Here is a 123250-nt window from a genome sequence, read left to right on the forward strand (position 1 = left end):
GCTTCGAAGGCCAGTGTAGCAGGGACGGGGCTTTGGGGACCATGGTTTCAGGGGACATCTAACTCAATTGGCATAATAAAATCTATTAGGAAAACATTCTGCATCCCACTTTGGAGAGTGGTGTCTGGGGTCTTAAACGCTAGCAAGTGGCCATCTAAGATGCATCCATTGGTCTCAAACGACGTGGACCAAAGGAGAATGAAGAACACCAAGGACACAAGGTAATTACGAGCCCAAGAGACAGAAAGGGGCACATAAACCAGAGACTACATCAACCTGAAACCAGAGGAGCTAGATGGTGCCTGGCTACAACCGATAACTGCCCTGACAGGGAACACAACAGAGAACCCCTGAGGGAGCAGGAGAGCAGTGGGATGCAGACCCCAAATTCCCACAAAAAGACCAGGCTTAATGGTCTGACTGAGACTAGAAGGACCCTGGTGGTCATGGTCACCAGACCTTCTGTTGGCCCAGGACAGGAACCTTTCCCAAAGCCAATTCTTCAGACAGGGATTGGACTGGACAACGGGTTGGAGAGGGATGCTGATGAGGAGTGAGCTTCTTGGATCAGGTGGACACTTGAGACTATGTTGGCATCTCCTCCCTGGAGGGGAGATGAGAGGGTAGAGGGGGTTAGAAGCTGGTGAAATGGACACGAAAAGAGAGAGTGGAGGGACAGAGCGTGCTGCCTCGTTAGGGGGAGAGCAATTGGGAGTTTGTAGCAAGGTGTTTATGAGTTTTTGTGTGAGAGACTGACTTAACTAGTAAACTTTCACTTAAAGCACAATAAAAAAAATTTTTTTAAAAAGAACCTTTTTGGTATTTGGATCGGGATTGCATTTATTTGTAGATTGCTTTGGGTAGAACTGTCATTTTCACAATGTTGAGCCTACTTATCCATGAGCATGGTATGTTTTCCTGTTTATGTAGGTCTCTTGTGGTTTCTTGCAGTACTGTTTTGTAGTTTTTTTTGTATAGGTCTTTTATATCCCTGGTTAGATTTATTCCTGAGTATTTTAATTTTTTAGAGGCTATTATAAACAGTATGGTTTTCCTGATTTCCTTTTCATCATTCTCTTTATTGGTGTATAAGAATCCAACTGATTTTTTATGCTTATCTTGTATCCTGCTACCCTGCTGAATCTTTCTATTAGTTCCAAGTAGGTTTGCTGTGGAGTCTTTTGGGTTTTCTATGTATAGTATCATAGCATCCGCAAATAAGGGTAATTTAACTTCTTCATTACCGATTTGGATGCCCTTTATTTCTTTTTCTTGCCTTATTGCTCTAGCTATAACTTCCAGCAAAATGTTAAATGGAAGTGGTGATAAAGGACATCCTTGCTTTGTTCCTGTTCTCAAGGGGAATGTTTTCAGCCTCTCTCCATTAAGAATGATGTTGGCTGTTGGTTTTGCATAGATGCCCTTTGTTTTGTTGAGAAATTTCTCTCCTATATCTATTTTATTGAGAGTTTTTATCAGGAATGGGTATTGGATTTTGTTGAATGCCTTTTCTGTGTCAACTGAGATGCTCATGTGATTATTTTCTTTCCTTTTATTTATGTGGTGGATTACGTTGATTGATTTTCTAATATTGAACCATCTTTGCATACCTGTTATGAATCTTGGTTGTGGTGTATTAATCTTTTGATATGATGTTGAATTCCATTGGCTAGAATTTTGTCGAGATTTTTTGCATCCGTATTCATGAGAGATATTAGTCTGTAATTTTTTTTGTGTGTGTGGTGTCTTTGCCTGGTTTTGATATCAGGGTTATGCTGGCTTCATAGAGTGAATTCAGAACTATTGCTTCCTTTTCTATGTTCCGAAATAGTTTGAGTAGTACTGGTATAAGGTCTTCTCTGAGTGTTTGGTAGAATTCTCCAGTGAAGACATATGGGCCAGGGCCTTTTTTTTGTTGGGAGTTTTTTTTTCCTAACTTTTCAAACCCTTCTCTTGTTATGGGTCTGTTCAGACTTTCAACATCATTTTGCATTAGTTTGGGTAGGTAGCGTGTTTCTAAAAATTTGTCCGTTTGCTTTAGGTTTTCAAATTTCTTGGAGTTTTGCATAATACTCTGTTACGATGCTTTTTAGTCCGGTTGGATTTGTTGTAATGTCCCCCATTTCATTTCTTATTTGGGTTATTTGCATCCTCTCCTGTTTTTCTTTTGTCAGTTTGGCCAGTGGTTTGTCGATTTTGTTGATCTTTTCAAAGAACCCACTTTTGGTTTTGTTGACTCTTTCTGTTGTTTTTCTATTCTCTTTTTCATTTATTTCTGCTGTAATATTTATTTGTTCCTTTCTTCTGGTAGCTGTGGGCTTTTTTTTTTTTTTGGTTGTTTTCTTTCTATTTGTTCGAGTTGTGTAGCTAGTGTTTTGATTTTGTCCCTTTCTTCTTTTTTTTTAAATAATTTTTATTGTGCTTTAAGTAATTTACAAATCAAGTCAGTCTCTCACACAAAAACCCATATACACCTTGCTACACACTCTCAATTACTCTCCCCCTAGTAAGACAGTCTGCTCATTCCCTCCACTCTCTCTTTTCGTGTCCATTCCGCCAGCTTCTAACCCCCTCCACCCTCTCATGCACACCCATGTTTATTGCAGCACTGTTTCCAATAGCAAAAAGCTGGAAGCAACCAAGATGACCATCAATGGATGAATGGATAAATAAAATTATGGTATATTCACACAATGGAATACTATGCATTGATATAAGACCACCCTCTCATCTCCCCTCCAGGGAGGAGATGCCAACATAGTCTCAAGTGTCCACCTGATCCAAGAAGCTCACTACTCACCAGCATCCCTCTCCAACCCACTGTCCTGTCCAATCCCTGTCTGAAGAGTTGGCTTCAGGAATGGTTCCTGTCCTGGGCTAACAGAAGGTCTGGAGACCATGACCACCAGGGTCCTTCTAGTCTCAGTCAGACCATGAAGTCTGGTATTTTTATAAGAATTTGGGGTCTGCATCCCACTGCTCTCCTGCTTCCTCAGGGGTTCTCTGTTGTGTTCCCTGTCAGGGCAGTCATCGGCTGTAGCCAGGCACCATCTGGTTCTTCTGGTCTCAGCATGATGTAGCCTCTGGTTCATGGGGCTCTTTCTGTGTCTTGGCCTTGCAATCGCCTTGTGTCCTTGGTGTTCTTCATTCTCCTCTGATCCAGGTGGGTTGAGACCAACTGATGCATCTTAGATGGCTGCTTGCTAGCATTTAAGACCCCAGACGCCACACTTCAAAGTGGGATGCAGAATATTTTCTTAACAGATTTTATTATGCCAGTTGACTTAGTTGTCCCCTGAAACCATGGTCCCCAGACCTCTGCCCCTGCTACGCTGGCCTTCGAAGCATTCAGTTTATTCAGGAAACTTCTTTGCTTTTGGTTTAGTCCAATCGTGCTGACCTCCCATGTATTGTGTGCTGTCTTTCCCTTCACCTTGAGTAGTTCTTATCTACTATCTAACTAGTGAATGCCCCTCTCTCACCCTCCCTCCTTCCCCTCTCTCGTAACCACAAAAGAACGTTTTCTTCTCAGTTTAAACTATTTCTCAAGTTTTTATAATAGTGGTCTTATACAATATTTGTCCTTTTGCAACTAATTTCACTCAGCATAATGCCTTCCAGGTTCCTCCATGTTATGAAATATTTCACAGAGTCATCACTGTTCTTTATCAATGCGTAGTATTCCATTGTGTGAATATACCATAATTTTATTTATCCATTCATCCATTGATGGTCACCTTGGTTGCTTCCAGCTTTTTGCTATTGTAAACAGTGCTGCAGTAAACATGGGTGTGCATATATCTGTTCGTGTAAAGGCTCTTATTTCACTAGGATATATTCCAAGGAGTGGGATAGCTGGATCGTATGGAAGTTCTATTTCTTGCTTTTTAAGGAAGCACCAAATCGATTTCCAAAGTGGTTGTACCATTTGACATTCCCACCAGCAGTGTATAAGTGTTCCAGTCTCTCCACAGCCTCTCCAACATTTGTTTTTTTTTGTTTTTTGGATTAATGCCAGCCTTGTTGGAGTGAGATGAAATCTCATTGTAGTTTTGATCTGCATTTCTCTAATGGCTAATGATTGTAAACATTTCCTCATATATCTATTAGCTACATGAATGTCTTCTTTAGTGAAGCGTCTATTCATATCTTTTGGCTATTTTTTAATTGGGTTATTTGTCTTTTTGCAGTTGAGTTTTTGCAGTATCCTGTAGATTTTAGAGTTCAGGTCCTGATCAGAAATGTCATAGCTAAAAACTTTTTCCCAGTCTGTAGATAGTCTTTTTACTCTTTTGGTGAAGTCTTTGGATGAGCATAGGTGTTTGATTTTTAGGAGCTCCCAGTTATCTAGTTTTTCTTCTATAATCTTTATAATGTTTTGTATACTGTTTATGCCATGTACTAGGGCTCTTAACGTTGTTCCTATTTTTTCTTCCATGATCTTTATCATTTCAGATTTTATATTTAGGTCTTTGATCCATTTTGAATTAGTTTTTGTGCATGGAGTGAGGTATGGGTCCTGTTTCATTTTTTTGCAGGTGGATATCCAGTTATGCCAGGACCACTTGTTAAAAAGACTGTCTTTTCCCCCATTTAACTGTTTTGGGGCCTTTGTCAAAAATCAACTGCTCATATGTGGATGGATTTATGTCTGGATTCTCAATTCTGTTCCATTGGTCCATGTATCTGTTGTGGTACCAGTACTAGGCTGTTCTAACTACTGTGGTGGTATAATAGGTTCTAAAATCAGGTAAAGTAAGGCCTCCCACTTTGTTCTTCTTTTTCAGTAATGCCTTATTTGTCCGGGGCCTCTTTCCCCTCCATATGAAATTAGGTGATTTGTTTCTCCATCTCATTAAAGAGTGTCCTTGGGATTTGGATCAGAATCGCATTAAATGTACAGATCGCTTTTGGTAGAATAGACGTTTCTATGATGTTAAGTGTTCCTATTCACAAGCAGGGTATGTTCTTCCACTTATATAAGTCTCTTTTGGTTTCTTGCAGAAGTGTACTGTAGTTTTCTTTGTATAAGTCTTTTACATACCTGGTAAGACTTATTCCTAGGTATTTTATTTTCTCGGGAGCTACGGTAAATGGCATTGATTTGGTGATTTCCTCTTCGATGTTCTTTTTGTTGTTGTAGAGGAATACAACTGATTTTTGTATGTTTATCTTGTATCCCGATACTCTGCTGATCACTTCTATTGGTTTCAGTAGTTTTCTGGAGGATTCCTTAGGGTTTTCTGTGTATAAGACCATGTCATCTGCAAATAGAGATACTTTTACTTCTTCCTTGCCAATCTGGATGCCCTCTATTTCTTTATCTAGCCTAATTGCTCTGGTTAGGACTTCCAGCACAATGTTGAATAAGAGTGGTGATAAACGGCATCCCAATCTCAGTGGGGATGTTTTCAGGCTCTCTCCATTCACGGTGATGTTGGCTGTTGGCTTTGTATAAATGCCTTTTATTATGCTGAGAGATTTTCCTTGTATTCCTATTTTGCTGAGAGTTTTTATCATGATTGAGTGTTGAAATTTGTCAAATGCCTTTTCTGCATCAATTGATAAAATCATGTGAGTCTTGTCTTTTGTTTTATTTATGTGGTGGATTACATTAATTGTTTTTCTAATGTTGAACCATCCCTGCATACCTGCTTACTTGGTCATGATGAATTATTTTTTTGATATGTTGTTGAAGTCTATTGGCTAGAATTTTGTTGAGGATTTTTGCATCTGCATTCATGAGGGATATAACAAATAGGTCTATGATTTTCTTTTCTTGTGGTGTCTTTACCTGGTTTTGGTATCAGGGATATGGTGGCTTCATAGAATGAGTTTGGTAATATTGCATCCTTTTGTATGCTCTGAAATACCTTTAGTAGTAGTGGTGTTAATTCTTCTCTGAAAGTTTGGTAGAACTCTGCAGTGAAGCTGTCCGGGCCAGGGCTTTGTTTTTTGGGGAGTTTTTTGACTACCTTTTCAATCTCTTCTTTTGTTATGGGTCTATTTAGTTGTTCTACCTCTTCATTCAAAAACGGCTGCTGCAGTATATCCAAATGAAACTGTCAGAAATTCAGTCTGGTTTCAGAAGAGGACGTGGAACCCCGGATATCATTGCTGATGTCAAATGGATCCTGGCTGAAAGCAGAGAATACCAGAAGGATGTTTACCTGTGTTTTACTGACTATGCAAAGGCATTCGGCTGTGTGGATCATAACAAACTATGGATAACACTGCAAAGAATGGGAATTCCAGAACACTTAATTGTGCTCATGAGGAAGCTTTACATAGATCAAGAAGCAGTTGTTCAGACAGAACAAGGGGATACTGATTGGTTTAAAGTCAGGAAAAGTGTGCGTCAGGGTTCTATCCTTTCACCATACCTATTTCCTCTGTATGCTGAACAAATAATACGAGAAGCTGGACTATAGGAAGAAGAACACGGCTTCAGAATTGGAGGAAGACTCTAACAACCTGCGTTATGCAGATGACACAACCTTGCTTGCTGAAAGTGAAGAGGACTTGAAGCACTTACTAATGAAGATCAAAGACCACAGCCTTCAGTATGGATTACACCTCAACATAAAGAAAACAAAAATCCTCACAACTGGACCAATGAGCAACATCATAATAAACAGAGAAAGGATTGAAGTTGTCAAGGATTTCATTTTACTTGGATCCACAATCAACATCCATGGAAGCAGCAGTCAAGAAATCAAAAGATGCATTGCATTGGGCAAATCTGCTGCAAAGGACCTCTTCAAAGTGTTAAAGATCAAAGGTGTCACCCTGAGGACTAAGGTGCATCTGACCCAAGCCATGGTATTTTCAATCACATCATATGCATGTGGAAGCTGGACAATGAATAAGGAAGACCGAAGAAGAGCTGACGTCTTTGAATTGTGGTGTTTGTGAGGAATATTGAATATACCATGGGCTGCCAAAAGAACGAACAAATCTGTCTTGGAAGAAGAGTGGCCAGAATGCTCCTTAGAGGCAAGGATGACGAGACTGCGTCTTACATACTTTGGACATGTTGTCAGGAGGGATCATTCCCTGGAGAAGGACGTTATGCTTGACAGAGCACAGGGTCAGAGGAAAAGAGGAAGACTCTCAATGAGGTGGATTGACACGGTGGCTGCAACAATGAGCTCAAGCATAACAACATTTGTGAGGACTGCGCAGGACCAGGCAGTGTTTAGTTCTGTTGTGCCTAGGGTCGCTATGAGTCGGAACTGACTCGATGGCACCTAACAACAACAAACAACACCTTTGTTTGTGTTAGTTTAGGTAGGTAGTTTGTTTCTAGGAATTCATCCATATCTTCTAGGTTTTCAAATTTGTTTGAGTATAGTTTTTCACAGTAATCTGATATGATTCTTTTAATTTCAGTTGGGTCTGTTGTAATATCATCTATTTTATTTCTTATTCGGGTTACTTGCTTCCTCTCCTGTTTTTCTTTTGTCAGTTTGGCCAGTGGTTTATCAATTTTGTTGATTTTTTCAAAAAACCAGCTTTTGGTCTTGTTAATTCTTTCAATTGTTTTTTCTGTTTTCTATTTCATTTAGTTGTGCTCTAATTTTTATTATTTGTTTTCTTCTGGTGCCTGTGGGTTTCTTTTGCTGCTCTCTTTCTATTTGTTCAAGTTGTAGGGATAATTCTTTGATTTTGGCCCTCTCTTCTTTTTGAATGTGTGCATTTATTGATATAAATTGGCCTCTGAGCACTGCTTTTGCTGTGTCCCAAAGGTTCTGATAGGAAGTGTTTTCATTCTCATTGGATTCTCTGAATTTCTTTAATCCATTCTTAATGTCTTCTATAATCCAGTCTTTTTTGAGCAGGGTATTGTTCAGTTTCCAAGTGTTTGATTTCTTTTCCTGTTATTGATTTCTACCTTTATGGCCTTATGGTCAGAGAAGATGCTTTGTAATATTTCAGTGTTTTGGATTCTGCTAAGGCTTGCTTTATGACCTAATATGTGGTCTATTCTAGAGAATGTTCTATGTGCACTAGAAAAGAAAGTATAGTTCGTTGCTGTTGGGTGGAGTGTTCTGTTTATGTCTACGAGTTCAGGTTGGTTGATTGTGGCATTTAGATCTTCCATGTCTTTATTCAGCTTCTTTCTGGATGTCCTGTCCTTCACCAAAAGTGGTGTGTTAGTCTCGTACTCTTCTTGTGGAGCTGTCTAACTCACTTTTCAATGCTGATAGAGTTTGTTTTATGTATCTTGTAGCCCTGTCATTGGGTGCATAAATATTTAATATGGTTATATCTTCTTGGTGTATTGTCCCTTTAATCATTATATAGTGTCCTTATCCTTTCTGATGGATTTAACTTTAAAGTCTACTTTGTCAGAAATTAATATTGCCACTCCTGCTCTTTTTTGGTTGTTGTTTGCTTGATATATTTTTTTCCATCATTTGAGTTTTAGTTTGTTTGTGTCTCTAAGTCTCAGGTGTGTCTCTTGTAGGCAGCATATAGATGGATCTTGTTTTTTAATCCATTCTGCCACTCTCTGTCTGTTTATTGGTGCATTTAGTCCATTTACATTCAGGGTAATTATGGATAGGTATGAATTTAGTGCTTTCATTTTGATGTCTCTTTTTGTGTGTTGACAGTTTCTTTTTCCCATTTGATTTTATGTGCTGAATAGATTTTCTTCACATATTGTCCTTTCCTCATATTCATTGTTGTTGATTTTGTTTCTGCTGAGTCTGTATTTTTCCCTTGTATTTTATTTTGATGAGTAGGATAGTTTGTCTCCTTTGTGGTTACCTTATTATTTACCCCTATTTTTCTAAATTTAAAACTAACTTTTATTTCCTTGTATCACCGTATCTTCCTCTCCATATGAAAGGTGTATGATCACATTTCTTAGTGCCTCTTTATTATTTTAATGTTGTCTTCTTTATATAATAACATCGCCATTACCCTGTGTTGGGCTTTTTTATTTTAATCTTGCTTTGTTTTTCTGGATTTCCTTGTCTGGGTTGACTTCTGGTTGCATTGCCCAGTGTTCTAGTCTTGGGTTGATACCTGATATTATTGATTTTCTAACCAAAGAACTCCCTTTAGTATTTCTTGTAGTTTTGGTTTGGTTTTTACGAATTCCCTCAACTTGTGTTTATCTGGAAATGTCTTAATTTCACCTTCATATTTAAGAGGTAGTTTTGATGGATATATGATTCTCGCCAGGCAATTTTTTCCCTTCAATTTTTTAAATATGTCATTCCATTGCCTTCTTGCCTGCATGGTTTCTGCTGAGTAGTCCAAGTTTATTCTTATTGGCTCTCCTTTGTAGGTGACTTTATGTTTATCCCTCGCAGCTCTCATAATTCTCTCTTTATCTTTGGTTTTGGCAAGTTTGATTATAATATGTCTTGGTGACTTTCTTTTAAGATCTACCTTATGTGGAGTTCGATGACCATCTTGGATAGATATCTTTTCATCTTTCACAATATCAGGGAAGTTTTCTGCCAATAAATCTTCAACAATTTTCTCTGTATTTTCCATTATCCCTCCCTGTTCTGGTACTCCAATCACTCGTAGGTTATTTCTCTTGGTAGAGTCCAACATTATTCTTAAGGTTTCTTCATTTTTTTTAATTGTTTTATCTGATTTTTCTTCAAATATATTAGTGCTAAGCGATTTATTCTGAGTTCAGAAACTCTAGCTTCTACTTGCTCAATTCTGCCCCTCTGACTTTCTACTGAGTTATTTAATTCTGTAATTTTATTGTTAATCTTCTGAATTTCTGATTGCTGTCTGTCTGTGGATTTTTCCAGCTTATTAAACTTCTCATTATGTTCCTGAATAATCTTTCTAATTTCTTCAGTTGCTTTATCTGTGTGTTCCTTGGCTTGTTCTGAGTATTGCCTCTCTTCCTTTCTGATGTCTTGAAGGGTTCTGTATATTAAACTTTTGTATTCTGCATCTGGTAATTCCAGGAATGCACTTTCATCTAAAAGATCCCTGGAGTCTTTGTTTTGAGAGCCTGTTGAGGGGATCATGGTCTGTTTCTTTATGTGACTTGATATTGACTTTTGTGTCCGAGCCATCTATAAGTTATTGTATTAGTTTATGCTTGCTTACTGTTTTGTAGCTGCTTGCTTTGTTTTGTTTTGGTACACCCCTGTGGGTTGCTTGAGTGAGCTAGCTTGATTATTTTTGCTTTTGGAGCTCTAGTGTCCTGTCCCCAGCTGGCTACAGCTGTTATCAGGTATATCAGTCTAGGAGTCCATTCAGTTTTCTTGTATGAATTCAGCTCAGGCTTCCAGGTAGCTGATAGCAAGTGTGTGGTACGGGCTCTGTCCTACAGTCTTGGAGGGGCAGGGGTGATTGGTGTATATACCGGTATCTGATTACAACAGTGGGTCACGCTCTGAACAAGGCAGGGGGCTGAGAACTGACCCCCAAGTGTCTCTGAGGAAAACACGTCTCTGTTCCCTAGAGTGTGCTGGTGGGTGGGTTCTGCAGAGGGACCATGGGCACCCAAAGTTTTTGGGTGTAAGGACTGGGAGGTATCAGTTATCTTTGGACCCCTGTCATGGGTGGCTGGGTGACCTGAGTGGAGCTAGCAGTCCTTAGGTCCCTGATGTGGGTAGGTAAGGACCTTGTTTAATAGGTAAAGCAATGTCAAATGTCAAACACCCACCTCTACGCCGCACAGCTGAAATGGTTGGAGTTTGCTATCAAGGGCCTATTCTCCCAAAATAGGCCCACACACGTCCATGCAGAAGGGAAAAGGGCTCAAGGTCCATGGACAGTTTATGCCTGGACAGGAGCCACTTCTGTCCTGAGCTCCCCCGGTTAATGGAGCTAGCAAATTATCTTTTCCCCCCGTTGCAAATTTTTTCCTTCCCCAAGGCCGGGAGGATTGCTGTAGGTGCTCATCAGGGTCTATCTCAGGCCCAGGGAATCAGCTGCTGTAGCTGGCTTGGGGGTGGGGTGGGGTAAAATATATGCGAATACTTAGCTTTTGCAGAGAACACTGTTCTCCTCAGGTTCCAGAAGTGTGAGTGGGCTGCGTGGCTGGCTGCTTTTCCCTGAGGAAACTGCAGCCCAACGCTAGTACCAGCCTGCCACCGCCGCCACCACAGCTCCGGGAATGGTGCCTGAGGGCTCCCTGTGATTCAGGACTGGTAACTCCTCTCCACTTCTGATCGGCCTTTTCCTCCCCCTGCCCCTCAGTTCGTTGTCCAAGCTTGCCTTTGTTGCTCAGGGTTCCCAACTTGTCACAAATATACTTGTTTCACTTGTTTTTTCAGGTCTTTGTTGTAAATAGGGTTCGATGGAAGCGTCTGTCTATTCCACCATCTTGGCTCTGCCTCCTCCCTTTCTTCTTTTTTGACATGTGCATCTATTGCTATAACTTGACCTCTAAGGACTGCCTTTGCTGTGTCCCAAAGGTTTTGGTATGACATGTTTTCATTCTCATTTGATTCTAGGAATTTTTTAATTTGATCTCTGATTTCTTCTGTTACCAAGCGGTTTTTAAGCAAGGTGTTATTCAGTTTCTATGTAGTTATTATTATTTTTTTTTCTTGCTCTTCCTCTTGTTGATTTCTACCTTGATGGTGTTTTGATCAGAGAAGGTACTTTGTATTATCTCAGTGTTTTGGATTTTGCTGAGGGTTGCTCTGTGGCCTAAATTGTGGTCTGTTCTGGAGAACATTCCATGTGCATTAGAAAAAAATATGTACTTTGCAGCTGGTGGGTGGAGTGTTCTATATATGTTTATGAGGTCAAGTTGGCTGATTTTGCCCTTTAGCTCTTCTGCATCTTTGTTGAATTTCTTTCTTTCTATTCTTTCCGTTACAGAGAGTGGTGTGTTGCAGCCTTCTACTATTGTCATGGAAGTATCAATTTCTCTTTTCAGTGTTGTTAGAGTTTGTTTTATTATTTTGGAACCCTTTCACTGGGTGCATAGATGTTTATTATGGTTATGTCTTCATGACGGATTGTCCCTTTAATCGTTATATAGTGCCCTTCTTTGTCTTTTATAGTGGATTTTGTTTTAAAGCCTATTTTATCTGAGATTAGTATTGCCACTCCTGCTCTATTTTGGTATGTTTCCTTGATGTATTTTTTTCCATCCTTTGATTTTTAATAAATTTATGTTCTTGTTTCTAAGGTATGTCTCCTGTAGACAGCGTATTGATGGATCTTGTTTTTTTTTTTTTTTTCCATTCTGTCACTCTCTGTCTCTTTATGGGTGCATTTAGGCCATTTATATTCAGTGTAATTATTGGTAGGTATGAATTTTTTTTTTAAGGAGTTTATTGCTGTCGTTTTGTAGTATTTTTTTGTGAAGCTGACATTTTCTTTGTTCCTCTTACTCTCCTGTACTGAATTCCTTTTGTCTGTGGATTTTTTTTTTTCATTTCTTTTGTTTTTGTAGATTTTGTGTTTACTGAGACTTTATGTTTTTCTTTTTTATCTTGTTGAGTAGGTTTGTTAAGTTTCTTTGTGGTTACCTTGAAATTTACTCTTATTTTCCTAGGTTTGAACCAGTCTATTATTACTTGGTATCCACGTGCTTTCCTTTCCATTAGAAAGTTCTGTACCTACACCGTTTATTCCCTCTTTTATTGTTCTGACGTTGTTGTCATTTACAGGTTAATCTTTCTGGTTCCCTTTTGTAATTCTTTTGGTTTTGGATAGTCTTTGAGAGTTCGTTTCGTAGGTTGGTATCTGGCTGGTGCAATCTTGTGTCCAAGATTCAGGCTGTGTTCTGATGTTGTTTGTTCTCAGACTGAAGGACTCCCTTTATAGTTCTTGTAAATTTGGTTTGATTTTTACATATTTCCTTAATTTCTGTTTATCTGGAAATATCCTAATTTCACCAACGTATTTGAATAAGAGTTTTGCACGTTATATTATTCTTGGTTGGCATTTTCTTTCTTTCAAGATTTTTTGTATGTTATGCCATTGCCTTCTTGCCTGCATTGTTTCTGCCAAATTATCAGAGTTTGATCTTGTTATTTCTCTTCTGAATGTGACTTTTCATTTTTCTTGAGCTGCTCTCAGAATTCTTTCTTTGTCTTTCTTTTTAGTGAGTGTAATTATGATACGCCTTGGTGATTTTCTTATATGGGGTTTGTTAAGCTTCTTGGGTGGTCAGCTTTTCATCTTTCATGTTATTAGGGAAGTTTTCTGTCAGCGATTCTTCAGTGATTCTCTCCGTGTTCTCCATTTTCTCCCCCTGTTCTGGAACTCCGATCACTTGCAAATTTTTGCTTTTGATTGTATGCCACATAATTCTCAGTGTTTCTTCATTTTTCTTTGTTCTTTTTTCTGATTTTTCCTCCAATAGAGTTGTATTCAAGTGTTTGCCTTCAACGTCACCAATCCTGTCTTTCATTGTTTCAAACCTGTTCCTCAGCCCTTCTTTGACCCTGTCCATTTCTGAAATCTTGTTGTTTATCTTTTGGATTTCTAGTTGTTATTTTTGTGTGATATCTAGCTGTGAATTTATTTTGGCATTTTTTTCCTGTATTATTTTCCCGAATTCTTCCATTTTTTTGTCTGTATTTTCCATGATTTTTTCTGCCTTTTCCACGAATTTGCCTATTTTTTCCTCATTTTTGTCTGCTTTTTGCTTCAACTCTTGGCTATCTCTGAATATTAGAGATCTGAATTCCCTGTCAGGTAGTTCTAGTGCCTTTTCTTCCACTGGAAATTCAGCTGGTGTTTTATTTTGGATGCCTACTGAAGCCATCTTGTCCTATTTTTTTTTTATGTTTTGATATTGTCTGCTGTCTTTGGGACATTCAGGAGTTGTTTTCCTCATTTACTGGTTGTAGATTTGTTTGTTTCATCCTGCTTTTTTGTTTTATTTCGTTATCTCTGAATAGGCAGGCTGTACGTTCTTTGTGGTTTGCCCACCTGTGGGCACAATACTTTTTACCTCCTTGTCCAGTGGGCAAGGCCATATGTCGGCTATGCTGCCACAGGTAGGTTCAGCTGAAGGGGAGGGGCTGGGATAGGTTGTTTATGGCATGCACTATGGGAAACAGGGTGGGCTGGGAATCAGTGCAGGGCAGGTTCCCATAGGCTGTGCTTGTGCTGCTCAGGGTTGTGATGTTCAGCTTACGATGCTGATAGGCAGGTAGGAGGGTAGAGGTTGTAATGTATGGAGCTAAGATGGGTATGAGAAAGAGGAGAGAGGGGATAGAGAGACAGGAGCCAAAAAAAAAAAAAGTGCTAAGGGAGCTTGCTGTTTGAGTGGAGAGATGAGAAAGGGAGAAATGGAGGAAAACAAAAGGGGGGAAAAAAGGAAAATAATATAATAAATAAATAAATATTAGAAAAGAAAAGCCTCCAGGGTTTTCACTGGCACAGCTGCAAAGCCCATGGAAGTGGCTCCCAGGCCATGCAGTACAGCCTGGCTAGAAAGGATACAGATGTCACTCAGAGCCCACTGATGTGCCTGTACAGACTGGGAAAGTGGCTCCCAAGCCACACAGTACAGCTCCACTAGAATGGGCTCCCATGCCTTGAACAGAAAAAGAAAACAAGCAAACAAAACAAAGAAAGAAAGAAAAAGCCCCAGGGATCCCACCAGTGTGGCAGCAGGCTGGGAAGCTGTTCCCCAGTGGAGCAGTGCTTCACAGTCTTTCAAGAAGAAGCTAAGATGGCACATGGAGCCAGGTGTTCGAGAGAAAGGAGGGTGAGAGGCAGGGAAGAAACCAAAAGAAGCAGAAAAAATCAACATCAGCAACAAACAAATGGCACTCCAGGGGCCGGCCAGCATGGGTGGGGCAAATCCAAGCAGCAAGAGGCCAAAGCCAGTGTTTCTCGTCCAAGAGACTGCAGCTGGAGGAAAGTAGAGGAGGCTGAGCTGCAGAGAGAAGGATGGGCGTGGGAAAGTGCATATCGCTGGTTACCAGGTGCTCTGTCTCCTGCTGGGAGCTCCTGGAAGCTGCTTTCCCTTACTCCCTGCCCACCGATCTCTGATGCTGGTGGGGCGAATCCAAGAGGCAGGGACCTTGCACTTCCTGGCTGGCTGACCTACCGCAGCCAGCTATGAAGCAGGGGAGGTGGAACAGGTGGAACAGGTCTTTGCTGTGGAGGGACAGCATGGTGCTTCTGCATATAGTGTCATGTTGGCTGGAAGCCCTCAAGGCTGTTGTCTTTATCTTCATTAGTAAGTGCTTCAAGTCCTCTTCACTTTAAGCAAGCAAGGTTTTGTCCTCTGCATATCTTAAGTTGTTAATGAGTCTTCTTCTAAACCTGGTGCTACATTCTTCATATAGCCCAGCTTCTCCTTGGAATATTTGCACAGCATATGGATTGAATAACTATGGTGAAAGGATACAACCCTGATGCACACCTTTCCTGACTTTAAACCATGCAGTATCCTCTTGTTCTGTTTGAAATACTGCCTCTTGGTTTATGTACATGTTCCTCATGAGCACAAATAAGTGTTCTGGAATTCCCATTCTTTGCAATGTTATCCATAATTTGTTATGATCCACAGAGTTGGATGCCTTTGCATAGTCAATAAATCACAGGTAAACATCCTTCTGGTATTCTCTGCTTTCAGCCAGGATCCATCTAACATCAGCAAAGATATTCCTTGTTCCACGTCCTCTTCTGAACCTGGCTTGAATTTATAGCAGTTCCTTGTCAATGTACTGATACAGCCACTTTTGGGTGATTTTCAGCAAAATTTTGCTTGCATGTTATATTTATGATATTGTTTGATAATTTCCCCAGTTTGCCCTGGTGGAAGGTCCTTGTCAATCTTCCCCGGTTGAGGAGCTTCTCAGTGCAGGGATCCTGGGTCCATAGGACATGCTCTGCTCCCAGCACTGCCTTCTTGGTGGTATGAGGTCTTCAAGTCTCTCTGCTTGCTTCTGTCTTTTATATCTCAAAAGAGATTGACTTAAAACACAACGTAATCTTGTAGATACTGCTGCTAATTCCACTTCATTAACATCATGGAGGCAGCATTTACAACACATAAGAAAATCACATCAGGTGACAAAATAGTGCACAATCACACAATACTGGGAATCATGGACTAGCCACATGAACACACATATTTTGGGGGGACACAATTCAATCCATAAGAATTACTTAAAAAATTTTTTTTTATTTATAAGAAGGGAGGTAAGGTACTATAGACTGATGAAAGAAGTCTGAAAAGAAGAGAGGGTTTTTGAAATATAGAGGAAGTAGAATGGGTAACTAAGAGAATGTCAGTCCTAACTCTTGGAAACAGCAGCTGCTGCTTAAGAGAGTTGTTAATTACCGTGTATTATCAGATATATTCATATAATTGTATATTTCCTTCAAATATATATTATAGATACATGCATGTGTATATGTGTGCGTGTGAATGTATGTCTATATCTATCCCTTTTATAAGAAAGCCAGGTATTTTAGTTAAAGTGGCAGGAGTATTCTAGGATAAGGTTGAGGATATAGCAAAGTCTCCGCAGAGAACAGGGCCTGCAGAGGACTCAGTGGACAGAACTAAATGACAGAGGAAAGGTGAGCCAGGGAGGAAGAGGGACTGGACTGAATAGGCTGTAAGAGGAAAGACAATAGTGAGGGGGCCAGCAGGATGAGGGAGGTAAGGGGGTTCAAAGACTCTCCAGGGAGACCCTCTGGGGTAGACCTGCACTCTTTCCTATTTTTAAGTGTGTCACCATGCCAAGGTCCCTGGGTTGCATAAATGGTTTGCACTTGACTAATGACCTGAAGGTTGGTGGTTCCAACCCACTCAGCAGCCATGGAGAAGAAAGGCCTGGCAGTCTACTTCCCTAAAGAAAACCGTATGGAGCAGTTCTGCTCTGTAACTCATGGAGTCGCCATGAGTTCGAATCGACTCAAGGACGATGGTTTTTTGTTTTTGTCATGCCAAGGGGGAAACAAACCTCTTTTATTGTTTATTTGTTGTTTGTTTTTCATGGAAGTATACTGACAAACTTGAGGAGTGAAAAAAAAAAAAAAGGAGAGTCTAGGAATGGGAAAATGTGATAATCCCTGTGTCTTCATGCTCAGCTATAGGGAGGCTTCTCTTGGCCACATTAAAGTACCCATTCGAGAATCTTCTCATTGTATGATCCGCTCTTCTCTGCCTCCCTTCCCCTACATAGTGGATAGGTGGCTCCAGAACAGAGCTCTTCATTCCCTCAAAGAGCCCCTCAAAAAAAAAAAAAACCACTGCCGTCAAGTCCATTTCGACTCATAGTGACACCACAGGGTTTCCAAGGTTGTAAATCTCTACGGAAGCAGACTGCCACATCTTTCTCCTGTTGAGTTGCTGGTGGTTTCGAATCGCCAACCTTTTGGTTGGCAGTCGATCACTTTAACCAATGTGCCACCAGGGTTCCAGGGCCAATTACCCCCACTAGGTGGCACCATCACGTAAGCAGTAGGTTGAGTGGGCAGCAAAGGAGTTTCAAGAATGAGATCCCGTATGTTCAAATAAATATCACTTTTTTGAGATCTTTACCACCAAGGTACTTTTTTGGTGCCCAAAAGCTTGAGGCTAGGTATTTGGTAATAACGATAGGAAGAAATATTCCAGTACAAACCAAACCAAAAACCAAACCCGTTGCCATCAAGTCAACTCCGAGTCCTAGGGACCCTATAGGGCAGAGTAGAAGTGCCCCATAGGGTTTCCAAGGAGCTCCTGGTGGATCCAACTTTCTGACTTTTGGTTAGCAGCTGTAGCTGTCAGCCACTATGCCACCAGGGTTTCCATTCCAGCACCAGGTGGCAGCAAATAGCAAGATAAATAAGAGAGGCTGTCAAACCATAGAGCTCTTTTCTTTCTTGAATGGCCTCTCTAAATCATGGCCACACCCTTTTAACATTTGTAACCTATTCAAAAGCCATTTCTTCCTTTTTCAGGCTTGCAGAGCCTCAATTTTGTTCCAGTGTCTAACACCCCCACACATGGCTCAGGTAAATCAAGACTAGACTAAGTCAACCAGGATATCTTACTCCCCTTGGCACTGACTGGTTTAGGGATAGGCATCTGACCCAGTTCTAGCCGATAAGCAGTGAAGAGGCTGGGCGTCTTCTGGGAAAAGATTTCTTAGCTCTTTTAAAAAAGAAAAGGCCAAATAAAACAAAAAGCACTTTCTTTCTTTTTCCTGTCAGTCGAGAAGAGAGGTTTGCCTAAGCAAGGGTTAGAGAAAAGGGAGGAAGAGTGTCTTTTTTTCAATGGGGCTGGGAGGCAGTGGAAAATAGAAAAATAAGTGGATGTTCCCTGCTGTGGCTAAGCTGCAGTGAGAGCCCCAGGCAGGTTCAGAACTGTGTCAGAGCAGTGGCTGTGTGGCCCTCTTCTCTCTCCTCCTTCCACCGTTTTCCTGGTCTCTCGTAAGGTGCATGGTGTGGAGAGGATGCTGCAAGGGCAAGGGTCCCAGGTAGCCTCAGGACTGATTTCCTGGAGGCTAAGCAAGGACCCTGGCTCCATGGAGCTCTTCTTGCTTGTCCCCTTTCCAGCCTCTTGTAAGATGCACTGTGTGGAGGGAGCAGCCAGCGAGTGCACAGCTTTCTCCTGGGCTGGCAGCCTCTTAACTCAGCCCCAGCCATATAGTCCCAGGGACCCCATGGACCCAGATGCCGTACATCAGCTCAGTGACTTGCTTAAGCTATTCTTCAGCCTTTAAACAAATCTAAGTTCCTCTCATCTAAACATAACAGTCCCCTTCAACCCTATCCCCCTCTCCCTGTAGCTACAAACTTATAGCTCCTCTTCACTTCACAACCGGAAAACAGTAGACCTGCTGTCTACACTTGCTGTCTACTCCTTCAGCTTGCATTCACTTAACTCTCTGTAATCTGGCACCTCTCTACACCACTCTAATGAAACAGCTTTGGCTAAGGCTACTAATATGCTCCATATTGCCAAATCCAATGGATGTTTTTCTAAATCTGTCATATTGACTTGTTTGTGGCATTTACACATTCATTTCATTTAACAATTATTTATTTTTCTACTATGCACGCTTTAGGGTTGCTATGAGTCAGAATTGACTCTACGGCAATGGGTTTTGGGATGGACCAGCAGGAGCCCTGGTGATGTGGTGGTTAAAAGCTCGGCTGCTAACCAAAAAGTCTGCTAACCGAAAGGTCCACAGTCCAAATCCACTGGCTGCTCCATGGGAGAAAGATGTGGCAGTCTGCTTCTGTAAAGATTTACAGCCTTGGAAACAGTATGGGGCAGTTCTACTTTGTCCTATAAGGTCTCCATGAGTGGGAATTGACTTGACAGCAACAGGCTTGGTTTTTTGACACTCCAGGCATTGTTGTAAGCACTGAAAATATATTAATGAGGAAAACGTTTCCAGATCTCTGCCTTCACGAAGCTCACATTCTAGTGGGAAGTGACAAAGTAAATTAATAAGAAAATTATATGGTACATCAGAAGGTGTTAAATTTTGCGGAGGAAAATAAAGCAACAAAAGTGATAGCGAATGCTAGAAGGATCTCAGTGTAGAGTGTTGCTTTTTTAAGTAAGTGGGCCAGATAGAGACTTTCTAAGATGATCTCTGAGCCAAGACCTAAGGGAGGTGACGGAGAGATCCATGCAGAAATCTCAGGAGAAGAGCTTTTCAGGAACCATAAGGGCAAAGGCCCTGGAGTGGAGTGTGTGTGGTGTGTTGGAAGAACAGCCAGGAAATTCTGTGTCAGGAGCAGAGTAAATGAAAGAGAATAATAAGGGATGCAGTCAGAGAGTAAGGAGAGGTTGTGGTGGGACAGGTGGACACATCTTATAGGATCTTGTAAAGGTCTTTGAAAAGACCTTGGGGTTTACTCTGAGTTGGGGAGCCAATGAGGGTTTTGAGCAGCAGAGTTACATGACCTGGCTTGCTTTTTAAAGGAATCACACGTTGCTGCCATGTTAAGAATAGAAGAGTAGAATCAGGGAAATCAGTTAGGATGCTAATGTAATAACCTAGGTGACAGGAGATGACAGATCCAGGTGGCAGTCTGGGTAGAGATGACAAGAAAAGTTAACCCAACAGAATTTGCTGACAGATTGGGTGTGGTGTTGAGAGAGAGAAAGTAGAATCAAGAGTGCCCAATTCTTAAAACTTGCCTCATCTTCAGCTCATAGCCTCCTTCGCTCCTAGGTTTTCTCCTTGATCTGTGTAGACATCTCTGCCTCTGTTCTTTAAATGATAATTTTCCCCAGGATTTGGTCTTCTTTCTTCACAATCTACAGATTCTCTTGGTGGATCACAACCAAACCTGTGACTTCAACTTTCACTTGTATTCTGATGACTCCCAAATACCTAACTCCATCTTTGATTTCCCTTCTGAGCCTCAGAAACATATAACCAGACCCTATTAGGCATTTCCACTCTGCTATCCCACATTTTTTTTTTTTATCCCACAAGCTTCTTCTATTCATTTTGTCAAAAATTGGGTTCATGGTCTTTTCCCCAAAGTGTGCCTCTTCTCCTGTATTTCCTTCAGTGTACCTGAGAAGTCGAAAGGTAGCTTCAGTTTTAGGGATGGTTAGATCAAGGGACTCAAATAGTGCTGTCAAGGTACTCATTTTCTTTCTCTGATCTACATGTTTACTGGATTTATTCTCAGGTTCTTGCCATATTTCAGGAAAGTTGGCTGTGGTTCAAGCCTACCTGCCTGTTGTTGTTGTTGTTGTTGATGTTGTTAGGTGACGTCAAGTCGGTTCCAAATCGTAGCAATCCCATGTACAACAGAACAAAACACTGCCCAGTACTGTGCCATCCTTGCAATCATTGTTATGCTTGAACTCATTGTTGCAGTCACTGTGTCAATTCACCTTGTTGATGTCCTTCTCCAGAAACTGATCCCTCCTGACAACATATTCAAAGTTTGTAAGAGGCAGTCTTGCCATTCTTGCTTCTAAGGAGCACTCTGGCTGCACTTCTTCCAAGACAGACTTGTTTGTTCTTCTGGCAGTCCATGGTATATTCAATATTCTTTGCCAACACCACAACTCAAAGGCGTCAATTCTTCTTCAGTCTTCCTTATTCATTGTCCAGCTTTCACATGTATATGATGTGATTGAAAATCCCATGGCTTGCGTCAGGTGCACCTTAGTCTTCAAGGTGACATCTTTGCTTTTTAACACTCTAAAGAGGTCCTTTGCAGCAGATTTACCCAATGCAATGTGTCATCTGATTTCTTGACTGCTGCTTCCATGGCTGTTGATTGTGGATCCATGTGTCTGTCAGTTTGTTGTACTGTACAGGCTTGTGTGTTTCTGCAATGCCGGAAGGAATGCCACTGGTATTCAGATACCAGCAGGGTCACCCATGGAGGACAGGTTTCAGCTGAGCTTCCAGACTAAGACAGACTAGGAAGAAGGACCCGGCAGTCTACTTCTGAAAAGCATTAGCCAGTGAAACATGCCTATTACTCATGATCAAAGAGGATGAGAGTCCCTCTCTTTCCTAGCAAGAGAAAGGATATCAACATATCAAATCTCAGAGTAGTTCCTGATTGGTTTTGTTCAGCTTATGTGCCCATTCTGTAACCCAATAACTGGGGCCAGGAGGATAGAGCACTCTAACTGGCTAGTCTTGGTTATATGTCCACCTTTTGGGAAAAAGAGATAATGTGACCGATAGCCCTCCAGGACCACATGGAATAGGGGAGGTATAGTTCCCTAAAGGAAAACCAGGGTACTGTTTTCAGATAAAGGACTTTGAGCAGACAAGAAAGAATAGCAGAACCCCTGAGGGAGCAGGAGAGCAGTGGGATGCAGATCCCAAATTCTCATAAGACCAGACTTAATGGTCTGACTGAGACTAGAAGGACCCTGGTGGTCATGGCCCCCAGACCCTCTGTTGCCCCAGGACAGAAACCATTCCCGAAGCCAACTCTTCGGACATGGATTGGACTGGACAATGGGTTGGAGAGGGATGTTGGTGAGGAGTGAGCTTCTTGGATCAGGTGGACACTTGACACTATGTTGGCATCTCCTGCCTGAGGGGAGATGAGAGGGTCGAGGGGGTTAGAAGCTGGAAAAAGGACAAAAAAGAGAGCATGGAGGGACAGAGCAGGCTGTCTCATTAGGGGGAGAGTAATTGGGAGAGCGTAGCAGGGTATATATGGGTTTTTGTGTGAGAGACTAACTTGATTAGTAAACTTTCACTTAAAGCACAATAAAAATTATTAAAAAAAGAGTATATAAGCACAGGAAAAAAAAAAAAAAAAAGCCATGAGGCAGAAAGGAGCATGATAACATTAAAGGAAAAAAAAAAAAAAAGGAGGGAAAGAAAGAAAAGGCCAGGGTGGTGCAGCCAGGGAGCAGCGGTCAACAAGAGAGGTGAAGTTGGAGCGGTGGACCAAGGCGAGAGCCTGCAGGGCTCCAGCAGTCCTATTCGGAATCTTGGCACTAGTCAGAGGCTGCTTTATGGTATTAACTTTCCTAGACTGTGTTTTGTGTAGAGATCCTCCAAGTCAGGGACTATCATGGATTGAATTATATTCCCCCAAAAATGTGTGTATTAACTTGGTTAGGCCATGATTCCCAGTATTCTGTGGCTGTCCTCCATTTTGTGATTGTAATTTTATGTTAGAGAGGATTAGGGTCACATCCCTGATCCAATGTAAAAGGAGTTTCCCTGGGGTGTGGCTGGCACCACCTTTTACCTTGCAAGAGGTAAGGACAGAGAAGCTGGCAGAGAGTTGGCAGCCTCATACCATCAAGAAAGCAGCGCCTGGAGCAGAGGGCATCTTTTGGGCCTGAGCTTCCTGCACTGAGATGCTCCCAGACCAAGGGAAGACTGATGACAAGGACATTCCTCCAGAGCTGACAGAGAGAGAAAGCCTTCCCCCTGGACCTGGTGCCCTGAATTCGGACTTCTAGCCTACTGGACTGTGGGAAAATAAAATTCTCTTTGTTAAAGCCAAAAAAAAAAAAAAAGAATAGCAGAGATCCACTACAGTCACACTGGCATATTCTCTCACAGTATCTATACTTGTCATGGACTGAATTATGTCCCCCCAAAAGTATATCAATTTGGCTGGGCCGTGATTACCATTAGAGTATGGTTGTCTTCTATTTTGTGATTGTACATAAAAGTACAATGTTAGAGAGGATTAGGGTGAGATTGTAACACCCTTACTAAGGTCACATCACAGATCCAATGTAAAGGGAGTTTCCCTGGAGTGTGGCCTGCACCCCCTTTTCTCTCTCAAGAGATAAAAGGAAAGGGAAAGCAAGCAGAGAGTTGGGGACGTCATACCACCAAGAAAGCAGTGCCGAGAGAAAAGCGCATCCTTTAGACCTGGGGTTCCTGTGCTAAGATGCTCCCAGACCAAGGAAAGACTGATGCATCACAAGGACCTTCTTCCAGAGCGAACAGACAGAGAAAGCCTTCCCCTGGAGCTGGTGCCCTGAATTCACACTTCTAGCCTACTCAATTGTGAGAAAATAAATTTTTCTTTGTCAAAGCCATTCCACTTGTGGTATTTCTGTTATAGCAGCACTAGATAGCTAAGAGAATACTCTTTATTTACTTATTTTCTGTAATTATGTGTTCATTTGCCTGAGTATTTGTTTGACATCTATTTCCTCCACCAGACTAAAACTCCATGAAGGTGTAACTATGAATACTACAGCATCCCCTGGTTCATGGTAGGCACTTACTAAACATTTGATGAATAGATGAATATCCTCCTAACAGGCCCAAAGGCTTGCCTTTTTCTAATCTATGTCCACCTTACCACCATAATGGTCTTCTTAACATGTAAATCTGACAATGTTACTTTCCAATCAATGGTGGAGATTGCAAGCTAAACCTCATAGTTTTTCAGGAATTGACCATTGTCTTGAGTAAGAGCAAGTAAACTGAGGCATTTGACTAAAGTAAAAATGGCTTTAGGGTCCTACTTCATCTTGCCTTCCTTTTAAAATAGGGTTTAGGGTCCTACTTCATCTTGCCTTCCTTTTAAAATATGCAAACCCCTGGAGGCGAAGCCAACATGGTGCTATAGACAGAAGCACCATGCCATCCCTCTGCAGCAAAGTCTCGAAAAACTAAGTACAACAGATACAAACATCAATCCTGGAACCCTAAGTGTCAAATAAAAAGATAAAGAACTTGATCCAGCCCTGAGTGGAATAAGAAACTGACAAAGAGCAGAGAATAAGAGGAGTTAAAGTGGTGACTTTGGCAAAGGGTCAAACAGTTCACAATACTGAGGAAGTCAGTACAACTTGACCAAGACAAAGTCACTGAAGCTTCATAGACACATCTGAGCTCCCTGAGGGCCTGAATTACTGGGCTGAGGGCTGGGGACCATGGTCTCAGGGGACCTCTGGCTCATTTGGCATAACATAGTTTATAAAGAAAATGTTCTACATTCTACTTCGGTGAGTAGCATCTGGAATCTTAAAAGCTTGTGAGTGGCCACCTAAGACACTCCACTGGTCCCACACTGTCTGGAGCAAGGGAAAATGAAGAAACCAGAGACACAAAGGGAAGATTAGTCCAAAGGACTAATGGACCACAACTACCACAGCCTCCACCAGACAAAGTCCAGCACAACTAAATTGTGCCCAGCTACCACCACCAACAGATCTGACAGGATCACAAAAGAGGGTCCCAGGCAAAGGTGGAGAAAAATATAGAACAAAACTCAAACTCACACACACACACAAAAAATACCAGACTTACTGGTCTGACAGACTGGAGAAACCCTGAGAGTAGAGCCCCCAGGCCACCTTTTAACTCAGCACTGAAGTCACCCCTGAGGTTCACCGTTCAATCAAAGATTAGACAGGCCCATGTAACAAACGTTAATATCCGTAGCTCAACCTTTTATACAAGACTAAATGGACAAGCCAGCCTATGGGCAAGGACGAGAAGGCAGAAAGGGACAAGGAAGCTGGACGAATGCAAATGGAGAGCCCAAGGTCTAGAAGGGGAGAGTGTTGACATGTCGCAGGGTTGGCAACCAATGTCACAAAACAATGTGTGTATTAATTGTTTAATGAGAAACTAATTGACTCTATAAACCTTCATGTAAAGCACCATAAAAATAAATAAATAAATAAAAAGCAAACCCCTGACTTGGTCTTTAAGGTCTGTAACTAAATGTAAACTAAAGAAAGTTTTTTTTCTTTTTTTCCTCTTTTTTTCTGTGGTTAAGCTGAAAGAATAATCAAGACCATTCCAGAAACAATGCCTCAGGAAGAAGACCTTGATGCTGACTCTTGTCTGGGTCTCTTACTGGACAACTACTGACAAGAAAAATTTCATTTGAGCAACCTGTTTCTAATACGGAAATGTCCTGTAACCCCCCTCCTAGCCCCTGATTCTAGTAAACCCACCTTGTGTTGATCTAAGTTTGTAATGTCCAATCAAAATAGTGTACCTCAAGTTTTTTGTTTGCCATTTTGGAAGCATTTGTTCACTCTAAAATCAGACTTTTTCTGCAGTCTGGACTGTTATCAAACCTTCAATAAGTCTTCTCGCTTTACTTTAACAGAGTAAGTATTTATTATTCTTAGATAGTCTACCTACTAGCCTCATAGCCTGGCACTTCCCCAGGTATCCCCAATGCTCCAGCCATCTAAACTACTGGATTCTTGCCTGCTTAACTTTTGCATACATTATTCTTCCTGTCTATAATGTTTATCCTCCAACGTTTCCCTGTAGCCAACTCCAAAAAATCTTTCAGAATTTGATGCTTGTCACCTTTTCAGAAGTCTTTCTGGTGCTCGGTCTGTTAAATATCCTCTTCTGTGCCCCTATAATGTATTGTGTTCCTTTCTGTATACCAGAGTTTCTTGGTTCATTTAAATTTCTCCTCATCTAGACTATAATCTCCTTGAAGGCCAGGGTTTTGTTTTAGTGATTTTTGCTGACATGGTACCCAAAATCCTCCTCAAACAGAATCAATGGTTTCCTCCTGTGTATTTACCAGTGTTGCAGTATATACCACAATGTTGATGTTTATCTCCGTTGCCCTAGAGAACATTATGCATTATTAATCTCTATAATTTTTTTTTTTTTTTTGTATAGCCTGGTGCCGTTGAGTTGCTCTGACATGACTAAGGAGGATCATGATGGTGAGATGATATTCATATTGCCAGAACTCTAAAAGATTGAGGCATATCAGAGTTCCAGGGATTATGACTTCTATATCTGTGGTCATGTAATTTTTTGACAGTAGAGATAATAGTATTTTGTGTTATTTTGAAGTCTTTTGGGTGCTTTTTAATCTTTATTGTGCATCAATAAATCCTATCTACTGAGATAAGCAGGGGATGTGTTTTATTGTTTATTTTCTTTATTGACAGAGAAGATAAGATTTTTAATTAAATGGTGTGCCTTAAGTTATCCAGTAAATCTGGGTGAAACCAAGACTAAAAGGAAATGAAATTTGTTCATCCACAAGTCTGGCACTTTATCAGCAAGATTTCACTAGATAAAGCTAAAAGCTTTCAGACAAACGAACTTTAGAAAAATAATCTTCTGGCTCTAGCCTAGAGTCATTACAGATTGATGACTAAAGGGAGGAAAACAACAACAAATGGTCAAATAGTTGCTTAGTGCAAACAGAAGCAAAATAATTGGACATTTCACTATTCAACTGTTTTTAGCAAAGTCTTCTTATAATTTACGAAGTATCTTTATATACATTATTCTCATTTGATCTTTATAACAATGTTATAAGTATTCAGGTTACTGCAGAAATTATTGTCCTTTTATTGGATGAGGAAACCAAAGCTCACAGTAGCCAGTAGTTGTTTTTCAGCCCAGAATCCTACTCAATTCACGTTTGTATCCACAATGTTCTGGCACAGGATCATGCACAAAGATGGTGCTCTGTATGTGCTTGGTGAATGGGTGAATGAATGTATGCAATTTTATCCTGATACTGATGTCAGGTTCTTGGTGTTTTTCTGGTCTTCCTGGAAAATTTGCTGTTCTGATTTTTTTTCACTGGCTAACATAATGGAGTCAAAGTCTTAAACCCATCATACAGAAATATTGCCCCAAATTTGACTTCAGCTTAAATGCCTAATTCTTCAAGTTCCAAAGTGATCTTTCACTCTTCCTCTTCAGAATATCCACCCCCCCTCCAACTACCTGGTGGAACCCATTAACCAAAAAAAAAAAAACCCTAACCTGTTGCCGTCAAGTCGATTCGGACTCACAGTGACCCTATATGACAGAGTAGAACTGCCCCATTTGGTTTCCAAGAAGAGCCTGGTGGATTCGAACTGCTGACCTTTTGGTCAGCAGTTGTAGCTGTTAACCAGTATGCCACCAGGGGTGAAACCCAGCAGTGGGTAGTAAATTAACTTGGGGGTTGTGATCAAAATTAAAAGGAAAAATAAAATATCAGAGTGCATATAATAAGTGTAAGTCTTTATTTCTGAAACTTCTACAACAGGGTTGGAATGATGAAATGTATTCCTTACCATGGGTTGTGGTCAAAAAGTTTGAATATTACCCTGCTTGAAAATGTAAAATTTTCTCTAGAATGGAACTGATGGTCTGTCACCATATTGATAGCCAACCAGGAGCGGCATAGCCGTTATCAAACAAAGCCTTAAATGACAGCACTGGGTGTGGCTCAACTGGGAGCTGCTCAGACCAAGGGGAACCTGCCCCTCCTGTCCCTTGTCCTGAAAGCTCTGGGTGTGGCTCAAACCATTCTTACCCAGTTTACTAGCCGAAAGAAAAAATTTATATGCCGAAGGAAAAAATTCAATTTGTTTTATTGCACCTGTGCACCACGATAACCTATGTAGTCCATAATGTTTGTATGTACTTCCTTGTAAAAGTCAGTGTAAAAGGTTCTGCCTCCCTTTGTTTGGGGAGCTTGATTTGAGGTATACACCTCCTTGCTCCTTGCCTGTGGGCTTGCAATCAAGTGCCCTCCTCACTTTGGTGTATCTTTATTGACAAGAAGCCGAACCTGGCAGGACCTGCTTTGGGTAAGAATATCAAGCAGGTTTCAGAGTTTTTCAACTTTCTTGACATGACCTCTATTTAAGATGAACTCTGCTCACAAATAGTTGGAATAATTATACACCTAAACATCATTTTTGTGTATTAGAAGGCCTTTGTTTTAAGAATTTCTTGAGCAGTCAGATGGGCCTTGGGTCCAAAAACAATTTTCTGAAATAAAAAATGTTTAGTTTCCATCTGCAGAAGGCCATTTAAAATATCATCTCGTGGTGGACTTATGTTCATCCTCTTCCTTGCTCATCTGGTGACAGCTGGGGAATCTTCTGATTTAACATTTCAAAAAATTTTTCTAAGATTCAAAAAGTTTTGCTAATAAATAGCATTCAGTTGGTCAAAGAGGAATGTGAGGAAGTTTTGAAAAAATAGAACAGAGGCAGTGATAATCATTTAAATGATATTCTCTGGGGAGCTCTGATTTGTTTTACATGAGGACATTTTGCATACAAAGGGTCCAGATGGGTTTCAAGTTCAGCAATTTGACATGGTAGCCCCAATGGGTCAGTACTATTGGGTGCTGTGGTAGAAAGAGCATGGACCCTGGAACTTAAGATCTGGGTTTTTCCCGGTACTGCCACTTACTTGTATCCAATCTTGGCTAAATCACTTAAAATCTCAGAGCCTGTTTGGAGATAATAAAAAGATAGCTTATCTACCTCATACAATTGCTCTTTGAAGATCAAATGCTTTTACTATGGCAGGTATAATGTCAATTGCTTTATATAGTCCATGAAAAATATTATGTGGTAAGAAACCCCTTTATCTGACGTGACTGGAACCAGTAATTTGTACATTTATCTAAAAAGTCAAAGGGTGGAAATGTTACCGGGTGGAAACCCCAGGTTCTTGCTCGGCATGACTTGTATTGGCCAATAAACGAGAGACTGAGGTGGAAGAACAGAAAGGGAAACTTTACTGTGTGGTACGAGGAAATGGAGTCAGTTGGAGCTGCTGCTGCCATGGCTGTTAGCCAAGGGGGTGCAGGCAGATTACTTGGAAAGGGGTTGACAAGTAGGGAGATCATAAAAATCCCATCAGAAACAGTCTCAATCATGTTAAGTAGGCGCAATGGGGTTTACATATAACCTCCAAGCAAAAGCAGGGTTCAAATGCAAAGCTGGGGTAAGGGGAGAGGAAGCCTAACAAAGGGAACCAAACCCACTGCTGTCAACTCCGACTCATAGCGACCCTATAGGACAGAGTAGAATTGCCCTGTAGGGTTTCCAAGGAGCACCTGAGGGATTCAAACTGCCAACCTTTTGGTTAGCAGCCACAGCTCTTAACCACTACGCCACCAGGGTTTCCAGCAAAAGAAAACCAGATTTTTAAAAAATACAACATGTTGGGGAAGAAGCCAGGCAAAGAAAACATGATTTTTAATACAGCACTGTGGGGGCTCTGTCTCAGAATCATGAAATAATATGTACTCATTTTTATTTTAATCTAAAACATACAAATATATACCCATTCACTTCCGATGTAGGGCTAAGACTTTTTGCTTGAGTCTATTGATTGGAGTTTTTTTTCTGCATAAACTCAACCCAAAATGTGTCCCTTCTGATGTCCAGTTTTGTTTCTTTAGAGTATGAACTAAAACACCGAGAAAGGATCTAAATGCTGACCTTTCTAAATTTTTATTACTTTTTTAGTCTCTGTTATTTCACCCATGTTTAAAAAAAAACAAAAACAAAAAAACCATTGCTGTCAATTCTGACTCATAGCAACCCTATAGGACACAGTAGAACTGTCTTATAGGGCTTCCAAGGAGCAGCTGGAGGATTCGAACTGCCGACCTTGTGATTAGCAGCCTGAGCTCTTAACCACTGGGCCACCAGGGCTCCACCCACATGTTAGTTAACAGAAATTATTTTTAGCAACTTGTTTCTATTATTTCAAACCATTCAACTCAGTTTTCATAGAAATAACACTTTCCACATTCATATCTTATTAATTTACACAATATTTATATAATTAGAACATTAGAATAACAAAAGCAGTGATGTTGTACAGTCCACTGATGGAAGCTGGGCATAGGCATGGCTGAGATCATTCAGCGTGCTGTGGGTAGGCCAACGTGCTTTTCAGAGGGGAGTCCTTTAAGTGTAAGTTAGATTAAACCCATTTTCAGATGAGGCAACTGAGGCTTAGAAAGTTAAGAGACTTGTTCATTTCTTATTAATTATTCATATATGAAGAGCTCAGACAGAGATACAGGGAGGGGAAACCTAATCCAGCCATTAAGCGTTACAGAACGTTTTCAGGAGGGGTGATGCTTGAGCTGGGTTAAGAATAGGAGAAAATCACACAAAGAAGAAGAATATTTCAGGTAGAGAAAACAAAGGTAGCAAAATCCAAAAAGAATATGAAAAATGCAGAATTTGTTTAATAAAGCTTCTTGACTAAAGCTTAGGATGTATCGGGGTGGGGAGGGGTGGGAAAAGGTGGGGAAAGACTGGAGATCCAAATTGGGGTGATTTTGTGTGCTAAATCATTTAAACTTACTGAAAGGCTACTGGGAGCCGTGGGATGACTTGAGAGCGGCATCACAATCAGATTTATATTTCAGAAAGGTCATTGCCACAGCAGGACAAAGGATGGACTGCAATGCTACTGCAGAGAAATTAAGGGAACGCTTGGTGTTGGTGACATGGAGGCCACAGGGAATTCTCTTCCCCCTGATCGCCTCCCTTTAGCCAGCCTTTCTTCTTTAGCGGGAAAGAAGAAAGGGACGATGTCTTCATAGACAGCGTTCCTGCAATCCCTACTATTGGTTTAAAATAAGATAGAATTGTTTCTTGTAATATCCTGTACCTGCCTATCTTTCCACACATTATGTGCCTTATGAATGGGGTTACACCCATAAAAGAAGTATCATAAAGGGTGATTAAATGCCCATCTCTATGTAGGCTAATTGTGTTTTTGTGGGCTAGACTGGAAACCCATTAAAATACTACATACCATTTTTTTAAATGAAAAAGCAGCCCCTAAATATTAAAATCAAACAATGAACACAAATGTATATGAAGTTGGTGGCATAACTTCAAAAAAAGAAACTATTCCAGGTAGCTTGAAATCTCAATAATTTGACTGTGAACTTATAGTGGTATGTACCCTAAAGACAAAAAACAAAACACCAAAAAACTTGAAACTGCAATCCTATTATTGGTGTACTGTTGGTGCTGATATTCTGAGACTTTGGGTATATATTAAGGGATTACAGTAATAAATAATTATGTCATATTCTATTATTCCTGGTTTTGAGAACTGGTTGGTATTCTTAGTATGGGCTAGACATAGATCAAAGAAATTAAAAAAAAACTCTGCGGCCTTGAATTTAAGCGGGTAGTAGTATAAATTCCTGATATGTTTCATCTTAAAAACACACATACAATGCCACCACCAACAAAGCACATTACGTACTAAAACAAACCAAACCCGTTGCTATCACGTCTTTCTCCCATGGAGTGGCCAGTGGATTCGGACCATACGGACCATGGGCCTTTCAGTTAGCAGACCTTTTGGTAAGCAGCTGAGCGCTTAACCACTGAGCCTAGAAACTGTGACTAAGTAGTCTCAACGAGCATCCTGAGAGCTCTGATTGCAGTTTCCAAACACCATTTCCCAGTAAAAGGAACCAGGCCTCCTCAGAGAAACTCTTACCTCCAGGTCAAGCAGGAAATGTACAAGTTGAGCAGGTGGGGTTACAGACGATCTAAGATTGGCTGCCAGTTGGTAACTGTTGAAGCTGGATGATGCGTACTGGGTGTTCTTTATACTATACTTTTTACTTTCATATATTTTCGAGATTTTTCCCTTCTAAAAAGTTTTTTTAAAACTCAAAAAGTAAGCAGTAAATTAAAACAAAATAAAAAACTGTAACTTAAGCGGAAGTAATTCAAAGAGAAAGTACACGGTACTTTTATTGAAGTGCGGCATTGAAATATGCAAAATAAGGTATCAGTATGTTGAAAAAAAATGATTATATACCAGTACGTGGCAAAATGCTTCTGATGTTGATGTAGGGAGGATCTGGTTACTCTATCAATCCACTGATATTTAGGCTTAACCTTACTGATCAGGTGTCTTCCCCTTCTCTTCTGAGTCATTTTTAAGTCTCTGACGCCAATGAAGAGGATGGCTTGCCCTAGTAGGACAGGGATCACTGCCTGGTCAAGGGCGTGTGAGCACCTATACACATTTGCTTTCCAGTTTCTAAACTGGCTTACCTTTTGGAATGCAATCTGTTAATAAGTTCAAGTTTACCTACATTTTTTAAAGTTTGCTCCTTTAGCACATGACCACAACCGGAGTAGCCTAATGTAGACATTAACAATACTTAGTTTTTTAAACTACAAAAGGTAAAGTCTGTGCCTTACGTAGGCAAAGCAGCCAAATCAAATGTTTGGAGAGATGTTCAGAGATCTCTCTGGCTTGAAATGTCATCTCCAATGATTCAGCATTGGTCTGGATCTAGAGTGCCATCCAAATAACCAGTCTTGAAAAATGTTTAGGGTAGGTCATGTTTTAAAAACTGATTGTGAGGCTGCAATAGTCCTTAATATCTCCTTGAACTTAATCCCTGTGATGTGACAGGTTTATTTCTCCTGTAATATAGCCTTGCTATTGTGGCCTTTTAGGAACAGGGTAAACAGATGCTATCTCTCCTTCTTCCTTTCCCTTTTTACTTCTCCCTCTTATTCACTCTCTTCCATGGAAACACTTTTTAAAAATGAAAGCCTGATCCATATGAAATCTACTTAAACAGCAATAGCTTCAAAGCTTCAGGGTACAGATGGTAGAGTAGGTTTAAGATTCATTATACATTCTCATTTTTACAAAAATGGTGGTGGAATTTTTAATGTGGTTCCTTCTCTTGGTATACTTTTAGATATTCCATCATTTTCGTCATCATTGTTATCACAAACTTCACTTTTTCATTATCATTCTTTTATTGATTGTTTTAGCTGGGGTAGTTGATGACACGGAGAAAGACAATTAGAAGTCAGCTCTATCCATTATCAGGCATCCTTTCTGATTAAAATAACCTCAAAACAAGGATTTCTGTTACATTTTATCTGCTTTTAGTGAGCTTTTGCTGTGTTCCTATTCAAGTTGACTACTTTGAGGAAACAACAACAACAAAAAGACAAGGCTCCAACTTCAGAAAGCTCACAGGTAAGAGAAAAGATATATATATCTATCACAGTCACAGTCACGTTTGTTGGGTGCCATTCTAACGATATCCAAAAAAATTTATACACACACGCACACACACACACTCAATCCTTGTTATTCCCAGACTCTGTATTTGCACATTTATTTGTAAACCTGAAATCAATACTCCTGGAGCTTTCACAGTCATTCACAGACATGCACATGCACAGAGCCATGAAAAACCTGAGTTGCCTGGTGCAAAGGCTGGTTTCATATTCATTAAATCAGTGTCCATGGGTACTTTATAGACCATAACTACCATGAATAATGAGAACTGACTATATGTATAAAAAACACAGTGTGTGAGAGCCTAAACTATATGGTTTTAGGCTGCTTGGGTTCAAATCCTGACTCTGCCACTTACTAGCAATATGATGTTGAACAAGTTACTTGACCCCTCTTGCCTCAGTTTCCTAACTGTTAAATGAGGGTATTGTGTTGTTGTTGTGTGCCACGGAATTGATCTGGACTCACAGCAACCCCATATGACAGAGTAGATCTACCCCATAGAGTTTCCTAGGTTGTAGTATTTCCGGGAGCAGATTACCAGGTCTTTTCCCCTACGGAGCCACTGGTGGATTCAAACTGCTGACTTTTCCGTTAGCAGCCGAAAGCTAAACCACTGCACCACCAGACAAAAAAAAAAACCAAATGCAGTGCCGTCAAGTCGATTCTAACTCATAGCGACCCTACAGGACAGAGGAGAACTGCCCCATAGAGTTTCCAAGGAGCGCCTGGTGGATTCGAACTACCAACCCTTTGGTTCGCAGCCGTACCACTTAACCACTACGCCACCAGGGTTTCCCTGCACCACCAGAGCCTCTTCAAATGACAATAAGAACAGTAATTCCTCACGTGGTTGTCATGAGATGTCTTAAACAAGATGACTATAAAACACTTACATTTATCCAAATATTTTATCAATTTCTGTGTTGACCATTTTTTCTTGTACCTGGGTGGTGGTTTTTTTTCCTTTCCCTGAAATATATCCTCTAATAATTTGATTATCTTAGTTTTTGTATGTCTGGAAATGTTTTTATTTTGTTCCCTATGCCATGGTTTTGCTATGTATAAAATCCCAGGTTGGTACTATTTTCTCTCAGCACTTTGAAGATAATACTGCACCATCTTCTAGTCTTCACTATTGCTGACAAGAAGTTTGCTATCAGTGTACTGGTTGTTCCTTTGTGTCTTTTCTTACTGGTAGATACCTACATGTATATGTTTATTGCCAGAGTTATCTACACAGGACTTCTAATTGCACTGATTATGGGGAGGATCATGGCATAAGTGTCTTCCTTCCTTACGAAGGAGCACGATAGGAACGGAAGGCCATCGTAGCTAAAAAGACTTTCCATAAAATAAATCACATGTAAATATAACCTTGCCTCCAGGGAGGACCTAAGTGTGCCCTCACAAGAATCCCATAGTCTGCATTAAGATATGAAAGGAACTGCTGAGGACCTTCATTTTTATACTCTCTCCTGTGAACTACTACTTTCTTTTGTACTCTTGCTTCCAAATTCCAATACCAGGACGACTCTGTATTTTGAGCAAATGAGGTGAGTACGATAGAACAGTCTATTAAATTTTTTTATTTTAGACCTTCCTGGCCAATGTCTACCCTTTTTTTTCAGATTGCTAAAAACATGTGGCAAAGTAAAACAAAACAGATCTCTCTTTTTAGATGAAGTAGTTAAAAATTTGGCCTCTATTAACTTCTAGTTATATATTTGGCTTGAAAAAAATCAAATACAACAAATAGCTCCAATTAACTATCTAAAGAACTAAATTTTTCCCCAGCTCTCTAAATGCTCAAGGAAAGCCAGCTTCCCTGGTAGCTGGCACACAGCACAGTCTTGTGGATCAGTCCCACAGAAAATATTTGTGTGAGCAGAACAAGAAAGGTGCCATTTGTTCTTCATTACACAAACATCACCTAAAGTTACCTAATCAACATGCTCATTAAAAAAAAAAAAATTACCTGTGACCAAAAGCACAGCCATGTTTGTTGGGTGCCATTCTAAATCTAATCATATGCAAAAAGCTAGAAATAACTCAAAGCTAGAAAGTGGCCTGAGTGCTAAGGCTGCCTGTGGCTCTGGTTACAAAACAGTTGCCAGCCTGATGTGAGTATCTAACAAGAATGAAAGGAGATAAGTGGTTCTGCTTGATTTCAGGAGAACTTCCCAGAAGGAGGTGGAGGGCCAAGAAATCCACCTGCCTGCTTGGTGGCAGCTCGCGAAGGGGCAAGGCCAAGAATCTTCTGGATGTTCTGTGGAGAAAATGTAATAAGAACTGCGTCTTAACATGAGATACTGAGAAGTGTTTTAAATAGATTGCAAACAAAGTGACTGCATACAAATTAAACGTACCACTATGACCTGAAATAACCAGTCTTATTTTTATAAAAGCCTACAATGTTATAAGATCATAGATCAGCGAAAGCCTTCTTATCTGATGGGAATTTAGTCTACTAACCAAAGGAGCTGATTTCTGCAAGTGGAGAATCATAAAAAGAAAGTCTTTTACCTTAACATATATTCATTAGTCATTTCTCGTAGTAGGGCCCTTTTTTTGAGTATGGGTGTTCTAGAGGGTGTTAGTCATTACTGTACTGTCAACAACTTTCTGTTTCAATTGCCTTAAAGTGGTGAGAGAAATTAAGAGATCTGCAAAGCAACCGGGGTCCAGAACCCTCGTAGATTTTTATCATCCCCCGCCCCATCTTTTTCAGTTGTGTCACCCATACCTAATTCAACAGGATTTCTTTTTAGAAACTTACCTTCATTGAGTCTTTTCAAACTTACTTCTTATAAAACAACTATTTTTACACTCAGGTTTCATTAGTTAATATGCATTTAATAAAATTCATATAGATAAAACCCGTTGCCGTGGAGTCGATTTCGACTCATAGTGACCCCACAGGGCAGAGTAGAACAATGAGTAAAACCAGGATAAAAAGGATAAGGATAAACACAATGGACTCTTGAAAGGCAGTGACTCCACTGGTGGGAGCAGACAAGCACAGGCGTATTAAAGAGCAGTCCTGAGTGGAGTGTGGCATGGGGTCAATTGGTATGCTTCAAAGAGGGGAGGAGAGGGTTTATGAATGTGAAGAGGATAAGTAGAGATCAGTGGTTAAGAGTTTATACAGCATTTTAGAGACCATCTGATTCTTCCTGCTCAATTCCTTATTTTATATTTGAGGAAACTAAAATTTGGAAAAAGAAGATGGGTTGTCCAAAATTACAGCTAAATTAAGAATAGAGTCAGGATTAAAACACATGTGCTTTGATTCTTAATCTAAGGGTCTCTTACACAGTACCTCCTGTGAAAATTCTGGTCTTCAGAACAAACTCCATCCTGTGGTAGGCAGGTTAGCATGTATGCGTTCATTCACTCATTAGTTATTGAGTACCTGTTGTACAGGAGGCACTGGGAGCTACCCACACCCCACCCCCAGGCCTAGTCTTAAAGAATGATGATTGCTACAGACGTGAATGTGTATATTTCTGAGATAACTCTGTCAGAATATAATGGAACGTTTAAAGATGACAAATAGAACTTGAAGTATCATTTGTATTTACCATAAAGTATCATATATACATATTCATTGCATAATGCTACAGCTCATGCTTTACTTTGAAAAGAAATCTGAAAACAGGTTAAGAAGAAAAATCACCAAATGGGCAATACCTGCCCAAAAGCAAAGACGAGAGGCAGGAAGGGCCAGGAAACCTGGATGAATGGACACTGAGAACCAGGGTGGAAAGGGAAAGGGGAGAGTGCTGACACATTACAGGGATTGCAACCAATGTCACAAAACAACTTGTGTATAAATTTTTGAATGAGAAACTAATTTGCACTGTAAATTTTCACCTAAAGCACAATAAAATTTAAAAAAAAAAAAAAGAAGAAGACTCGATAACTAGATCAGGGTTCCTCTCCTTAGTAAAGCTGGAGAAAGGTCTGAGTATATGTATTACTCATAAAAAAATACCTGCTTCATGTCCACCTCTAAAAAATCCACCACACAAAGCAATAAGAAGACCAAATGATATTTGCTTTATTTAATCAGTAAGTATTTACTGAGCATCTACAAGCTGGCATTATGAAAAGTTACTTTAAAGATAAAATTTGAAATGATAAGATATTACAGAATTAGCTGCTGATAAAAATATTTTCCACTTAGCAAATACAGTATTACAGTCTACACAAAATATACAAGGGCTCCTTGCTCTGTTATTCTGCAGAGACAGGGGTCAATTAAATGAGTCCTTATCCTTTTAGAGATAAAGTACCAGTACAAAAACTTCTGGTAGCCTTTAAATTACAGGTTTACTGTGATTTAAAGAAGACAACTGAAAGGAAAATGATAAATTGAAGACATTTTGAAGACACAAGGTAAGAGTGTTGATAGTTTCACTCACTAAATTAAAAACACACAAATGATCACTGCGTGCAAGTCACTGCTCTACAAGAGAATAATTCAAACAGCAGCAACAACAAAAAGCATTAAAACTGAGGCACTCTGGCAATGTAGCTTGTAGATGCTCAGTAAATACTTATTGATTAAATAAAGCAAATTGGAAACTAGTGAGATCATATTATTTGGTCTTCTTATTGCTTTGTGTGGTGGATTTTTTAGAGGTGGACACGAAGTAGCTTTTTTTTAAATAAGTTTATTACATATACTCAATCATGGCCAGAGTTCGTGGAAATCCAGGCAGCTCTATACTTCGTTTTCTTGTGGCTCTTGCCACAGCTTCTGTGGGGGCACTAAATTAACCGTATCCATGTTACATTACTCCAGTATTAAAATACAAATACTTCGCACTTACTGCATGCAATCCTATCCTTTAGCGAAATTCTTAACAATCTGTTTAAATTCCTGTAGTCTTATAAATGAAGCCCAGGTCTTATGACCGTTTTTCTTCCACACAATTTTCCCCGGTTTCCTGTTAGTGAAACCTGTTCCTCTTAATGCCTAGTAGGAGCTATCAACGTTTACCAAAAACCAAAGATGAGAAGGCAAGGAGGGGCAGGAAAGCTAGATAAACTGAAACAGAACAAACAGAATGGAAATACGGAAATGCTGACATATTGCAAAACTTGTAACAAATATCACAATGTGTATAAAAATTGTTAAACGGGAATCTAATTTGCTGTGCAAACTTTCACCTAAAACACAATAAAATATTAAAAAAAAAATACATAGTAAGAGCTGATGATCTTAAGATGCAAGAGACCTAGGAAAAGATGAAAGGCCACTATTCTCTCCACAGAATAACACCCTATATTTCTAAGCACTTTAAAGTTCCCAAATAGTTCTCAGGACTAGATACTAGTTCCCAATTATCCCCACTTGGGAGATGTGAAAGGTGAGGCAGAGAGTACAAGTCAGGACTCAACTCATAGTACAGTATTTCTCTATTAAACCACCCTTTGCAAGATCTTTATCTGTAAGAATCTCTAAAGCTTTGTCTTAGAGATGAAAATCTTACAGCAGAGCCTATAAGATACATCAAAATTATGAAGACTATGTGAGCATACCGTAGAAAAATACATATGTACTATTAAGTCAATAAATGTGCCCTCTCTCTGTATATATATGACTTATATGTGTGTGCATAAAGTATACATGCTAGACTCTATGAATGCACAGCAAAATAATAGCTGTATACCCTTTTCTCATTCCCTGCCTCCTTCAACTTTTTGAAATGTTGCTGAACAGGATACTTTAAAGAAAACTATTTCTGTGGGTGCTATCTCAAAGTGAAGGTCATAGCATGAAGCTTAAAGAAGAACAGTCATAGTTAATAGTCACTGAGTACTTACTCTGTGCTCGACTTTGTTCTAAGCACTTCACACGTATGTTCTCATTTATATCTTCACAACAATTCAACGAAGCAGTTGCTATTATCATTATGCCCAGATAAAGAAAGGGAGATACCAATGGTCATAAAATTCAGTAAATACTTACTGATTATGTTAACGGAGAGGAACAACTCAGAAAAGGAGGGTGAGAATGGTTGCATGACCCAAAGAATGTAATCAATGTCACTGAATTGTCTGTAGAAACTTGAATTGGTATATGTTTTGCTGTGTATATTCTCAACAACAAAATAAATAAAACTTGCAAAGTAAATAAATACTCACTGAGCACCCTGCTGTTCAGCAGGTACTGTGTATATATTACCTCCTTTATATCTTTCTATAACCTCATCCATTCAATCTGACCTGACTGGTTTCCTGCAGACTCTTAATTCTCTTCCTTGACGTCAATTTTTCCGGCCTTCTTAACTAGCAAAATTTAGTTCAGAAAGATGCATTTTGTTAGAAGACAGGACTTTTAGTATGTTATGAAGATGCCATGGAAGAAAACTTAACAGCACAAATGCAAAATGCTGTAAGATGTCAAAAGATTTTAGAAGAACATAAAAGAACTATTTTGAATTTTTGTCTGGCCTGTGTAATAGGGTAACATCTGAAAAGTGTATGTCAGAAGGGAAAAACAAAGGAAAAACATTTTCCCATAATTATGCCTTCTGTTGGCAAGAAACCCAGAGAAATACCACTACAGGATTTGCGTTCCTTCCTCTTTGGTAAAGGGTAAGAACTGGTGATCAAGAAAAGGAAGCTGTTGGTTGCTAACTGGATATTTTGGGACGACCCAGGTCACTGGCAATAAACACATTCTGCTGAACTTTATTTCTTAGTCATTTAGCAAAAATAACTTAGCCATGGCAACCGTCAATTTGCTCTCTGTTAGTTTCTCTGGCAGCTGGTAACCAGCCTTCACTTCCAATTAACCACAGTTTCTCATCAGATTCCCCTAACATCATCCTCACTGTACCCACAAAGGTGTGCGTAAAATCTAACCACACCCAACAGTCTCTCTCAACATTCCTGAGGCTATCATTACATCCGAATAAACTGTCTAGGAGAATGACTTAGAGACTAAATATTTACTGGGAAAAAAGGATAATGCAACACTGGTATACTTGACACGTCACTGGGTTCAAAAACCAAAAACCAAACCCAGTGCCGTCGAGTCGATTCCGACTCAAAGCAACCCTATAGGACAGAGTAGAACTGCCCTGTAGAGTTTCCAAGGAGCACCTGGCGAATTTGAACTGCCGACCCTTGGGTTAGCAGCTGTAGCACTTAACCACTATGCCACCAGGGTTTCCATCACTGGGTTAGCAGTCAGAAAATTTAGGTTCCAGTACTGGCAAACTAAGCAATAAACAATAGGTAATGTCTTCACTTTACCAAATCTCAATTTCCTTACTCTTAAAAAAGGAGGGGGGAGTGGTGACTAGATGAGTAGTTTTCCTACTTAAGCCACAGAATTCTTTCTTTAAACAAAATCTGTGAAAGCCCAGTACAGAGAGAAGATAAAATAGGGTCGAGGACTTGAAGCTCCCTGGTAGGCCCTTCTTTTGCCCCTTCCTCCCCACCAAGGGCCACAGTTCCCCATGGCTCTAACATTCTAGGATTTATCTATGTTTTTACAAATCATATTGTAGACTTCAACACATACCTTGCAAAGTGAAAAGCAAGAGTATGAAAGGAGGATGGGAACGTCAACTCCGTACAAGGTAATGCCAGTTCCTCTGTAATAGTGAATATTTGTCATAGCTAGTCCAAAGATCTCCTTTGTACTGAAAGTGTTTTCTGCAGGCGTAAGAAGAGACGGTATCTCTTTTTTCCTCTCTCAAATTATGTCTCTTTCTCTTTAACCTATTTTATCTAATGAAAATTTCCCTAGACAGTCTCTTCTTTGAACATCAGTCATCAGAATATTGTGAATTTTAGTTTAATGGAGGAAAACTTGATTTTTTTTTAAAAAAATCTCGCAACGGAGGACAGAACCTAGTCAGCACCATGTCTAAAACTCGGAATGAAACTGAAGTCTTACTGGCTTGAAGAACCAAGGACAGGGTTCAGGGCAACCATGTTGTTGTTGCTGTTGTTAGGTGCTATTGAGTGGATTCCACCTCACAGCGACCCTACAGGTCAGAGTAGAACTGTCCCATAGCATTTGCAAGGAGCAGCTGGTGGATTCCAACTCCTGACCTTTTGGTTAGCAGCTGAGCTCTTAACCGCTACACCACCAGGGCTCCATAACAGCTGAAAATTTAGGGAAAAAATTCTAGAAGAGAAAGAGCCAACAGAGGGGGAGCCCCAAATTCTGCATATAAATTCAGCCCAAATTTCTGGCTGACCCTTAAGCTGTGCATGTGTGGGGTAGTCTCCAAGGAGCTCAGCTAAGATTAAAATAACAGATTTCAGCTGCTGCCTACCAAAAAGGAGACAGAGTTCAGAGTTTCAGCCCAGTCAAGTCAACTGCCGCTTAAACAAGACAAAACAAAACAAAACAAAACATCAACACTCTTCAAATAACAGAATCCAGAGACTCTACAATCTATCATTTACAATGTCCAGGGCACAATTCAAAATTACTAGATATATTGAGAAACAGGAAAAACGACTCATACTTAAAAGAACAAGCAACAGGTGGAAACCTAACCCGAGACGATTCAAATGTTAGAATTAGAAGATAAGGTTTTTAAAGCAGCTAAAAACTATCCCTAAACCCTTTGCTCTTGAGTCAATTCCAACTCATAGTGACCCTACAAGACAGAGTAGAGCTGCCCCATAGGGTTTCCATGGAGCAGCTGGTAGACTTGAACTGCCAACTTTTTAGTTAGCAGCCAAGCTCTTAATCACTGCACCACGAGAGTTCCCCTGGCAACATAGTGGTTAAATGCTACGGCTGCTAACCAAGAGATCAGCAGTTCAAATCCACCAGGCGCTCCTTGGAAACTCTGTGGGGCGGTTCTACTCTGTCCAATAGGGTCGCTGTGAGTCAGAATCGACACTATGGCCACAGATTTGGTTTTTGGTTTTTTAAAAACTAACCCTAAGGACATAAAAGAAAATATGCTTATGATAAATGAATAGTTAGGAAATCTCAGCAGTGAAAAAGATACCCCCCCCAAAAAACATGGAAATTCTGAAACTGAAAAATATCTGAAATAAAAATAAAATTTATTGGATGGACTTGGGGTTAACATAGATTAGAGATAATAGAAGAGTCAGTCAGCTTGAAGACAGATCAACAGTAATTGTCCTATCCAAAGAACAGAGAGAAAAAGATGTAAAAAAAAAAAATGAAAAGAGCCTCAGTATCCTGCTGAAAAATACCAAAAAAAGACTAACATATATGTAATTGGAGTTCCAGAAGAAGGATGGAACAAAAAATAAGAAGAAGACACAACGGCTGAAATGTCCCCAAATTTAATGCAAACCACGAACCCTAAGCCAGACAATCTAAACATACAAATGCACACAAAAACTGTAAGCACGTCATAATCAAATTGCTGAAAACCAAGCTTAATGAGAACATCTGAAAACAGCCAGAGAAAGCAACACATTGCCTACAGGGGTACAAAGATATAAAACACTTCTCATCAGAAAAAATGGAGACCAGAAGACAGTGGAAAGACATTTTAAAATGTTGTTGTCAGTTGCCACTGAGCCGATTCCGACTCATGGCAACCCCATGTGTGCAGAGCAGGACTGCTCCATAGGGTTTTCAAGGCTGTGACCTTCTGGAAACAGATCGCCAGGCCTGTTGTCCGAGGCACCTTTGGGTGGGTTCAAACCACCAACCTTTCGGCTAATAGTCAAGCACTTAAGCGTTTGTGCCACCCAAGGATCCCTTAAAATGCTGAAAGGATTAAAAAAAATTAAAAAACAGCCAACACAGAATTCTGTATCAGATGAGCAAGTCCTTCAGGAATGAAGGTGAAAAGTGTTTTCAGATAAATGAAGATGAAGAGAGTGCATTACTACCACACTTGTACTGTGAGAATTGCTTTGGGGGAAAAAAATCACTTAATCCTGTGGTGTGAGGGACAGACATTAAGGCAGGCCTCCTCAGTGACATGCTCCGCCTCCTGGACTCTGGCCTCACCACACACTCACATGCCTCCCTGTTTTCACTCATACTGCTTCCTATGCCCGGAACACTATGACAGGATTGGAAAACCACTACTCATCCTGAGAAACACAACTCAAATGGCCTTCCTCTATAAAATCTCAGAGCTAATTCCTGTGGCTACTGCGCTTCCGTAGCATGTTTTTGTTTTTTTTTTGTTGTTGTTTGTTTTTTTAAATTCCTATAGCATTTGTCCATTCACACACACATTATGCTGCTGGTCTGTCTTCCCACCTCTGTATTCTCAGCCTTAGGAGCCCCTGGGTAGGGCAAATGGTTAACGTGCTCATCTACTAACGGAAAGGCTGGTGGTTTGAGTCACCTTGGAAGAAAGGCCTGGCGATCTATTTCTGAAAAAATCAGCCATTGAAAACCCTATGGAGCACAGTTCTACTCTGACACATGTGGGACTGCCATGATTTAGAATTGACTTGACAGCAAATGGTTTTATTCTCAGCATCAGAGAAGAGTTCCTGGCATCATATAAAGACTGGAATCAAATCTTCAGCAATGACAGGGAACATTCTAAACAATACCTTAAACTCAGGTACTGAAACAATTCACAAAGATATCAGGTTAAGATGATGCCTGATAATCTGTTCTTTTCAATTTGGCTATGGATTTCTGAACCACGCGCATTCTGTAATTGATTTGCAGATAAAACACTACAAATGAAAACCTTTGTGGGTGAGTTATCCAAGCACTAATGAATTAAGCACTAAGCCTGAAATAAAGTGACATAAACTGATGACGAGATTCAGGAGATGGCAGGCATTTGGTCCTTCGCTCATTTTGAGGACTCCAAGATATGCCGTCACCAATATAAAACAGAACAAGTTTTCATACACTCAAATGGCATATGAAGATTCTTTGCCCTAGGAAAGCCAAAGTCCAAGAAAGAATAAAATGTACTTATTTTTATCACTGTCACGAGCACACATACCTACTGCAGGAGACAATGACGAGATTCCCGATACACTTGCAGATTATAACCACACACACAGAAAGTTATACATTAAGATGTGGTGACTAAGAAAAAAGGTAAGACAGTCTTTCATCCCCTTTTACTCAGGAAGCACTAATTCTTCTTGCTTTCAAAGAAATCTATCCATAGCTTTTACGTTTGTGTAAATTTATAAGAATGGATCAGTTTTCCCTTTGCAGAGTACCCTTCACCATTTAACAGGTAAATCTGCTTGGGTTTTTGCTGAGATTAAAGCACTTTGTATAGAGATCGGCATTTACATAATCGACTACCGACTCATAATAACCATGACAAATAAAGCTAGTCTCCTGGGAGTTGAAGAAATTTCTTTTTATTCTTCAATTCCATCACTACTCTGGACTAACTTGACAATTCTGGTGGAAGCTGGCAAACCACCATTTCTGTTGCTACAAATTCACACAAAGGGAACAGTTGTGATGTGAAGGTCAAGGCGGCTAATTAATATTAAGGAAGTAAACAAAAGTTAAGGAGAAAGATAAAATGAGGAAAGGTAGTTAGATTTATTTTAAGTTGATATGACTTATCACCGTAGTTCAATCTGTACAGAGAATCTCTGTTCTATCTTGGACTGGGGAATAAATATGAATTTTAAAAAAGACTCCGGAAGTGGAAGAGGGAAGGTTAATTGTTTTTTGTTTTTTTTTTTAAGTGAGACCTTAAAAACAACTACTAACATTTCTGGGATCATTCTCATCTGATTATCATAATACAATGAGGTTTACACAATATCCCATTTTACCTTTGTAAAAACTGAGACGTAGGTTGTATGGCTTTCTCAAAGACACCTAGCCAGTAAGTAGCAACAAGATTCAAACCTACTATGTTTCCTCGACCTTATGATACATTCCTCCTCAGTCCCATCATTTTTACATTTCCAAAGTATGAGTATGTCTTACAATTATTGTATGACCAGTATAGTATTATTTCTACTTTTCCCTAAAAGCTCTTGAGTCAATAGTGGGTCATATATCCAATATGACATCCTAGAATTGGAAAAAATATATATAATAGAGGAAAACCAGACTCACAAATACTTATACAAATTAGCAATGTGTCATAAAATTGCCTTAGTTTGGGTTTAAAGTTTAAACCTTGCTTATCTGCTTCTACTCGAAATGATTAGTATAACAGAAATAATTTTAAATGTACTTCTACACCTCCATATTTGATAATGATTTTAAGAAAGTGAAGCTATAGGTGGGAAAACTAAATTTTTTATTTCAAAAAAACACATAAGTTCCATGGGGGTAAGGACCATTATGTCAGTTTTGTTTACGACTATCTACCAAACACCCAGCACAAGGCTTGACTCACACATGCACTCAATTTTGTTGAACGAATAAATGAACAAACAGACAAGTCTATCAAAGAATTATTACTAACATGATAGTAAATTCTGTTCTGAAGAAAGAGGGAAAAAAAACCTGGTTAAAACAGATGGATACCCTTTATTCAACGTAAATTATATTTTCATCTAATAATAATAAAAAAAAAGACCATGTGCCACTGTACGACTCCCAATGATGGTGACCCCACGTAGGTCAGAGTGGAACTGTGCTTCACAGGGTTTACACTGGCTGGTTTTTTGGCAGTAAATTACCAGGTCTTTCTTCCTAGGTGGCCCTGAGTGGACGCGGACCTCCGGCCTTTTGGATGTCAGCTGAATGAGTGAACTGTTTGCACTACCCAGGGCCTCCTCATCATAATAAGGGGTATTATTATCATGAAGGCACAAGTGCTGATTGGCTTACTTACACCAACACTCACACTTAGTAAAAGAAGTGGATTCTGGCTGATACTATAGAGATGTTGTTAACTCGAATATGTAAATACAGCCGCAATCTTTTATAAATAAGATTTTTTAAAAACATAAACTATTCAGGACACCTGCCCAAAAAATTACCTATTCACTTCGGCAATTAAACTCTTGTCATTCTAAAGGTACTAATAACAGAAATGTTTTTCATTCTCCTAGTGCTATATTCTAAGATCTGCCCATTTAAACAAACAAGGCCACCTTCATTGTCAAAAAGGTAACCTGCATAAAATGTACATTATTTTTCATGTTTAGCATAAATTATTACCATAGTTGAACAAATCTATGGTTTTCAGTCACTGAAATAAAAACATGAGAAATTAGATTTCTCAGAATTAGGTTAGTATTACAGACCGACTTACATCCTTTAAAAAAAGGTCTCAAGCCAGTAGTGAATTGAAGCCTTAAGCTTAACAGCACTGGAATTACTAAATACAGGAAATCAGAAAGTTGGGCATAATAGAGGATTGGCTTGAGAACCCCTCAGGAAAGCTGCTACCATGGGCAGTCACTCCCTGTCCCACTTCTCCACATTCTTTTACTCTAAGGGTTTAGATTACACTGCCTAGCCCACCTTAGGGTCCTATTGTTAGATGCCATAGAGTTGGCTCTGACTCAATGGGCCTAATGCTTAATAGGAAGAAACATTGTTGCATCCTGAGCCATCTTCATGATTGTTGGTATATTTGAGTCCTCATGGCCCTCCAACATGCCAAAATACCTGATTATCTAAACAAGATGTGAAGAAAGAGGAAGTGCCCCAATTAAATACATGTTACTGTGATGTGAATAGATCGTCAGATTTCAAAGATGAATTTAGGCAAGATAAGACTATGTACGGTCAAGGAGTGCTGATGGCACAGTGGTTAAAGCACTTGGCTGATAAACAAAAGGTCAGAGGTTTAAACCCAGCTGCTCCGCTGGAGAAAGATGTGGCTATCTGCTTCCATAAAGATTGTTATTGTTGTTAGGTGCCATCAAGTTAGCTCTGACTCATAGCAACCCTATGTACAATGAACGAAACACTGCCCAATCCTGCACCATCGTCACAATCATTATGTTTGAGCCCGCTGTTGCAGCCACTGTGTCAATCCATCCACTGATTTTTCCTTGGTTCGTATTTTGTACATTCCACGTTCTGATTATTAATGGATATTTGCAGTTGTAATCTGTAAAGAATACAGTTTGCCCTATGGAGCAGTTCTACTCTGCTCTATGTGGGCACTATAGAGCAGAATCAACTTGATGACAACAGGTTTGGTTTTCTTTGGGTAAGGCTGAGGTCAATGAGGACAGAACTTCAGGGAAAATATTAGTCTACTAGTGACAGGGATTCATAGCATTCAAATAAAGCACATGAGCTTACTACATTGTTTTAACTACCTGGTTTCTTAACTCTTTGAAAACAGGGGTAGGCAACCTATGATCTCAAATGAATCTGATATTTTCCCCCCTAAAAATCACATAAGATTTTGCAAAGTACAAGATGGCAAAAAAATAGTAAATGAGGTACATCAGGATAAATTCCAAATGGATCCATGATTTGAATGTAAAAAATGAAACTGTAAAAGTACTAGAAGAAAACATGGATAAATTCCTTTTTTTATAACTTTGGAGTGGAGAAGACCTTCAACCATGACCCAAAATCCAAAGCCATAAGACTGATAAAAATTCAGTCAAGGAGAAAAAAAAGAGTGAACAAAATTTTACATGTAAAAATCATAAGTAAAGTAAATGAACAACAACAAATTGGAAAAATATTTGCAACTTACAGCACACACAGAGGGCTAATCTCCCTAAATAAGTAAAGAGCTAAACATTAAAAAAAAAAAAAGCAAACAGTCCAATAAAAAAATAGGCAAGGACATTATCAACTGTGAAAAGAAAAGAAAAAAATAAACAAAGCTCTTACAGGAAATAGAGATGTTCAATCCAAATGCAAATTAAAACCACAATGAGATATGAATTCTTACCTATCAGATTGCCAAAAATTGGCAAGTTTGACACTTGCCAATGGTGAGACTGGGGGAAATGTACACTCTTGTACGTTGCTCTCAGGAATAAAAAATGGCATAACCCCAATCGACAAATTTATATTTTGGTTTTGCATTAAGTGCTCACTATATCCTACTATACACAGGTAGTTTTAGGTATATAAAGGCAATTATGTAACTGGAGGTGGGGCCAAGACGGTGGAGTAGTCAGACACTTCCAGTGATCCCTCTTACAACAAAGACCTGAAAAAACAAGTGAAACGATTATATTTATGACAAAGCAGGAGCCCTGAACATCAAAGGCAAAGTTAGAAAACAGGCTGAGTGACACGGGGAGGGAGAGATGGTTCAGAAGCAGAGCAGAGCTGCTGGATCTGAACTGCCGGGAACCCTCAGGCACCATTCCCAGGAGTGACTGCAGCGGGCTGATGGTAGCGTTCGGCTCCAGTTTCCTCAGGGAGAAACAGCCAGCTGCAGAGCCTACTTACACCTCTGGAAACAGAGAAGAATGGCGCTCTCGGAAAAACCTAACTTCTTGAGTATATCTTACTGTACCTCCATCCTCCAAGCTGGCTGCAGTGGCTGCCAATCTCCCTCGGCCTGAGCTAGGCCCTGCTGAGCGCCTGGAGCCATTCTCCGTGCCTTGGAGGAGCAATAAATTCATAACTGGGGGAAAAGATAATCTGCCAGCTCCACTAACCTGGAGAGCTCAGGACAGAAGCGGCTCTTGTCTACGCATAAACCATCCGTGGACTTTGAATACCTTTCCTCCTTGCATGGACCTGTGTGGGCCTATTTCAGAATAGGCCCTTGTTGGCAGACTGCAACTGTTTCAGCTGTGCAGTGGAGAGGTGGGTGTTTGATGTTTGACACCGCTTTGCCTATTAAACAGGGTCCTCATCTACCCATATCAGAGGCCTAAGGACTAGTAGCTCCACTCATGTCACCCAGCCACCTGCGACAGGGGTTCAAGGCTAACCGGTACCTCCCAGTCCTTACAACCAAAAGCATTGGGTGCCCACGGTCTGTCTGCAGAACCCACCCACCTGTGCACTCTAGGAAACAGAGATGTGCTTTCCTCACAGACACTCGGGGGATAGTTGTTAGTCCCCTGCCTTGTTCAGTGTGACCCCTGCCGCAACCAGATACCTGTACCTTCACCAATCACCCCTGCCCCTCTAAGACTGTACCACACACTTGATGACCAACTACCTGGACACCTGAGCTGAATCCATATAAGAAAAGTGAATTGACTCCTAGGCTCGTATACCTGATAACAGCTCTAGCCATCTGATGACAGGATGTTAGAGCTTCAAAGGCAAAAATAATCAAGCTAGCTCACTCAAGCAACCTATTCGGGCATATCAAAACAAAACAAAGCAAGAAGCTAGGATACAGTAAGCAAACATAAAATAAACTAATACAATAACTTATAGATGGATCGGAGACAACAGTCAATATCAAATCACATAAAGAAGCAGACCACGATCACTTCAACAAGCTCTCAAAACAGAGAATCAAGGTATCTTCTGAATGAAGGTGACTTCCTGGAATTACCAGATGCAGAAAACAAAAGATTAATATACAGAACTCTTCAAGACATCAGAAGTGAGATCAGGAAGATCAGGCAATATGCAGAACAAGCCAAGGAACACACAGATAAAGCAGTTGAAGAAATTAAAAAGGTTATTCAAGAACATAATGAAAAATTTAATAAGCTGCAAGAATCTATAGAGAGACAGCAATCAGAAATTCAGAAGATTAAGACAATTATGTAACCACTACCTTAAAAGGGCTGGAGGGGAAAGGGGAAATAGGATGAAAATAAATACTGGACAAAAACAAAAAACCCTGTAATGTAAGGTAGATCTGACCAATCATTATGGAAACTTGCTTGAGTCATTTTATCCTGATCTCCCCATCACTCATGCTGCTTGTACAACCCAGAACAAAACAATTTCTTTATAGTCTCTTAAAATTACTTTATACTACAGTGTGTGTCTGAAACCAAGTGGCCTATTTTTTTTTTTTTTTTTTTTGGTCTAAGGATGGCTGTAACAGGAAAATCATAGTACGGTCTATAATTTGAGTTTCTGACATCTTCATATTTTATTCCTGCTAATTTCAGACATCTACATACTCCCCTATCAGGTAGTCTAAGATCCTAAAAAGCAAATGAAACAAAATAATAACAACAAAAACAAAACATGGAGATAGTAGGCTAATGTGCATTTTGAAGAAAGCGTACATTGCATAGTAACTGTCATGGATTGAACCATGTCCCCGTAAAATATCTGTCACTTAGCTGGGCCATCAGTCCCAGTATTGTGCGACTGCCCACCCTTTTATGTGGTTTCCCTACATGTTGTAAATCCTATCACTGTGATGAAATGACATGGATTAGTGGCAGTTATATTGATGAGGTCTACAAGATTAGGTATTGTGTCTTAAGCCAATCTCTTTGAGATATAAAAAGAGAGAAGTGAGCAGAGGGACATGGGGACCTCATACCACCATGAAAGCAATGCTGGGGGCAGAGCACATCCTTTGGACCTGAGGTTCCTGCGGTGAGATGCTCCTAGACCAAGGGAAGACCGATGACAAGGACCTTCCTTCAGAGCCGACAGAGAGACAGAAAGCCTCTCCCTGGAGTCGGTGCCCTGAATTCGGACTTCTAGCCTACTGGACTGTGAGAGAATAAATTTCTCTTTGTTATAGCCATCCACTTGGTGGTATTTCTGTTATAGCAGCACTAGATGACTAAGACAGTAGCATTTCAAATGCTAGTATTTGTTCATAATCCTTGTGCATGTAAGTCAATAATTAGTGAGTAACAGGTACAGAAACAATTTGCAGCTAGCAAAATAAAAACTATAAAGGCAGGTCATTTCAGCGAAATTTTCAAGATTTTGAAAAACTTGTATAGAATTTAGGCAATAAAATTTGCTGCCCAAAATGACTATCATTGAGGTTGCTGTAGCAAGGTAGAAGCTAACCTAGATTTTGATCTGTATACCAAAAGAATAAATCCTGCAAACACAATAGTTTTACAATAGCTGGGAAATACTATTGCTCTTACGTACTTTCCTCTTAGTAATATCCGAGCATAGCACTCGACAACTGGAAATCAAAGGACTTGGTTTCCTCCTTGGCTGAAAACAAACATGCTGAATTGTTGTTTTTTGCTGCCGTCCTCCCCCTTTTTTTGTATTAAACAAGCATTTATTTCATAGGGTTCCACCAATCTAGGCTCTGTGGATTCTCCTATTTTAACTTGACAGCATATATTTTATACTTTGGCTCTCAAGGGACAAGCACCTACGGCCTGCAAGCCAAATTTAGCCCACCACCAGTTTTTGTAAATAAAGCTTAATTGGAGCACGGCCACGTTCAACGGCTTACATACTGTCTCTGTCTCCTTTCACATGAAAACCACAACAGCAGAGTTGAGTAACTGATACTGTATGGCCCACAAAGCCTAAAATATTTTCTATCTGGACTGTGTTAGTTTTCTGTGGCTCCTATAGCAGATTACCGCAAACTGGTAAAACAACAGAAATGTATTCTCTCACAGTTTTGGAGGCCAGAAGTCTGAAATCAAGATGTTGGCATGGACATGCTCACTCTGAAGCTTCCAGGGAAGAATCTTTCCGGGCCTCTTTCTAGCCTCTGGGGGATGCCGGCAACCCCTGGCTTGCAGATGTATCACTCCAATCTCTGCCCCATCATCACCTGCTGTTTTCACTGTGTATGTCTGCGTTTCTGTGTCCAAATCTCCCCCTTCTTATAAATCCAGTTATGTTGGATTTAGTAACCACCCTAATCCAGTATGACTGCTTCTTAACTTGATGACATCTGTAAAAACCCTCTTTCCAAATAAGGTCACATTCTCATGTTCCAGGTAGACGTGAACTTTTGGGGGACAATCTTCACCCCAGTATGCAGACCCTTACAGGAGAAGTTTGCTGACACCCAGCGCAAATAAGCATTGCATTCCTGACAAAATTAACTCATAGACATACGCCTTATCACATCTTCTGAAATAACTGAAAGTAAAGACCAGACTGAGTGTTCTAAACGAAAATTCTTAATATTTAATTCATTTTCAAAAGTCTACAGTTTTGTTTTCTTTTTAAAATGCTACAGTTTTTCTACAAGACACTACTGTAAGAAACCAAAAGAGACCTACATAAGTGGAAAAACATACCTTACTCACAGACAGGAAGACTTAACATTGTAAAAATGTCTATTCTACCAAAAGCCATCTATAGATTTAATGCAATTCCTATCAAAATTCCAATGACTTTTTTTTATGAGATGGAGAAACAAATCACCAACTTCATCTGGAGGGGAAAGAGGCCCCGGATAAGTGAAGCATTACTGAAAAACAAGAACAAAGTGGGAGGCCTGACTTTACCTGATTTTAGAACCTATTATACTGCCACAGTAGTCAAAACAGCCTGGTATTGGTATTACAACAGATACATAGACCGATGGAACAGAACTGAGAATCCAGACATAAATCCATCCACATATGAGCAGGTGACATTTGACAAAGGCCCAAAGTCAGTTAAGTAGGGAAAAGACAGTGTTTTTACAAATGGTACTGGCATAACCAGATACCCATCTGCAAAAAAATGAAACAAGACCCATACCTCACACCATGCACAAAAACTAACTCATAATGGATCAAAGACCTAAATCTAAAATCTAAAATGATAAGATCATGGAAGAAAAAATAGGGGCAATGCAATTCTAAGAGCCCTAATACATGGCATAAACAGTATACAAAACAATACTAACAGTGCAGAAGAGAAACTAGACAACTGGGAGCTCCTAAAAATCAAACACCTATGCTCATCCAAAGGCTTCACCAAAAGAGTAAAAACATTACCTACAGATGGGGAAAAAGCTTTTAGCTATGACATTTCCGATCAGCATCTGATCTCTAAAATCTACATGATACTGCAAAAACTCAACCACAGAAAGACAAATAACCCAATTAAAAAATGGGCAAAGGATATGAACAGGCACTTCACTAAAGAAGACATTCAGGTAGCTAACAGATATGTAAGGAAATGTTCACAATCATTAGCCATTAGAGAAATGCAAATCGAAACTACAATGAGATTCCACCCCACTCCAAAAGGGCTGGCATTAATCCAAAAGACACAAAATAATAAATGCTGTTGAACTTGTGGAGAGACTGGAACACTGATACACTGCTGGTGGGAATGTAAAATGGTACAACCACTTTAGAAAGCAATTTGGCACTTCCTTAAAAAGCTAGAAATAGGAGTATCATACAATCCAGCAATCCCACTCCTTGGAATATATCCTAGAGAAATAAGAGCCTGTACACAAACAGATATATGCACACCCATGTTCACTGCAGCACTGTTTAAAATAACAAAAAGATGGAAGCAACCAAGGTGCCCATCAATGGATGAATGGATAAAATAAATTATGGTATATTCACACAACGGGATATTGCACATTGATGAAGAACAATGATGAATCCATGAAACATTTCATAACATGGTGGAATCTGGAAGGTATTACGCTGAGTGAAATTAGTCATTTGCAAAAGGACAGATATTATATAAGACGACTATTATAAGAACTTGAGAAATAGTTTAAACACAGAAGAGACTATTCTTTGACGGTTATGAGAGGAGGGAGGAAGGGAGGGAGGGAAAGGGTTTTCACTAATTAGATTGTAGATAAGAATTATTTTAGGCGAAGGGAAAGACAACACGCAGTACAGGAGAGGTCAGCACAACTGGACTAAACCAAAAGCAAAGAAGTTTCCTGAATAAACTGAATGCTTCGAAGGCCAGCATAGCAGGAGCAGGGGTTTGGGGACCATGGTTTCAGGGGACACCTAAGTCAATTGGCATAATAAAATCTATTAAGAAAACATTCTGCCAGGGATTGGACTGGACAATGAGATGGAGAGGGATGCTGGTAAGGAGTAAGCTTCTTGGATCAGGTGGACACTTGAGACTATGTTGGCATCTCCTTTCTGGAGGGGAGAGCAGAGGGTACAGGGGGTTAGAAGCTGGCGGAATGGACATGACAAGAGAGAGTGGAAGGAAGGAGCAGGCTGTCTCATTAGCAGGAGAGCTATTGGGAGTATGTATCAGGGTGTATATAAATTTTGTGTGCGAGACTGACTTGATCTGTAAACTTTCACTTAAAGCACAATAAAAATACATTAAAAAAAAGAAAGAAAAACATTCTGCATCCCACTTTGGAGAGTGGCATCTGGAGTCTTAAACGCTAGCAAGCAGCCACCTAAGATGCATCAATTGGTTTCAAGCCACCTGGAGCAAAGGAGAATGAAGAACACCAAAGACACAAGGCAATTATGAGCCCAAGAGGCAGAAAGGGCCACATAAAGCAGAGACTACATTAGCCTGAGACCAGAAGAACTAGATGGTGCCCAGCTACAACCGATGAGTGCCCCGACAGGGAACACTACAAAGAACCCCTGAGGGAGCAGGAGAGCAGTGGGATGCAGACCCCAAAATTTTCGTAAAAAGACAAGACTTAATGGTCTGAGTGAGACTAGAAGGACTCCAGAGGTCCTGGTCCCCAGACCTTCTGTTAATCCAAGGCAGGAACCATTCCCAAAGCCAACTCTTCAGACAGGGATTGGACTGGACTATGGGATAGAAAATGACACTGGGGAAGGATGAGCTTCTTGCATCAAGGAGACACATGAGACTATGTTGGCATCTCCTGTTTGAAGGGGAGATCAGAGGGTAGAGGGGGTCCGAAGTTGGCCATATGGACACAAAAAGAGAGAGTGGAGGGAAGGAGTGTGCTGTCTCATTAGGCGGAAAGCAATTCGGGAGTATATAGCAAGGTGTTTATAAATTTTTGTATGAGAGTCGGACTCGATTTGTAAACTTTCACTTAAAGCACAATAAAAATTAAAAAGAAAAAAAACTCTACAGTTTTTGATGGTGATTTTTAAGTAGCAACATCCATGTAGCAATGCAAATAAGGCGTCTGAAACGACCACAGTGAGTCACCAAAAATACAGTAGTGAAATCTGCAGGTAATTAAAATATAACTTCTCTTTGTCACTTAATGTGAAATGTACACATTATTGTGTATTTTTTTTTTAACTTTTCTATCTAAGCCACAATTTAAAAATTTCCAATTTAAACAATCAAATTAAAGAGCAACATTTTATCGGGATCAGCAATCCTCTGTTAAACCAACAAAGAGATCTGTGTTGTCATTGTCCTGGTTTTCACTTTTGGAAAAACCAAAATGTTCCATGGCAGAGAATTTTCAACATGTTTAGGGGGTAACACACACCTCAGCTACACCAGAGTACAGCTTCCTGCTGGACAGACTGACTCAGCTGCTCCACCAACACCTCAGCACGTCTAGTGAATCTATTCTTCTTTCTCCTTTTCCCAACCTCTTAATGAAACTATCCTCCACTTAGTCGCCAAAGCCAGAAACCTGGGAGTAACCTTCTCCTTCACATTAAACCAATCATTAAGTTCTCCGGGTTTTACCTTCTATGTGTTTCTCAATTCTGTGCCCCCTTCATCTTCTCACTGCTGTTTTAGTTCAGAACATAATTATTTTTTTGCCGAGACTACTATGAATTGTCCTCTAACCAGTATTTCTGCACCCAGCCACGCCCTTTCTACGTCTACCCTTCACAATGCAGTAAGAGTCAGAAAATGATTCCTGGAAGCCTTGAAATATAGTTGCATTTAACAGGCAGACAGGGGAGTGGGCATTCTAGACAAAAGGAAGGGCATCAGCAAAAAGTGTACCTGGGTGAGTGTAATATGGAAACTGTCAGGCAGGCCAGAATGGCTGGCGCGCTGTTTGTGGGGATACGAAGACAGGTAAGGTGGGAAAGTGTGATGCAACGTGGGCTTAAAGATCTCCGTGAGCTTCAAACTATTACTCCATTTCCTACTGATTTTCACATGCCAAGCCAACGAAAAATCTGCTGCCATAGATAGTATTAAGAAGGGGGAAATAAAGACGACTCTGAAAGAATAATTTCTGTAACAAACAGTGAAAGAATTATGTTTACATTCATTGTATGTGCACCATCCCCATTGCAATGCTTGCTGAATGGTAGGATTTCAGAAACTAAAGAATGCCCTGAAATATCAAGAGTTCTTGAGCCAGGGACTTTAATTAATCCCTTTCATTTTTAAAGTCCTATCTCGAAAGCCACTTCATCTCTAAACCTTTCTGCCTGAACCTTTCCCTACTGACCTAGTGTTAGATCTCTCTCTTCTGGGCTCTCACAATTCTGTCCTTCTCCCGTAGCTCTTACTCTTTTTCACTGTGAAATGTCAGGTCATCATGTTGATCACCTGTGAATTCCATAGCCCAGGTTTTATCTCAACTGTGAATAATTTAAAATTGCCAAGTTATCACACTTACTTGTGCCCTGAAATGCCAAAATGAACTGGTCTATAACAAAGAAGAAATGATACTGGGAAGAACAACCCACTCTTTTGTAGCTTGAGGGAGTTGCACTGAAGAAGGAACCTGAGAGCTCTGAGAATAGGGTGTGGAAACCACGTTTGGTTTTATCACTATTTCCCATCCCTAAGGATCAGTTATGTAGACCTTTATACCTTTAAAGCAGTTTCCGGGTGATATACTGGAATTCTAAAGCAAGCAACTGACAGATCTCAGTAGCAGTGAGTAAATGCTTCCAGTACTACGGAAGTAAAAACTAATTTAGGATATGACAGCAGGAAGAATATACATAGTCAGCGGTGGATGTGGCCACTCACCTGCCGAATCGACATGGTACAGAGAATGTACAGGAAGATGAAGGAACAGTCTGTGGTGTCATCTCCCAGCAGGTTTCGATGAGACAGCCCCTGGATGTAGGAAAGGGGGGTGAAGGGAAGCTTTGCCACCACTCTACCATCAAATCTAAAAAGGAAAAAACAGATCATGTTATTTTTGGAAGACTGACAAGTTTCATGTTTCCAGAGAAGAATCTGGGACCGAAATAGAACTTAGTCTCTTGATCTCTGGAAAAAACAAAACAAAAAAAAGGGTAATGTGCTAAAAAGAGATCTAAAGTAAAAGGATGTAAGGAAGGGCCTAGACTATTCCCATCAATCTTTTTCTAAACTAGTGGTTCTCATTTTTCTTTAGTATCAGCACACCTTTACACTCTGAAAAATTTTGGGGGACCCTAAAGAGCTTGTTTATGTAAGTTTATCTATCTATATTTCCCATATTAGAAATTAAAAATAAATGTTAAAATATTAGTTCGTTTTTAAAAATCAGTGAGAAGACTGGCATGGTTCTGCATTTTTGCAAATCTCCTTGATGTTTAGCTTAATAGAAGCCAACTGAATTGTCACAGCTGCTTCAGCACTCAGTCTGCTGCAATATCACACACATCATGAAACCTCTGGGAAGCTCCACTGTATATTTATGACAGAAGGAGAGTAAAAAAGACAAATAATATCTTACAATTATTGTGAAAATAATTTTGACCTCAAAGACCTTCTGAAAGGGTCTCAAAGACCATCAACGTTCTCCAGAATACACTTTGAGAATTGTTCTTCTAAACCATGATATAAGACTTGAAGGATTCTTTTCCAAGTCCCAAAGACCCCTAATATATACATTAAACAGGATAAACATTTCTGAATAGGAGTTCATAGAATATATAGTGGCCATGAAAAAAACACATTATTAAACTGTATATACATTGTGATCTAAATTTTTCTAAATCAGAAAAACTAAGAAAAAAGCTGAAAGAAAATATGAATCAACGTTTATGTCGAAATGCCAGGGATATGAGCTTTTTAAATACCTTTCCATGAATTAGTTGTGTAATTAGACAATAATGAAAATTATAAAGTTAATGTAATTAAGGGCCCATAAAAAAAAACCATTGCTGTCGAGTCAATTCTGACTCACAGTGACCCTATAGGACACAGTAGAACTGCCCCATAGGGTTTCCAAGGAGCGCCTGGTGGATTTGAACTGCTGACCTTTTGGTTATGAGTAGTAGCACTTAACCACTATGCCAGTTAAGGGTAGGGATACTTATTTAAACTATAATATTACAGAGAAACATGACAGCATTAGCTGAATTATCAAAATAAAGTCTATAATTCCATTTAGAACAGTTCTAAGTCCCTCTTAGAAAAATACTTGGTATTTAGGATGCTCCCATAAGGGGAAGGGGAAAAGGTAAACAGCAATACATCTTTTTAAGGAAAAAAAAATGTGAACATCCAGATAAACTACTGTGGTTCTTCCAAGTTTCCTGTTTTGCTGTATGCCAAAGAATATTAAAAGACTGATTCTGACATCTTCTATATGTATAACTATCCATGTAATACTCTAACCGCCTGCCCAGTATATATTTACAGAGGGAAAGAGCTCAGTAAGGAGGGGACTTATATTTGACAAAAAAAACTTAAAGATCTGCTTGAGGTAAATACTGTCATTCTTTTCTACCAACTTCAAAAAAGCAAAAGTAATAATTTTTCCAGGAGGAAAATTATTTAAATTGATATACAATTAAATTGATATAAATTTTAATAATCATAAAAAAGTATTAATTTGCCCATGTCTGACACATGGTACTCAATAATGGTAGCTATTTCTGCAATAACTTAAAAAAATATATTAAATAAAAAGACCCACTGCTGTCAAGTTAATTCCAGCTCATAGCGACCCTATAGGACAGGGTAGAACTGCCTCATAGAGTGTCCAAAGAACGCCTGGTGGATTCAAACTGCTGACCTTTTGGTTAGCAGCCATAGCACTTAACCACTATGCCACCAGGGTTTCCATTACATAAAAGTACCCCAATATTTTCTGATCATATCCTGTATACAATATGCTGTTCTAGTCATGCCACTCTGATCATCCATCCGTCTGTAGAGTTAACCGTGAGGTAAAGAGTCAAAGATGTTTATCCTTCCTTATCGCTAGCATGCACACCAAACATGATTATATAATCATTTTATTGCTTGTTATTTTCAACTAGAAACTGTAACCAAAAACCTCTTATATTCTGTCAGTTACTCAGTTATGTGAAACCAGATATCTGCTATGTATGAGACTTTAAACCAGCAACAAATATAAAAAAAAAAAATCTTCCCAGAATTCTTACTTTTACTGAATTAATATTTTCCAGAGGACTAGAAGTTTGCCATATAAGGAATGGCTGAGAGAAGTGGTGCCTAGCCTAATAAAGAAAAGAGCTGGAAAGAGAAGGAGGAGAAACAAAGAGAAAGATAGTTTACTATACCTAGATTCTTTCTTGAAATGCTGTTGGGTACACTTATTCTCTGTAATTACAGAGGGCAGAACCACTACTAATGAGTAGCGGTACAGGGAGGCATATTTTGACCCAGTAAAAGGAATCACTTTCATACCCTAAAAGCTATTCAATAAAAGTACAAGTTATCTCAGAAACCATCAAGCTCCTCATTGCTGGGAACAAGGATGGAAGATTATCTGCTAGAAATATTATTGATAGAATTCCTGTAATGGGACAGAAGTTAACTGTTAAATGACTTTCCAGATCTCTTCCAGGGATCAACTCAAAAAGGCAGCCTAGTCAGACACACCATGCCATTCCTCGACAGCGAAGACCTGAGAAACAAAGTAAAATAGATTCAGATGACAACCTCAGAACCCTGAGCATCAAATGAAAGGATACAGAATTAGTACAAACACCGAATAGAAAAAGAAACTGAACAACAGCAGTGAACAAACAGAGATACACAGAGGTGCTCTGCCAGACAGACCGGCACGGCGGGGGCATTCTGAGACAAAGTCAGCACCAACCCTGGCTGAGGAGCACAGGAGGACAACATCACAGAACTCCCAACAGGAGACACAGAAACCGTGTTGACATACTTGGAGTGAAACAAGGTGAGCGGGATACGTGTTGTTGCTGTTAGGTGCCGTAGAGTCAGTCCTGACTCATAGCAACCCTGTGTACGACAGACCAAAACAATCCTCACAATCGCTGTTATGCTTGAGCCCACTGCTGCAGCCACTGTGTTAATCTATCTTGTTGAGGGTCTTCCTCTTTTTCGCTGACCTTCTACTCTACCAAACATAATGTCCTTCTCCAGGGACTCATCCCTCCTGACACGTCCAAAGTATGTAAGACGCAGTCTTGCCATCCTTGCTTTTAAGGAGCATTCTGGTTGTACTTCTTGCAAAATAGATTTGTTCTTTCTTTTGGCAGACCATGGTATATTCAATATTCTTTGCCAATACCACAATTCAAAACTGTCAATCTTCTTCAGTCTTCCTTATTCATTGTCCAGCTTTGGCATGCATATGAGGTGACTGAAAACACCATGGCTTGCGTCAGGCCCACCTTAGTCTTCAAGGTGACATCTTTGCTTTTTAACACTTTAAAGAGGTCCTTTGCAACAGATTTGCCCAATGCAACGCGTCTTTTGATTTCTTGGCTGCTGCTTCCATAGGTGTTGACTGTGGATCCAAGTAAAATGAAATCCTTGACAACTTCAATCTTTTCTCTGTTTATCATGATGTTGCTTATTGGTCCAGTTGTGAGGATTTTGGTTTTATGTTGAGGTGTAATCCATACTGAAAGCTCTGGTCTTTGATCTTCAATAAGTGCTTCAAGTCCTCTTCACTTTCAGCAAGCAAGGATGTGTCCTCTGCATAACGCAGGTTGTTAACAAGTCTTCTTCAATCCTGATGCCGTGTTCTTCTTCATACAGTCCAACTTCCTGGATTATGGAGCAGGATATGAACTGGATCTAAAGAGCGGAAGTACAGGAAGGAGGACGAGAGCTTCAATGATCCCAGCATACACAGAGTAGGGAGGGAGCCAGGACCTAGAGACAGGGTGACTCTCCAGTGGCAGTACCTGACTGGTAGGCAGGTGGTGAGGACGGAACAATAAACAAACGTCCCTTTTTCTCTCTGCCTCCTTTTTCTCCCATCACTCCCCACTTGCTGCCTACTGCCATACCACTCAACCACCAGAGAAAGCATCTGCGAGACCCCTGGCTGGCCGTCTCTCCACCACCTCTCCACTGCCGAAAAGAGCACTTATGAGAGACCTCCTCCCCTCTCCCCGTCACTCACCCTGCCCCTCCGCTGCTAGAGGCAGTGCCTGGCAATCCCCGGTTGCCCACCCCACCACTCTGTCTCTCAGATACAATGACGAAATTAGGACATTCCCAGATAAACAGAAATTAAGGGAATTTGTAAAAACCAGACCTTCTTTACAAGAAATATTAAAGGGAGTCCTTTGGATAGAGAAAGACAGCAGACAACAATGTGAGAGTAAGCCATATGACTGGCATCATCAACATGCCTAACCAGACAGAGAAATCTCAAAAGTAAAATAAAGATACAGAACTGAAAACAGGGAATCAGAGATGTCAATCTGAAATCAACAACTTCGAAACAAAAAGGGGGAATGAATGGTGTAGTTACAGAACTTCCATATGGGGAGGAAGTCAAGAGGATATCTACAGAAAACAGACTTTTAAAGCATAGAATGATAAAGGTAAACCACAAAGTAACCACAAAGAAAATTAACAAACTTACCCACCAAAATAAAGAAAATATAAAACTCAATAAACATAAAATCAACAAAAATGAAGCAAATGAAAGATAATTCCAATCCAAATTCCAAAAGCATTCTTTAACAAGATAGAAAAACTAATCACAAATTTTATATGAAAAGGAAAGAGGCCATGGGTAAGTAAAGCATTACTGAAGAAGAACAAAATAGAAGCCTCATGCTTCCTGATCTCAGAATCTAGAACACAGCCATGGCAGTCAAAACAGCTTGGTACTGGTACAGTAACAGACACATAGACCAATGGAACAGAACTGAAAACCCAGAAGTAAATCCATCTAGCTATGGACAGTTCATCTTTGAAAAAGGTTCAAAGTCCATTAAATGGAGAAGAGACAGTCTCTTCAACAAATGGTGCCGGAAAAACTGGATATCTGTAGAAAATATAACAGGACCCATACCTTACACCATACACAAAAACTAACTCAAAATGGATCGAAGGCCTAAATATAAAACCTACAACTATAAAGACCACGGAAGAAAAAATAGAGGCCAAACCTAGGGGCCCTAATACATGGCATAAATAGTATACCAACCATAACTAAAAATGCACAAACAGCAGAAGATAAGCTAGATGAATTGGGCCTTCTAAAAATAGAACACTTGTGCTCATCAAAAGACCTCTCCAAAAGATAAAACGAAAACCTATACACTGGGAAAAAATTTTTGGCTATGACATATCCAATAAAGGGCTAATCTCTAAAATTTATAGAAAATTTCAATATCTCAACAATAAAAAGACAAAAAATCCAAATGAAAAACAGGCAAAGGACATAAACAGACATTTCTCCAGAGAACAGGCAGCTAACAAACACGTGAAAAAATGCTCGCAATCATTAGACATTAGATAGATGCAAATTAAAACTACAATGAGATACCATCTCACCCGACATCAATGGCACTAACGAAAAAAACATAAAACAACAAATGCTGGTGAGGTTGTGGGGAGACTGGGGCTCTTATACACTGCTGGTGGGAATGCCACTATGGAAAACAATATGGCGTTTCCTTAATAAGCTAGAAATAGAAATACTGTATGATCCAGCAATCCCATTCCTAGATTATACCCGACAGAAATAAGAGCTGTGACAGGAATAGGCATAAGCACACCCATGTTCATTGCGCATTATTCACAATAGCAAAAAGATGGAAACAACGGAAGTGCCCATCAACGGAGGAACAAATAAACAAACTGTGATACAAACACACAATGGAATACTATGCAACGATAAAGTATAACAACAAATCTGCAATGCATCTCGGAACATGGATGAATTTGGAGAACATTATGTTGACTGAAACAAGCCAATCACAAAAGGACAAATATTGTAGGAGACTACTATTATAAAAAAAAAACAAGAAAAGGTTTACACACAGAAAAAAAACATTCCTTGATGATTACCAGGGAAGGGAGGGTAAGTGAGAATAAATCACTAAAGAGACAGAAGACACGTGGGAATACTGGTGAAGGGAAAGGCAATACACTATACGGGGGAAGTCAGCTCAACATGATAAAGGCAAAAGGGAAGACACTGACAGGAACACAAGAACAATGGGCAACTACAGCAGTTGTTGAAACACAGACAATCCTGCAACAACAGCATTAACAAAAATAATTTACGAAGAGATACACACGTAGAAGGAAACCCTGGTGGCACAGTGGTCAAGACCTACGGCTGCTAACCAAAAGGCTGGCATTTCGAATCCCCCAGGTGCTCCTTGGAAACCCTATGTGGCAGTTCTACTCTGTCCTGTAGGGTTGCTATGAGTCAGAATTGACTCAATGGCAGTGAGTTTGTTTTTTTTTTTTTTTGAGACACAGGTAGATAGGTATGCTAAAGAGGCATGGGAAGATGTAAGGGAGCATACCAACCTGCAGATACAGGTTAAGTTGTGGATATCTCTACATACATATTGTAGATGTTGCATGTATACTAATACGGACAATAGAACACACAAGGGGCACCGTCATGGAAACTTTTTATGCCCAACCAAACAACTCCTGGGATGAAGATACTAGGTTTAAAGGCTAAGGACCATAGACTCAGGATATCTATGTCCACTGGCGTAACACAGTACATAAAAACAAAGTTCTACACTCCACCCAACAGCTGCAAAGTATACTTTTTTTTTCTAGTGCACATGGAACATTCTCTAGAATAGGTCACATATTAGGTCATAAAACAAACCTTTGTAAGATCCAAAACATAGAAATATTACAAAGCATCTTCTCAAACCATAGGCCATAAAAGTAGAAATCAATAACAGAAAAAGCAGGGAAAAGAAATCAAATACTTGAAACTGAACAATATCCTGCTCAGAAAAGACTGGGTTATAGAAGACATTAAGGAGGGAATAAAGAAATTCATAGAATGCAACGAGAAATGAAAACACTTCCTATCAAAACCTCTGGAACACAGCGAAAGCAGTGCCCAGAGGTCAATTTATTTCAATAAATGCACACATACATAAAGAAGGAAAAGCCAAAATCAGGGAACTGTCCCTACAACTTGAAGAAATAGAAACAGAGCAACAAAAGAATCCAGCAGGCACCAGAAGAAAACAAATGATAAAAATTAGGGCAGAACTAAATGAATTAGAGAACAGAAAAACAATTGAAAGAATTGACAAGCCAAAAGCTGGTTCTTCGAAAAAATTAACAAAATTGATAACCCAGAGGCCAGATTGACTAAAGAAACATAGGAAACAAATAACCCGAATAAGAAATGAGATGGGCCGTATCACAACAGACCCAACTGAACTTAAAAGAATCATATCAGATTACTATGAAAAATTGTACTCTAACAAATTTGAAAACCTAGAAGAAATGGATGAATTCCTAGAAACACACTACCTACCTAAACTAACACAATCAGAAGTAGAACAACTAAATAGACCCATAACAAAAAAGAGATCGAAAAGGTAATCAAAAAACTCCCAATAAAAAAAAGCCCCGGCCCGGATGGCTCCACTGCAGAGTCCTACCAACCTTTCAGAGAAGAGTTAACATCACTACTACTAAAGGTATTTCAAAGCATAGAATAGGATGGAATACTCCCTAACTCATTCTATGAAGCCAGCATAACCCTGATACCAAAACTACCTAAAGACAGCACAAAAACAGAAAATTACAGACCTATATCCCTCATGAACATACATGCAAAAATTCTCAACAAAATTCTAGCCAATAGAATTCAACAACATATCAAAAAAAATAATCCACCATGACCAAGTGGGATTTACACCAGGTATGCAAGGTTGGTTCAATATTAGAAAAACAATTAATGTAATCCTCCATATAAATAAAACAAAAGACAAAAAACTACATGATCTTATCAATTGATGCAGAAAAGGCATTTGACAAAGTCCAACACCCATTCATGATAAAAACTCTCAGCAAAATAGGAATCGAAGGAAAATTCCTCAACATAATAAAGGGGTTTGACGGCAGTGGGTTATACAACCCCAACAGCGAAATGGAGAGAGCCTGAAAGCATTTTCCTTAGGAGCAGAAACCAGACAAGGATGCCCTTTATCACCACTCTTATTCAACATTGTGCTGGAAGTCCTAGCCAGAGCAATTAGGCTAGATAAAGAAATAAAGGGCATCCAGGTTGGCAAGGAAGAAGTAAAATTATCTCTATTTGCAGACGACATGATCTTCTACACAGAAAACCCTAAGGAATCCTCAAGAAAACTACTGAAACTAATAGTTCAGCAGAGTATCAGGTTACTAGATAAACATACAAAAATCAGCTGGATTCCTCTACATCAACAAAAAGAACATCAACGAGGAAATCACCAAATCAATACCATTTGCAGTAGCCCCCAAGAAGATAAAGTACTCAGGAATAAATCTTACCAAAGATGTAAAAGACCGATACAAATACTGCAAGAAACCAAAAGGGACCTACGTAAGTGGAAAAACTTACTTTGCTCATGGATAGGAAGACTTAACATTGTAAAAATGTCTATTCTACCAAAAGCCATCTATATATACAATGCACTTCTGATCCAAATTCCAATGACATTTTTTAATGCGATGGAGAAACAAATCACCAACTTCATATGGAAGGGAAAGAAGCCCCGGAAAAGTAAAGCATTACTGAAAAAGAAGAACAAAGTGGGAGGCCTCACTCTACCTGATTTTAGAACCTATTATACTGCCCCACTAGTCAGAAGAGCCTGGTACTGGTACAACAACAGGCACATAGACCAATGGAACAGAATTGAGAATCCAGATATAAATCCTTCCACATATGAGCAGCTGATATTTGACAAAGGCCCAGTGTCAGTTAATTGGGGAAAAGATAGTCTTTTTAACAAATGGTGCTGGCATAACTGGATATCCATTTGCAAAAAAATAAAACAGGACCCATACCTCACACCATGCACAAAAACTAACTCCAAGTGGATCAAAGACCTAAACATAAAGACTAAAATTATAAAGATCGTGGAAGAAAAAATAGGGACAATGCTAGGACCCTTAACACAAGGCATAAACAGAATACAAAACATTACTAAAAATGCAGAAGGGAAACCAGATAACTGGGAGCTCCTAAAAATCAAACACCTATGCTCATGTAAAGACTTCACCAAAAGAGTAAAAAGACCACCTACAGGCTGGGAAAAAATCTTCAGCTATTACATCTCCGACCAGTGCCTGATCTGTAAAATCTACGTGATTCTGCTAAAACTCAACCACAAAAAGACAAACAACCCAATTAAAAACTGGGCAAAGGATATGAACAGGCACTTCACTAAAGAAGACATTCAGGCAACTAACAGGTACATGAGAAAATGCTCTCAATCATTAGCCATTAGAGAAATGCAAATTAAAACTACAATGAGATTCCATCTCACTCCAACAAGGCTGGCATTAATCCAAAATACACAATAAATGTTGGAGAGGCTGTGGAGACATTGGAACACTTATACACTGCTGGTGGGAATGTAAAATGGTACACCACTTTGGAAATTGATTTGGCGTTTCCTTAAAAAGCTAGAAATAAAACTACCATAGGACCCAGCAATCCCACCCCTCGGAATATATCCTAGAGAAGTAAGAGCCTTTACATGAACAGATATATGCACACCCATGTTTATTGCAGCACTGTTTACAATAGCAAAAAGATGGAAGCAACCAAGGTGCCCATCAACGGATGAATGAATACCTAGATTATGGTATATTCACACAATGGAATACTACGCATCGATAAAGAGCAGTGAGGAATCTGTGAAACATTTCATAACATGGAGGAATCTGGAAGGCATTATGCTGAGTGAAATTAGCCAGTTGCAAAAGGACAAACACTGTATAAGACCACTATTACAAGAACTCGAGAAATAGTTTAAACTGAGAACACATTCTTTTGTGGCTATGAGAGGGAGGAGGTAGGGAAAGTGGGAGAGGGTATTTACTAACTAGATAGTAGATAAGAACTACTTTAGGTGAAGGGAAGGACAACAAACAATACAGGGGAGGTCAGCACAACTGGACTAAAGCAAAAGCAAAGAAGTTTCCTGAATAAACTGAATGCTTCAAAGGTCAGAAAAGCAGGGCAGGGGTTTTGGGACCATGGTTTCAGGGGACATCTAAGTCAATTGGCAAAATAAAATCTATTAAGAAAACATTCTGCATCCCACTTTGAAGTGTGGCATCTGGGGTCTTAAATGTTAGCAAGCGGCCATCTAAGATGCATCAATCAGTCTGAACCCATCTGGATCAAAAGAGAGTGAAGAACACCAAGGACACAAGGTAATTATGAGCCCAAAAGACAGAAAAGGCTACATGAACTAGAGACTACGTCATCCTGAGACCAGAAGAACTAGATGGTGACCGGCCGCAACCGATGACTGCCCTGATAGGGAACACAACAGAGAACCCCTGAGGGAGCAGGAGAACAGTGGGATGCAGACCCCAAATTCCCATAAAAAGACCAGGATTAATGGCCTGACTGAGACTAGAAGGACCCCACGGTCATGGTTCCCAAACCTTCTGTAGGCCCAGGACAGGAACCGTTCCCGAAACCAACACATCAGACATGGATTGGACTGGACAATGGGTTGGAGAGAGATGCTGATGAGGGATGAGCTACTTGCATCAGGTGGACACTTGAGACTATGTTGGCATCTCCTGTCTGGAGGGGAGACAGGAGGGTAGAGGGGGTTAGGAGCTGGCAAAATGGTCACGGAAAGAGAGACTGGAAGGAGGGAGTGGGCTGTCTCATTAGGGGGAGAGTAAGTAGTAACGTGTATGTAAGTTTATATGTGAGAGACTGACTTGATTTGTAAACTTTCACTTAAAGCACAATAAAAATTATTTTAAAAAAAAGTTGTCCATCCTACTTTGGTGAGCAGCATCTAGGATCTTAAGAGCTTACAAGCAGCCATCTAAGATACAACCAGTGGCCTCTTCTTGTCTGGAGCAAATGAGAGTGAAGAAAACCAAAGACTCAAGGAGTAATTAATCCAAAAAACTAAGGGATTACGTGCGCCATAGCCTTCACAACCCCGAGACCAGAAGAACTAGATGGTGCTTGGCTACCACTACCGACCACTCAGACCAGGACCACAACAGAAGATTCCAGACAGAGTGGGAGAAAAATGTAGAACAAAAAATCTAATCCATAAAAAAAGACCAGATTTACTGGCCTGAGACTGGAGGAACCTCTGAGACTATGGCTCTACGACACCCGACTTGGAATCACAGCTGTTACTGGAAAACAGTTTCCAGTCAAGCAACAGACAGGCCATATAAAATAAACAATAACACCAAAAAAGAAGTGTGCTCTGTAGAACAATTACAGGAGACCAAAAGGTCAACATTTGCCTAAAACCAGACATTAAAAGGCAGGAAGGGGTAGGGAAACCGGAGGAAAGTAAAAGGGGAACTCAGGGTGGAAACACGGAGAGTGCTGACACAGTGTGGGGATTGCAAATGCTTTATGTACAATTTGTTGAATGCGAAACCAAGTTGCTCTGTAATCTTTCACCTAAACACAATAAAATATTAAAAAGCCTACAAATAAAAAACGAAGGAAACAAACAAACAAACAAAAAACCAAGGGAAAGCTTTTCTTACTGCCAATAGTTGTCTTTTACAAGAAGGTAAGCCTAATAATAAAATTCTTCATATCATTTTCCTTCTAAGATACTCCATTTGACTTTTATAGCAAGGAGAACTTATAGCATAAAACAAACAAAAAAACCATTGAATGATATTTTATCTTGTACTGATGAACTGTATAACTTATTTGTTGAGTACCTGTTATATCTTTAAGTCTGTTAAAAATCATATAGGACATACATTTTAAATAACAGCTATTGACATAGAGCTTTAGTAGATGGCAAATAAAACAAAAATACATAACGCACTGCAGAACACATGAGAGATGACCATTCAGTATTAAATGGTAATATACAGGTGATAAGTGCTACGAAAATTCAGAAAGGAATATACGGGGGCTCTGCTGACTAGGAAAGTAATTTTGTTCCCAACATTTTCTTGCATATAACTTTGAAATCTCAGTCCTCTACAACCTTCTTAAGTATTATAGTGGTGACATAAGCATTCTCTTCATGTCCTCCTTATCTTTATTGGTACCTTCTATTTTTCATCATTAAGTATTTAACCCTCCTCTGGTTGTTCTAATTCAATATAAATTAGAATTACAGGGGGGATGGAAGGGAGGGAAGGAGAAAGAGTGAGAGGGAGGGGATTTGGAAACAATGAGACAAAATTATTTGTCTGATGATATGCTTATCTATCTAGAAAATCAGAGAATCAAGTTAAAACCTACTAGAACCTATTATGGTGTTGGCGAAGAATATTGAATATGCCGTGAACTGCCAGAAGAATTAACAAGTCTGTCTCGGAAGAACTACAGCCAGAGTGCTCCTTGGAAACAAGGACGGTGAGACTCCATCTTATCAACTTTGGACATGTTATCTGGAGGGATCAGTCCCTAGAGAAAGACATCATGCTTGGTAAGGCAGAGCATTGGCGAAAAACAGCAAGACCCTCAATGAGATGGACTGACATGGTGGCTGCAACAGTGGGCTCAAATATAGGAATGGCTGTGAGGATGGCACAGAACCTGACATTCTGCTGTACACAGATTCCCTGTGAGTCTGAGCCAAATTGATGGCACTTAACAATAACAACAGCAGAAACCATAGGAGTTCAGCAAGATGGCCAGTTAGAAAATAAAATCACAAAAACTGATTATTTATATACCAACAGCAACAAGCTAGAAAAATAAAACATATGTAAGATTTAGTTGGAAAAAAGTACATAAAAGTAGATTTAGCAGAAATACCATGTTCCTGGAGGGAAGATTAAGAATTATAAAGGTGACTAATAAACTCAAAATTAATGTATTAGGTGATTACGAGGGAAGGGAAGGATGGCAAGTGGAAGTCACTAACTAGATAGTAGACAAGTTAACTTTGGTGAAGGGAAAGACACACAATGTAGAGAAAGGCAACACAACTTGACCAAGGCAGTCATAGAAGCTTCTTAGACACATCCAAACACCTTGAGGGATCAAGTTACTGGGGCTGTGGGTTGGGGACCATGGCCTCGGAGGGCATGCTAGGTCAATCGGCATAAAGTAGTTCATAAAGAAAATTCTACATCTTACTTTGGTTCATAGTGTCTTGGGTCTTAAAAGCTTGTTAACCGTCATCTAAAATACAATTATTGGTCCCATCCTGTCCAGAGCAAAGGAGAATGAAGAAAACCAAGGACACAAGGAAAATATCAGTTGAAAGGACTAATGGACCACATGAGCCACAGCCACCACCAGCCTGAATCCAGAGGAAATAGATGGTGCTTGGCTACCACCACCGACCGTTCTGACAGGGATCACAATAGAGGACACAGACAGAGCTGGGGAAAAAAGCAGAGCCAAATTAAAATTCATACAAAAAGACCAGACAGCAACTGGAGGAACGCCCAAGACTATGGCCCCCAGATGCCCGGCTAACTCAGAACTGAAGCCAGTCCTGAGTTCCACCTTTCAGCCAAAGATTAGACAGGCCTATAAAACAGTAACACATGTAGGGAACATGTTCAGTCAAGTATATGAGATCAAATGGGCAACACCTGCCCAAAAGCAAAGATGAGAAGGCAGGAAGGGAAGGGAAAACTGGACAAATGGACAGGGAGAATCCGGGGTGAAAAGGGGAAGGGTTTTGACACATTGCAGGGATTGCAATCAATGTCACAAAACAATTTGTGTAGGAATTTTTGAATGAAAAACTAATCTGTGCTGTAAACTTTCACCTAAAACACAATAAAATTTAAAAAATATACTAAGGTATAAATTTAACACAATTTCAATCAAAACTCCAAAGGGATAATTTTAAAGTGACACTTGACCGATTTTAAAATTCATGTGAAAAAATGTGTTTCCAAAACAGTGAATAGTGCACTAGAACAAAGTAATTTGTAGGTAGTGAAAAGAAAAAAAGCTTGAAAACGAGCTGGTACCAAAGCATGGAACGCCCTGAAAGTCAGGGTAAGAAGCTTGACTTAAGTCAGTAGTCAGAGACACATGGCGACGACAGCATGGACTTTAGAGTCAGCAAGTCATGGGTTAAATTCCACTCAACATCCACTAGCTTTGAGACCTCGGACAAAGCAAATAACTGGAGTTTCACTGCCTTATCTTTAAAATAAGGATTATAATCCCTATTTCAGAGGGAGGTTAAGAGAATTAAAAGGATAACATATGTAAAACGTGCCCAGCCCTGTGACCATTCAATCAGTAGATGTTGTTCTGAGTAACAGGATTCTGAGGATGGTCAACTTAACAAAGTTGGAGAGACTGGAGAGGAGATATCAACAGAAAGGAGAGCAGTTAGGAGGCCACTGTAATACTCAAGTTAAACAAACGAACAAACAAAAACCCAAAGCAGTTGCCATAGAGATGATTCCAACTCATGGCAGCCCAATGTGCTGCCGAGTAGAACTGCGTTCCTCAGGTTCTCATGGCTGTGACCTTTCGGAAGCAGGTCACAAAGCCTTCCTTCCAAGGCATTTCTCGGTGGGTTCAAACCACCAACCTCATGGTTAGTAGCCGAGTTAGGTGCCGTCAAGTTGGTTCTGATTCATAGTAACGCCATGCACAACAGAACGAAACACTGCCCAGTCCCGTGCCATCCTTACAATCGTTGTTATGTTTGAGCTCATTGTTGCAGCCACTATGTCAATCCACCTCGTTGAGGGTCTTCCTCTTTTCACCTGACCCTGTACTCTGCCAAGCATGATGTCCTTCTCCAGGGACTGATCCCTCCTGACAACATGTCCAAAGTATTTAAGACGCAGTCTCGCCATCCTTGCTTCTAAGGAGCATTCTGGTTGTACTTCTTCCAAGACAGATTTGTTGGTTCTTTTGGCAGTCCATGGTATACTCAATATTCTTCGCCAACACCACAATTCAAAGGCGTCAATTCTTCTTTGGTTTTCCTTATTCACTGTCCAGCTTTCACATGCATATGATGTTGTTGTTGTTAGATGACGTCAAATTGATTTCAGCTTATACCAACCCCATGTGACAGACCAGAACTGCCTCATAGGGTTTTCTAGGCTATAATCTTTAAGAGAACAGATTGCCAGGGTCTTTCTCCCAAGAGGCTGCTGGGAGGGTTCGAACTGTCAACCCTTCCTTTCATAGCCAAACAATTACTAGAGGGGGAAAAAAGAAATGAGTGCTGGAATGAGGATGGAAGCTGGCACTAAGATGGACAAAATAGGGCATGGATATGCGGTTGGACGGATACGCGGGCGGAAGGATACACATACGCAGATGGCTGGCTGGCTGGATGGCTAGACATACAGAGGGAGATAGAATGAACAGGAACCGTTAACTGATGGAATAGGGAGTTGAAAGTATTAGAGGTAACTTAGTGCCTAGAATTAAATTTGGCATAGGGCAAATAATAAATGCTGAAAGAAAGGAACAAGGAGAGGGAGGGAAACAATAAAGGTTTCAATTGCAGGTGACTGAGAGAATTGAGTACACCCGAGAGACATAAATATAAGGGATGAGTGCTGCTTTGGCAGGGAACAAAATGGACTCCAAGAAAGTCCCAGTAATAACGTAAAGAAAAAGAACTTCTCAAGGCCCAGAGACAGGCTCTTCTCTGTTGCCAAGAAAATGAAAAGTAATTGGGAAGTGAGTTATTGTTACACAATCTCTCCCTTTTAAAGAGACCTCTATAATGGAGCGTCTACAAATTACAAACGCCCTATACATAGAAAAGAAGAGCAAATTTTCAACAAGTAAATCAATGTTGCCTACTCTACTTTAAGGCAATAAGCACCTTGAAGGGTTGGCCTGAGCAATTTTCTTTTACCTTTCACAATGTTGGGCACACACAAACATAAATGCATGCAGCCTTTTAAATGGAATAAACAAAAAATTAAATACTTGAAACTTATATAAATATTCACGTACCATAGTCAGAGAAAATTCAAAACTGGAACGGGAAAAAATCAAAGGATGAAAAGCAAACAAAAATGACTACTGACTCAAAGAGGGAATAAATAAATAAATTATTATACTTCGTGGTTGTGTGATTCTATCATTTAAATAAAATATATTAGCTTCATTTGGTAACTAAACCACCTATGGATTCAAACCAAACTATGTGTTAAAATCTAGTTTTAACCACAGAAAAGTAACAGAGAATTGGCAAAATCTTCGAAAAATGTGAACATTCTCTCCTATCTGTAAATATGAACATAAGCCAAGATGATTCATTTCCATGTTTCACAACTTAGTTCACTAGGGTGAAAAACAAAAAAGGGTGAAGGAGCCCTAAAAATCTAGGTGCTTGGCCTAAGGAGAGGCTTCTGCCATAGATTTAGCCCTGACTCCATTTTTTTTTTTTTTACTGCTTATTCTGAGCAGACTCTCAAAAGTCAGCTAGCTGAAATACCTCAGGGAGCCTGTAGGTTCCTTCCCTTCCTTTCACAGTGTGCTACCGGGACGGGTACTCACTCAGACTGCCCCCTCCAAAATCCATCAAAACAATGCTTAATGGATCTTGCAATTGTCTGGTGTCTATTAAATCATGATTTTATGAATATCAACCAATCAGAATTTTTTTTCCTTTTAAGTTCCTGGATTTTCCTACACTGGAGTACTTTTGTGAATTCTCACAAAGGCTGCCCGACCTGGATCTTTCTATTCCTTCGATAAATCTCTTTAATTTTAACAGAAGCTCCAGTTTGCTCTCTGACACAAGTCAAGACTTCTCCCTACTCATATCTAATGTCAATCCCCCCACCCATCGTTAAGGAGATCATAGCTGTGAAAATTAAATTTACCTTACTGACTTGCCAATATCTGCTGCCATCAAGTTGATTACGACTCTTAGTGACCCTACAGGACAGAGTAGAACTGCCCCATAGGGCTTTCAAGGAGCAGCTGGTGGATTCAAACTGCTGACCTTTTTTGGTTAGCAGTAGAGCTCTTAACCACTGCGTTACTAGGGCTAGGATGCATAATTTTGCATTATTTTTCCCAACACTGTTGGTGGATTAATAGGGGATTTAAACTGTCAAGATTTACTGCTAGGATTAAAAAAAAAAAAAAAAATTTTTTTTTTTTTTTTGCTAGGATTGGTGCCACGACTAAAAAAAAAAAAAAAAAAATTTTTTTTTTTTTTTTTTTTATCTTATAATTGAAACTTTCGAGCTATCATGGACTAAAATAAAACTATATCCTAAGAGCTGGTAAAGACATTTTTATCAATTAGATGCTCATAAATTTGAGAGTTTGTTCGGTTCTACTGTAACTGGTTCACTAATATTTTCATAAAAGATCTTTGGCATCTTGGAAATCAGTAATTGCCATTTAAAATTTTTGATTCATGTTTCAAATATAGTCAAAGTCTTACTTCAGCACAGTACAGGTAATATGACTGAGGAAACAGGGCTGTGCACTTGTGCAGTAATGAATCGCTTTACAAAAAAACAACTTCACCTTTGTCCTTAGTTCCTAAGGGACAATTCTTGGACTCACCTGAGTGACTGAGGTGCCTTTATTTTCTAAAACCTCCAGGCCACACCTGGGGATTTGTGCTAATGATGAGGGGGCTGCCAGACCAGAAAGGCCACCTGGTAGTCCCGCAACAACCAACCTCAGGAGGCCTGATTTAACCTATCATGCATATACGATGAGACCTCAATCATGACTATGGTAATGAAGCCAATAAAAGCTCTGAACGCAGAGGCTGCGAGAGCATCCTGGTTGTCTGCCCTCTTTGAGACATGGAAGCTTTGCATTGGTTGTCATGCCCTCTGTGAGACATGGAAGCTTTGCATTGGTTGTCATGCCCTCTGTGAGACATGGAAGCTTTGCATCGGTTGTCATGCCCTCTGTGAGACATGGAAGCTTTGCATCGGTTGTCATGCCCTCTGTGAGACATGGAAGCTTTGCATCGGTTGTCATGCCCTCTGTGAGACATGGAGGCTTTGCATCGGTTGTCATGCCCTCTGTGAGACATGGAGGCTTTGCATCGGTTGTCATGCCCTCTGTGAGACATGGAGGCTTTGCATCGGTTGTCATGCCCTCTGTGAGACATGGAGGCTTTGCATCGGTTGTCATGCCCTCTGTGAGACATGGAGGCTTTGCATCGGTTGTCATGCCCTCTGTGAGACATGGAGGCTTTGCATCGGTTGTCATGCCCTCTGTGAGACATGGAGGCTTTGCATTGGTTGTCATGCCCTCTGTGAGACATGGAAGCTTTGCATTGGTTGTCATGCCCTCTGTGAGATATGGAAGTTCTGCATTGGTTGTCATGCCCTCTGTGAGATATGGAAGTTCTGCTTTGGCTTATGCCCTCTTTGAGACATGGAAGCTTTGCATTGGTTGTCATGCCCTCTTTGACATATGGGAGCTTTGCACTGGGAACCCTCCCAGGCCTTAACCACGTATCTCTTCCCTACGATGATCCTCATTTGTATCCTTTCACTATAATAAATCTGTAATCGTAAATACAGTATGTCCTGTGAGTTGTTCCAATGAACCCAAAGGAGTAATGGGAGCCAGCAAGTGAAACGGAGGGGGTCCAGAGGAGGTCCCCAGGTAGGAAAATCCCAGATATGCAGCCAGCAGGCTAGAAGTAAGGGTGTCATGTGAACCCGAGTTTGCAGCTGGCGTCTGTATATATGGCAGTCTGAACGACAGTGTCCTTCTAACTTGTGAGCCCTGGTCTAGTTTCAGATCCCGATAGGGGCAGAGAGAGGGAGAACCTTGGGGTAGCTGGTGTCAGAGATGATTGACAAGTGGGAAAGTGGGGATTTGATTAATCTTCACATTTTGGGGATTGGATTTATGTTGATTCTTATCCATGAAGCACTTATAAATATTTTTATTCAGTCAACAAATACCTGTGCCAGGCCCTGAATCCTAAGGACATATAAATTACTACATATAAAGACTGTGAAAGACTTAGTCTATTAGAGGGAGACAAACATAAGTCTGGTAAAGAAGGAATCATGAAAAGTTTCGTAGAGGAAGTAAACCTTGATGTGAGTTTTAAATAGCAAAAAGAGATCCTATAGGACAGTGGAACTGCCCCATAGAGTTTCCAAAGAGCAGCTGGTGGATTCAAACTGCCAACCTTTTGGTTAGCAGCTGTAGCTTGCCATAGCTCTTAATCACGGTGCCACCAGGGCTCCAAAAGGGAGAAAGAAGGCTAGGAATATAGAAGTGTGCAATAAACTGGGGATGGAGTCAAGAAGAACACTTCAGCAAGAAATGAATCAGAATGCAGACAGGACAAACCTGTGGAATCATCTCCTCTATAAAGCCCTTCTTGGTATCTTCTCGAGGCCTTCGCCCAGCTGAAACCAACCTCTCATATAGTAGGCACTTCACAGGTGGTGAAAGAAAGAAATGCTGGGGGTAGGGGGAGAGGGCAGAGGGAGAGACAGGCAAAAAGAAAGGGGAAGGTGGAGGGGCGGAAGGGAATGAAATTCTGGTATGCGTGCGATGGTTCAGGTTAGTTCTGGAAAGGTAATAAATGACTGTCATCCTTGGATATTTTCCCAACTTCTATCAAAAGTGGTTCCATAATTACTCAGATCAGCTATATGTTAGTTTAGACAATAGTAACTTACCTTATCATTAAACAAGATTATAGTTGTTAGGACTCTATTTTAAGAGTCAAAACATCCTTACATGACTACCATCATTTTGAGGTAGCATGCCCATAAGCAACTTAAGAACAGAGGAAACGTATTATACTCTTTTTAGAGGACCCTATAATGCCTAAGGCTTTGCCTCATATATAAAATATCTCCAATATTAAAAGGGTGAAAAATTTATCATATAATTGTATTCTATCGAAATTAAATGTTCTTGATTTTGATAACTGTATTAGGGTTACAGAAGAGAATATCCTTGTTCTGAGGCGATACACACTGAAGTAATTATGGGCAAAGGGGCAGGGTGCCTAAGAAGTATGGGTTAAAAGGTCAGGATATGCTCCAATTATTCAGAAAAATACATAAATAATGTATATGAGTAAATAAATGATATATAGAGAGAGCAAGAGTAAGAAAGACAGTGAAACAAAGAAGTAAGCCAAGTTTGTTCCCAGCTTTTCACTGACTAGCTGTGTGACCTCAGGCAAGATATTCTGCAGATGATGGTGCCCGGATACCCTACCAACTGCTGTGACTGGGATCACAACAGAGAGTTCTGGACACAGTGGTAGAAAATTGTAGAACAAAAAATCAAATTCACTGAAAAGACCAGACTTACTGGTCTGACAGAGGTTGGAGGAACTCCTGAGATTATGGCCCTAAGATACTCTTCCAACCTGGAACTAAAGCCATTCCCAGAGACCACCTCCCAAACAAACAATAGACTAGCACAAACAATAACACCCGAGAGGAATGTACTCCTCAGAACAATTGATTATACGAGATCAAAAGGGCATTATCTGCCCAAAAGTGAAGATGAGAAGGCAGGAAGGGATAGAAAATCAGGACAAAAGAAAATGGGGGAATCAGGGCGGAAATGGGGAGAGTGCTGACACACTGTGGGGGATGAAATCAAAGTCACGAAATACTTTATACACAAACTATTGAATGAGAAACTAATTTGCTCTGTAAACTCCCCCTCCTCCACCCCACACACACAAAAATCAGGGAGGCTGGGAAAAAATAGAGGATAATCTGCAAATGAGAGAGAAAGCAAATGGGGCAAAATGTTGACAACTGTGAATGTGGACAATGGATATATGTACTATCCTTACAACTTTTCTATGAACTTTGAAATTATGGAAAATATTAACAAAAAAGTTAACTGCCCACATACACAGAGTAATAGTTAGGCAAAATAATCTAAAAATACTCACATGGAATTGAACATTCCCATTAGGGCAGTAAAACAAAAGCCAATTGCAAACATGGATTTCATTCGAACCTGTAAAGAGACCACAAATTGTCATTTTACACTAAACAAAAAAAAAAACAAAAACTCCAGCTACTAAGACACACCCCCAAAAGTTTTGGTTTCATGTCATTTTTAAAAGGGCACCCTTTAGAAAAAAAGCTGTTTGTCAGCTAACCCACCCTCCACTCCAATACCTCTTCTCCTTGCCACCTCATAATATTGGGGATGCCATGTGACCTAATTCTGATCAATGAGTTTTACGTACAAGTACTGGATGGAGCTTCTGGGGGGGAAAAAAAAATTAAGGGACAAGCTTGGCTGGCATCCCCTTAGGACTTTTGCTCATTCTTCCTCTTGCCTGAAATGATGAATGTAACACCTGCAAGTGAGGCAGCCATCAGACAACCAAGAAGACAAAAGTCTTAAACTAAGGCTGGCAAAGCTCAGGTCCTTGATGGCATTAGTGGGCTGCTACACCAGCCCAGGACTGCCAACATGCGGACTTCTTGCATGAAAACAAGAAACCTTTGCCTGTTTAAGCCAGTATATCAGTCTTTAGGTATTCTGTTACTGGCAGCAAAATCCTTTCTTAGTTATATAAATTTCTTAAGGTATAAATATATAAATTAACAAGAGATTATAAGGATATAAGATTAACAGTTGTTATCTCTGGATGGTGTGTTTATGGGCAATTTTTTATCTCTTCTTCCTTCTATAGCTTCCAAATTTGCTACGGCGAACACATATTAATGTTACTTTTTATAACATGCACTCTTATAATCTTAACAAGAATTTCAAGACCTCTGGGTGAGTGAAAGAGCTGTTGCACAGTTCAGACATCCTGTGTTAACTACACAGAAGTAGGAACTTAGTCAAGCAATGTTAATTAGCCTAGCTTTGTACCTTAGAAGGAGCCCTGGCAGTACAGCGGTTAAGAGCTATGGCTGCAAACCAAAAGGTCAGCAGTTTGAATCTACCAGCTGCTCCGTGAAAACGCTATGGGGCAGTTCTGCTCTGTCCTATAGGGGTCGCTATGAGTCGGAATGAACTCAACAGCAAGAGGTTTTTTTATACCTTAGAAAGACAAGCTTGACTGAACCCTATCTATAAATAATGAGTAATGAAATCATATTTCCTCACTCTTTGACATGTCCAACGCTCCGAACAAAACGCACTAATAAAAGCCACCTATAATATTCCAACTTCTGTGCTGAGGTTACACAGGTCAGCATAAAACCAAGGATTCAGTATTAATAAGGGAGAAAAAGAAAATAAACTACTTTGTTTAAAAACACAATAAGGAAACTATGCAAGAAATGTGTGAAGAGGATAACTTATGACCCCGAGACAACCTGAAGAGGCTATTTGTGTTATTAAAATGAAGTTTAAGAGAAGTAGCATATTTTTACTTCTGTGCAGTCCAGGAGCACTCATATATTATGCATGGCATACATAGACTACACACCTCTGAAGAGGTGAGTGCAACGCGCTTGATGCAAATCAGGGTCCTTTGCTGAAAATGTTAAGTGGTTCACCACAAAGTTATATTCGGGACTCTTACCATTGATAGATCTCTGTTGTTATTTTTCAGTTTCTCTTCTTGCCTCTCTGAAAAGAATTAATGAAATGCTTAATATACGCAGCACTGAGCACAGAGCAGGTGTTAAAGTGTCACTGACTGGTGATTACAAAAGCACTTCTGTCTTAATACCACTTAGTAAGATGAAGTGAAAACCTGGAATCTTGTGTACTTTGTACTAAAAAAAAATTCAAATATACCAGAGCATCAAAATATTTCAATTTAAACAAATAAAAATCTGTAAAGTTTAATTCTGAAAAAAAGTGCCTCTGGTATTAAACACCTTAGCTCTCTAAGATACTTTTTATATCACACCAATGGAAATGGCCTATCAGTTGATCCTTAAATGTAAGGATATGACTGTATGTAGGTGTCTCAAATATTAAGTACCCAAGACTCCCAAGAGGGTTGTAATTCCCAATCTCTTCCACATGTTATGTTGACATGTGATGAAAATGTGTTCTATAAGTCCTTGGGGGTCTGGAAATTAAGAGTACCAGAGCCCTGGTGGCACAGTGGTTAAGAGCTCAGGCTGCTAGCCAAAAGGTCAGCAGTTTGAATCCACCAGTCTCACCTTGGAAACCCTATGGGGCAGTTCTACTCTGTCCTATAGGGGTTGTATGAGTCAGAATCGACTCGCTGGCAATGGGTTAAGTTGTTCACACAGGTACTTCATATTCAACATGTTCAAACCTAAAGCCATCTTCTCTTTCCTTCCCCACTCTAATCTAATCTGCTACTCCTCCAACAATTCCTCTCCAGATCAGAAATCTGGGCCTCTTCCTAGACTCATCCCTCTCTCTGTATCCTGCAGCTAGCTAAATGTCATCACGTCCTGTTACATCTACCTCCTGCATACCTTTTGCATCTAGCTGGATTTTTCATAATGTGCCTAATGGTGCAAATGCCAAGGTGAAATACAGTAAAATAATTTTATGAAGTCCAAAATAATGTACCTTAGGTTTACAGAATTCTGATAGTCTGGCTTAATCCTAGAGTAAAATTTACCTGTCTGTCAGTTTGTCCTCCTGGGTGGCTTGCATATTGCTATGATACTGAAAGCTATGCTACCAGTATTTCAAACTCCAGGAGGGTCACCCATGGTGGACAGGTTTCAGCAGAGCCTCCAGACTAAGACAGGCTGGGAAGAAAGCCTGGCAACCTACTTCAGAAAATTAGCCAATGAAAGCCCCATGGATCACAGAAGAATACTGTTACTTTTTGGCTGCAGCATCAGGAGAGACCAACTGCTAGAGAAGGATGTCATGTTTGGTGAAGTGGAGGGCCGACAAAGGCAAGGGAAATTCTCAATGAAATGGAATGACACAGTGGCCACAACAATGGGCTCGAGCATGCCAGTGATCACGGGGATGGCATGGTACCAGGAAGCATTTTCTTCTGCTGTACATGGGATTGTCATGAATCTGAGCTGACTCAATGGCAACTAATAACAACAATAAGAGAACAGATAGGTTGTGGGTCCTTCAAGCAACTCTTCATAAATATTATGTCTTGTGACTTCTGATAAGATTTTGATAAGTAACTCTTTATAAATGTCATTTCTTATAAATTCTGGTGAAATGTTTTTTGGTGAGCAAGCAAGCAATCAATGTTGCATTCCATGTTAAGATAATTTGAATGAAGATATTTTGTACTGTCACTTTAAGGGCAGAGGGTAACCTGCCTTCCATTTTTATATCCTCCCTATCTTTTATAGCAAAGCTACTTTAAAGAGCTGTCCATATGCAATGCCTTCACTTCCTCCCCATGCATTATCTTAATCCATAGAATCTGGCTTCTGTCCCCATCATGTCACCGGAACTGTTTTTGCTAAAATCACTTAGGCATTTAACACCTACGCTCAGATCCTTCCTCCCTTATGAAATGCTCCCTTTAACTTCTCTAAAAAAAAACTTCTCTGGCAACACTTTTTCAGAGCTCCACTTCTTCAACTACCTGTTAAACTCCTGTGTTTCCCCAAGGCTCTCTCCATCTTCAACCCTCTGCTCTTCTTGCCCTATATGATCTCATTTACCCTGCTGACTCAATTACTACTCACAATCATATTATTCTAAAATCAATCTGTAGCCCTTCTCTATCTGCCAGTTCCAAAACTGTACACCAAGTATTTCTACCCTACTGTCACACAGGTGGAGCCCTGGTGGCACAGTGGCTAAGAGCTCAGCTGCTAACCAAAAAGGTCAGTGTTTCAAATCCACCACCTGCTGCTTGGAAACTCTATGGGGCAGTTCTACTCTGTCCTACAGGTGTCGTTGTGAATCAGAATCGGCTCAGTAGCAATGGTTTTGGTTGGTCACACAGGTACTTCATATTCAACATGTTCAAACCTAAAGCCATCTTCTCTTTCCTTCCCCACTCTAATCTAATCTGCCACTCCTCCAACATTCCTCTCCAGATCAGAAATCTGGGCCTCTTCCTAGATTCATCCCTCTCTCCATACCCTACAGCTAAGTGTCATCAAGTCCTCTTGCTTCTACCTCCTGTATATCTTTTAAATTTGTACTGTATACTCCGTTCCCACTAACACTGACCAAATTCATGCCTGGGATACTTAAAGAGCATCCTGACTTCCTTGCCTCCAAAACGGTCCCCACTCCAATTTATTCTCCAAATTATTCTCAGAATTATCTTCCTTAAACAAAATTTGTCAATTCTCAGCTAAATCCATTAGCGGTTGCCTGATGCATTCTGGATACCAGTTAAATTTCTCAGTTTAACTTATGAAGAACTTTATGGACTAAAACAATCAAACAAAAAAATCCAAACCCATTGCTATCAAGTTGGTTCCAAATCAAAATGACCCTGTAAAAAAGAGTAGAGCTGCCCCATAGAGTTCCAAGGCTGTAAATCTTTATGGAAGCTGATGCCTACGGAGTGGCACGTGGGTTCAAACCTCTGACCTTTCAGTTAGCCAAGCACTTAATGACATATTTCTCTAGCCTCATCTGCCTGAAGTTTACACATACCTTTTGTCATATGAAACTATTTTACAATGCCTTTGTATATGCCTAGCCTTCTACCTAGAATGTACTTTAAAAATGGGGACTCAAGAGTCATAAATGATGAGGTTCAACTCTCATATCTATCACTGACTAGCTGGTTAGGGCTGACCTTGAGCAAGTTATTTAACTTAAGCCTCAATGTACTCATCTATAAAAATGGGATCATACTGTCTCTTCCACACATGACTTATGAAAACTTTAAAAATATGTAAAGTGCTTGGTATAGTACATGGTAAGTAATCAATAAATACAGACCAGTATTATTTTTTATTTACATTCTTAGCTAGCTAATTCACACTAAAGCTTCAAGATTCAGCTGAAGCACTACCTCTTCAAGGACACCTGATCCCCTAGGTCCATTTGGATATTCTTTTTCTCTCGTTTTATAACACTCAGAATATCTCCCTATAAGTGTACTTATTACACTGCATAGTGATCATTTATTTTGTGCTCTGTTTTCCCTCTCTAGACAGAACGACTAGAAGTCAAAATCTTTTTCTCCTTTGTTTCTCCAGTGCCTAACAGTTACTGACACATACAGAATAGATGTACAATAACATCTTACCACAGAACTAAATGAATGGGTCATTTAAGAAAGTCTGACACCCCTGCGCTAAACTGAGAAACTTTAATGGAATACGCATTGCAACAGTTTAGCGTGGTGCAATTCTCCCCAGGGGTATAACAGCAGTGATCTTGGTATGACGACAACAGCAAAAAACCCAAACCCGTTGCCGCTGATTCTGAATCATAGCGACCCTACAGGACAGAGTAGAACTGCTTCATAGGGTTTCCAAGGCTGTAACCTTTATGGGAGCAGACTGCCACATCTTTCTCCCACAGAGTGGCTGGTGGGTTCAAACCGCTGACCTTTTGCTTAGCAGCCAAGTGCCTAACCACTGTGCCACCAGAGCTCCTACGATCTAGGAATAGAAACATATTTTCTAAAACAAATATATAATTTCATAATATTTTTCTGATTTCAGAATCATAAAGTAGTACAAAATATAAACGTAATTCATACCTACTTATTTACAAATAATCTTTTTGAAACAGAATTACTGAAATTCTAAATGACACTGAAAAAACAAAAACATATGGTCATCATTTCTCAGACTTGATAAAAATTACTCGGTAGAAAATCTCCTACCCCTTGGTGGGTCCCCATTACTAGTCAGTATTCAGTAAGGAAGCCAGGGCAACAACAAGCATAAGGAACTCAAGGTTGACTAAAAATAATCTTCTCAGATGTGGAAAAGAATATACTTTACAAACTGCCAAGAACCCTCAGCCAAGTTCAATAGCCACAACTGTCAACAATATTTTACTAAAACTGAAAATTTCAAAGGTAAGAACAACAAAAAAAAGAGCAGCTGCTTGAACTTATCTACCTCACAAAGTGGCTGAGAGAATCAAGCGAGATAATGTATGCACGTGCTTTGTAAACCGTAAAATTATACAAATGTGGATTACCACTATTAACTTTTATTTTCATCATCTGAAAATTTATTTATTTTGAAGAAAACCTAAATTTTGTTCAGATCAATATCTCACCTCACCTATTTTCTTTTTCTGCTGCCGACCAGCTGACTCTGTTATCGTTTCCTTCTTCTTTTCCACTGTAAACAACATAGTAATATAGGAAAAATTAATTAAGCATTATGCTAAAAAAGCAAAGGATGCTTTACAGCTGCTGAACCAATGAAAGAAACTTAAAAGATATAATAAGCTGACTTTGATTATGGCCCTCGTTAAGTCAAGTGGCCTGCTCCCAAACCTGCTGACAGTAAACGGTAGACAGGACAGTCAAAGACTAAAACCACAGTGTAAGCGTTGGTAATCAAACACCATAAAGCACTGTATTAAGTCATAGTCATAATCAAAGCTGAGATGATTTCCAGACCAGCAGCCGAGGATGGTTACCTCAGGTAGAGTCTAGGCACAATTTTCAAATTCTCTTAGGTTGCTATGGCTAATTGTAGTCCTTTCTCACATTTACTATGGAAGGTAAGAAGTCATTCATTCTGTCATCCGGGACCTAAATAACGGGCACTGTTCTAGATAGATAAAAAGATAGGACACGATCCTTGATCTCTAAAGAGCAATCCAGTGAGGGCAGATAATCAAATAACAATTATAGCATAGAAAAGTGGCAAGACAGACATATGCAAGGGGTAGGAGAATGAGGAGAGTGAAAAAAAAAGCTAAGACGAACGTTTCCTGATGCATTTCAATTACTATGACAATAGAGTAACAACGAGTTTTTGAAAAGGAATAGCGTGACGCTTAATTTTATATTTACTCTGTCTGGTCACCTGGGAATGGACTAGGAATAGATATGTCAAAAGCTGCCTTTACTTAGTATATTTACATTATATCTTCCCCATATTATCTTAATATAGTTACTTTGTGAGCAAAGAGTTCCACGCATATATTATTTCTAAGAGTTGCGTTAAAGAGAATTGACAGGTAGGACTCTCTCACTTAATACATTAATTATGCTGCCTAAATTCTAAAAGTAAAACTGGTATTACTGCTTTGTTAAGAAGATATAAAATTCAATTTGACTCCCTTATTTCAAATGAAATATTAAAGAGCTGACTAAAAATTATATGTGTGTGTGTGTATAGAGAAGATAAGTTTTGGAATGAACCTACTTGAGAGAGGTCATGGAAAGAAATTAAGTCAAATTCCATGAGACTGTTCTAAAAATAATTTTCTTAATACAAAATACACAGGAAACATTGAATCTTTTACTTGTTATCATTATTATTAAGCAAAGAAAGAAAAATATTTCTTTCCTACCCCAGAAGGATTATAACATAACCAGTTGGCATTTAACAACGGCTACATAAAAAACAAAGGCAAAAAAAAAAAGAAAACTAAAGAATAGAAACATAAGATGATACCATGAACATTAACCTAGTCTTTTAGCAGGCTGGGTTTTTGAGACTAAATAAATATTTTCTAGGGATAAGATAAATTAATCTAATGTTTTTCAAACTTGATGAGATTGTGAAGAAACCCTTTAGGGTTGATATTTATTCACCAAAACCTCAATTCCATAACAAGAATTAGAGATGTCAGGGTTGACGAAAGTAAAACATATCTACGATGAAACACATCATTGCCCATGACTTCCCACTGCTTCAAGCTGAATTCCACAGTTGTGTCAAAACAGTTTATAAACTACTCCAAAAGCTTTATCCTGTTTTACTATGAACAGAAATACCTTTATACTTCACAGTAACTTCTAGTTAATAAATTCTCTCAAATAACCTTGTTATAAGAATCAAGTTAGATACGCTTTAATCTTTCTCATTTACTAAAGTGTTCTTTTATTAATCTATTTTATAGCAATAACACAATGAGAGAAGTCTTACCAATATTCAAAGCACACCTATAAGCCTAGAAACCACCTGAATCAACTAACTTGGGACCTTGTGAGAAAGCATATCTTTCAGCAGGACTGCTTTTTGGATGATACCACTATTTTCCAAATAATGACAAGGATCAGATCAGCAAGAGGAAAGAAAGCTAGATTCAATTCTGACTTAAACCCAGTTGTATTTTTTTGTGTTCATCAAAGATTCTACAGACTTCTCTTGCCTAGATCCATACCAAATTCTGAATACAGAATGTCAGAAAAGACTAATTATATGGGTTCAAGAGATCTCTTTAAAACGTTAAAAAGCAAAGATGTCACCTTGAGGACTAAAGTGCACCTGACACAAGCCGCGGTGTTTTCAATCGCCTCATATGCACGCAAAAGCTGGACAATGAATAAGGAAGACTAAGGAAGAACTGACGCCTTTGAACTGTGGTGCTGGCGAAGAATAATGAATATACCACGGACTGCCAAAAGAATGAACAAATCTGTCTTGGAAGAAGTACAACCAGAATGCTCCTTGGAAGCAAGAATGGCAAGACTAGGTCTCACATACTTTGGACATGTTGTCAGGAGGAATCAGTCCCCGGACAAGGACATCATGCCTGGTAAAGTAGAGGGTCAGCGAAAAAGAGGAAGACCCTCAACAAGATGGACTGACACAGTGGCTGCAACAATGGGCACAGCAACAATTGTGAGGATGGCACAGGACCAGGCAGTGTTTCATTTTGTTGTGCACAGGGTCACTATGAGTCGGAACTGACTCGACAGCACCTAGCAACAACAACAATAATATCTGGAATTAAAACTTCAGTGCATAGAGGGAATTCATCTTATATTCTTCCTTTTAAATATCCCCCATGCTAAATACAGTTTCCACTTGATTATCAATTCCTAGAAGATAGGATCTATGCCTATTCATTTTGTACTGCACTTATCATGGTAAATATTACATGTGTAATATAAATATAAGCAATCGATCATATTTGTCAACTGATCATATAAATGAAAATAGGACATACATATTGAGTGTAGATAGACTGCCTAAAGTAGAGAACGTAAGAACATAAAACATGCCATGAGTCATTCCAGTTATCACCAACCTACTTCACACTTATTTTCAAAGCATACTAAGCAATTATATTAAAAATTACAATTATGAAAACTTTGCCTGGCAACTATAGTACTTTGAATTTAGGTACAGAGGGAAAGAGACTTTTAATTTATTTCTACAATGCAGATAATTAAAGTCACTAATTATCTTTAATTAGTGGGACACTAAATAAGCCCAACATCTTGAGGGCAAATCCATGTTTATATAAATAATAAAGTCTAAGGATATTTAGCCAAATTTGAAGCTAAACTCGTTTTGTATTTTGTGAGACTATGCAATGATACCTGTGACATGAAGAAACTAGTATTTGCATGTCATTGCGTACTGGCTAATTAGCATATGATCACAGCAGAAAAACCTCACAAAACATATGCAATGTTACACTATAGACAACTTATTCTTCATTCAGTAAACTTCTATCAAGTACCTAATTTATACCAGGCACTTTGTTACAGTACAGTGGGAACACAATGGCCTTTCCCTCTTAGAAACTGCAGTTTAGTTAGAGAGACACTATTCTAATAATCATAATCATACCAAGGTGAAATTGCAATTATCACAAGTGATCTAAGGAGAGACATATGGATAAATTAAAGTCTATGGCAGGAAGATAGGAGCCTATCTGGGAGGCTAGATAAGGCTTTGAGATCTGCAGAATGAGTAGCAGTTTACTAGGCAAAAGGAGAAGAGAAAATTATTCTAGAGAAGAGTAAATACAAGGCTCCACAGTAGAAAAAAGCAAGACCAATACAAGGGACGGAAAGAGAGCCTGAGGGACTAGACAACAGAGAGCAAGGGAGAGCATGATACAAGATGTGGGTAGAGAGGGAGGGAGGAGCCAGACCATACTGGGCATTGCAGGCCACATCTTTATCCTAAAAACAAGGGGAAGAAATTGAAGGGTTTTAAGAAGCATAACTAGCATAATCAGATTTGTGTTTTGAGAAATTACTCTAGTTGTACTGTAGAGAACAAATCTGAGTGAATGCAGGTAGGCAAGTGAGGAGGCTATTGCAGCAAATCAAATGAGACATGACAGAAGTTTGGACTCGATGGTGATGGCAGAGATGGAGATGCGGAAAGATTTGAAAACTATTAAGGAGGCCAATAGTAACAGGGTGTGATAACAGACTGCTTACATGGAGTGAGAGAAGATTCAAATCAGCAAATATTTATTAGATCTCTACTCTGTGCCAGGAACTATTTTGGGTGCACAGGATAAATCAGAAGAAGAACCCTGAGCTTTCATTCTAGCAAGTGGAGATAAACAATAAGCAATAACACAATAATAAGTACACGATACAGCACATTAAAAGGTGATAAGAATTATAGGAGACCAGGAGTAGTAAATGGTAGAGGAGATGGGCAGGTCGCAGTTTTAAATAGGGTACTCAAGTTAAGTCTCACTGAGGGGAGCTTTGAACTGATTTGAAGAAGGTAAGAGGGTTAGTCAAGCAGATATTGTAGGGAAAAAACATTGCGGGCAGACAGAACAGCCAGTAGAAAGGCCCTAGCACAAGAGTGTGGCTGGTGTGTGGTAACAAAAGCAATCAGACCAGTGTGAGTGGAACAGAGTGAGGAAGAAAGAACATCAGAGCAGTAGGAAGCGGAAGCTTTGCAGGCCACCGTAAGGACTTTGGCTTTTCTTCTGAGTGAAAATGGGGCATCATCACAGGGTTTTGAGCAGAGATGTGACATGATCTGATAGCCTTTTAAAAGGATTATTCTGCCTATTATCTTGAGAAAGGACTTCAGGGAGAAAGTGATACCTATTGGAGGGTACTGCAATAATTCAGGCAAAAAATGATGGTGGCTTAGACCACGATGGGTAACAGTGGAGATGGTGAAAATGGTCAAATTCTGTACATATTTCAAAAGTAACTCAACTGTATTTACGGACAGACAGGAGGCAGTTTGCGAGAGAAGAATCAAAGGCAAGTACACAGGGATTGCAGCCTGAGCAATCAGAAGGGCAGAACTGCCATTGACTGAGATGAAGAAGGCTGCAGAGAAAGCTGGCTTGGAAGCGAGGAACAAGAGTTCAGTTTTGGACATGTTGGGCTTCAGATGTCTATTAGACATTCAAGTGGAGATAACAAATTGATAGTTGGATATTTGAGTCGTATATACAGGAGAAAGAGGTAGAGATACAAATGTGTGGGTCACTGGCGAATAGCGCACATAAATGAATGCACCAAGACAGTGAGTACAGAGAAAAAAACCTAAAGTTTAGGTCACCCCAAAACAGGAGCTCAAGGAGAGCAGCCAACAAGGAAATTATAAAAGAATGACCAGTGAGATAAGAGGAAAACCAAGAGAGGGTGGTGTGCCCTGGAAGCCAAATGAAGAAAGTGTATCAAGGTTTCTGGCTGGCGCTACTGGAATCTTTAAGCTAACACTCACCAAAACAAGGAAATCCTGCAAGAAGATCTCATTCATGGAGGTGAAGATCACAAACTTGGTTTTAAATATGCTGAGGAGCATTATCAACATTGAGTAATAGAAGGAATGGAAAACTGTAATTTAAAAACTGAGTTTAGTCACTAATTCTTTGCTTGCCCTGAGAAGTCATTTAACCTTTCTGAGCCTCAATCTTCTTTTATAAATATAAATCTCCTTTTACAAATATAAATGTTTATATGATTACTACAAATGGCTGTTGTGTGAATCAAATGAGATGCTTTAATTAAGAAAATTTCAAATTCTTATGCAGACATACAGAAAAATCATAGAATACAGAAAGCCAAAGGAATTTTTAAAAGAAAAGGGTAATCATTACAAGGAATAAAAACAGTCAAAGCCAAATTGGGCCTAGGAAGAATCTTTCATATTATACCCCTAACTACCCCTCTGATCAGCCCCTTCAGCTGTGTCCTGTGGAATTCCTGTTTTATTTCAAAAACAACAAGGTCTATTTCTTCTTAAATTTTTCTTCGAACACACCTTCAACCTCCTTAACCAACTGAAACTTGGCTTCTCCCTGAAGACACCACTTTTCTTGACATGGGTCATAAGGAACTGTCATTCTCCAAACACACTTTGTACGTTAAAATTTCCACATTTTTACTCATGCTATTTCTGTTGCCTGGAATTTCCTTCCCCCACCTCATTATTCAAATTCTAATGGTCCATGAAGGGCTACAAGACCATCTGCATGGTGAAAGCTTCCACGGTCCCTCACAAAGGAGTGGGATTTCTTCTTCAGAACCACTACAGCACAAAATATGTACTTCCCATGACACTTAATCCTTTTTAGTTTGTATTATATTTTTTTGCATACAAATCTTATATTTTTAAACGGACTTCAGTTCGAATCTGATTCATCTCTGTATTCCTGTAAAGTTCTTTATCAAAGTTGGTGCTTCTAAAATATTTACGCTGAACATGCACTCAATAAGTCTGACATGCTGAAACTGTTTTTAAAGGATGTGGCCATACTCACATTTTTTACTCTGCTTTTCCACTTCTGCCTTCAGTCTCTTGTATTTGTCTGTCCTGTAAACCAGGACCCAAGTTATGCCTGAAAAATAAAAGTAACATGTTCACAGGGAACTATCTGGGACTGTCACGACAAACTGTTAACAGCGGTCACCGTCAGGGAAGGAGGGATATCAACTTTTTGCTTTATGTTTACCCGTTGTTAACTTTTTTCAAACGTAAAGACAACTGACTTCCAAACCAAAACAACTGTTAACATGATGTAAAGGTGTCTACACATACAGGGAAGTGAAACCTACCCACGACCAAAGAAATTAGGCACAATCAATTTCACACTACCCCTCCTGCTCCTGCTCAGGAGTTGCCCCGAGGTCCCCTGCAGTACAGTACATGAACTTCCCAAGCAAGAAAGGGACGCGACCTTACTTCCCCGGTGACACGAGGGTCCCCCGACCTAGGATCCTTCCCCCCGGGGAGGGACCGAACGTCAGAGAAGTAGCGGTTCTCACCCTCAGCGAGAAGAGCCGTACACACAGAGATAAAAACGATGAGCAGTGTGTCGGCGAACATGGTGCTCATCTTGCACCTCCGTCCCTGCACTCCCACCCGCGAGGAGGGAACCACTCTAGAGGCAGGAAAAGTGAAGCCAAACGACTTCCCTAGACCACCGAGTAGCACACCAACTCTGACAGCTTAGACACTCCACTTCCGCTTCCGGGGCACAGTGCCGGAAGCACTCGTTCCGAAGACTTCTGTGGCTGCCGCTTAGCTAGCGGAAACCAGCCCCCAGCATCTGGAGCGGAAGAACTGGCGCTGCGGCGTGATCTCGCGAACGTTGGAATTGAGCAACTGAGGGCAAGTTGGCGGCGACGGTGACATCTGCCGGTGGCATTTACTTGTGGTTTTGCTGCGTCGCGCCGCCTTGTCGGCCCCAGTCCAGTTATTTGGGCTGGTCTGGACTTCTGTCTCAGCCCCACTTCTGGGGCCGATTCGGCCTAGGTTTGCCGTAAAGTAGAAAGATTGACTTCCGCAAGCACGTCCTGAAGGCCTGAGTTAGGTACCAGGCCACCGACTTGGAGCTGGGGACGGGAAAAGGAAGTCATCGTGGATTGCTGGATTCTAGGAGCTCACGTCCTAGCGAAGCAGAGAATCTTGTACATGCGGTGTGATTAGGGTTTATGATAGAGGTATGAGCAGAATGCTGCGCTGGCACAGCTGAGAAAACACTTCACTGGTGGGAAGGAGGTGCTCAGAAAAAACTAATGAAAGGAATTGAAGCAGTGCCTTAGAGTAGGAGTGACTTAGGAGAAAGAAAAGAAGGACTTTCCAGACAAAGAGGAAGGCAAAAACACGGACGCTTGTGTAATAAGCAGTGAGTGGTGCGTCTAGAGAAGAGGCCGTAAACCCAAATGCCCACAGTAGTCAGATAATGTAAGTGACGTCCCCTGTGGTGTAGTTCCCTGCACGCTGGGGGTCGCTATGAGTCGGAATCCACTCCGACGGTCCCTAACAATTTCATCTGAAAGGAGCAGTTGATATCCAAGTCCAACCAATTTCCCTGGGGGAATGAGCACTCAGTTTTGAGATGTTCCCATTTTTCAAGAAAATCCAGAAATCCAGATTTTTATATGAACATTCACATTATAACCATTCGAACTTTAAAATACTGCGTAGGCCAAAGAAAACGTGTCAGTCAGCAGCTTAGTTTGAACCTATATAGTTTTCAGCCTTTTCAAACTGCTTGTGTGTGTGTGTGTGTGTATGTATATATGTTAGCCAGCTGAGCTGTTTCCCCTTAACTTGTATTTTCTATCATTGGTTCCTTTCTCTTAAGCTCCATTATGCTTTATGTGTAGTTCTGTGACACTACTTTGGACTGCTTGTAGTTACATGTGTTTCTTATCTCCTCTAGGCATAGCAGAGACTCTGTCTTCTTTTAATAGCCATTGTGGAACTTTTATATGTCAGGAACAGTGGTAGGCGCTCTGGGGTCTAAGAGGGTGATTAAGGTACTATTCCTGACTTCCAAGATTCCCCATGCAGTTTCTACATTATAATGTATAATAAAGTGGTATTCAGAGAATGCTATGGGAGGACAGATAAGGAAAGATTGCTTCTTCCTGGAGGAGTTAGGAAGGCTTCACAAAGATCAGAGTTCAGCTGGACCTTAATTTGAGTAGAAGTTCAGGCAAGTCTAGGTTTTTATTCAGCTTTGTATCACCCAAGGTAAATGTTGAGATACAATAGGAGTCAGACCTTTGAAGGCAGACTGATTTTGAATTCTAGCTCTGTGACTTAATTGATAGCAATCTTTGAGCATATTTAACATCTTTGAGCCTCAGTTTTGTAGTCTGTAAAATGGTGATAATAACACCAGCTGCATAAAACTGTTGTGAAGATTAAATGAGAGAGCATATTTTAAGGCATATAACACCATGACTGGCACAATTCTTCAGATCCAAGATGCTATTGATTGTAAAATGCACCTTTATTTTATATACTGCTAAAAAAAAAAGGAAAAACAAAACAAAAAAAAAAACGCTAATTAAATCACAACACACCATTGATTGTAAGATACATTCCGTTCAGAGATGTTAAAATCTGGAAAATAGAAAGTCTTAGAATGAGTGAAATACAGTAATAAAAATCATTTCAGTTATTTGTGTATAAATATTGTCTATTACCAGGAACTATGTAGCATAACATTTTGTTCTTTAGGGCAATGAAGTCATCATCCTATGTCCATCGATGAAGAACATTGCTAGGAGCAAGTTCAGTTAACATCTCCTTTTCTACCTTCCACCAGTTTTCTTTATCATATTTCCAACTTTTTCTAAGCTCTTAGCGTACTATCCAATTTTTAGATTTCAGAGTTTTCCCACGAAGACCACTCTCCCAAAGCTGTCTGTCCTGCCTCAATCTCTAGGACTACTGTAAGGCTTTTGTTCAGTGACTTCCTTTTATTTTTCTGTAGGGTGGGATTCACTATTTCTTGGACTTAGATCTTCCTCCTTATTTTATACTTTATTTATGCTGTGCTGTGTTCTCAAGTAATTTCCTATGAAAGGTGAGTGAGAGCTAAACTTTCAATGTTCTCACATTGTTAATATAAGTAATAATAATACTGTTTAAACAAATGTTTAGTATTAGGCTAGGTATTATAAGGAAACCCTGGTGGCGTAGTGGTTAAGTGCTATGGCTGCTAACCAAAATGTCGGCAGTTCAGATCTGCCAGGCGCTCCTCGGAAACTCTATGGGCCAGTTCTACTCAGCCCTGTAGGGTCTCTATGAGTTGGAATCGACTCGATGGCAGTGAGTTTCGTTTTTTTGTTTTTTGGTTCAGGCACTGTAAAAGATGGTAAGAAAAATTTAAATCCCTGTTTATACTCTAAGGTGTGAAAAGATGGGCTTTAAGTTTGAATCCTAGTCCCGCTACTTGTGAGCTGTATTGCTTTAGCAAGTGATTTAATTTCTCTGAGCCTCTTCTTTTTTTTTCTAACCTGTACTGTTTATATAAAAACACCTGCCTTCCAGGATTGTTGTTGTTCTGTGCCATCAAGTCGATTCCAACTCAGCAACCCCATGTGAGTGAGTAGAACTGCCCCGGGGGCGGGGGGGTCGGTTGGTGGTACTTTTTACAGAAGCAGATCCCCAGGCTATAGTTTTTACAGAGCCACGGGGTGGGTTTGAGCTGCCAACTTTTCAGTAAACAGCTGAGCACTTAACCATTGCAACACCAGGGATCATCCTGAGGTTTATCTAGGGTTAAGAACAATGATCTGGAGTCACGCTACCTGTGTTCAAATCTCAGCTTCACCACTCAACTAAATGTGTAATTTTAGGCAAATTACTTCATAGTACCGGGCCTTGGTTTTCTTGAATGTAAAATGGCATAATAATAGAATACCTTTAAGACCAATAAGGTTGGGGTTTTTTTTTTTTTTTTAAAGATTAAGTATGCAAAGTGTTTAGAGTGGTACCTAGTCCATGGTAAGGCATAAGTGTTACATTGAGACCACCTGGTCTTCATGGGGAAAACTTTGAAATGTAACTATTACTGTGATTGGTTTTAATAAACCACTAAGTACATAAGCCTTTAACTAATTTTCTTCTCAGGCTATTAATTTTCCCGGTCATCTTATTCTTTTCAATAACTTTAGTTACTGTCTATCTACCGATCATGTGCAGAATAGCATCTGTAGCCCAAGTCTCTTTCCTGAGGTTCAGACCTACTAGCTAACTGCCAGTTGGGCATTTCCATTTGGATATACTAAACTGAACCCATCTTGTTCTTTTCCCTAAATTCCAGTCTTCTTCCCTTTTTCTCTGAATGATTAGCACCACCCTCTACCTGGTTTTCCAAGCCAGAAATAAATGAACTAAAGTAACTGTCCTCAATAACTCCCTCTCCTTCATCCCACACTACCAGTGACCAAGTGTGATAAATTCCACCTCCTTTATGGCTCTTTTTTTCCACATCTTTCGATCCCTTCTAATAGACTTTAGTTCAGATCACCATTGTCTTCACTTGCATTACAGCCTTCTAAATGGTCTTCAGTTTTATACCCAACTCTTTCTCCTCCAGGCCGTTCTTCTCATGTAACCATAGTGATCTTTCTCAATTACAAAGATCACTGGTTATGGAGAATTAAGATGAGGAAGGAGTTCAGGGCAGCTCCCAGGTTTTTATCTTGGATACCTGAATAGACTCACATTAGAGAAAACAGGAAGAGACGTTTTTAGGGAAGATGATTTTTTACCCCCACTAGGCTAGCAGGACTAGATGAAAACCTTTAGAAGCCATAAGCACTGAAAAAGTTATAATGCCCCTTTCCAAACTTTAATTAAAAATAAAACTGACTCTAAAGTAAATTATGAGTTTAATTTTTGTTTTTGAAATATCTTAATTTATGGTGGTAACATACACGTAACATTTGCTCTCTCAACCATTTTTACTTGTGTAATTCAGTGACATTAGTTATGTTAATCACATTGTGCAACCATAACCACTAGCCATTTCCAGATTTTTTCATCACCACTAACAAAGTCGGTACCCCTTAAGCAATACCTCCCCACTTCCCCTCCCACCCACGCCTTGTAACCACTAATGAACTTTGATCTATATGCATTTCCTCATCCTGGATATTTCATATCCCAGCCTCAGTGCCGTCGAGTCAATTCCGACTCATAGCGACCGTATAGGACTCATATAAGTGGGATCATACCATATTTGTCCTGAAGAGCCCTGTTGGTACAATGGTTAAAGCGCTTGGCTGCTAACCAAAAGGTCTGCTGTTGGAACCCACCAGCCGCTCTGAGGGAGAAAGATGTGGTAGTCCCCTTCTGTAAAGCTTACAGCCTTGAAAACCCTATGGGGCAGTTCTGCTCTGTCCTGTGCGGTCACTATGAGTGAGAGCCAGCTAGACAGCAGTGGGTTTGGTTGCTATGAGTTGGAATCGACTCAACAGCACTGGGTTTCTGACTTATTTCATTCAGTATAATGTTTTCAAGGTTGATCCATGTCGTAGTATAGTCAGAATGTCATTTCTATTCATGGCTGAATAATATTCCATTATATGTATATACTTTTTAAAAAATCCATTCATCTCTTGATGAATAGACTGAACGCTTGGGTAGTTTCCACCTTTTGGCTATTGTAAATAATGTTGCAATGAATACTGGCATACAAAAATCTAAGTCCCTGCTTTCAAGAGTTTTGGATATATACCTGGGAGTGGAATCATTGAGCCATATGCTAATTTTATGTTTCACTCTTGAGGAATGAAGTATCGTATTTTTACAAATAATGTTTTCTTTCTGTGTATGTATGTGTGTGTGTATGCCCCAAGTACATGGTTAATCTGAGTGTTGAGTAACCTAGCACAGTTCTTGAGGTCAGATATTGTATCTTTTTCATTGTGTCCCTAGCTTTTGGAACATAGCCCGGGAGAGAGAAGCTGCTGAATATATATTTATTGAATGAATGCTATTGTTAGAAAAGTTTGTAAGTTGGAGGAAAATCTTAGAAGAAGTAAGGATCTTAGTTTGGGCCTTGAAGAAAAGTAAAATTTAGAGGCAGAAGAAACAGTGATTGAAAGCCTTGAGTTGGGAATGATAAAGCAGTAGGATATGGGAGCTGGTGGGTAGTGGAATCAACCAAAATGGCTGACAAGGATACTATGTGTTCAGTAGAAATAGGATTGACTAGATATGGTGAGGAGCCTTGGTGGTGCAGTGGTTAAGCGTTTGGCTGCCAACCAAAAGGTGGGCAGTTCGAATCCACCAGCTGCTCCTTGGAAACCCTATGGAGCAGCTCTACTCTGTCCTGTAGGGTCACACTGTGAGTCGGAATTGACTTGATGGCAACTGGTTAGGTTTGGTGAATCGAATTATATCTCTAAAGCGTCCATGACTGAACTTCAGGAGATCCATAAATCTCCTAATCCTCCTCCTGTGTGTGAAACTTCGTATGGGCATTTTTTTCTAAGTCAAGGCTTCATAGTTTTCATTAAATTCTCAAAGGAATCTATAAACAAATAAAGGTTAAGAATCATTTATGTTGTGCATTCGAGAGACTGATAGAATGGCTTAAGCTTGATGACCTAGCCAGTTTGTCCTCAAAAATTTCCTACTATAGTACCCCTTAGGAGCAGAAGAGAGGAAATGGGAGCCCTGAGAGCTGTAGATGGAGTCTGAACCCTGGGACTTCAAGTTTCATATTTATCCTAACATCAAAGGTGACTTTTGCCTTAAAAAAAAAAAGGGACTGGTAATTAACGCTTCCCCTTTAGGACAGTGGTGGTTATGTTTTTCTTTCTTCTTTTAAAAAATAACCTTTACTAGGCTAAGGAAGTTCTATTCCTAACTTACCAAGATTTTTTAACATAAATTTACATGAAATTTTATCAAATGCTGTCTTAGTTATCTAGTGCTGCTATAACAGAAATACCACAAGTGGATGGCTTTAACAAACGAAAGTTTATTCTCTCACAGTTTAGCAGGCTAGAAGTATAAATTCAGGGTGCCAGTTCCAGGAGAAGGCTTTCTCTCTCTGTTTGCTCTGGGAGAAGGTCTTTATCATCAGTCTTCCTGGTCTAGGAGTTTCTCAGCGCAGAGACTCAGGGACCAAAAGACATTCTCCAATTCCAGTGCTTCTTTCTTGGTGGCATGAAGTCCCTCTCTTCTCTGTTCTATTTTCTCTCTTTTATCTCAAAAGAGAGTGTCTCAAAACACAACCTTAAGGATGCTTCTTAGCGGGCCGCATTCTGGGATCCCATGAATGTTGCCTATTCTCCGGATACACACACTTACACACCCACACAACCTAATCTGGCACACCAACTTAATAGGTACCTGAGCCTTTTATGCCCTCAGCAGTCAATTTCTCCCACTTCTTGGGACTCTTCTAAGGCCTTACCTGGGAATTACAGTCTAATCCTGTAGACTGAATCCTTTGTCATTAACATAATACCTCTAGTACTGCCTCATTTATATCATAGAGGTTAGGATTTACAACACACAGGGTAATCATATCAGATCAAAACACAGAGGACAACCAGACAATACTGGGAATCATGGCCTAGACAAGTTGACACATACTGAGACAGAGCCTGCACAGTGCTGTATTCTTCACCTGGCTTCTTCCCCTACAGTGTTGTATTGAAAAATCGTTTCCTTTGCTGGGCTCCCTCTGACACCCCCACTCTAGCTTTGCATTTGAATCCTGCTTTTGCTTGGAGGTTATTTGTAAACCCGATTGTGGCTGCATAGTATGATTAAGAATGTTGCTGACATAAGTTGTATGAACTCCTTACTTTTAAACCCCTTTAAAAGTACTTGCCAGCCTGCCCTTGGTGAGCAGTCTTGGCAGCAGCAGCTCTGACTGACTCCATTTCCTTGTAGAATGAAATGAAGGTGCCTTTCTTGTTATCCCACCTTGGTCTCGTTTACTGGCCAATACGAGTCATGCTGAGCACGAACCTGGTGTTTCTACCTGGTAAAGTTTCTGGTGAGCCAGCCAGGAGCCATCTGCTCAGTTCCTGAGGTAGATCAGAAAACAGACTGGCCCCAATGTCTGGCGTCCCCAGGAGATTTCTCCTGGAGACATCGGAGTAGCTCTGAAAACTGGTCCCCTCTGAGACCCAAACGATGCTCTGTGAGAGACACGAAATATACCTGGGCTGTTTGGTAAGCGCATAGGTTAGTTCTTAGAAGAGTCCGGAGAAGCGGGAGAAATTGACCACTGAGGGCATTAGGAATCTGAGGTTATTTGGTAAGTGACAGGGTAATTCCCAGGTGAGGCCTTAGAAGAGTCCCAAGAAGCAGGAAGAATTGACCGCTGAGGGTAAGTTGGTGCACCGGATTAGACTGTGTGAGTATATAAGTGTGTGTATCCAGAGAAGGAGAAACATTCAAGGGATCCCAGAACGCGGCCTGCTAAGATGCATCTTTAAGAACTGGGAACAGAGACTCAGACAGACGTGGCTCAGGCAGCATCCTTGTCCCTGTCCTACTTTTGCCTCTTTAAATATATGCCAAATAAAACCTTCCTTTTGATTTACTAAACTTTGTGGTGTTTTTACCCTACAAGAGTTAATGGTGTAGTTGGTGCAGGGATCCTAAAACCACGAATCCAGTCGACCTCGAGGAGACCTGGACTGCGGAGCAGAAGCTGGCAAAAAGAGAGGTCCTATGTTATGGACCTAAGTATTCGCACTCCACGCCCCTTCAGCATCGCACGGTGAGCGGTTTCAGAAAATGAGCCTTTGCTTGTTCTCTTTCTCATGTTTTCTTAAGTTTTGTTTGGCATATTTGTTTGAAAAACTGGTTGATTGATTAAAGAGAATCTTTCTTAGATTTTTGCTTGATCGTTTTAAGAGTGATACCTAGTAACTCTTGGTGAACTGCAGTTTAGGTCTGGATTTCGGTGTTTGAAACATTAAAGAGGTAATTCTATTTTCAAAGAGCTCTGAGCCACTATCAGCTGCAAAAATACAGGCACGGTCTGACCAGTAGAAGCCATTAGGATGGTCGCCGGCACTCATTATGAGCATTAAAGATTCCCGTGACGGGATAAGGTGGTCGTGAGACAGGCTAGAGCACTAGGCTGCCTGCCACCCACAAGTAAACACTCGTGCAATGAAGGTACACATTGGACTAAGCGAAACACTGTCCAAACCCCGTGGCATTCCTCGTTAGGTTTCTTTTTGTGGCTCAGAGAAAACCTGGAAAATAGTGCTCTATTTTGCCAAGTTTGCAGGGGGAGGTGGCAATTCCCAACCTGTTTTGGCAAATTCTCAGAGAAAGGTGTCAGCTCCTGAGCTGTGTTATGAAATTTGCAGGGAGAAGTGGCAGCTCCTGACCTGGTTTATAAAATTCTCAGGGAGAAGCAGTAGCTCCGTACCTGTTTTATGATATGGTTTCTCAATAAAAAAATCACAATAATATTCCTCCATCTGACACTCTGGCAAGTTAATAAGTTTTATCTAAAACCTGTTATTTCCATTGAATTGAGTTGATCTTACCAAAATTGCTATATACACTTTAGAAACTAGACTTTCCATATCCTTATTTTATGTGATATTGTTTGGTGAATTTATGTGGTCTTTCTGTCTTGTTTTGTTCTGAGAGCTTGCTTCTGATCTAGAGTGTTGTGTCCAAGTTTCTGTCTTGTATCAGGTTAGAGACTATGGCTGAGAATTGCTGTTTTTTGGTAGGCCTGTCTTGGGACCTCATTTCTTTCCTCATCCAAGAAAATCTGTCTTCTGTCAGTCTTATGATGTAGGTTTTTAGTAGCTACACTGAAGAACTTTGTTTAAGTCAGTCTTAAAAGCAAAGCCTGTCTAAGTAAGTTAAGCTAGATGTTATATGAAATGTGTTATGTGAAGAAAAAAAATAATTTTGTCTTAAAGCAAAACCAGAAGTTCCAGAGTAGATAAAAAAGAGACAAAGGACAAGCCTAAGGGGAGAAAAAAAAAAAAGGCTAGCTAAGAATTGGTGGGTTCATTTACAAAATCCCTAAAGAGCATTGGTGTTTACTGGGTAGATAGCCTTTCAAAATGCCTGGATCAATTTAAACATATGTAAATAAATCAGAATGGCCTAATCGTGTCTTCTAACATGAGTCAAAAATAGGGGGACTGGGGCAACATCAAGCCTCCTAGGTCCCCAGTCTCCAAGGTCATATAGCTTCAGAAAGCTTACTGTAGTTATCAGAAATTGGGTGGATCCCAATCATAAGAGAACTAAAAACAAGTTCTGTCTATTGTTAGGGGAACTTTAAGACGCCAAAAAATAGAAATCACAATGAGATATACCTGAAATGGCCTGGGAAAGTGTTTCCAACCCTGGTCGGACACTTAAGGTTTTATCCATATCAGTGAGTTGGTCAGTAGAGCAGAGACTTTGTGATTTCCAAAGCCAGCTGATAAAATCTTTAAGGGCTAAAATTAGATTGGGAAAATACGAGAAATAATAAAAGTTAAATGAAAACTTAGAATGTTTAAACAGACTTTCTTTCAACGACAATTATGTTTTATAGTATACAGGCTTAAAATAATTTCTAAGGCCTTTAGGGTAACTTACTGATGTTAAATTGAGTTGATTTATATTTTTCATAATTTAAGCTTATGTACTTTTGCTTTTTATGCCACAAGAGGATATATATGCATACAAACATATATGTGTCTACTAATGAGTCTGTTCATTTTTGCCATTAAAAAAAAATGTTCTATAAGAGATATGCAACAAAGACAACATTTAAGAGGTTCATTAAAAAGAAATTTATTCGATATGATCAAAAGGGAAACCCCGGTGGCGTAGTGGTTAAGTACTACGGCTGCTAACCAAAGGGTTGGCAGTTCGAATCTGCCAGGCACTCCTTGGAAACTCTATGGGGCAGTTCTGCTCTGACCTTTAGGGTCACTGTGAGTCGGAATCGACTCGATGGCACTGGATTTGGTTTGTTTTTTTTTTAATAGTCAAAAGTTTTATCTGTCTGACTAAAGTTTAATGGTTTAATTTATGAGATTTTTAGGAGCTTTAATTTTAAATGAAATATAAAAGAATTGGGTTTCTTGCTGTTAAAATAACAAAATTTTCTTTGATTTCTGAGTTGAAGGGTTAATTTATTTTTTGTGCCATCTGCTTTGAAGGCAAAGGCTTGGCATCTCATTAGAATAAGATTCCTGAGTCACTGTATGGCTTTTAGAAAAAAAGCTGAAGTTTTTTACTTTAAGATCTCTGGTTAAATAACTTACAGTAGTGTTTCATGGTGACCTATAATAAACTCCTGACAACTCTGAAACTTCTTGGAAAGCCACAAAAAACTTTTATGAAGGAAAAGTACTAGAAAGTCTTATTTAATAAATTACATCAAACATGTTGTCAAAATCAGGAGAAACGTCTGATTCTCTTTGGGTTAAAATTTTTATGTTAGTATTTCCTCCTGTGTTTTTGCCTAATATTGGACAGCAAATGCGTATGTCAGAATTTTATCATTATTTCTTAACTGCTAACTTGGTCGCAACCTTATCAAAGCCATTGGTTTGACTGGGAATTCACATCACTTACCTATGAAGTTTTCTTTTATTACTATTCAGGTATTTAAAGATTTGATAATCTTGCTATATTCTTGGCACAGCCTGACTATGTGGTATCGTGTCTCAAGATTATTATGTATTATATCTGAAGCTCTTTAAAAATACAGTTAATGGTTGTATTTAGAACTATTTTTATCTGAGTTGTTTTTAACTGATTTTATTTGGCCTTTATGTTATGCTTGCGGAAACCCTGGTAGCGTATCGACGGCAGTGGGGTGGGCGGGTGTTATGCTTGCAATTAATTTCTATCAGGCCTTTCACTATAAGAATACTATTTTTATAAGTTAATCATGGCCATGTTAAGTTTTGTCATCTGCAGATAAGTTTTTCCTTTGCTGATTTGATGAAAACTTTTGACCAAAATAAACCAACAAAAAGATAGACTATATTGGACTAGTGAAAAATACTGTGACTAGACTGAATAAAATTTCCAGAACTTGTATGCAGAAACTGACGGGTTCATAGACTGTGGCTAATCCAGAATCACATGGAACAGAAATTAACTACACAAGACTGAGTAAATGAAAGGAAACTTTGGATTTTATTTGGGAGTATTGCTGATGTTTTAAGGTCCTACTTTCTGGGTATGAGAAACCGTTTTCCTTTCTCCTAAATTATTTAACAATGGGTTTAGATATTATAACTCTTGAATTAGAGGTTCTTTTCTCCTAAAAATGGTTTTATGATACTTCTGCTTCTGAGAAAGTGACCCATGACTTAATAGGTAAACCAAGGAGGGACAGCTTGTCCTTGAGAAGAACACATAGTATGCTTTAAACAAATTAACTGAAGACCTCCAACAGAAGAGGTCCATCCTATATTATGTTGTTAATCATGTATTCTCTAATGAAAAACTGGTTGTCACATGTGAAATTTTTTTACGTGTTCTGTTTCTCTAGCCCTTTCCAACTGACAGTGAGTTTACATGGGCAATCCCTTGTTTAGATTCCTGGTGAATGCATGGGTAACACACTTTGAAAATTTTAAGTTTGCCTTTAGATATTCATAATAATGATGGTAGTAAATATTGAAAAGGTAATGTTAAATTGTTATATATTATAAATTGAGAGTCAAAAAGAAACCCATTGGTCCAACACTCAGGGTGTGGTTGATAGCTTTAATTCCAAGTTATGGGATGGTTAAATTAGAGAAATCTCTAAGATATTTGTCAGTCATTTTGGGACAAATAGATGAAGTTGCTAATGAGATAAAAACACAATAGAATCTCTGACCTCATTAGCCAAGGTGACATGAGATAACAAAATACCCTTAGATTTTTTTATTAGCCCAAGAAAGTGTAGTCTGTGCTATAACAAATACCTTTTGTTACTTTTAGATAAATAACACAGCAAAAGTAGAACAAGGTATGCATAGAATTAGACAGCAAGCTACTTGGTTACACACTGTAACACCCTTACAAACACTAGATTGATTTGGCTGGTTACCATTGGGAATAAGTACATGGGCCAGATCACTACTGCATGGGATAGTAATGGTTTTAGTCTGCATCTTGATAGTATTGGGCATAATAAAACTTATCTTCGATTGTCTTACACACTTAAAAAAAGCCTCAGGCTAAAATACTGATGTACACTGAGTCTGCTCACTTCGGCAATGCCATCGTTGGGAACATCGCTCTTACGTAAGACCCTGGTGAAGAACCAGATGGTAAACCAGCACTGTGAGTTTAAAGAGCCTGCCGTGGCCACCATCTAAGGGTTCAGCTAAGTCCAGGTATTAATATCTCCAATCTGCAATCAAAAGAATAAGAGATAATATTAGAGCCATTTTTCCCTGTCCTCAAACATAAAATGTGACCCAGCTAGAACTGGACGCAAAGAGACTCATAAAGACACATCAGCTGAGCCCTGAGGTAGAAAGACAATAGCTAAGACAATCTGGAAAAAAAAAAAAAAAAGAACCTTTTAGAGAGACGTTCACATAAACGGCATAAAAACCACTCTTTTTCTTTTAATATTTGGTAAATGATTATAAACCAACAAGAGGTCAGTAGCCACAATCAAAGGCCTAGGTCCGGTATTTGCCCCTCCCCAAAAACACGCCAGACAGTTCCAAGCTGGGCTGTAATTCAAAATGGACACTGGTCTTAAATGACCAATGTCTAAAAAGAAATGGGAGGAGTGAGACAGAGCCTCCACAGTGCTGTAGTCTTTACCTGGCCTCCTCCCCTAAAGTGTTGTATTGAAACATCCTTTCCTTTCCTGCGTTCCCTCTCCCTCCCCACCCCCCAGCTTTGCATTTGAACCCTGCTTTTTTTTTTTTTTTTTTGGCTTGAAGGTTGTATGTAAACCCCACTGGGGCTTCGTAGTGTGGTTAAGAATGTTACTGATACAACTCGTATGAACTCCCTACTTGGAAACTCCTTTAAAAGTAGCTTGCGTTCCCCGCCTTGGTAAGCAGTCTTGGCAGCAGCAGATCTGACTGACTCCGTTTTCTTGTACAACGAAATAAAGGTGCCTTTCCTGTTCTTCCACCTTGGTCTCAAGTTCATTGGCTAACACGAGTCACGCTGAGCAGGAACTTGGGGTTCCTGCCCAGTAACAATATCACGGTTCAATCCATGACAAATGCTTTTTGCTTTTTCTGTACTATTAAATATTCATAGTTTTTTTTTTCCCTTCTTTAATCCGTTAATGTGATTGTATTTCTGTATTTTCTAACATGAATCCATCCTTGTATTTTTAGTGTAAACATTCCTCGATCATGGTACATTATCTTTATGATAGACTATTGGAAACCGGAACCAGGATACTTGTACAAATGTTTTTATGAGCACACCCTTTACTACCATAACCTGAAACCAACCCAAATGCCCATCAGCAGGCAGAGGAATAAACAAATGAATTGGGATGTATTTACACAGCAATTTAAATGAATATCTTACAGTTAAATGCCGTAATATGGATGAACCCTAGCAATATGATATTGCCTGAAAAAAGGAAGTTGTTAAAGATCGTGGACAGCATGTTATAGACTTTTTATAATGTTAATAACACTTAAAGCCCCCTAAAACACTCTTTTTGGAGTGCATATGATATGAAAAGGGAAGGCTAGGGAGTAATGATTTAGATAGCATTCAGAACCCAAAACCAAACCTGTTGCTGTCGAGCAGATTCTGACTCATAGCGACCCTACAGCATTACACTGAATGAAAAGAGGATGGGTGATAAAGTGGAGGACCAAGAGGTGAATGTAAATTATTATTAATGTTTTAGTTTTCATATTGGTGGTGACTTCATGGATACTGCATGAATGAATGAGCACTTGAGGGCCTTTGATACACCAATGAGGAAATGTGTTGTAGACAAAGAGTAATGATGAACCCCATTCTCTGTGTCTGAGCTCGGAACTTCTCTTCTTTTTGCATTCAACTCTAGCGTAACTCTTTGACTTAATCTAAAAGTAAGGGGCAGAAAGAGTAGGGGGATTGATGTTTTAAATTACTTGCCATCAAGTAAAATCAGTACTCTGGGAAAAGTGTCATATTTCTCCTAAGTCTTCAAGCACCCCCTGACTGATGGCCACTTTTAGTTTTGGAAGACTGCTGACAGTGGGAAGTCACTGAAGTATCTTGAGCTTCGATGGGATTTTGCAAAATAAGCAGTATTAAAAAAAAAAAAAAATCTCTGGCAGTGCTTGTGTATTACATAGGATAGATACATTTGAGAGGGAGATTACCATCAGAAAAGTCAACTAACAGGCTTGTCACCGAGATGCAGTTTTCAAGTGAGGAAGTCCTAAACTAAGTAAGTGGTATCAACAGAAATGGAGATTAAAGAGCAAAACCAAGTACATTTTGAAGGATTAATAGTAGTTTTTAGGCTTAAATAAGAAGAGTTGAATAAGAAGAATACATAAGTAATTCCAAGGTTTCTACCAGGGCATTTCTAGGTTTTATGAGTCCTGAAGATTATACAATTCTGGAAGCTTTGTTTAAGAAAATCACCTCCCGTCTGTCAGTTTGTTCATGCTGTGGTGGCTTGTGTATTGCTATGATACTGGAAGCTATGTCACCAGTATTTCAAATACCAACATGGTCACCTATGGTGGACAGGTTTCAGCAGAGTTTCCAGACTAAGACAGACCAGGAGGAAAGGCCTGATGCTCTGCTTTCAAAAATTAGCCAGTGAAAACCCTATGGATCACAACATAATATTGTCCATCATAGTGCTAGAAGATGCGCCCCCTAGGTTGGAAGCTGCGCAAAATACACAGTGGTCACAACAGTGGACCAAAGCATACTAACCATTTTGAAGATGGCTCAGGGCCGGGCAATGTTTTGTTCTGCTGTACATGGGTTCTGCATGAGTTGGAGTCAACTCAATGGCAGCTAACAACTTTTAAGAAAAAGAGTGTAGAATCACTAGTCAAAATAAGATATAAAAGTGAGTATTTATTTAGAAGGGGCCAGGGCAAGTAGAAGTAAAGGGCAAGTAACGGGGAAAGATGTGGCAGTCTGCTCCAGTAAAGAGTTACAGCCTGGGAAACCCTATGGGGCAATTCTTCTCTGTCCTGTAGGGTCACTATGAGTTGGAATTGATTTTGATGGCAATGGGTTTGGTTTTTTAGGGCAAGTAAGAAACTCCAAAGCTTAAGTTCCATCAGCTTCACAGTAAATCTGCCTCTGAATTGTATGTAACCTGATACAGTAACAAACCTGGCAAAGAGTGGTCGGGGAAGGCAGCCTTTTCATAGGAGAGGAAAATATAAACTTCAAGCAAGATTTTGTTGAAGATCATTCAAAAGTGGCTGCAGCAGTATATCAACAGGGAACTGCCAGAATTCAGGCCGGATTCAGAAGAGGACATGGAACCAGAAATATCATCGCTGATGTCAGATGGACCCTGGCTGAAAGCAGAGAATACCAGAAGGATGTTTAGCTGTCTGTTATTGACTGTGCAAAGGCATTCGACTGTGTGGATCATAACAGATTATGGATAACATTGTGAAGAATGGGAATTCTGGAACACATAATTGTATTCGTGAGGAACCCGTACATACATCAAGAGGAAGTTGTTCGAACAGAACAAAGGGATACTGAGTAGTTGCAACTCAGGAAAGGTATGCATCGGGGTTGTATTCTTTCACCATACCTATTTAATCTGTATACTGAGCAAATAATATGAGCAGCTTGACTCTGTGAAGAAGAATGGGGCATCAGAATTGGAGGAAGGCTCATTAACAACCTGCGTTATGCAGATGACACGACCTTGCTTGCTGAAAGTGAAGAGGACTTACTGATGAAGATCAAAGACCACAGCCTTCTGCATGGATTACATCTCAACATAAAGAAAACAAAAATCCTCACAACTGGACCAATAAGCCACATCATGATAATGGAGAAAAGATTGAAGCTATCAAGAATTTCATTTTACTTGGATTCACAGTCAACACCCATGGAAGCAGCAGTCAGAAATCAAAACATGCATTGCATTGGGGAACTCTGCTGCAAAAGACCTCTTCAAAGTGTTGAAAAGCAAAGATGTCACCTTGAAGACTAAGGTGCACCTGATCCAAGCCATGGTATTTTCAATGGCATCATATGCATGTGAAAGGAGGAAAATGAATAAGGAAGACTGAGGAAGAATTGACACCTTTGAATTGCGGTGTTGGCGAAGAATATTGAATATGCCAGGGACTGCCAAAAGAACGAACAAATCTGTCTTAGAAGAAGTACAACCAGAATGTTCCTTAGAAGCAAGGATGGCGAGACTGTGTCTTACATACTTTGGACATGTTGTCAGGAGGGATGAGTCCCTGGAGAAGGACTTCATGCTTGATAAAGTAGAGGGTCAGCAGAAATAAGGAAGACCCTCAAAGAGATGGACTGACACAGTGGCTGCAACAGTGGGCTAAAGCATAACAGTTGTAAGAATGGCACAGGACCGGGTAGCGTTTCGTTCTGTGGTACATAGGGTTGATATAAGTCAGAACCAACTCAACGGCACGTAACAGCAACACGATGTTAGAAGGGGCCTTGGAAAATACTTGAAAATCTAAACAAATACACATTCCTTTACTCATGTGGAGTCTGGCAGTGATATTAGAAGCCTAAAATCTGAGATGAGTTTGAATGCCACATTGTCACTCTTACTTAGTGTTCCCACGGTATATTGCAGGCCAGTAATCCGCTTTTCTTCACTATTTAGACTCTTACCCTTCACCTTAGTGATTCACTGTACTGCCAAAAAGACATAAATGCCATAACTTCACGTCCCTGGCTCTAGACCTTTTCAGGAGCTCAGTCTCAAGTTGACCTTGTACACCTAACACAGGGCCTGTTCTATCATGGATGCTCAAAAATATTTGGAAAAGGGATGAAATAGAGGTTCTGCCTAGAAAAGCACTCCAGTGAAGTAAATACATTTTTAACTTTCCAGCGCTGTGGTACAGACCACTTACTCATTCCCAGGCAGAAGGGAGCTGCTCTGCACAGGGCTAGCCTTTCACTCACTTCAATATGATTCTCACCCATTTTTCTGTGGTCTGTTTTCATGTTCTCTCTCGAACCCCATGTAAACAATTCATTCCACAGGCTCTAAACATGGAGAGAGTTCAGCTGGTTATTTCAGGTAAAACCTCCTGATGTGACCATACCCTAGTGATCTTGCATCCATCTGAGGTCTGATTTTTAAAGTTCAGAAATGAGTATGTGGATTCACCTGAGGGTGACCTGCCTCCTTGAAGTGTGATTGACAGCAAGTGACTTTATCCCTGCCGTCTAGAGTAGAGCTTGCCATGTGCTCACTAAATATTTGATAAATTAATAACTAAAGAAAGATGCAATATAATGAAAGTTATTTGGGGTCAGCAGATAATTTAGTATAGCTTTATCATAAGACTTAAAAAGCTGAGAAAATTAGTAGGACTTTGAATTGCAGATGAAGCACACGTCTAAACTATTCAGAAACAGTGGGAGTGGGGACTCTGAAGGTTTTAGAGCAAAAATTAAAAAAATGACCTGATCAAAGTGGTGCCTCAGGAAAGTGCATTTGGCAGCACAATCCTGGATGGATGCGGATTAGTTAAGAGACTTTGACCGGAGCCTAGGCACAAAGAAATCAGAACTAGGGTGCTGTCACTGAAAAGAAAGATGAATACCAGAGAAACAAGGAAAGTAATTCATAGGACTAATTTGATATAACTTGGAAAATTGAGAAAGGAGAGAAATGGTGAAAATTATCCTGGTGTTTCTAGCCTGGCTGATGTGAGGATGGATCTGTATGGAAAACCATGTTATACAAACTCAGCCTGGTCTTACGTGCTCTTTGCCATTGGAACTCCAGGTTCTAGCACTGTCCCAGTATCGCCCTGGCACTAGCCTGATGCTTGTCTGGTGCTGACGTTTTTATTCCATGTGGTAGAAGAGGGTAAGCAATCATGTGCCCAGTCCAAATGGCAGAGAAAGAAAAAGAAATGTTCGCACAGAATATCCATTTTCATGATACTGGCCGTCTTATTCTCCAGGCTTCCATTTCCTTGGTTCAGGACCTGCTACACCTCCCACCGAGGGGTTCTTAGAGTGTTTATGTTATGTTTTGGGATCTGGCAACATCCTGCTTGCTTCTATGGCATCTTCACAGCTGGGTTCCAAGAGGCAGCCCACAGCCCATAAGTTTGCCATCTCATCCCTGAAAGGGTCAATTTTGAAAGATACTTTCCTTTTGAATCCTCTTCCTTTCCGGTAATTTCCTTGTGAAATAGCTTATGCCACTACCCTTGCCGATTTTCTCTTCTTCAGCTTTAACTCCTCTACTTCCACATCACCCTTCTCTTTGTCAGTGGCTTTGCTTGTGATTTGAGCAGTAACCACTGCACCACCAGGGCTCCGTAGTAAGCCTTATATGAGTTAATGCCTGTGAAGCGTTCCTGCTGCAGGTAGAGGTGATGACTTAATCCTTTGTCTGCCGCTGTTTACCACGATACCACATCACATAGCATTACAGTTGCTAAGTTGTTTATGTCAGTATATTTCCTAAGAGTCTGTGACTCCTAAACCCAAACCAAACCCGCTGCCACTGAGTCGATTCCGACTTATAGTGACCCTATAGGACAGAGTAGAACTGCCCCATAGAGTTTCCAAGGAGCGTCTGGCAGATTTGAACTGCCGACCTCTTGGTTATCAGCCGTAGCACTTAACCACTATGCCACCAGGGTTTCCAGTGTGACTCCTAGAAAGTAGAAATGGTTTCCAATTCATCGATTTAATTAACTAAGTGAAGGAATGAATGAATGGATAGCTCCTTCATCTTTTCCTTGTTACAGTAATATATCTCAAGAGTATCTACTCAACCTTCCTCAGAAGTCATTTCTTCTAGGCCCTGAAACAACTTTGTCCTTTTAATTTAAAATGAATTTTTTGAATGTACAGAGAGGTCCTCCAAGATGCAGTGTTAAGTGATAAAATGCAGTACATTCTTTAAACAGGATTTAAACAGTGTTTAAATTGAATTTTTATAAGCAAATGCTTATTTCTAGGCTTGCGTTGTGATACGAGAGGAATGATTTTTGTCTTCATCCATCAGTTCAACAAATGTATGTGGTTGCAGGACTACTATAAGCAGGGTGCCATTAGGCTCTAAAATGGACGCGAAGGTTAATAAGGTGACCTGTAGCATTTGGTACTTTTTTTTTTGAAGTGAGGAGAGTATTATACATACACACATTCATAGGTATATATATGTATGCATATGTGTTATATCTGTGTGTATATATATGTATGTATGTGTGTGGTGCAGCAGTTAAGAGCTCAGCTGCTAACCAAAAGGTCAGTGGTTCAAATCCATCAGCTGCTCCTTGGAAACCCTATGGCGTAGTTCTCCTCTGTCCTATAGGGTTGCTATGAGTCAGAGTATATGTATATGTCTGAATATACACACACACACATATATGTTATGTTCATAAACTATCGAAGGATATGTGAGAAATCAGTAAGAGTGACTGCCTCTGGAGAGGAACACTGGGAAACACGGGAAAGATTGACCTTTTTACTATATACTCTTCAGTGCTGGTTAATTTTTTAGCTTGTGCACATATTACCTATTTAAAAATATTATACATTTCTGAAATTTTACATTACAATTTTTTTTCTTTTACCATTTCTGAAACTTAATAACTAGTAACCAGAAAGACTGGAATGATGTTGCAAGATTATGAATTCAAGTTAGATAAGTATTCAGATACGGGTTTATTACATGCATATGTAGAAGCATTTTATAAGAGTTTAGAAATATGTTTTCTATGCCTTCATCTACCCAGAAGCTTACGTGTTGCACCTTTCAAGTTGGCCTAAGGATTAGAGGTAAATAAAAATGGGATAAGATTTAACAGTTACACTTTTTGTTTTTTCTAAATAATTTCCATACTTCTTATCATGTAATTTGGGTTTTTTTTTTTGTTAGAACCTTGCATCTCTGGCCACACCAATTTAATTTCTGTGACTCTTCATTCTAATATGGGTTTTATTACCTTTGCATGTTTAACCTAAAAATAGGCTGAATTATCCCAAATTAAAAGAACTGTATATAATTTAAGATTGCTTTCTAAAATATAACAAGCTGTCAGTCCCCTACCCACCGTTGAGTCAGACTGTTGTACTTAAGACCCCCGACTCTGGGCTGCCTGAGGCCTCTGGCAGCAGAAGTCCTTGCCCCTCCAGTGAGCCCATCTGGAAATACACCGAATGATGGCTTCTTGGGAGCAGGTCTCTGCCAATGACTGACAGGGCTGGTTTCTAAATACCTGGCTCGTCTCCCAGGTGGGATAGCACTGAGGCCCATATCTACACTGACTTTTGGAGTTCAGCTACCCACAGTAATAAGTGGCTTAATAAATTGGTGGCCTTCCATTCCCTGTTCTACTTTCCGGCAACCCTACTGGTATTTTCTGGAATCACCTCTCAAACTGTTTGCAGTCAAATCCTTATCTCAAGGTCTGGTTCTGGGGAAACCCAAACTGAGGCATAGTGGCTTAAGTCATGTGGGATATTAGAGTCCCGGGTGCTTTTAGAGTTGTATAATAACTTAAGGAAACCCTGGTGGCGTAGTGGTTAAGTGCTACGGCTGCTACCCAAAAGGTCAGTGGTTCATATCTGCCAGGCGCTCCTTGGAAACTCTATCGGGCAGTTCTACTCCGTCCTATAGGGTCGCTATGAGTCAGAACCGACTTGATGGCAGTAGGTTTGGTTTTTTTTGTAATAACTTAAAAGCCTTAAAGATTGCTTATTCTGATTACCCCACTGTGTTTAAAAAAAAAGATTGTGTTTAAACTGAATTTTTATAAGCAAGTGCTTATTTCTAGGCTTGCATTATAATATGAGGGGAGTGATTTTTGTCTTCATCCATCAGTTCAACAAATTTATATGGTTGCAGGACTACTATAAGCAGGGTGCCCTTTTAGGCTCTAAAGTGGACACAAAGATTAATGAGATGACCTGTTGCCCTGAAAGCATTTATAGGCTAGTGTTGAGAATAAAATTCTGCAAGGCAGTATGCTCAGAGATGCAAACAAAATACTGTAGGTGGTCTAAGGAGGAAAAATACATGCAGTTAAGAATCATGAAGGAAGTAACATAAATGTCAATTTCAAATAGGTGGCGATGAAACGAAGGCCCTCTGACAATCATGGGAAGCAGCATGAGCCCAGATGCAGGGGAGCACTGGTGTGTGTAGGAAATGGTAAGAGTGACCCAGTTGGGCTGGAGTGCTTGTATGTCTAAGGAAGTTGTTTTTAGGTGCCATTGAGTTGATTTATAGTGACACTATGTACCACAGAAGGAAACACTGTCCAGTCCTGCGCCATCCTTACAATCATTGTTATGCTTGAGCCCATTGTTGCAGCCACTGTGTCAGTCCATCTCATTGAAGGTCTTCCTCTTTTCCGCTGACCCTGTACTTTAAGAAGTATGACGTCCTTCTCCAGGGACTGATACCGTCTGATAGTGTGTCCAAAGTGGATCCAAGTAAAATGAAATCCTTGACAACTTGAATCTTTTCTCCATTGATCATGCTGTGGCTTATTGGTCCAGTTGTGGGGATTTTTGTTTTCTTTATGTTGAGGTGTAATCCATTCTGAAGGCTGTGGTCTTTGACCCTCCTCAGTTAGTGCTTCAAGTCTTCTTCACTTTCAGCAAGCAAAGTTGTGTCATCTGCATAAAGCAGGTTGTTAATAAGTCTTCCTTAAATCCTGATGCCCTGTTCCTCTTCATATAGTCCAGCATCTTGGATTATTTGCTCAGCATATAGATTGAATAGGTATGGTGAAGGGATATAACCCTGACACACACCCTTCCTGACTTTAAACCATGCAGTATCCCCTTGTTCTGCCTCTTGATCTATGTAAAGATTGCTCATGAGCACAACTGAGTGTTCTGGAATTCCCATTCTTCACAATGTTATCTGTAATTTGTTATGATCCACACAGTTGAATGCCTTTGCATAGTGAATAAAACACAGGTAAACATCCTTCTGATATTCTCTGCTTTTAGCTAGGATCCATCTGACAGCATTGTCTGATACAGTGCCGGGAAATGAGCCTCCACAGGTTGGAAGGCACTCAAAAGATGATGTCTGAGGAAGTAGTTAAAGATAAAGCTGGAAAGGCTTAAATGCCAAACTATGTAGTTCGTTCTTAACTTACTAGGCTTTGAAGGCAATCAGAGCCTTCAAAAAAGAGTCAGGCTGGAAAGCTTGAAATTCTCTTAATCAATACTCCTTAATTTGAATAGATATCTTCTAATATTCTTCGTGTAAATATGGATTTTGGGATGTACAACTAAGTTTTCTTAAAGGAGAATACTGAAAAATAAGCAAGGAAAAGGTTTTAAGGGACCATATATACTCTTGCACACTGCTGGTCGAAGCCTGAGTTTAAACTTAAAAGCAATTCAGCAAGATGTGTCAGAGGCCTTAATAATGTGCCTACCCTTTGATCTAAAAAAAAAAGAAATAATCAGACAGATGGGCCAAGAAGTATATTTAAGGATGGTTTTATATCCTTACCTAATTAAAAAAGCAGAATACCTAAATGTTAAAAAAGAGGACTGGTTAAATATAATAAATATATTGTATGAATATATTCATTGGCAATTATGTGTTACTACAACCTTTCCTTCTTAGTGCAATCTCTTAACTCTAGGGGCTTGTCTAATGAGACTATGGGTAAAAAGAGCCTCTTCTATTTTTTAAGCATAGAAAAACCGTCTAGAATATTGAGCCATAAAGAAAAAAAAGAAAACAGTTGCCTTGGAGTCAATTCTGACCCAGAGCGACCCTAGAGGACAGAGTAGAACTCCCCCATAGGATTTCCAAGGAGCTGCTGGTGGGTTTGAACTGCTGACCTTTTGGTTAGCAGTCATATCACTTAACCACTGTGCCACCAGGGTAATTTTTAGATCTTGCATAGGACGGCATATGTTTATTAGACTGTTAAATAAATAATAAATAGGGCCAGGGGTGAGAATGTGTCACACAATAAGGGTTGTGATTATCCCAAATCTGTGTAGTTGAAGTTCGTTAAGAAAATAAAAGAAATGAGAAAAAGCATCTAGGAGGTTATACACTAAAATGTTAACAGCAGTTGCCTCTGACTGGGGACCTTAAGGGTGATTATATCTGTTTATTTTCTTTTTACTCAGAGTTTCTAATTTGTCTATAATTCTTTATGATTTTTATAATAGAGAAATAATACAAGTCAAAACTATAAAATTTAAGATGAGAAAACTACTCAACAATAACAAGGAAACCTTCCTCTCAGATACACAAAAGACCATTGTATGTGCTGGCCAATTACGTTCCTTGGCAGGGAACGCATCGCACTGATTCATGGGGCGCTCCACGTAGACTACTGCCGAGACGTTCCTGTGAACAATGCATAAGTTATATGTGTTGGGTTTGACTCACTTCACCTATGCCAGGACACTTCTCTACAATACCTGGAGAAAATGCAGGGTTGTTTATCACCTACTGTAGGAAAGGAAAGAAGCAGTTCCCCAGCTACTAGGAATTATAAATCCATTTGACAAATAGTTTCTTTAATTGCAAGGTGTTATTTATATGGAGCCCTGGTGGTGCACTGATTGAGAGTTGGGCTGCCAACCAAAAGGTAGGCAGTTTGAATGCACCAGGCGCTCCTTGGGAACCGTACGGGGCAGTTCTGCTCTGTCCTATTGGGTCACTATGACTCAGGCTTGACAGCAACAGGTTATTTATAGAGAAGTTCTTGAATGTACCTACATTTTTAGGGAAAGGAGAATTTCTAAATGTTACTACATAGTTTAATTATTTTATTATTATTATTAGTTTAATTATTTTAAGTAAAGGAGAGCTGTAGGTATAACTTATTTAAATTTTTGCAAGTTTCAAATAACCAAGCCAAAGTTTATTTTAAAAAATTGAACTTGCTCTGTGACTTGGTTAGATATCTCGCTATATACTCCCTAGTACTTTCCATAGCATGAATTTTATTGTCATTGCTTGTTCAAATGCCTTCCTTTCTTTCTGAATTGTAAGCTCAATAAGAGTAGCAGTGATATTGGTCCTACTGGTGCATAATAGGGACTTAGTATTTAATAAGGTCCTTTGCAGCACATTTGCCCAGTGCAATGCATCTTTTGGTCTCTTGACTGCTGCTTCCATGGTGGTGGTACGTAGGGTCGCTATGGGTCAGAACCAACTCAACGGCACATAACAATGTTTAATGAAAGGATGTATAAATGCATGAAAGGATAGAGATCTGATTTAGAGATAGGAAGTAAAGGGTAAAGGTTTTTCAAAAGCACAACACTTGATGGGGAAATGTATATTACATTTAAGATTTGAGATTTTAAGGTGAAACATTTTTGTTTGCTGTTGTTAGGTGCTGTAGAGTTGGTTGTGACTCATAGCATCCCTGTGTACAACAGAATGAAACACTGTCCAGTCCTGCACCGTGCTCACGATCATTGTTATGCTTGAGCTCATTGTTACAGCCACTGTGTCACTCCATCTTGTTGGGGGGCTACCCTGTACTTTACCAAGCATGATGTCTTTCTCCAGGGACTGATCCCTCCTGACAACATGTCCAAAGTATGTAGGACACTGTCTCATCATCCCTGCTTCTAAGGAGCATTCTGGCTGTACTTCTTCCAAGACAGATTTGTGCATTCTTTTGGCAGTCTGTGGTATATTCAGCATTCTTCACCAAAACCACAATTCAAAGGTGTCGGTTCTCCTTTGGTCTTCCTTATGCAACGTCCAGGTTTCACATGCATATGATGTGATTGAAAATACCATGGCTTGGGTCAGGGGCACCTTAGTCCTCAAGGTGACAGCTTTGCTTTTCAACAATTTAAAGAGGTCCTTTATAGCAGATTTGCCCAATGCAATGCGTCCTTTGATTTCTTGACTGCTGCTTCCATAGCTGTTGATTGTGGATCCAAATAAAATGAAATCCTCGACAACTTCAATCTTTCCTCCATTTATCATAATATGGCTTATTGGTCCAGTTGTGAGGATTTTTGTTTTCTTTTTGTTGAGGTGTAATCCATACTGAAGGCTATGGTCTTTGATCTTCCTCAGTAAGTGCTTCAAGTCCTCTTCACTTCCAGGAAGCAAAGTTGTGTCATCTGCATAAAAAAAAGGCAGGTTGTTAATGAGTCTTCCCCCAATCCTGATGCCATGTTCTTTTTCATATAGTCCAGCTTCTCAGATTATTTGCTCAGCATACGGATTGAAGAGGTATGGTGAAAGAGTACAGCCATGTTGCATGCTTTTCCTGACTGTAAACCACACAGTATACCCTTGTTCTGTTCATATAACTGCCTCTTGATCTATGTACCAGTTCATCATGTGCACAATTGTTTTGGAATTCGTATTCTTTGTGATGCTATCCATAATTTGTTACGATCCACACAGTCGAATGCCTTTGCACAGTCAATAAAACACTAGTGAACATCTTTCTGGTATTCTCTGCTTTCAGTCAGGATCCATCTGACATCAGCAGTGATATCCCTGGCTTCACGTCCTCTTCTGAATCCAGCTAGAATTTCTGACAGTTTCCTGTTAATGTACTGCTGCGGCCGCTTTTGAATCATCTTCAACAAAATTTTACTTGCGAATGATATTAATATTGTTCGATAATTTTTGCATTTGGTTGGATCACCTTTCTTTGGAATCCGTTTGTAGTTGACACCAACTCCAGTAAAGAAACCTTAGGGGTCAGTGATTTTATGTTAATGAAGGAGGAACAACTCAGAGAAGGAGGGTGAGAATGGTTGCACAACTCAAAGAATATAATCAGTGTCACTAAATTGTACATGCAGAAAATGTTGAATTGGTATATGTTTTGCTGTGCATATTCTCAACAACAACAAAGTCAATAAAAGAAGAAAAAAATGCTAAGCTAAAAGCATACTATTAAAAGTTCCTATCATAAGAATATTTTTTTTTTTTTATCATAAGAATATAGAGGAAAGTGCAGATAAGCTACCATGTTATATAAATTTAGAACTGGGAGGGGCCTTAGGACATCTAAAAGTCTGTCCTCCATTTTATAGACAAATAAGTTAAAGCCAATGCAATTTAAGTAACTTATAGGTCACATTTATGGCAGTTTTTGGGTTTTTTTTTTTGTTTTAATAGGTCACATAGTTAATTACTGACAGAAACAAACCTTGAGATAAGTCTCCTGACTTACTGGTTTAGTGCCCACCTTAATGGTGGACTTGGGTGATAAATCAGAGAGCTGTGACAGACAGGAGGAGAAGGGAATTGATATTTATTTAACAGCTACTAAGAAAGGCCTTGCAACCTGCTGCTGTAACGATTCCAGCCAAGAAAACCCCACTGAACAGTTCTACTCTGTAACACATGGAGGCGCCATGAGTCAGAATCAACTAGAGGACAATGATTTTTTTTTTTCCCAATGTGACAATACATATTCATTAGTTTCACAACCATGCAACCGGGCAGGTATCATTTAACTGTTGAAGAAACTGAGGATTATAGAAAATAAGTAACTTGTCAAAGGCTACAAAATAATAAAACAAGGATGTAATATACGGTGGTTTTCCGACTAGAACTACTTAATGTTCTTTTCACTAGATCAATGATTCTCAGGCTTTAGAGGGCACCAGAATCACCTAGAAGGCTTATAGAATACAGATTGTTGGACTCCATTCACAGGGTGTTGGGGTCACTATTTCTAGTGTGGGGACCAAGAATTTGCGCTCCCAGCTGTTGCCGTTGCCGCTGGCCTGGAGACTGCACTGTACTGTGCTGCCCAATGGTATCTGAGAGCGTGATTAAGATAGATGTTAAAGTAGGTTAATATCACCCGATCATCTTTTCAGAGTAGTGCAGGTAGCCCCCGACTGATGGACGGGGTTCAAACGACTTTGTCATAAGTTGGTTCTGATCTAAGTCAAATAGCTCATTTCTTTTTAATTTTCATTATTATTGGCTTTTATTATCAGTGTCTTTATAACTCCTATCTTTATTTGTCTTTGTGGATTGGAAATATTATGCATAAAGTTACAGATAAATTTAAATATATATACACATAAAAAATATACAAATCATAAAAATTTACTCTGACGCCGAAGAAGAGTTGGCGGGCACTGGCATTTTGTCAGTTGCGGTAATAACTCCACTTTGTGGAGGTTCTGGATGATTGGAGCATCTCTGGGAATGGGGGATCGCGTTTCTAGTCAGTAAATTAGAGTTGTCTATGTGGTGCTATGAGTTGGAATTGACTCAACGGCACGGGGTTTGGTTTGTTTTTTGGTTTTATGTGGTGCTTTTCTTTTTTTCTTCATATACTTTGTGGTAACATCTCATTGCTTCTCAAATCTGCCTACTGACTTTAGCAAAGTGATCAGTGTTTGGGTCCATGATTTCATGCAACAGAAGCCGCTGATTTAGTTTAGAAAAAACTCCAGCTAATCCCTTCCCTGTAAAATCTGTTGACAGCATCTCTCCTTCCTCTTCCTAATTATTTTTCTTCAGCATTTCTTTCCTCTTCAAAATCCATTAAGTCCTGATCTGACAATTCCCCTTCTTCATGACTTATGAGCTATTCCACATTGGCGATATCAAGTTCTAAATTCAGCATTTTTACCATATGGATGGTTTTCCACCAGTCTCTACCATCATATTATTCTGATCAAATGCTTGAAATGTGTTCACATAACTCAGCAATTTTTTACATCTCCCCTGCATGCATTTTCCTGTATCTTCCCCCCAGGAATAAGTTGTAAACTGGGGACTACCTGTACTTGTAATCTGTCAGAGTATTTACTGAATGATGAAAGGTGGGCAGTAGTTAGAAAGGCAATCCGGAGACTTACATGCTTCAGAGACACACTGGAGTGTGATGACATCTATTTTTCTGGCTTGGAAAAGAGATAAGCAAATAGAGAATAGACCATGGTGCATAAAGCACCTAGAGGTAGAACATTTCGGATGGAGAGGTAGAATGCAGCGTTCCTTGTCCAGTTCAGAACGATGGCTCCTGAAGCAGAGAAAGGAGGCAGACCAAGGACTGTCCGTGTCAATGCCTTGTTGTTCTTTGGCTGCAGCCGCAGTTGCATACTGATGCTGCCTTCATCCCAAATGTGAACTGGGCCAGAACTTAATCAGACTGAAATCTGTATAAAGTAACCCACGTGGCACAGAAGCAAAAGAAATTATCACAGAGACTGAGAAAATGTATTTCCTTGAATCAGCTCTAACTGAATCTTATTAAACACATTTGATTTTTTTTTTTTCTTAGTGGGAGGGGAAGAGGACAGCTCAAAATCAATTCAGAATCTGCAGTGTGATTGCTACAGTATGCTTGCATGTGATTTGAACATCCCTAGCTCTGGGATTTGGTCACCAGGCTCCCAAGAGAGAATGACACAGCACAGGGAATAGCGTAGGCAGCTTGTCTTGCTTTGTAGAGAGCAGAGATGTGAAAGTCCTTGTTGAGGTCACCTTAATAATTTAAATGAACACGGGCAGCTTCTTTATATGTAGGTAAGCCAGCCACAGGGATGGGTAGGAGGAAGGAAAGGAGTAAAATGAAAAATAAGGAGTGTCATCTGCTAAAAAGACATTACCTTTAACAGAGTGCTTTTGATTTTTTCTGAGCATTTTTATGTATGGAGGTCAAATATTTATTATTAAACAAGGTATAGATAACTTTAATAAGGTAGCTCATTAAATGAGTTAGCTCAACTGGTTAATTGACACACTAGGACTAGATATAGACAGTTATTCTCAGACAGAAAAACAAAACATTCAGACATAAGAGTCGTAACCAACTAAATAACCTTCCCATCCAAAATGGTGAAAATGAGGTCCGTTTGTTGGTGCTTTTCTGCCTCTTCCATATGAATTCATTTGTTCATTCATTCATTCAACAAACCTATACTGAATGCTCCCTACTTGCCAGGCATTCTGCTCAGTGGGCCTTGGGAATGTGGAACTGACACATGATGTCTCTTCATTCATTCAGCAAATGCCGATTGAGGGCCTACTATGGGCCAGAAACAGACCTAGGTGCGGGGGATATAGTAATAATAATAAAAAAAGCAAGAAATACATGATCCAGTTCAGAAAAAGCCACTCTAAACTAACAAAGAAGGGGGAAATAAATACTATAATAAAAATGTTGTGATGGCTAGAGGGATGGACCGATGCATAGATGTGTGATAAAGCAAGTAGAAAACCAAAACCTAACCCATTGCTGTCGATTCCAACTCATAGTGACCCTAAAGGACAGAGTAGAACTGCCCCATAGGGTTTCCAAAGAGCAGTTGGTGGATTTGAACTGCCGACCTTTTGGTTAGCAGCTGAGCACTTAACCAGTACACCACCAGGGCTCCTTAAAACTAGTACAATGTTTCAAGCAGAATCTAGGTGGTGGGTATATGGATGTTTACCATGAAATCTTTCAATGTTGTGTTTGAAATTTTTATGATAAAATATTGTAGATAAAAAGTTATAGGAGTGTTAAGCATCAAGGATTAAATTATGTCCCCCCAAAAATGTGTGTATCAATTTGGCTGGGCCATGGTTCCCAGTATTGTGTGGTTATTCTCCATTTTGTGATTGTAATTTTATGTTAAAGAGGATTAGGGTGGGATTGTAACACCCTTACTAAGGCCACAGCCCTGATCCAATGTAAAGGGAGTTTCCCTGGGCTGTGACCTGCACCACCTTTTATCTCATAAGAGATACAAAGAAAGAGACGGAAGCAAAGAGCTGGGGACCTCACACTGCCAAGAAAGAAGCACCAGGAGCAGAGCGCCTCCTTTAGACCCAGGCTTCCTGCGCAGAGAAACTCCTAGTCCAGGAGAAGATTGACAAGAAAGACCTTCTTCTAGCGCCAACAGAGACAGAAAGCTTTCCCTGGAACTGACACCCTGAATTTGGACTTGTAACCTACTAGACTGTGAGAGAATAAGCTTCTCTTTGTTAAAGCCACCCAGTTGTGGTGTTTCTGTTATAGCAGCACTGGGTGACTAAGACATTAAGGAAGGTGGGGAGCTGGGAAAAGTTCATGGAGAATGTGGCTACCTACCTAGTATTCCTATTCCCTTAACTAGAGTCCCAAGGTGATACAAATGGTTAATACACTCAGCTGCTAACCAAAAGGTTGGAGGTTCAAGTCCACCTAGAGGCACCTATGAAGAAAGGCCTGGTGATCTACTTCCGAACAAGCAGCCATTGAAAACCCTGTGGAGCACAGTTCTACTCTGACACATGAGTCCGAGTCAATTATACGGCAACTGGAAGAAAAAAAAAAAAACCTTAACTCTATGAGGCCATGAAGCCCCACATTCCAGTAAGCCCTATCTTGGGCTATAAAGAGTTCTGCAAAAGTCCTTGAGGACTTAAGTGGGGAAAAGACTGTTGGCAAAGTGGGGGCAACTCAAGGACAAGCTTCTGTCCTCCAGCCATTTGGTAAAGCACCCTCCTAGATAACCTCTCCCAACTGCCTGTCTCTGGGCACCAGGTAGCTGCTCTCCATCTTAGTGTCCTGCCTGAGCTTCTGTGGAGTTTGGTTTTGGATGGCTACATGAAATACTTCAAAAGTGAAAAGAACGTTTGCGTTTCCTGAGACTCTTACATTTCTTTAGTAATTTTTTTTCACAATTACTGTGAATTTATGGTAATGTATTAAGTTTTTAAAAGAGAATGCTATTGACTTTAGTTCTCTTTTTAGGTCTGGGATCCCATCAGCTCATTGGTACCAGTCTCAGGTTCACAGGATTGGAGGCAGGGAGTTATTAGTCTAGGCCTGCCTCTCTCTCTGCCCCAACAAGACATCCATTTCCAGTTTTAGCTCTCTAGAGGCCTTTTCTTTTCAAACATTTATATAGGGTCTACACTATGCCAAGCGCTATCCTAAGAGCTTTACATATAATAAATCATTTAATCCTGACAACAATTCTAGGATTCAGTTACCATTATTATTCCCATTTAACAGATGAGAAAACTGAGGCACAGGGAAATTCAGTAATTTGCTCATGGAGCTGAATGTGAATGCAGAAATCTGGCAGCAGAGGTGGAGGCTGCTGTTAGTCACTAGAGATACTGCGGATACTACCTTTCTAATTGCCAGTCTTTGGAAAACCAGTCAAGTTAAAAGGTATTAGTGGGTCAAGATGCGTTGTGTTATTTTAATGCTCCCACAAACACACAGGAACCTCCTGAGGTAACCACCGTGGTTTGGAAGGGCGGTTGATTTTCAGCGGCAGGGCACCCTTCAGATAAAACCCAAAAAACCCCGCAAAATTACCCCGCTTTAGGGAATCACAGGAGGAAAGGCCGGCTAAGGGAGATGGGACTTGGGGTTTTCCAAGACAGGAAATGTCTAAAGCCAGCGACTGACATTATTTTGGCATAAAGGGAAGGGTAAAAAAAATCTCATTTTCTGAAATGATCAGTTTTCAGCCTGGATATCGGGTAAACGGCATTAACTCTTTGCGTCACCGTAATTTTCCAAGCTTGTTCTAATTTTGCTTCCCAAACGTGGGGCATTTGCCCATTATTTGATCTGCCTATTAATAGCTTCAAGCTTTCTCCCTCCCTCAC

General features: G+C 39.8%; 1 protein-coding gene across 2 annotated transcripts; it reads right to left on the reverse strand.

Moving 5' to 3' along the window:
- Positions 1-34743: 34743 nt before the first annotated feature.
- On the reverse strand, positions 34744-91264 carry TMCO1 (transmembrane and coiled-coil domains 1). 2 transcript variants are annotated; one of them, XM_003415213.4, is made up of 7 exons: positions 91080-91264; positions 90575-90652; positions 84190-84249; positions 79590-79636; positions 77991-78058; positions 56785-56929; positions 34744-35439 (listed from the first exon to the last, which is right to left on the reverse strand). In XM_003415213.4, exons 1-7 carry the CDS (start codon positions 91147-91149, stop codon positions 35341-35343), a joined length of 567 nt encoding a protein of 188 aa, XP_003415261.1. In that variant the 5' UTR covers positions 91150-91264; the 3' UTR covers positions 34744-35340. The 2 variants fall into 2 exon arrangements, with proteins under 2 accessions (XP_003415261.1, XP_064138963.1); XM_064282893.1 differs by lacking the exon at positions 34744-35439 and adding an exon at positions 47982-48235.
- Positions 91265-123250: the final 31986 nt, after the last annotated feature.

The sequence above is a fragment of the Loxodonta africana genome, chromosome 3, assembly GCF_030014295.1.
Source record: "Loxodonta africana isolate mLoxAfr1 chromosome 3, mLoxAfr1.hap2, whole genome shotgun sequence".
Taxonomy (NCBI): Eukaryota; Metazoa; Chordata; class Mammalia; order Proboscidea; family Elephantidae; genus Loxodonta; species Loxodonta africana.

Bases quoted from the DNA above. Each gene is read 5' to 3' on its own strand.
- TMCO1 (XM_003415213.4), bottom strand. From the start codon at position 91,149: ATGAGCACCATGTTCGCCGACACACTGCTCATCGTTTTTATCTCTGTG. The intron at 90,653-91,079 runs GTGAGAACCGCT...TTTATTTTTCAG, and splicing joins TACGGCTCTTCTCGCTGAGG to GCATAACTTGGGTCCTGGTT. The intron at 79,637-84,189 runs GTGAGGTGAGAT...AATTCTTTTCAG, and splicing joins GCAGCAGAAAAAGAAAATAG to AGAGGCAAGAAGAGAAACTG.